General features: G+C 45.8%; 2 protein-coding genes across 5 annotated transcripts; both read left to right on the top strand.

Moving 5' to 3' along the window:
- The first annotated feature begins 4,582 nt into the window (after positions 1-4,582).
- On the top strand, positions 4,583-38,301 carry LOC115464570 (vomeronasal type-2 receptor 26-like). Its single transcript, XM_030194934.1, has 6 exons — positions 4,583-5,202; positions 17,250-17,541; positions 27,628-28,422; positions 30,887-31,114; positions 31,946-32,072; positions 37,397-38,301. Exons 1-6 carry the CDS (start codon positions 4,583-4,585, stop codon positions 38,299-38,301), a joined length of 2,967 nt encoding a protein of 988 aa, XP_030050794.1.
- Positions 38,302-54,207: 15,906 nt separating this feature from the next.
- On the top strand, positions 54,208-81,594 carry LOC115466446 (zinc finger protein 135-like). 4 transcript variants are annotated; one of them, XM_030197664.1, is made up of 9 exons: positions 54,208-54,330; positions 56,841-56,951; positions 62,820-62,946; positions 65,092-65,190; positions 67,332-67,445; positions 68,204-68,299; positions 70,047-70,163; positions 73,552-73,719; positions 79,324-81,594. In XM_030197664.1, the coding sequence occupies exons 1-9, from the start codon at positions 54,238-54,240 to the stop codon at positions 79,329-79,331; spliced, it is 933 nt and encodes a 310-aa protein (XP_030053524.1). In that variant the 5' UTR covers positions 54,208-54,237; the 3' UTR covers positions 79,332-81,594. The 4 variants fall into 4 exon arrangements, with proteins under 4 accessions (XP_030053524.1, XP_030053521.1, XP_030053523.1 ...); XM_030197661.1 differs by lacking the exon at positions 79,324-81,594 and adding an exon at positions 74,727-76,985 and having other exon boundaries at positions 73,552-74,695; XM_030197663.1 differs by lacking the exon at positions 79,324-81,594 and having other exon boundaries at positions 67,335-67,445; positions 73,552-76,985.
- The last annotated feature ends 40,302 nt before the right edge of the window (positions 81,595-121,896 follow it).

The raw sequence follows: 121,896 nt of genomic DNA, 5'->3' as shown, positions 1-121,896 counted from the left end.
CTACTGTATCTCAACAAGACAAATGTCTCTAAATCCATCTCACTGAGCTTTGCGCCCACCATGTAGGGTCTACCTACATGCACCATGAAAAGGCTTGATTAAGCCGTAATCTTTGCTGCCTGCGAGGTCAAGAAGCAGGAAAAGCACTAGAAGCTGTTGCAGAAATTGAAAGATGGCTGCTCATTCAGTTCTGTTTGTAATGATTCTCTACGATACCTTACAGAAGACTGCTGAGTGTCAGTGTACCCCAGAACGTCACTGGAGAGCAGGGCCTGGGTACCGTGAGTATGGGGACATCGTCATTGGAGGAATCATAACTGTGAAAACTCTTCGTCTAACCGAACCTATTTCTTTTACAACTTTTCCCAAATTGGTTGGAGAGGTGAAGTAAGTACTGTTGTGGTTTAGCTTCTCTCTTAAAGTCATTGATATGAACTGTAGAAGTAATTTGTACCTGTGAAAAGGGTTTTTACATTTTCCTGCCTTTGTACTGAAGGATGATACAGAGTTGATTCTGACTCAGGATTTCACAGTCTATAAGGGAAAAGGAATGGGATTTGATATACTGCCTTTCTGGGGTTACAATCAAAGTGGTTTACATATTAAATACAGGAAATTATTTTGTACCTGGGACAGTGAAGGATTAAGGGGTCCTTTTACTAAGGTGCGCTGAAAAATGGCCTGCGCTGTTGTAGATATATGTATACCATATGTTTTTTGTCATTATGTATTGTCCTTTAGTTTCCCATTGTTTCCTTCCAATGTTTCAATGTTCTTTTCCATTGATATATTCCTTAACGATACTTTGATTTTGTCTCATATAACTCTTCACAATGTAATCCATAACCGAATTGTAACAAACTGTATCTCCATTATTCATAATGTATTGTAAGCCACACTGAGCCCGCAAAAAGGTGGGAAAATGTGGGATACAAATGCAATAAATAAATAAATAGATGCGTGTATTGGACACACACAGGTCCATTTTTCAGCACGCCTGCAAAAAAGGCCCTTTTTTGGCCAAAAATGGACGTGCAGCAAAATGAAAATTGGCGCGCATCCATTTTGGGGCCTGAGACCTTACCGCCACCCATTTACTTAGCAGTAAGGTGTCTCACGCGTTAACCAGGCAGTAATCATCAGAGCTCATACAATGCCGATTACTGCCCGGTTAGCGCCACGTGCTGGAAACGAAAATATATTTTCCGGCATGCATACTGGGCTGCGCATAAAAATTTAAATTACCGCCCAGGCCATGCGATAGTTCCGAATTGGTGCACATAGGCGCCTATGTGGCTTAGTAAAAGGGCCAGAGTCACAAGGAGCTGCAGTGAGAATAAAATGCTGTTCCCTGGTTCTTAGCCCACTGCACTAACCATTAGCCCTACTCCTTCCACTAGGCTATTTTAACAGATCCACTATCTAGAAAAAGAGATCAGATTTGCAATGGGCTTTGTTGCTTTTGCTCTGTCGCAATCACTAGCATGGCTTTTTAAAAAGAACCCTTTTAAAAACCCTTTTTAAAAAGGCATGGCGATCGCCTTTACGGTACCATGTAAGCCATATTGAGCCTGCAATTAGGTGGGAAAATTGAGAATGTGGGATACAAATCTAACAAATAAATAAATAAAAACCTTAGGAGCCCTTTTACTAAGCTGCGGTGAAAGGGGCCCCTGCGCTAACAGGTACTATCGGCTAGTAGCAAAGAATCACGAAGTGAGAGCACAAGCATGGAAGTATAGCACAGTAGCTGGTTATTTTTTTTTTAATATATGGGAGGGTCACGTGATGCGTCTGAGCTAAGAGGTTGTGTTTTCCTCGAGCTCTCCGACCCTCTCTCTTCTATTAAAGACTTTGAGCTAAATTCGTTGGGCTAGCCTCTCGTTTGAGCACTGATTACAAGCTCCTACCTTTATGGACAAATTTCTGCGGAAAGGAGGAGTGGATATGGCAGCTAAAGGATCTAAAAAAGATAGCGGTAAGAACCGCCCGGGAGCGGCCACGGATGCCAAGATGGTGGAGGAAGCGGGAGAAGGCGGTATCTGACGAGACGATCGCGAAGCTTTCGGCGGCAATGATCAAGGCACTTGGGGAGCGCCTGGACGGGATTCAAGTCAGTGTGCAGGGGCTCACGCAAGCGGCTGCAGATTTCAATACCCGAGTAACCGAACTGGAAACACGAGTTGGTGCCGCAGAGGATGGCTTGCACGAGGTCCTGGAAGAATTGGCAAGTCTGAAAAAAGAGGTGGCGAGCTGTACCTCCAAGCTGGATGATCGGGAAAACAGATCAAGAAGAAACAACTTGCGTATCGTGGGACTGCCAGAAGCACCAACAGAAAGAGACCTGAAGCAGACATTGGAGACTTGGTTTGCAGAGCTTCTGGGGTCAGAGTCCTGAGCGGGCCCTATACAACTTAAGCGCGCACATCGTGTAGGGCGCTGGCAAGAAGGAGCAACAAGGCCGAGAGTGGCGATTGTACGTTTTTTAAATTTTGCACAGAAAGAGCAAGTCATGAAGAAATATTGTTCTCAAAAAATGGTAAAATACCAAAACTCCAGGATTTTGCTGTTTCAGGACTATTCAGTAGCAGTAGCGCAATTGCAGAAAGGGTTTTCGGACGTTTGTAAACAATTGGTGGAGAAGCAGCTGAGATTTACTCTACAATTCCCTGCGAGGCTGCGTGTGGTGAGAGACGGGGAAAATCATGTCTTTGAATCCAGCGAGGCAGCGAAACAGCAGTTACGGCAGTGGTTCCCCAACTGAAGAGAATGGCCACATGATTTTGTTGTTAGATTTGGCCGGAGTGGACATGTTATTATTATGAGGTGATTGGGCTGTAGTGGGGGAGTGGATGGATGGGTTTTGAATTAGGCCATGGTTTATTGAGCTGATGTTGGCACAGGGAATGTGGGGAATGTTTTATGTTGGGCACGGAATAGTTCTGAGGGGGGAGGGCGAGGAAGGGGAGGAAATGGGTCAATCTAAGAGTGGAACAAGGTAAATGAGGGGTCATGGTGGGGAGAGGGAATGCATTACAATTTAGACCTTTATGAGCGGGAGAGGGGGAGTAGGGAGAGGGGAGGGGAGGGAAGGGAGGGGGGTGGGAGGGGGTAGGGGAAGGAAAATGGGGTAAAAGGAGGGAGGGTAAAGGACAAGATGGGATGAAAGAAAAGCAGGGGGGATGCTAGGATATATATCGGGATGTTTGTAGGGCGTGTGGAATGGCTCTTGTTTGATGTTCCCTGTGTGGAGGGCTGGGCTCCACGGGGGAAATGGCAGAGAGATAAATGGACAGATCTGGCTTGGAGGCTATCTTTGGTAAATGGGGACACCTAAGGGGTTAACTTGCATTTCCTGGAATGTATCAGGGGTAAACTCCCCCATGAAGAGAGCTAAAATCCTCCAGTACTTGGGTACACATAAAGCTGACGTGGTCGGGCTCCAAGAGACTAAATTGGTTGATGTTGAGCATCAAAAATTGGTACGTACGACTCTGTGGGTGCTGTGGGTGCTTGAGCACCCCCAATATTGAAAATTATATGTTTCCAGGGAGGGGTTATTTTCATTAGGCCTAGCTCCCCCAATAATTTTGAAAAGTTGGCTCCTAAGTGTTCGTGGGTAGGCCAATGTTTCATTGCGTCAGCACCCAAGAGTCAAGCAGGGGTGGCTCTCCTGATTCGCAAGACGATTCCTTTTACACATAATCGGGTTACAAAAGATGACAGTGGAAGATATATAATAGTGGAGGGAAGACTATATCAGACACCACTCACTTTGGTCTCGGTTTATGCTCCCAATGTCAGGCAGAGGGGTTTCTTTAAAACTCTGATTGCGAAACTGTCAATGATCACGGGGCCTAAAATAGTATTGGGGGACTTTAATGCAATAATGGATCAGAGTTTGGACACTACAGCAAGGCCGCAGCGCTCTAGGCCTAGGTCTCTGGAGAGTTTGGGAGTTCTGGTGAGAAGCCTGGATCTTGTAGACCCTTGGAGAAAACTCCACCCTCAGGAGCGGGACTTCACCCATACCTCTAGAGTCCACCTGTCACAGTCAAGAATAGATTACATCTTTGTAACTCGACATCTGTTCCATACAGTGCTGCGGGCAGGAGTAGGGCCCTTAGTGATCTCTGATCATACACCTATCTCTATACAATTGCAGGTAGGGGGAGGGGGAATAGGAGGCCAGGGGCGGTGGAAGTTCCCGGTTCACTTGTATACAGATCAGGGGTTCCACAAGTATCTTAGGAATAAATGGGAAGAGTATTTCACTAATAACAAAGCCCATATAAATAACCCAATACTGATTTGGGAAGCTGGGAAGGCTGTTGTTAGGGGTGATATCATTGCATAAGTGGTGAAGAGGAAAAGACAGCAGGTTAGTAGGATGGTGGATTTGGAAAGGAGATTGCTGAAAAGAAAGTGGCATTTGCATCCTACTGAGGCTGGTAGACAGGCCTTAGAGAGGGTGCAGGGAGCGCTTAATACTATGCTCCAGGAGCAGGCACAGAAAAATGCTTTTTATTATAAATACCGGCTATTCAGGTATGGGAGTAAACCTGGCAAGCTGTTGGCGAGTATGGTTAAAAACTGGTTGGGGCAGTCATCAGTCTCAGCGTTGCGGGATTCAGGAGGGAGAGTGGTCACAGAGCAAAAGCAGTTAGAACAAATTTTTGCTCAGTTTTATAAAGTCCTGTACACTGAGGAAGGTGGTGGGCAGGGAGGATTAGTTGAAGACTTCCTTAGGGGGTGCAAATTGCCTAGATTGTCAGAGGCGGAGAAGACTAGTTTGAATGAGCCCATTAGAGGGGAGGAGTTGCAGAGAGCAATTAAGAGCTTAAAACTGCACAAATCTCCGGGCCCAGATGGATTTAGTGGTGAATTTTATAAAATCTTAAATGACAAGGTAGTGGGGATTCTGGGAGATTATTTTGAAACCACTATCAAGAGTGGGTATTTCTCGCAAGGGGCTAATCATGCATTGATCACAGTGCTTCCTAAGCCAGGTAAAGACCCTTTACAACCGGGGTCTTATAGGCCCATCTCTTTAATAAATGTGGATCTGAAGTTGCTGGCAAAAATCTTAGCGGAGCGTCTGGCAGTGGTGATTCCAAAGTTGGTAGGGACAGATCAAGTAGGCTTTGTGAAGGGACGGAGTGCGGGAGTGAATGTTAGGAAGTTGATTTTGGGGATTGAGAGGTGTGTGCAATTGAATATTCCAGCACTGGCCATAAGTTTTGACTCGGAGAAGGCCTTTGATAGAGTCGAATGGTCTTTCCGGTTCACCCTTTGGGTTTCTATGGCCTGGATGGATTTTTCACACAGGCCATTCAGGCTTTATATGCTAATCCGTCAGTGGCTGTATTGGTGAATGGGATGTCTTCGGAAGTCTTTCTGTTAGGGAGGGGCACACGGCAGGGATGCCCTCTATCGCCCCTCTTGTATATTTTGTTTTTGGAACCTCTCCTAGAACAACTTCGAGGGGATGAGAGGATACCAGGGGTTGCAGTGTCGTCGAAACAGGCACCTACTACTACTACTACTACTATGAAATGTATGGCTTTTGCGGATGACATTCTGCTATTGGTGATGAAACCGGTTACAGCATGGCAGAAAGTTCTACAGGTATTTAACAATTTTGGTCAGCTCTTGGGGCTCAAGCTTAATGTCTCCAAGTCCGAAGCGCTCCCCATAAACTTGAGAATTGCGGATTTGGGGACGAGCTTTCCATTAAAGGAAGCAGTGGATACTCTTAAGTATTTAGGGGCGGTTATTCCGGTGGATACAAGTACATTGTATGAGTTGAATATATGTGCATTGTTACGTAAAACAAAGGAATGTTTGACTATGTGGGCAGGGTTGCCGTTGGGGCTTACAGGGAGAATCTTTTTATATAATATGATCATTGTACCCAGATGGCTTTACCAATTGCAGACCTTGCCCATTTGGTTGCGGGAGCAGGATCTGCAGAAATTGCATGCTGTTTTGAGGATATTTTTGTGGAGGGGTAAGAGAGGCAGGATATCTTTAGACATCCTCATGCTTCCGAGAAGTAAGGGAGGGTTAGGACTTTGGGATGTGCGGCGTTATAACTTAGGATGTGGAATGAGGCATATCCGTGACTGGTTTATGGGAACATCGGGGTTTACTCCTATGGAGGTGGAAGCATGTTTTCTGCAGCCTCTTTCAGCTGTGTTTGTGCTACATGCTGGAGGGGTGAATCTGCCAGATGATATGAAGCGGCATGTGATATGGAACTATATGAGGAGCGCGTGGAAAGCATTGAGCAAGGTATATAGCGGAAATAGGTTTGTGTCTCTGTTCTTACCGCTGAGGGGGCATTTAGATTTTGGCCCAGGGATGGGGTAGGGAAAGCTGTTCCGTAAAGGTAAAGGGGAGGCTTTAGAGAGGGTGGGGGACCTTATTGAGGAAGGTGGGATCATAGCTTCTTTTGAGTCCTTACGTGAGAGATATGAGTTAGACAAGTCTGAGTACTTTGTGTTTCTGCAACTACGGCACTATGTATCTTCACTGCCTTCAGAGCACCTTATTGCACCTTTTGCTCATAAGATTCAGGAGAGCTTGAAACTAGATGATGAGGCAAGACCGCGGTTGTGCTATTATGTGAGGGCTCTTGATGAGGAGGTGTCAGCTGTGCCTCTAGTGGGGGGTGGCAGAAGCTTGGGAGAGAGAACTTCAGACTTGGGTGGAAGTGGTGATGCTCCAAAGGTTTTTGGGAACTATAACTAGAATATCTAACAGTGAGATACATAGGGAACAAGAGTATAAATTCCTTTTAAGGATGTATGTGGCACCGTGGAGGGCCTTTAGAGCGGGGTTTGCCCAGGCGGGGGGATGTCCAAAATGTGGGATGAATAATGCTACATTGGGTCATATGTTTTGGACTTGTAAAAGGACACAATTCTTTTGGAATAAGGTGGGTGCATTTTTATCCCGTTGCGTGGGGGCCTTAGGAGAGGGTGATCCCCGGGGTTTTCTCTTTCTGGAGGGGCTACGGTTTCAGGGGGTGCAGGGGGCAAAACATCTGTTGGTGGCAAAGGCACTATTGATTGCTAAAAAGGTAATTTTGATACACTGGCGCATGCGAAAAACCCCAAAGTTCACTATGTGGAAAGGGCTGATGTTTGAGATGGTATTGTTTGAGCGTAGAATGGTGGGAAATGCAGCAGAGAACCAATGGAATTCTTTCCAGAGCATATGGGAGCCTTATTGGGCTATGCTGTGTCATAGGGAGCGTAGCTTGATATTAAATGTGTGAAATTCCTGTGAGGACTTGGTATATGGGGATTTTATGAAACGGGTAGGGCATATAGAATTTGTAATTGGGTCTGGGCAGGGGGGAGCAGGAGAGCGGGGGGAGGAAAGGTGCGAGGTTGGGATGGGGGGAGGGGAGGGTAATAAAGCACGAAAAATGTGGGTGCTCTCAGGTTGGTTGGTCATATGTTTCTGTTATGTTCTTTAAGGATAAGCTGTTGTGGACTACGGGATGCTTAGATTATGTGTCAGGAGTGTTATGCTATGGTTTACTCTGTTGATGTATTTCGTACCATATTATAAATGGTGTTGTGATGTTGAGAACCCAATAAAGATAATTTACAAAAAATATATATATATATATGGATTTCCTTGATAAAGCCCGGTATAATTGATGGGCAAAACAGGACCCCCGTCGGAAGACATATGTTTGAAGATACATGCTATACTTGATGCTTTTTGAATGACAAAAACATTCATAAAATTGGAAATAATATGAGGTTTTTAGCCAATGAAGAAGTGTTGCTCTGTGAGTCTGTAAGGAAGAAAAATTCAGACCACTGATGTATAGAGGCTTTTTCCTCCTTAAGACTCTACTTCCTCGTGTCAATGGTGTGAAAGCTATAAGATACAAAATATAATTTAGTTGTGACCACATTATTTTGCAACCACAATAGATTTTGATGGTTTATAGAATAGCATTTATGCTCTGAAACCATGACTACATTTAGTTGTAATCTACACAAATATATATCAGGGGTTCTAACATAGTAAATGACGGCAGATAAAGACCTGTACGGTCCATCCAGTCTGCCCAACAAGATAAACTCATTTTACATGGTATGTGATACTTAACACTCTTTTTGTACTAAGTTCAGAAGCTAACGTCGAAGCCCCTTAAAATTTACACTCCAGCCCATCCCTATCTATTGTCATGATCAGGGCGTAGACCGTAGAAGTCTGCCCAGCTCCAGTTTTGTTTCCCAATTACCGGCGTCGCCACCAAATCTCCACTAAGATTCCACAGAACCATTCCTTCTAAACAGGATTCCTTTGTGTTTATCCCACGCATGTTTGAATTCCATTACCATTTTCATTTCCACCACCTCCCGCGGGAGGGCATGCCACATATCCACCACCCAATTGGTCTCTTATTGGTCCGACCTCCCAATAATGTGGAATTACCACTTTGCGGCCTTATATCTTTGTGAAGAGAAGTGCGAGGAAGAACCTAACAAGCTAAGTATATTTTTGCATACATTCTGGAATACAGCATTACAGCAGCACTATGTTTAAGATTTTGTAATGGAGATGATAATGGTGTATTTGCTGTTCAAATAGACAAGGAGGTTTTTTGTGCCAATGATGGAGCAGTCCTGCTTCCGTTGCTTACTGTAACTGCGCTTCTTGAGGCTTTTTCCTCCTTGTTGGACCAATAAGAGAACCCTTGATATATATTTGTGTAGATTTGAGCTATTTTTTAGGGTGCCTTCTCTTGTTTACTGGTTTAGCTTACATTTAGTTGTAGCCATTTACACCAATGGAAATGTGGTGCAAATGCTAGAACTCAAGGGGGTCTTTTACTACTACTACTACTATTTAGCATTTCTATAGCGCTACAAAGCATACGCAGCGCTGCACAAACATAGAAGAAAGACAGTCCCTGCTCAAAGAGCTTACAATCTAATAGACAAAAAATAAATAAAGTAAGCAAATCAAATCAATTAATGTGAACGGGAAGGAAGAGAGGAGGGTAGGTGGAGGCGAGTGGTTATAAGTGGTTATGAGTCAAAAGCAATGTTGAAGAGGTGGGTTTTCAGTCTAGATTTAAAGGTGGCCAAGGATGGGGCAAGACGTAGGGGCTCAGGAAGTTTATTCCAGGCGTAGGGTGCAGCGAGACAAAAGGCGCGAAGTCTGGAGTTGGCAGTAGTGGAGAAGGGAACAGATAAGAAGGATTTATCCATGGAGCAGAGTGCACGGGAAGGGGTGTAGGGATGGACGAGTGTGGAGAGATACTGGGGAGCAGCAGAGTGAGTACATTTATAGGTTAGTAGAAGAAGTTTGAACAGGATGCGAAAACGGATAGGGAGCCAGTGAAGGGTCTTGAGGAGAGGGGTAGTATGAGTAAAGCGACCCTGGCGGAAGATGAGACGGGCAGCAGAGTTTTGAGCCGACTGGAGAGGGGAGAGGTGACTAAGTGGGAGGCCAGCAAGAAGCAGATTGCAGTAGTCTAAACGAGAGGTGACAAGGGTGTGGATGAGGGTTTTGGTAGAGTGCTCGGAAAGAAAGGGGCGGATTTTACGGATGTTGTAAAGAAAGAAACGACAGGTCTTGGCAATCTGCTGGATATGAGCAGAGAAGGAGAGAGAAGAGTCAAAGATGACCCCAAGGTTTCGAGCTGAGGAGACAGGGAGAATGAGAGAGCCATCAACAGAAATAGAAAACGGGGGGAGTGGGGAGGTGGGTTTGGGGGGGAAAATGAGAAGCTCGGTTTTGGTCATATTTAATTTCAGGTGGCGTTGAGACATCCAGACAGCAATGTCAGACAAGCACGCTGAAACTTTGGTTTGGATGCAAGGTGAGATATCAGGGGTAGAAAGGTAGATTTGGGAGTCATCAGCATAGAGATGGTAGGAAAAGCCATGGGATGAGATTAATGAACCAAGGGAAGAAGTGTAGATAGAAAAGAGGAGGGGACCGAGAACAGAACCCTGAGGTACGCCGACAGGCAGAGGGATAGAAGTAGAAGAGGATCCACCAGAGTGAACACTAAAGGTGCAGAGGGAGAGGTAGGAAGAGAACCAGGAAAGGACAGAGCCCTGGAATCCAAGTGAGGACAGGGTATCGAGAAGTATGCTGTGATCGACAGTGTCAAAAGCAGCGGAAAGATCAAGCTTGAATTATCTGCAGCAGGGCCCATTTTATTCCTATGGGCCCTGCTGCAGATAACTCGAGCTAAGCTTTAGTAAAAGAACCCCTAAATTAGGTGTAGATCCCACCTTGTTCTATAACTACATGCATAACTGAAAGGAACGACTCTGATCTGCCCATGACCCTCTAATTTCTATGCCTCATTTTCTGACTCATGCTGATATGGGAAATACGGGGATCCCCTATCAGACTTTAGTCCTGCAACTGTGGTGAAAGGTAAAATATTGCAAAACACTATGTCCTTTGTGATAAGGAAGAGGCTATCCTACCCTGGTTAGGCCCCTAGAGGGTGCTGTTCCCCTAAAATGTCCAGGGAGAAGAGCTGGGTGAGTCACTAAAGGGAGCCAGTAAGGGGTGTATAGCAGGAGGTCGCTAGGACCGAGGAGAGTCCTGGGGATAGAAACAGGTGCAGCAGGTTATGGGCTGGGTCCTGTTTGGTCATTAACCACTTAATACCCCACCTGAGTGTGAGGGAGAGAGGAGAGCTAGCCGCTGCAGAAGAGAGCTGGTAGCTGATGCATGAAGATCCCCATGAGAAGTACTGGCTGAGCCCTTTGGACTGGTGGTGAACTGTGTGCAAAGCAAGGAAGCTGGCTGGGGTAAGAAGGCCCTAGAGTGTCAGGTATAAGAACTGTATGTTACAAGGAAGGACTGTGTGTCCAGGTGCTTAAGCTGGAAGATTGAACTGAGTAGGAAGAAATGTTTAAGCTGGAAGAACTGTTTAAGCTTCTAAAAGTGTTTTAAGCTGGAAGAGGTGTGCCCCAGGAAGCGGGAATAAAAGATTTGTATGAGAAAATCCTGTTGATGAGACCTGACTATGTTTGCCTTTTGAGAACCAGGTCACCCCGAGTAGAAAGGGGTAGTAGAGTAATTTGCATAAAATCTGCACACTAAGAACCAGCTCACCCTGAGTGAAAGAGGGACCTGGGATCCTGAGGTGGGAGCTTCATCTTCACAGTAGCCTCATCTTCACACCTTAGCATTTAAGGTTGGCCCATAAACATTGCAAAATCAATTCCATATCATCATGCTGATCAATCCATAGACTGGTGGGTTGTGTCCCTCTACCAGCAAGTGCAGATAGAGAGCAATCCTTTTGCCTCCCTATATGTGGTCATGTGCTGCCAGAAACTCCTCAGTATGTTCTCTATCTCAGCAGGTGGTGGTCACACACAGCAGCAGCTCTGGCTACGTCTCCAAGCCTAATTTTTAGGTTTTGTTGAGTACCTGGGGTTGAGGGCTCTTCTTGAGCAAGTGCAAACCTGGTGGCGCCAGGTCCCTCCTTTTCTCCCCCCTCCTGCTGGCTCCGTTAAAAAAAAAAAAAAATTTGGGACGTCCTTAAAGGCGTTTATTTCAACGTTTATTTAAACGTTTATTGCAGCTACTCACTGGGACACCAGGTCGTTACAGCTCGGAGTGAGAAGCAGGTAATTTTTACCTTTTTATAGCGGGCAGGGGGTTCCCCGATCGATCTCCACGTGGCCTATGGCGTCGGAGGGCAAGGGCGCGAAGAATCGCTCCCCGGACCGCGTGTGCACTTCTAGCGGGGATGCGGGGGTCTTAAAGTCTGATTCGCCCTTGTTGGGTGTCAGTTCGGAGGCCGGTCAGTGTCCCGGGTCTTCCTCCGGTGCGGCGGTTTTTCCCGCCATAAACGCCCATCCCCCGCTGCTCACCTCCGCCATCTTGGCCGGCCACTCTGCTCAGACGGCTTCTTCTTGGGCCGCCCTTGAGCTGGGAGACGTTAATGCCATGGCCGCCCTTGATTTGGGCGACGGCAAAAAAGCGGCTAAAGTTAAGCGCCCGTTCTTCCCGCGCGGCTCCTTCGCAGAGTGTCGCGCCGGACGCCATCTTGGATGCGCAGCATGTTCCTCCCCCGCTCTTGCGAGTGCCGGTTGAGGGTGCGTCTAGGGCTGTGGCCCAGGCTGCTGAAGTGCACAGTCTGGGGGGTTTCTCCCCCGAGTTTATTTTGCTGCTGCATCAGGCCTTCCTTATGCAAAACGCTGCCCCTTCTCCCTTGTCCGATAAAGGGGTTGAGGCCCCCGGAAGTAAACGCCCTCGGGTGGATTCCCATGCCTTAGAGGACTCTGTTTCCTCTGATGTAGATGAGGGCAGCGTATCTGAGTTCTCCCAACGGTCCTTTGGGGATTCCTTGGAGGAGACGGATTCCCGCTCGGATGGAGCGGATGACCCCTCTGCAGCGCGGATCTTTCGCTCAGAGGATTTGCCCAACCTGTTAGTGCAGGCCATGAGCATTTTGAAGATTTCCTCTCCAGAGGACGTCTCTCCCTCAGCCCCTGTTGGCTCCGCCATTATGCTGGGGACGAAGCGCCCGCCTATAACCTTTCACGTGCATGATGCCATGCACACCTTAATTTCGGCTCAATGGGATGTCCCAGAAGCGAGCCTCAAAGTGGCTAGGGCTATGTCCCGCCTCTATCCTTTGCCTGAAAGTGAACGGGAGGCCTTTCTTTGGCCTACCGTGGATTCTTTAATCACTGCGGTGACTCAGAAAACGGCGTTGCCGGTGGAAGGTGGCACGGCCCTAAAGGACGCCCAAGACAGAAGATTGGAGGCGGCCTTAAGGTCGTCCTTCGAGGCAGCTGCCTTAAGTTTGCAGGCCTCAGTTTGCGGCTCCTATGTGGCCAGGACATGCCTGACGATTGTGCAGCGGGCTTCCCCCTCGGATCCTTCCTTGAGGGCTGATTGGCCGGCCCTGGAATCGGGCTTGGCTTATTTGGCAGACTTACTGTATGATGTCTTGAGAGCCTCGGCTAAAGGTATGGCTCAGACAGTCTCTGCGCGGCGGTGGCTTTGGCTGAAACATTGGTCTGCTGACCACGCCTCTAAGTCCCGCCTGGCTAAGTTGCCTTTTAAAGGCAAGCTGCTCTTTGGGGTCAAGCTGGACAAAATTGTGACCGATCTCGGCACGTCTAAGGGCAAGAGGTTACCAGAGGTCAGGGCTCGGGCCAGTGCTCGCCCCGGTATCTCCAGAGGACGGTTTCAGGAAGCCCGTCGGTACCGCCCGGGCAAGTCGGGCTCCTCTGCCCCCTCTTCCTTCAAGAGGAACTTCTCCCCCAAGCAGCATTCCTTTCGCAGAGACCGCCGTCCCGGAGGTGCACCCTCCGGTCCTCCCCCAGGGTCTCGTACCCAATGACGGGGTCCTGGTCCATGGCCCAGTGCAGATTGGAGGACGCCTGTCCTCGTTTCTGGGCGAGTGGACCAGGGTAACTTCAGACGCTTGGGTGCTGGAAGTCATCAGAGACGGCTACAAGCTAGAGTTCTGCCGACCCTTAAGAGACGGGTTTGTACTCTCTCCCTGCAAGTCTCCGGTCAAAGCTGTGGCAGTGCAGCAGACCTTGGACAATCTGATCCGCCTGGGTGCGGTCGTTCCGGTGCCAGAAAAGCAGCTTGGCAAGGGACGTTACTCCATTTACTTTGTGGTACCAAAGAAAGGAGGTTCTGTCCGGCCTATCCTCGACCTCAAAGGGGTCAATCGGGCCTTGAAAGTGCGGCACTTTCGCATGGAGACTCTCCGCTCTGTTATAGCGGCAGTGAAGGCAGGGGAGTTCCTGGCATCCTTGGACATCAAGGAAGCGTACTTGCATATTCCCATCTGGCCTCCTCATCAACGCTTTCTGCGTTTTGCAGTCCTGGGCCGACACTTCCAGTTCAGAGCCCTCCCGTTCGGGTTGGCTACTGCTCCGCGGACCTTCTCCAAAGTAATGGTGGTCATCGCGGCCTTCCTGCGAAAGGAAGGAGTACAAGTCCATCCTTATCTGGACGACTGGTTGATCCGAGCCCCCTCTTATGCAGAGTGCGGCAAAGCTGTGGACCGGGTGATTGCTCTTTTGAGCTCCCTGGGGTGGATCATCAACTGGGAGAAAAGCCAGCTGCGCCCAACTCAGTCCCTGGAGTATCTGGGAGTTCGATTCGACACCCAAGTGGGCAGAGTGTTCCTGCCGGACAATCGGATTGTCAAACTTCAGGCTCAGGTGGACCAGTTCCTAGTAGCCTCTCCGCTTCGGGCTTGGGACTATGTGCAGCTGTTGGGCTCTATGACGGCCACGATGGAAGTAGTGCCCTGGGCCAGGGCTCATATGAGACCACTACAACACTCTCTGCTGCAGCGCTGGACTCCGGTGTCGGAGGATTATGCTGTGCGCCTTCCCTTGGACCCAGCAGTGCGCAAGGCGCTGAGCTGGTGGCTGAAGACAGACAAGTTGTCTGCAGGGATGCCTCTTGTGACCCCGGAGTGGATTGTCGTCACGACGGACGCCTCTTTGACGGGCTGGGGAGCCCACTGCATGGGAAGGACAGCGCAGGGGCTCTGGTCTCCTGCAGAGGCAAAGTGGTCTATCAACCTCCTGGAACTCAGAGCCATTCGGTTGGCGCTTTTGGAGTTCCTCCCGGTACTGGCGTTGAAGCCAGTACGGGTCCTGTTGGACAATGCCACGGCTGTGGCCTATGTTAACCGCCAGGGAGGTACCAAGAGCGCCCCTCTAGCCAAGGAAGCCATGAATCTATGCCAGTGGGCGGAAGCGAACCTGGAACAGCTGTCAGCGGCCCACATTGCCGGAGTCATGAATGTCAAGGCGGACTTTCTCAGTCGCCATACCTTGGATCCCGGAGAGTGGCAGTTATCGGCTCAGGCGTTCTTGGACATCACGAAGCGCTGGGGCCAGCCGAGCCTAGATCTGATGGCGTCATCGGCCAATTGCCAAGTGCCGCGCTTTTTCAGCAGAGGACGGGACCCTCGATCTCTGGGAGTAGATGCTCTTCTCCAACAGTGGCCGACACAGGAGCTTCTTTATGTGTTCCCGCCCTGGCCCATGTTGGGCAGGGTACTAGACCGGGTGGCAAAGCATCCGGGCCGAATAATCCTGGTGGGTCCGGACTGGCCCAGACGTCTCTGGTATGCGGACTTGATCAGGCTCTCAGTGGACGACCCTCTGTGGCTGCCAGTGGAGCAGGGCCTGTTGCATCAGGGTCCCGTGGTGATGGAGGATCCCTCCCCCTTTGGTCTTATGGCCTGGCTATTGAGCGGCAGCGTCTGAGGAAGAAGGGCTTCTCAGACAAGGTCATCGCCACTATGCTGAGAGCGAGGAAGCGCTCTACTTCTACTGCTTACGCCAGGGTTTGGCGTACCTTTGCAGCGTGGTGTGAAGCAGGCTCACTTTCTCCCTTCACTGCTCCAATTTCTTCAGTGCTGGCGTTCCTGCAAGAAGGTCTGGAGAAAGGCCTGTCGCTCAGTTCCCTTAAAGTCCAGGTAGCGGCTCTGGCTTGCTTCAGGGGCCGCCTGAAGGGTGCTTCCCTGGCTTCGCAGCCAGATGTGGTACGTTTTCTCAAGGGAGTTAATCACCTGCGCCCTCCTCTGCACTCAGTGGTGCCTGCGTAGAATCTCAACCTGGTGCTAAGAGCCTTGCAGAAGCCGCCTTTTGAACCCTTGTCGAGGGCATCTCTGAAAGACCTGACGTTGAAAGCAGTCTTTTTGGTGGCTATCACTTCAGCCAGAAGAGTTTCCGAGCTCCAGGCACTCTCATGTCGAGAGCCTTTTCTGCAGTTCACTGAGGCAGGAGTGACTATTCGCACAGTGCCTTCCTTCCTGCCCAAGATTGTTTCTCGCTTCCATGTGAATCAGCAGCTCTGTCTCCCTTCCTTTCATAGGGAGGACTACCCAGAGGAATACTCTGCTCTCAAATATCTGGATGTGAGACGAGTCATCATCAGATACTTGGAAGTGACCAATGATTTCCAGAAATCGGATCATCTGTTTGTCCTGTTTGCAGGTCTTCGTAAGGGTCTGCAGGCTGCTAAGCCTACAGTGGCAAGATGGGTCAAGGAAGCCATTGCAGTGGCTTATGTGGCCGCGGGGAAGGTGCCGCCTATCCAGCTGAAGGCTCATTCCACTAGAGCTCAGGCGGCCTCGATGGCAGAGGCCGGGTCCGTCTCCTTGGAAGAGATTTGCAAGGCGGCAACTTGGGCATCGGCCCATACCTTCTCCAGGCATTACCGCTTGACTGTGGCTGCTCAGGCGGAGGCCCGGTTTGGAGCTTCAGTGTTGCGGTCAGGGATTTCAATGTCCCGCCCTGGGTGAGTACTGCTTCGGTACATCCCACCAGTCTATGGATTGATCAGCATGATGATATGGAAGGTAAAATTATGTATCACACCTGATAATTTTCTTTCCATTAATCATAGCTGATCAATCCATAGCCCCTCCCAGATATCTGTACTGTTTATATTCTGGTTGCATTTCAGGTTCAAGTTTAGTCTTCAGTTCCTGTTCAGGAGGACTTCGTGTTCAAGTTTTTTCAATTGGATTCTTCAAGAGTTGAGATGAGTTTGTGTTACAGTGAGCTGCTGCATTCCTCTCCCCTCCGTTTTTCGGGGCTGGATTGAGACATAAATTCTGCCGGCGCTCCCTCCCGCTTCGTGCGGCTGTAGGGCAGCTTTGTACCCCTCCCGCTTCGGCGGTGTTAGGGTCAGTCAGCTCCTCCCGCGGTTGCGGTTGCAGGATAAGCCAGATCCCCCCGCATCGGCGGGGTGGTGTCCCTCCCCCGCTCCGCGGGGATGAGCTGGACGGATTCCCCTCCCCCACTTGTGTGGGGATGAGCTGGGTTAATTCCCCTCCCCCGTTTCGGCGGTGGTGAGCTGGGCAGAGTGTCCCTTTGTGGGTGTAATTCTCTAAGTGCTGAGTCCTGCGAATGGAGCTTGGATATCGACATACTGAGGAGTTTCCGGCAGCACATGACCACATATAGGGAGGCAAAAGGATTGCTCTCTATCTCCACCTGCTGGTAGATGGACACAACCCACCAGTCTATGGATTGATCAGCTATGATTAACGGAAAGAAAATTATCAGGTATGATACATAATTTTACCTTAAAAGTGTTGAAATGTACTTGTTGATGGAAAGACAGATGTCTTTATTGGATGGAAACAGGAAGATTTAGTTCAATTTTTCCATAATTCTCCATACTTCTGTATATTTCATTTTGGTGCTAACATTACATTGTTTGATATGTGACTGTCATTGTAGTTTTTTCCCAGAAACTTTCTATAATTTCCTGGCCTTTATTTCTGCGGTGGTGGAGGTTAACAATAGCCCAGAGCTCTTAACCAACTACACACTGGGATACCACCTATTTGAGCCATACAACAATCCACTCATAATGCTTAGGGCTGCCATGAATATATTTGCAGGAAAAGTGAGCTGGATCCCTAATTACAGCTGTGAAACATCTGGCACCCTGGCTGCTATTATTGAAGGTCTCCCGGCTGAGGAATCAATTCTGATGTCCAATGTGTTCAGGATATACCATTATGCACAAGTAAGAAGATGTTTCAATTTTTCTTTACACTCTACTAATCTCTATACTGACAAAAATCATACAAATAAATGAAAATTTGATCATATTTCCTGTTACTTCAATACAAAGAGAACAAAGGACATATTGTTCATATTTCCTATGCAATTTAAAACAACATGGGAATGTTCCTAGGGGGCGTCATCCTAAATCAAAATGCATCCAAGAGGCTGCTGCTACGGGGGAGCAACCCAGAGGCGTGCTGCAATTGTGTAATATAGGTGGTTGCTGCCACAGGGGAGCATAAAAACAGCCATACTAGGTTAGACCAATGATCCATCTAGCCCAGTATCCTGCTTCCAGCAGTGGCCAAGCCAGGTCACAAGTACCTGACAGAAACACAATTAGTAGCACCATTTCATGCAACTAATCCCAGGGCAAGCACTGGCTTTCCCCATGTCCACCTCAATAGCAGGCTATGGACTTTTCCTCCAGGAACTTGTCCAAACCTTTTTTAAACCCAGTTACACTAACCGCCGTTAGAGTACTGCGATTATATAATATAGGTAGTTGCTGCCACAGGGGAGGAACCCAGAGGAGTGCTGCAGTTTCAGCTGGCACAGTGATTGCATTAATTGAAGCACTGGCATATCAATCTGTATATTCAGTGTTATTTGTATAGGAAGCAGCATTGAATATACATGTAAAGTGCTCACCGTGCTGGCACAGTTTGTTTACTGTAGGTCCATAATTCGTCAGTCCCAGAGCCGCCGAGAGGGGGAGACAGGGGGGACAAAAGTCCCCGGGCCCCGGCCTCCGGGGAGGGGGGCCCGGCACCACCGCAGTCCGGCCCGCCCTCGCTCCCGGAACTGATTTTAAATGCCGTCGCTCCCAGGCCGGAACTGATTTTAAAGTGCCTCCCTCACCTTCGCAGCAAGCAGCGGCAGGCCACTCCTTCCTTCTGTGTCCCGCCCTCGCCTGATGTAATGTCCACGAGGGCGGGGCATGGAAAGAAGGCGAGGTCTGCCGCTGCTTGCTGCGAAGGTGAGGAAGGCGCAAGGTTAGTGCACAGGGCCCGGGGGTGGAGAGAGGTCCCGGCCAGGTAGCGGGTGGAGGGGGGTGGGCCCGGGGGCGGTCTTATCCCGGGCCCGTCCCAGTCTCTCAGCGACCCTGGACAGTCCTAAGCCAAACATCTAAGATATCTGGATAACGATTGAATTACGTCTAAGGAGAATCCACAACAAGTGGAGAACTCAATAGATCCCACGAGGCGTGAAACGAAAAATGAAAAATAAAAAGGTGGGAAAAGAAGCCAGGCTATCCAAAGAATGGAACCAAATGATCTTTACTTAAAACAAAGTTTAATAATCTTCAAACAAATAAAAATATAACAATAACACATTAAAAATGACTCGACACAACGTTGTGTTTCGGCCGAATGGCCTACATCAGGAGTCTATAGACATAAATAAAACAGTAGATAAATAAATTAAGCATATAGAAATAAATATTGACAATATGAAACAAAAATTATACTAAAAGAGGAACATATATAAATTGTCAAATAATGAAAATCTATAAATATAACCCAAAAAATACATGTATATGTACGTATATGCCAAACAATATGTTGAACAAACTTCATAAGGAAAAAACAAATCAAAATATACATACATGGGGATAAGAATAAATAAAAAAACTAACCTTATTTATAAAATTGAAATTAATTATAGCACATCAAAGGAATCTCAAAAATACAGGTGAGAGATACCAAAGATCTACAGATGAGATCTTGAAAATAGTCTGTAGAAGACAAAAAAATTGTTTTAGTGAAAAATATATATAAAAGAGCACAATGTGATTAGCACATCAAGCAATTTAGTTGAGAATAGCCAAAAAATAAAGGTTCATTTGATCTACCTATTTATCCTTTTTCTTACATCACTAGTCCGAGGTAAAAATACAAAATAAAGAGTCATATAATGTACCTATTACCCCTTTCTGCAACACTAGTCACAAGACTAGCTCAAAAACACAAGGTAAGCTACAAATAAAAGACTCGCACTACATATTTATGATAAAAAAACAGCGCTCAAATAAAACACAAATATGATAAAATATGAAAAAACGCTGCAAAATCTAAGGCGCGAGCAGCAGTGTATTGGAAAAAAACCCGGGAGACACATGTCTTGAAAAAGACCATTGTGCAAATGAACTGTCTGTCGCAGTGATTCCAGCAATTATAATAAAAGAAAGATTGAGTTACACGATACTTTAAATAGCCAAAGTGGGGCGCGAGTTCTAGAAACCGCTGATATCAGCTAATGCAAAAAGTAAAACCAGTAAAAACAGATCACTGTGTGACCGTCCGTACGACTTTCATACGGACTTTCATGCGGACTCAAAGGCGCGAGCAGCAATGTATTAAGAGAAGAAACCCGGAGACACGTACCTTAAAAAAGACCGTTTGTGCAAATGGACCGTCTGTCACAGTGATTCCAGCAGTTATAATAAAAGAAAAGTTGAGCTGCACGATACTTTAAATAGACAAAATGGCGCGTAAATTCTAGAGGACGCTGATATCAGCTGATGTCAAAAGTGAAAACAGTAAAGCCAGACCGCTGTGTGATCGTCCGTACGTCTTTACGTCTTCCATACGTAAACTAGGCGGAAATGCGTCATCGCATACCTCAAAGTGTATGTATGTGGAAAAGTGAGGTTAAAGCGCTATCTAGCCGTCCGTGCGTTTAGAATACGTAAAATATGCAATATACGTCATAACGATGCACAAAAGCATTTTTTTTATAATTATATATATGGAGATATGGAGCGGTTAAATAAATTGATCAAATTAAAAATGATCTAATTAAATTGCTGTCAGTATTAAATGAAATGCTGAATGCCATAGAAATGAAGTGGAGATGTTAAAAAATATGTGTTGAACAATATATATTATTTAAAAAAATGTGTTAGACTATATATATTATTTAGAGGGATAATGAGTAGACAAAAATAAATGAAAGGAAATTTTTAAATGAAAAAATACTTAATTTGAGTTAGAAGATATTTCTGAATAATGGATCCCAATTTTAAAAAAACCTAAATTATCCCATGTATGTATAAAGAGATACAAATAAATATCCTAAAAAGTCTCATGTATGAATAATGAATATATCAATCAGAAAATTGAATCTATAGTTAGTATGGTATCAAAACCAATGGTTAAGTATACACAAAACATAATAAAGTATAAATGATATCATATCATACCATGTAAGAATGTTAAATGCATGGGCATGAGAAATCACAGGAAATGTCAGAAACGAAAGAAATTTATAATAAACATACACAAATATACATAGAGCTGTAATGCAATAATAGCAAAAATTTTCCAGATGAAAAATTAAAAAAGACATTACAGCAACTGGATTTAAAGAAGTATTCAAATTACAAAAATGGGCGAAAGTCTATCTCATTGTTCAGGCCATTAGGACTAATAGTATTTAAATCATAAATTAATCTTTGTTCTTCCTGAAGTATAAGTTTATCAAGGTCACCTCCCCTCCATTTACTAGTAAATGTCTTAACACCAGATAGATTCTCTGCTAGAGGGTATCCTCAGAAACATATCGAAGCTGGCTATACCAAAGCTTTAGCCCAGAACCGTGAAGAACTTCTTCTACCCAACCGACAAAAGAATAATCCAGATATTGTTTGTACACTTAAGTACTCTTTTCTGTCTAAGTACATCGCCAAGTCCATACGGAAACACTGGCACATACTGGAGGGTCTTGACTGTTTCAATAACAAAGAATTGGTAATTGCATATTCAAGAAACAGGAATCTAAAAGAATATTTAGTTCCCTCCACTTTGCCAGAAATAAGGGATCCTTTGGATAGCCTCCATTTAGGACACAGAAGGTGTGGACGATGCAGTATATGTGCCCTCTGTATAGAGACTACTTGCTTTATTCATCCCATTACCAACAAACCTTTTGCGTTAAAACATTCTTCAAATTGTAACACTACTCACGTAATTTATATTATTCAATGCCCATGTTCCCTGCTATACGTGGGTAAAACTATTAGATCCATTAAAACACGTATCATTGAACATAGAAGCTGCATATCAAGGAATATTCAATCTGCACCTTTGGTTCAACACTGGCATACAACTAATCACACCATAGCAGATATTAAGTATCTGGTGTTTAAGACATTTACTAGTAAATGGAGGGGAGGTGACCTTGATAAACTTATACTTCAGGAAGAACAAAGATTAATTTATGATTTAAATACTATTAGTCCTAATGGCCTGAACAATGAGATAGACTTTCGCCCATTTTTGTAATTTGAATACTTCTTTAAATCCAGTTGCTGTAATGTCTTTTTTAATTTTTCATCTGGAAAATTTTTGCTATTATTGCATTACAGCTCTATGTATATTTGTGTATGTTTATTATAAATTTCTTTCGTTTCTGACATTTCCTGTGATTTCTCATGCCCATGCATTTAACATTCTTACATGGTATGATATGATATCATTTATACTTTATTATGTTTTGTGTATACTTAACCATTGGTTTTGATACCATACTAACTATAGATTCAATTTTCTGATTGATATATTCATTATTCATACATGAGACTTTTTAGGATATTTATTTGTATCTCTTTATACATACATGGGATAATTTAGGTTTTTTTAAAATTGGGATCCATTATTCAGAAATATCTTCTAACTCAAATTAAGTATTTTTTCATTTAAAAATTTCCTTTCATTTATTTTTGTCTACTCATTATCCCTCTAAATAATATATATAGTCTAACACATTTTTTTAAATAATATATATTGTTCAACACATATTTTTTAACATCTCCACTTCATTTCTATGGCATTCAGCATTTCATTTAATACTGACAGCAATTTAATTAGATCATTTTTAATTTGATCAATTTATTTAACCGCTCCATATCTCCATATATATATAATTATAAAAAAAATGCTTTTGTGCATCGTTATGACGTATATTGCATATTTTACGTATTCTAAACGCACGGACGGCTAGATAGTGCTTTAACCTCACTTTTCCACATACATACACTTTGAGGTATGCGATGACGCATTTCCGCCTAGTTTACGTATGGAAGACGTAAAGACGTACGGACGATCACACAGCGGTCTGGCTTTACTGTTTTCACTTTTGACATCAGCTGATATCAGCGTCCTCTAGAATTTACGCGCCATTTTGTCTATTTAAAGTATCGTGCAGCTCAACTTTTCTTTTATTATAACTGCTGGAATCACTGTGACAGACGGTCCATTTGCACAAACGGTCTTTTTTAAGGTACGTGTCTCCGGGTTTCTTCTCTTAATACATTGCTGCTCGCGCCTTTGAGTCCGCATGAAAGTCCGTATGAAAGTCGTACGGACGGTCACACAGTGATCTGTTTTTACTGGTTTTACTTTTTGCATTAGCTGATATCAGCGGTTTCTAGAACTCGCGCCCCACTTTGGCTATTTAAAGTATCGTGTAACTCAATCTTTCTTTTATTATAATTGCTGGAATCACTGCGACAGACAGTTCATTTGCACAATGGTCTTTTTCAAGACATGTGTCTCCCGGGTTTTTTTCCAATACACTGCTGCTCGCGCCTTAGATTTTGCAGCGTTTTTTCATATTTTATCATATTTGTGTTTTATTTGAGCGCTGTTTTTTTATCATAAATATGTAGTGCGAGTCTTTTATTTGTAGCTTACATTGTGTTTTTGAGCTAGTCTTGTGACTAGTGTTGCAGAAAGGGGTAATAGGTACATTATATGACTCTTTATTTTGTATTTTTACCTCGGACTAGTGATGTAAGAAAAAGGATAAATAGGTAGATCAAATGAACCTTTATTTTTTGGCTATTCTCAACTAAATTGCTTGATGTGCTAATCACATTGTGCTCTTTTATATATATTTTTCACTAAAACAATTTTTTTGTCTTCTACAGACTATTTTCAAGATCTCATCTGTAGATCTTTGGTATCTCTCACCTGTATTTTTGAGATTCCTTTGATGTGCTATAATTAATTTTAATTTTATAAATAAGGTTAGTTTTTTTTATTTATTCTTATCCCCATGTATGTATATTTTGATTTGTTTTTTCCTTATGAAGTTTGTTCAACATATTGTTTGGCATATACGTACATATACATGTATTTTTTGGGTTATATTTATAGATTTTCATTATTTGACAATTTATATATGTTCCTCTTTTAGTATAATGTTTGTTTCATATTGTCAATATTTATTTCTATATGCTTAATTTATTTATCTACTGTTTTATTTATGTCTATAGACTCCTGATGTAGGCCATTCGGCCGAAACACAACGTTGTGTCGAGTCATTTTTAATGTGTTATTGTTATATTTTTATTTGTTTGAAGATTATTAAACTTTGTTTTAAGTAAAGATCATTTGGTTCCATTCTTTGGATAGCCTGGCTTCTTTTCCCACCTTTTTATTTAACGATTGAATTACACCATGATCCAGAAAGTTTCTAGACCCATCTTGCTGTGTCCCAGCTCCAGCTCTTTTATTATTCCGATAGTATTGAGCCAATCAGTCAGATTTCCTGCCCGATACCATCCATATAGGAGGGCAAATTTCACAAGCATTTTCATACATAAAGAGTGCTTTCCTTGTGGTTCAGAGAAAAGCAACAAAAATGGAACGGGGTTTGCACCAGAAGACATATGAGGAGAGACATGATGACCTGGACATGTATACCCTGAAGGAAAGGAGAGACAAGGAGGGTGATATGATACAGACATTCAAATATTTGAAAGGTATTAATATACAAATAAACCTTTTCCAGAGATCGGAAGGCAGTGGTTGCGGGGGGGAAGCCGACTTCAAAAATGCATGGCATAAACACAAAGGAATCCTGTATGGAAAGAATGGAACCAAATAAGCTTAGTAGTGATTAGACAGTAATTGGGAAGCAAAGCCAGTGCTGGGCAGACTTCTACTGTCTGTGCCCTGATCATGGATGGACAGATTCAGCTTCAGAAGCTGGAGAACAAAGTTGGTGCTGCCCTAAAAATGGCAAGCACATCAAGATCAAGTATGCAGATGTAGTATGACATAATAGTTTATCTTGTTAGGCAGACTGAATGGACTGTACAGGTCATCATCTGCTATGTTACTATAAATACACTTCCTATATAATTTTTTTTGTTACATTTGTACCCCGCGCTTTCCCACTCATGGCAGGCTCAATGCGGCTTACATATTGTATACAGGTACTTATTTGTACCTGGGGCAATGGAGGGTTAAGTGACTTGCCCAGAGTCAAAAGGAGCTGCCTGTGCCTGAAGTGGGAATCGACCTCAGTTCCCCAGGACCAAAGTCCACCACCCTAACCACTAGGCCACTTTTCCACCTCCAACGTTCTGAAGCTAACTCCCAAGGGTTCATAGGCGGTTCATGCTGGCTGTAAGCATCTGTCTCACTGTCCCGCCCTCGCGTCCAAACGTAATGAAGTCGAGGGCGGAACACTGAGAGGGAAGGGGATGCAGCATAGTTGACAGTCACTCCCGAGTCGCCGCTGGACACGCTGCTCTCTCCCTCGCCCCTCCCAAGTGGCGGCTGCACCCCGTCCCCCGGCCACAGTCCTCCTCACCCACCCTGCTCCATGATGGACACTACCCACAGCCGCATGCAAGCCGTCCCGCCGACCTCCCTCTGCTCTCCAAGTTCGGTCCCTCACCCTCCCCCTCCTCCCCGACAGACTCCCTCCTGAGTCGCCGTTTGACCCCCCACCCTCTCCCATCCTGACTCACCTCGCCGCTGGACCTGGAGGACCCCACCCTCTCCTTCCGCTCGCTCCCGAGTCGCCACTGGAGCCGCTGCTCTCCCTCCCCCCTCTTGAGTCACTGCAGGACCCCGTCCACTAACCAGAGCCCACCTCACCCACCCTCCTCCCCGATGGACACTCCCCCTCTCGAGTCAGCGCTGGACCCCGTCCCCCGCCCAGAGCCCCCCTCACCCAACCTCCTCCCCAATGGAAACTCGCCGCAGCCGAACGCTCCCTGTCCTGCCACCCTCCCTCTCAGCTCTAAGACCCCTCCCTCCCAGATCCAGGGTCCCCCTCCCTCCCAGTTCCAGGGCCGTCGTCCCTCCCTTCCTCCATCCAGTTCCAGGACCCCTCCCTCCGATGTTTAAAAGTCATCTTCACTTACCAAGTCTGGGTTACGGCGGCGGGCAGCAGTGGTAAAATGCATTCAGGCTCGACCCTTCTCTCTCTTTCTCAGCTGTGGTCCCACCCTTGCGGAAACAGGAAATGAGGGCGGGACCACAGCTGAGAAAGAGAGAGAAGGCCTGAGCCTGCACGCATTCCCCCCTGGAACTGGGAGGAAGGGAGGGAGGGGAGGGGGTACCCTGAAACTCGGAGGGAGGGAGGTAGGGGAACCTGGAACTCGGAGGGAGGGTGGGGACGACCCTGGAACTCGGAGGGAGGGTGACCCTGGAACTTGGAGGGAGGGAGGGAGGGGGGACGACCCTGGAACTCGGAGGGAGGGGACGCCCCTGGAACTCGGAGGGAGGGAGGGGGAGACAGCCCTGGAACTCAGAGGGAGGGGGGAATGACCCTGGAACTCAGAGGGAGGGAGGGCGACCCTGGAACTTGGAGGGAGGGGGGATGACCCTGGAACTGGGAGGGGGACGACCCTGGAACTGGGAGGGAGGGAGGGGGACGACCCTGCAATTCTGAGGGAGGGAGGGGGCGCCCCTGGCACACACTCTCAATCTCACACACACACTCTCTCACAGACACACTCGCACCCAGTCTCACTCTCACTCTGTCACACACACACACACTCGCACATTCACTCTCTCTCTCTCACATAGTCACTCTCACACACACTCCCTCAAACATACACACTCCGAGGAATCCTTGCTAGCGCCCGTTTCATTTGTGTCAGAAACGGGCCTTTTTTACTAGTATATTATATTGCCTACATGATACCTGGGTAAACATTCATGTACGACCTGTAAGCGTACAAATTTACCCAGACTAAGCAGAGACTTCGGGTATGATGCTGTGGAAGAGTTTTCACTTATGCACATACATTTTAAAGTTTGAGAACAACCCTGAAAATTGTATATGCCAGAAATCAAGTGTAAATCTAAGTGCATAGGGGCAGATGTTGAGCTGCACATACGACTGAATTTAGGCTAAACTGGCACTATCTGGTAAAAGTTTAACATTGCTCCAACCTTAATTCTTACCCTGTCTCAAGTTAATTGCTTAGCTTTTGCCCAGATAAAAATTGGTCTGTGTGGTTTTGTCCAAATACCCCCAGAAGTCACCCACACAAATAAGAACATAAGAATAGCCATACTAGAGCAGACTGATGGTCCATCTAGCCCAGTATCCTGCTTCCAACAGTGGCCAATCCAGGTCACAAGTACCTGGCCGAATCCCAAAGAGCAGCAAAATTCCATCCTACAGATCCAAGCAGTGGCTTTCCCCGTGTCTATCTTAATAGCAGATTATGGACTTTTCCTCCAGGAACTCGTCCAAACCTTTCTTAAACCCAGATACACTAACCACATCTTCCGGCAACAAGTTATTTGTTGAATGAAAAAATATTCCCTCCTCTGCGTTTTAAAAGTAGTCCCATGTAACTTCATTTAGTGCCCCCCCTAATCTTAGTACTTTTTGAAGGAATGTTTGGAACTTCAGTCCTGAAGTTTTCCTGGACTAATATTCAAAGTGGAAGCAGCTGTATTTTGAAAATCTGGCCATGTCCACACAGATAAAACTACGCACACACTATTTATATACGCATGTGAGTTATAAAATGACCTCCACTCAAGCTGTCATATGACAATGTATGTGTGTGTGTATGTGCCTGTGTAAAGGAAATCTCAGTTGCAAAACAGTAGCTAGCATAAAATTTTAAATTCTCTAATTTTCCACAAACAAGTTTTTCATCTACAAAGGATTTACACTGTTTCAACCCCCCCCCCCCAAAAAAAAAAAAAACTATTCAAAACTTATCTATAGTTTAATATGCAATTTCTCAATGAAATAAAAAAAAAATAATTTTTCTCAACAGATCAGTTATAATTCTGAGAATCCTTTTACGAATGATGCTGTTAAGTTTCCTTATTTCTACCGGACTATGCCCAGAATTCTGCACCTGTGTGCTGGGATTGTCAGATTACTAAAGCATTTTGGCTGGACCTGGGTCGGAATCATTGTGCCTGATGATGACAGCAGCATAAGGTCTGTAGAGATCCTGAGAGAAGGGATTGAGCAGAATGGTGGCTGCATTGCATTTCAAGAAACGTATAGTCATACCAATGTCATTGAACAAAAGAAGTTGCATCAAATTAATGAGACTATCCATGCGCCATCACCCAATGTGATCATTATCTATTGTAATAGTGAGTACACATGGAATCTATTTGGGGACATACCCATTCATCAGATACCTGGCAAGGTCTGGATCACAGCATTTGAACGGGAATATTCCTCAACCTATCCACTGGGCATTGATATGAAAAATAACACCTTGGTATTCACAGTGGTAAAGAACAGTATTCCAAGTTTTTTTAAATTTGTCCGTGAGGTGAATCCTGATTGGTTTCCAAGTAGCTATATCATGCCTTCATGGTGGAGGAGCTTGTGTGACAGCCGGTGCCCTGAAAGCATCAGAAGAACCTGCAACACTAATAAAACATTTTCTAACTTCTTGCACTGTGACGCCAAACATTTGGGAAGCAGCTACAGTATTTATAATGCTGTGTATGCCTTGGCATATGGACTGCACAACATGCTCATGTCTGGTTCTGGAAACACCTTGTGGAGCGCAGACCATTGGAGATTTTCAGATTATTTACCATGGAAGGTAACATTGGGCCTTTCTCTCAATTGAAAGGGAGTTCTGGAACGAGAGAGTCATAGGGTAAGATTGCAAGAAAGGGAGTAGAATTAGGAGTAATCTGAAGAAATATTATTTTGCAGAAAGGGTGGTGGATGCGTGAAGCAAACTCTCAGTGGAAGTGGTGGAGACAAAGAGGGTATCCAAATTCAAAAAAGCGTGGGACAACCAGAGGATCTCTCAGGGTGAGGAAGGGACTGTAGAGTTTAGCAGTTGATGTAGATGGACAAAGCGGATAGGCTGTATGATCTCTATCTGTCGTCATTTTTAATAGATTTATATTATTATACGATGGAGAGTGGTATACAATGGCACACTGTGAAAGAGAAAGCTTAAAGGGTGGAAAGAGCAAGTCTGAGTGGAGTCTACTCTGAATACTCATACAGATTTATTTATTTATTTAAAAATTGACAGTATATTCCGCTCAATCTATGATTCTTGGCGAATCACAAATGGTGCACATGCCCTTAAGTGGGTCTTTTCCTTGTGCTAAGGCCATTTTTACCACGGAGGTAAAATGGCTGAAAATTGGGTTCATATGTAGTATCACATCATACCTTATACTATGAGTTTATATTGTTGGGCAGACTGGATGGACTGTACAGTTCTTTATCTGCCGTCATCTAAAATGTCCAAAAAGTGCCATTAAGCCCAATTTGGGCGTATTTTTTCTCCAAACATCCAAAACCTACTATGCAGACGTTTATCAATGTAATTCGTCTGCAGTGCACCCAAATCACAAGAGGGTGTGTCGGGGGCATTTTGAAGGCGGGATTAGGGCACGCCTAACACGTGGACATTTTATGTGTTGGTCTAGACCTGTTTTCAGAACAAATAAGGCTCAAAAAGGTACCCTAAGTGACCAGATGACCACTGGAGGGAATCAGGGATGAGCCCCCAATACTCCTCCAGTGGACACTGACCCCCTTCCACCCCCATAAAATGTGTATAAAAATATGACTCACCAGCCTCTTTGACAGCTTCAGATGTTAAAGTCAGGTCTATTAGAGCAGCATGCAGGACCCTGGAGTAGTGTGTAGTGGTCAGTGCAATGCACTATGGAGGGGGGACTCAGGTCCCTGTCTCCTTCTACCTGTCACACTTGTAGTGGAATCTGTGACCCCTCCCAAAGTCAACAAAACCCTACTGTACTCACTATAGGTGTCCCCTTCACCCATAAGGGCTATTGTAGTGGTGTACAGTGGGGACAGTGTGTTTTGTGTGGGTTTTGAATGGCTCAGGGGTCAAGATAAGGGCACCTGAGAGCATTTATATGAAGTCCACAGCAGTGCCCCCTAGGGTGCTCCGTTGCACTTCTGGGATGTCTGGGGGACCGGTCTACTAAAAATGCTGGCTTCACTTACATCCCAATGGCATGAATCTCTACATTTTGCGCTTATTTGTTTTGGTTTTTTTCAAATTTGGACCAAAAAACAAAACGCCCAAAGCACAAAAACTTGTTCGAAACAGTATTTTTGAAAAAAAAGATAGACGTTTTTCTTTTTTTGAAAATGATTTCTTTCCTATTCAGATTGTGGACATTTTGTGCAAAATGTTCAAAGTCAGACTTAGAGGTCACATTAAAAATACTTCTCCATGTATTTTCAAATAGCTAGATCTAGCTACTAAGCTCTCGTGATTTGGGAAGGGAAATGGGACTTGATATACTGCCTTTCTGAGGTTTTTGGTTTTTTTTTTTTTTTTGCAACTACATTCAACGCGGTTTACATATATTCAGGTACTTATTTTGTACCAGGGGAAATGGAGGGTTATGTGACTTGCCCAGAGTCACAAGGAGCTGTACTGGGAATTGAACTCAGTTCCACTGCACTAACCACTAGGCTACTCCTCCACTTTTTATCCTTTCTCTGCAATTATCCTTGGGTAATGTTTTGTATACAATTTTCTATATTTGTTTATTTATTAGGATTTATGTACTGCCTTTTTGAATACATTTACCCAAGGCATAACATAGGCAATAGACAATCATGGCAGTAAAGTTATTTCATTTAAGAAAACTCATCATTTCATATTATGCTATTTACACAATACATATTAAAACAACATAATAGACAGAATAGAGAATTAGTGGAGGTTGACTATATCGATAGATAAGATAGAGTAACAGGAGTGAGAGAGAAAATAAGGAGACTAAGGTAAGGAAAAATTGTATGTGAAGTCAGAAAAGGTGCAGGAAAATACCACAGCTAGAGTACGTGTGAATAAGCAAGTCCTGCAGTATATACAACTGCTGTTACTCTTTGTGTGTGTGACTAGCTAGATAGTTACTTCTTTCATTAAAACCATGAGAGAAAAGCCAAACATTTGCCTGCTTTCTGAAGTATAATTTAAAACAAAAAAATTGGGTTGGATTTACACATGTAAATTATCAGTTGGGATCAACATCGAAAATTTTCCCTTCATTTCTCAGCTTCATCGTTACCTAAGGAATGTCCACTTTAAGAATGTTCTGGGTGAGGACATCTTTTTAGATGACAATGGTGGCCTTGCCATTGCATATGATATTCTAAACATCATCTTTCTACCTAATGGGACCCAGAAGTCTGAAATTGTTGGAAGTTATGATCCTCATGCTCCTCCAGGGCAGGAGTTCACCATCAATGAGAGGGCGATCGTGTGGGAGAGTGCTTTCACCCAGGTCAGACTCAACTAATGAAAGAATATGAAGAGAAGATACTGAGCTAAGCAGGTGCCATGTATGATGTTTGCGGCCATAACTTCTGTTCCAGAGGAGTAGGCCTGTGCATTTCAAGATGGCATAGGACAATTAGGCTTTTCTTCCGTTTTCTACTAAAATCTTAGGTGTGCTCTTGGGTTGTTTCTTCATTTCAGTTAACTGTACAGATGTTATTGATAGGGCACTTAGATTATTGCAATGCCATTTATGTTGGATATAATGCAGGTATGCGTCGAAGGGCAATCAAGCCGTTGTGACATCACTGATGAGGTTGGCTCTTATTGGTGGAATGAGACATCACAATATCAGCTCTGTTTACCAGAGACTGAAACTTTTCACACTAAGGGGGAAAGTTAAGATGGGTATTTTACCACTAACTTGCACTATTTATTCAATGAGACCTAGTTATTAATAACTGGGATTAACAGTAAAATAACTCAGTGGTAGCATATACTGATAACGTCCCTCCTTAGCTGGCTAGTTCTGAAATTGTAGTTATATGGTGTTTCTCCTCTTGACTAAAATATCATGGGAATTTCTACTTTTAAACCAGCTAAATATAGCTGTCTACTAAGAACATGCAGCTATAATTTAACTGCCTCAGTGTAAAATTCTCAGCTACTTGGATCCAGCCACATAAGTCCATAACATGATAGCTAACTCTTTTTTGAAATCAAGCCCTATACGGTTAATTTCTGATAGCTAAAAATCAGTACCTAAGTCATTAGAAATGGAACAGAGCCCAATGTTGTGTGATGCTGTCTAAACACTTTTTCCCCCCTCAATCCTCAGACACCTCCACAATCTAGATGCTGCCAGAGTTGCGGTCCAGGCTACAGAAAATTAACCAGCAGGGAAAAGCCCATCTGCTGTTATGACTGTATTCCTTGTCCAGAAGGAGAGATTGCCAACCAAACTGGTGGGTGATATCATGCAATAAGGGGCCTTTTAACTAAGGATGGCAAAACAGCACTACCGCGGTATTTCTGCTCTTGCCGCATGCCGTTTCCTGTGCTAGAAAATAAAAATGATTTTCTAGCGCGGCAAGTGGGGAGTGGGCATTCCCGATGGTAATCAGGCAGCATATGACCATCACCGCACATTGCTCAATTACCATGGATTAGCGTGTGAGCCCTTACCGCCAAGTAAATAGGAGGCGGTAAGGGCTCAGAGAGTAATGGCCGCATGCTAATTGTGGAATTGGTGCATGGCCATTAAGGACGTTTTTCAGCTTTATTTTCAATAAAGATTGTTCAATATCCTCTTTGGACTCACCTCACTTTTTTGTTACACCATTAAAGATGCAAGTTGAAAAAAAAGGCTTTTTACTGCCGTTGTAAAAGTGACCTCAGCGCACAGTAATCTCACATGCCAACACTGCCGCAGGTGACTTTTTACAGCAGCTCTGTAAAAGGACCTCTAAGTGACAGGCCCATGACTAATTGTATTAATTAGAGATTCTGCTCTATTTCAGAAGTATGGATAATCCTTATAGTGAAGCAGATCTCTAGGATAGTTTGGAAGCTGGGTTTCTTTCTTTACAAACTAAGGAAAAGTATACTTCCTCACCCCCCCCCCCCCTTCCAATTTATCCAATTAGCTGTTTTCTGACTCAACAATTTTCCCCTAATTCCTTATAAGCAAGCCTTGTAGACTCAGCTGTAGATATTCAAACACTTTTAGGTGGGCTGGAAAGGTATGGGTGTGTTTTTGGTCCTGCAGGGTGAAGGATTAGTTTTGTAGAGTGAGTGGATAGTTGTGGGAGGTTAGTTTTGGAGCTGGGAGAGGTAGTAGAGAGCGATAGGAGGTCATTTTGGGGGTGCATAATAATTGCCAGGGTAGTTTTGAGTGTGGGGTAGTTTGGAGTTGGGGTAGCCGCAGGGAGTAGTGTGGGCAGTAAGGGAAGTTTGGAGAAAGGCAGGAAGGTTGCAGAGGTAGTTTTGGAGGTAAGGCAATTTAGAGTTGGTAGAGAAATTGCCAAGTTTCATTCCATTCCATTAAATTTTTGAAGAGTTATTTTGTCCCTAGAAAGACAGACAGCAGACAGAACAGGCATTTTCCACCCCTTCTATTATTATTATTATTAGCATTTGTATAGCGCTACCAGACGCACGCAGCGCTGAACACCTGATACAAAGAGACAGTCCCTGCTCAAAAGAGCTTACAATCTAAATAATACAGAGACAGACAATCTAAATAATCCAGAGACAGACAAGACAGTTACAGGTGAGGGAAGTAATGGGTGAGAAGGGAGGAAGGGACAAAGGGAGGGCAATTGTGGCTAGGAGCTAAAAGCAGCAGTGAAAAGGTGGGTTTTCAGTATAGATTTGAAAACAGGTAGAAATGGAGCTAGACATATAGGTCCAGGAAGTCTATTCCAGGCATAAGGTGCCGCGAGAGAAAAGGAGCGAAGCCTGGAGTTAGCAGTGGAGGAGAAGGAGGACGACAAGAGAGACTTGTCCAGTGAGCGGAGTTCACGGGGAGGAATGTAGGGAGAGATGAGATCGGAGAGGTAATGGGGGGCTGCAGACTGGATGCATTTAAAGGTCAGTACAAGAAGTTTAAACTGAATGCGGAAGCGGACAGGGAGCCAGTGAAGTGACTTGAGGAGCGGGCTAGTGTGGGTATAACGATTCTGGCGGAAAACAAGTCGTGCCGCAGAATTTTGGACAGATTGGAGAGGAGAGAGATGGCTGAGCGGAAGACCAGTGAGAAGTAAATTGCAATAGTCCAAGCGAGAGGCAACAACGGTGTGGATAAGGGTTTGGGCAGCGTATTCAGAAAGGAAGGGGTGAATTTTGCTAATATTGTACATAAAGAAGCGACAGGTTTTGGCAATCCGTTGAATATGGGCAGAGAAGGAGAGAGAGGAATCAAAGATGACTCCAAGGTTACGAGCCGAGGAGACAGGGAGGATGTGAGAGCCATTAACAGAGATAGAGAAAGGGGGAAGAGGGGAGGTGGGTTTAGGGGGGGAAATGAGAAGTTCAGTTTTGGTCATGTTGAGCTTTAGATGGCGTTAAGACATCCAAGCAGCAATGTCAGACAAGCAGGCTGAGATTTTGTCCTGGATCGAGGTTGAGATTTCAGGGGTGGAGATGTAGATCTGAGAGTCATCAGCGTAAAGATGGTACTGGAAGCCATGGGATGAAATCAGAGTACCAAGGGAAGAGGTATAGATGGAGAAGAGGAGGGGTCCAAGGACAGAACCCTGAGGCACACCAACAGAAAGCGGGATGGAAGTTGAAGAGGATCCACCAGAGTGAACATTGGGTTGGAAAGAATAAAAAGTCACTGGGGTGTTTACACTGTTCCCTTTAAGTGGGAGTCCTTGATACTCAGTGCCTCAGGGGACAACTTCAGTATCTCATTTCCTGGAAAGGGTATGGACCAGCGGAAAATTCCTGAGAAGCCGCTACTCATGTGCATGCTCCAGTATTGATCAGACGTTTCCATTGCCTCTTTCCTCATAAGCCTAAACCCCGGTCCCGAGGTAGAGGGGGCCCTTGGGGGGGGGGGGGGTGATGTTATGATTCTACTGAGACAGGCAGGGGAATGACTGGGACTCGCTTCTGATTGGCCTGTCAGGGATTGAGCTGACGTCTGAAGCAGCAGACGTCAGAAGTCAGACCTATTTAAACTTACCTCTCCCTACAGCGTATGCTCTAGCGTTAATTCCTTTCAGCTGAACTCTGGCACAGTGTGTATTTTGAGGAGTTTTGCTTGCTCTCCTTTTGGTTGTAACCAGCGTGTACTTGATTGCTTCTCTGCAGGACAGTTGGGTCTATCTTCTGCCTTGTCTCTCCCTGCCTCTGTTAAGCAGCCTTTCTGTCCATGGTAAGCTCCTTCCTGCTTTGTTTGTTTAAGTTTCCCTTTACTCAGTGTTAACCCTTTATATGCAGTGCTTGGTATTTGCCTTCTGTGAGCGCTGCTTCTGCTAGGCAGCCTTTCTCTGGTGTCTGCCTTATCCCTTTCTGTTCTCTTGTGTGCCTGCTTCTTTCTTGTCCTTATTTGAAAGCAGCCTTTTCCTTCAGCCTGTTTAGCAATTCCTGTGGAGCTTCGCTCTTGTAGTGTCCGTGTCTATAGTGTCCCATTCTGTCCCTGACTTTCCCTTTTTCCCTGTGGGCTTTGCGCTCTGCTACCTGAGTTTCTGTGTAGCCTTTTTTTGTATTCTCTCCCTCTGGTTGTAGGCTGTATCCACCAGTTTTGTCTATCGCCCTTCCCTTTGTGTCACTGGCTAGCGCTGTGTGCATTGCTTGAGCTCCAGTCCCTTCGGGGACCCCTTGTTGTTCTTTTACCTTCCCTAGTGTATGATTCAGTTCCAATTCGGCCATGAGGGCCATACGCTTGGACTCTGTACAAGTGGATTCCGGATCAGCCATGTGGCCCGCCTGAGTGGTCTATCTCCCTTTTCTGGTGGTGCTTGTTGATTGTCCTGAGTGTGCGGGGCTTTGTGGCCCGTGGTATTGCTTAGCACCTGTTTGGTCTACCCTAGGCCTTGGCCAAGGTCCTTCCTAAGCCTCGGCCTAGGCACAAGGGCTTATGATCAGGGGAGAGTGGTAAGATGGTGACCTGTAGTTCGTATGCCCAACGGCCTAGCTGCCCTCTGAAGTTTTGTCTTCTCTACGTAAATTTCCTCTCTGCAATTGCAGTTACCTTAACTGAGAGGAAGGGGACAACCGGCGGTCAGCCGCCGATGGCCAGCGTTTTGTCCCCTGAGCAGCAAGTGCGGGACCGCTGCGCGACAAACTGCCCACAGATGAAAGGGTTGGCGAGTCCTTTGATTAGCGCTAGCGAAGGAGCATCAACGCTCTTGGACCTGGAAAAAACAACTCCATCGCTCCCGTATTATTCAACCACCATGTACAAAGGAGTGGAGGAGTGAGTTAGAGGCATATGCTGAAACGGAGGACGTTTACAGCAGAACCCGAATCGGCGGAACCACTCCTAAACACCTAAGAGAAATCAGCTTGGAGTTTTTGGCTCCCGTGGAGGTTACATTGAATATCATCTGGAAGGCCCTTCGGGACCTAACGGCAGTAAATAATTTTGTTTCAGATATAATCTTATTAGAGAGTTACATGGACAATTTAACTGAACCCTTTGAGAGTGAAAAATTGATATAACAAAAGTTCTACACGAGCAAGAAGTGGTTATGATCTTGAAAATGATAATAGAGCAGAAACTTTGAATAATAAAATGACTATTATTATAGATGATTAATATCGAGATTATTGTTTTTCCCAGAGTTCCGGGTATGACTCCTAAAGTTTTCCTCAGAAATATTTCCTCAATTATTACTTTAAAAGGAGTGAAGCCTGTGAAAACTGGGATTACTTTAATTAGTGGGATCTGAATTAGAGACTTAAGTATATGTATTGTTAAATAACTTCTGGTTTTTTAAAAGAGAGAGAATGTAATCAGATGTATTATTTCTAACTAATATTGGATAATAAGTATGTTTTCAATGAAATGAATTGACTATACACCGTATTGAGCTTGAAGAAGCCAACCAGATGATCAATGTGGAATAATGAATTAGATGAGTAATAACTGGGGATACTACTACTACTACTACTACTACTACTACTACTACTTAACACTTCTAAAGCGCTACTAGGGTTATGCAGCGCTGTACAGTTTAACAAAGAAGGACAGTCCCTGCTCAAAGGAGCTTAAAGGTTAATACCACGTTTTTTTTTTCTGTTTACTGTTTAATTGATCGCCTTGTCTTGTGTCACTCTCCCTATTTACTGGTCTACCTGATTGAATTAATTACCTGATTGAATTACCTGATTGAAATAATTCCTATATATTACCTTCTCTGTATTTCAGGCAAGTTGTTGTATCACTTGTGAAAATTTAAATGGTTATAAATAAAACATTTTTTTAAAAAAGGGCTTATGATCAGATTAGCAGCTGTTTGTGAGGTTTAATACAAGCTGCTTTATTCATTTACCATGGGAGTTGTAACTTGCAGGACTGAATTACTACAGTTTAGTGGCTCCCATGGTAAAATGCAATATTTTATTGTGGCTCAGAGGTTCTTAGTGCAGTCCTCAGAACACTCCCCAATGAATATGCATGGGATAGACTTGGATATAATGAAGACAATGCATGCAAATCTAGCTCATGCAGATTCATTGGAAATATCCTGAAAACCAGACTGTCTAGGTGTGCCCAAGGACTGTATTGAGAACCTTTGCTGTGTCCTAAATCTGACACAATATTCCTTCTTTTCAGATATGGATAATTGTATAAAGTGCTCAGAGGAACTATGGTCCAATCAGAAGAGAGATGCCTGCATCCCAAAAGTGATAGTCTTCCTATCTTTTGAAGAACCTTTGGGGATAGCTTTGACTCTCGCCAGCCTTTTTTTTCTTCTGATCACTGCTGTCATTCTGGGAATCTTCATTAATTACAGAGATACCCCAATTGTGAGAGCGAATAACCGGGACCTCAGTTATATTCTCCTCATCTCCCTTATGCTCTGCTTCCTCTGCTCCATTGTGTTTATTGGCCATCCTGAAGAGGTGACCTGCATTATCCGACAGACTGCAGTTGGGATCAGTTTCTCCATCGCTCTCTCCTCTATATTGGCAAAAACCATCACTGTGGTCATGGCCTTTCATGCCACCAAGCCTGGAAGCAAGCTCCGGAAATGGATGGGTTCCAGGGTCTCAAAGTCTATAATCCTTTTCTGCTCCCTTGTACAAACCTTCCTGTGTCTAGCCTGGTTGTTCACTGCTCCCCCATTCTCATATCTTAACATGCGATCAGAAACTAGAACAATACTAATTGAATGTAATGAAGGGTCAATAGTTGCATTTTACTGTGTTCTGGGTTATCTGGGATTTCTGGCAGGTATCAGCTTCATAGTAGCTTTCCTAGCAAGAAATCTCCCCGACAGTTTCAACGAGGCCAAGTACATCACCTTTAGCATGCTGGTGTTCTGCAGCGTCTGGATCTCCTTCATCCCAACGTACCTGAGTACCAAGGGCAAGTACATGGTGGCAGTAGAGGTATTTGCTATTTTGGCCTCCAGCGCTGGACTTCTGGGCTGTATCTTTATCCCCAAGTGTTACATTATTCTCCTAAGGCCTGATAGGAATCAGAGGAAGTACGTTACCGAAAATGTGAAAACTTGAAAGACCTAGAAACGATAGAAACATTTTAGTAAGGAAAATGTAAACACTTCCATAGAATTTGCCAATTTCACACAAAATATAAACCAGCTAGCATATGTAAATGTGTAAAAATACAGGATGGACCACATTCTATAAATAGCTCTGAAAATTTGGCGCCATTTATAAAATATGCTTAGCGCCTAACTTTAGGTGTGAGGATTTACCCCAAGTAAACCCTCATGTAAATCCTTGTGGCTAAATTAGGCGCAGATCACCCTTATTCTATAACAGCGCGCATAAATTCTAGGAATGTCCCTGCTCTGCCCATGGCTGTGTCCCTTTCTGGAGCCACATGTAAAATTTGCATGCGGATTTGCACAACTAGAAATGCGCATGTCCATTTAAATGAAGGACAATGACTTTGCATGCACAAATTGATGCATGTCTAAATTTGCACGCTCAATTTTAAGCGCCATTTACTGACCTTTGGGGTACACAGCAATTTATGCAATTGCTTCTTATCATTCAGAACAATTTGTTTTCTTTTTTATGCACAAATCAATCCACTTCTATTTTTCACCCTTTCGTATGTGCACAACTGTAGGAATATGTGAAAGACAAGTGCTGCATGCATTAACTGTCAACAATTCTATGAGCTATGATGTCATTGGATATAGTGTAATGTCTTGTGGGTGTGTCTGAGTCACTCTAGTTGCTCTGAGAGCAGTGTTGCCAGGTGGGCGGTTTTACCGCCCAATTGGGCGGTTTTCCGCGACCCGCCGCGGGAAATTTTTGCCCGCGGCGGGTTGCGGTTTTTTGGGCGGTTTTTTAGGCTTCCGGGCGGCTTTTTGGGCGGCTTTTTGATTTTTTTTGGCCGCGGGGGGCGGGGTTAGTGACGTTTTTGGGCGGGGTTAGTGACGTTTTGGGCGGGGCCGATGACGTGGGAGGCGGGGCCGATGACGGGGAGGCGGGGCTGATGACGGGGAGGCGGGCCCGATGACGTGGGAGGCGGGGCTGATGACGGGGAGGCGGGCCCGATGACGTGGGAGGCGGGGCCGGTGACGGCGGGGGCGGGGCCGGTGACGCGGGGGTGGGGGTGTCAGGGGCGGGGTTTGTGTTTGGGCGGGTTTTGGGCTGGTTTCTGGCCCGGATTGGGCTGGAAAAAAAATTTCTACCTGGCAACCCTGTCTGAGAGTGAGTCAGTCTGTGTCAGCATAAGATGGTGTTAGCAATCTCTCTTCATGCTGTATGATAACCAACTGACAGAATTTTGTATTCAGTAGTTTTACCATGTCTACTGCAAGTATGATGTAAATAGTTATCTGAAGAAACTGTAAGTAAACATCATTTTTGTTTGGAAGTTAAAGAAGAGAGAGTAATTGAATCTTTTATTCAAGAGTCTGTGTGAAAGAAAGAGAGAGAGACAGAGAACAAAAAAATGAGAGTTAACACTTCTAAAGCTCTGCTGCATATGGGCTAAATCTGCTGAAGTAAAAGTCTATTTTTTCATTTCTCCCCATCATATTGGGTTATGGGCCCAGACCACTAAAATAAAAAAAAAGAAAACATTAAGAAAAATTTTTTTATCTCTCCACACAAAAGACAAGTTGGCAGCTGCACCATTACTATGTTCTCTCAAAGTGCCTCAACTGAATGAATATAACTATATTCAGTGGGAGATGAGATTTAAATGTATTATTGAAGCAAAGAAGCTAAATATATGTTTGGATCAAGTAAGAAATGCTGACAATTTTGAAGAATGGAATACTGCAGACTGTTATGTCAAAAGTATGCTATATGAAGCTCTGACAGAGAAACAGGCAATATTGATTGATGGAACAGACACCTCAAAAGAAATATTGCAAAAATTAAAAACCATGTATGGTACTTCATATACAAAACAACAGCCTATATGGTTATCAGAAATAATTCAATTGAAGTTGAATGACAAGAAAAAATGTAATGATCATATAACACATTTAATGTCATTATTTAAGAAGCTAGAATTATCGGGTATACCTATCTGCGATGCTTTAAAGAGAGCTTTTATGTTTACATCTCTGTCTAAAAGTTTTGAAGTATTCAGGACAGTGAATGAAGCAATTGAAGGACAATCTTTTGAACAGGCTGTCTCTAAGCTTAGACAAGAATGTATTATAACAGAGGAGATCTGTTTACAAAGAGAGATTAACCAGAATGAAACATTTTTCTCAGCAATGCATAGTAGGAGGCGGAGCTATCATGAAAAAAGCCTGCCCAGAAACAAGCTGATTTGCTATTCATGTGATAAAGAGGGACATGTATCAAAATACTGTAACAAGAAAAACCACACCCCTTCTAGCTCATTTAAGCCAATGGAGAATAAGCATGGTCAAAGAAAAAATTATGACCATGACAACAGTAAGAATAAGAGCTGTATAATGACAGAAAAATCTTTTAATATAATGAAGAACACTTCAGATAAAAATAGTTGGATATTAGATTCTGGCAGCACAAAACATATAACCAATAATAAAGAATTTTTCACAGATATGAGACCAGAAGATGGTAGTCTTCACACAGCAAATGCTGGCTCAACAATGATCAAAGGAAAAGGAAATGGACATTTAAAATGCATAGTATCAGATGGAGTCAAAAAAACTCTTGTAAAAGATGTCTTATATGTTCCACGAGCAGTTTGTAATATGCTCAGTGTATCAGCATTAGACAAGAAAGGTTTTTCAATTCATTTTGAAAATAGTAAATGTACAATTTATGATGGTAATGAAATTTATGCTGAAGGTTATATGACTAACAATGTCTATAAGTTAAACATTACAGGTGAATCATCACATCTTATAAAAACAAAGAAGAATACAGAATGTAATCTTGAGACCTGGCATCGTCGAATGGGACACAGAGATCCAAAGGTGATCTTGGAGCTGCAAAGTAAGCAACTTGCAACAGGCATAAAAATAAGTGCCAGTAATGGTAAGATGGAAAAATGCATAGATTGTATTACTCAAAAGGGGGTAAGACCCTCATTTCCATCATATAAAGGAAAAAGAAGTAGTAAAATACTGGACTTGATACATAGTGACTTATATGGACCATTTAATATTCCATCACTAGGGAATAACAAATATGCATTAATATTTGTGGATGATTTCTCTAGATACTGTATGGCCTATCTATTAAAAGAAAAGAATCAAGTTGCTGATATGTTAAAGAAGTTTGTAGCCTTGGTAAGCAATACATTTGATAAAAAACCAAAGATTCTACAGACTGACAACGGTGGTGAGTTTACTTCACATACCATACAAACATTTCTAGAACAAGAAGGTATTCAGCACATAAAGACAGTTGCATATACACCAGAACAAAATTCTGTAGCTGAAAGAAAGTTCAGATCGCTTGTAGAAATGACAAGATGTATGCTATCTGATAGTAATCTTCCAAAGAGATTATGGGGAGAAGCAATTCTCACAGCAGTATACCTACAGAACAGACTACCTACAAAAGGGACTGATCGCACCCCACATGAAATGTGGCATAGTAAAAAGCCAAATCTGTCACATATAAGAATATTTGGAAGTACAGCATATGCTCATGTGCCGAAACAGAAGAGACATAAGCTGGATTCCACAACAGAAAAAGGAATTCTTGTGGGCTATGATTCAGGTCACAAAGGTTATAGAATTCTGAATCTAAACACTGGATTTATTGGTGTAAAACACATCACATATTTTGATGAAAATAAAAAAATTGATAAAGACTGGAAAATTCCAAATGAACCTTATCATCCAGAATATGAAAAGAAACCAATAATCAATATCCCGGTTATTATAAACACTAACATACCAGAATTGTCTGATAATAGTTTTTCTGATTCTAATGAGGAACAGGAAAATGAAATAGATACAGAAAGTGTTTATACTGAAGACAGTACCACTGATGAAGGGGAAATGATTGGAGATAGAATCTCGATCTCAGATGACACGGAGAGGTCAGACCAACAAAATGTCAGACGCTCATCCAGAGAAAATCGAGGTAATCCACCCCAAAGACTATCTTATTTAACAACTTCTGATGATGCACAAGAACCTTTAACTTGGGATGAAATTGATCAAATGTCTGAAAAAGAAGCAGAAGAATGGAAAAAAGCTGCACAAGATGAAATTGACGCATTGCATAAAAACAAAACATGGAACTTAACTGAATTACCCCATGGCAAAAAGGCCATAGGATGCAAGTGGGTATTTAAGTTGAAAAGAAATGCACAAGGACAAGTAGAAAGATATAAAGCCAGACTGGTAGCAAAAGGTTATCTTCAAAAATATGGTGAAGATTATGATGAAGTATTTGCACCAGTAGTGAAACACACAACAATCAGAACTCTCCTAAGCATAGCTGCATCAAAGAAAATGCAAGTGAAACACATAGATGTTAAAACAGCATTTCTTCATGGAGATATATCTGAAGACTTGTATATGAAACAACCAGAAGGTTTCATAGATACAAATAACAGTCATTTAGTGTGTAAACTGAACAAAGGTATATATGGTTTAAAGCACCTTCTGTTCTTCATTATATTAAAAGATTTTTCTGTCATTATACAGCTCTTATTCTTACTGTTGTCATGGTCATAATTTTTTCTTTGACCATGCTTATTCTCCATTGGCTTAAATGAGCTAGAAGGGGTGTGGTTTTTCTTGTTACAGTATTTTGATACATGTCCCTCTTTATCACATGAATAGCAAATCAGCTTGTTTCTGGGCAGGCTTTTTTCATTATAGCTCCGCCTCCTACTATGCATTGCTGAGAAAAATGTTTCATTCTGGTTAATCTCTCTTGGTGAACAGATCTCCTCTATTATAATACATTCTTGTCTAAGCTTAGAGACAGTCTGTTCAAAAGATTGTCCTTCAATTGCTTCATTCACTGTCCTGAATACTTCAAAACTTTTAGACAGAGATGTAAACATAAAAGCTCTCTTTAAAGCATCGCAGATAGGTATACCCGATAATTCTAGCTTCTTAAATAATGACATTAAATGTGTTATATGATCATTACATTTTTTCTTGTCATTCAACTTCAATTGAATTATTTCTGATAACCATATAGGCTGTTGTTTTGTATATGAAGTACCATACATGGTTTTCAATTTTTGCAATATTTCTTTTGAGGTGTCTGTTCCATCAATCAATATTGCCTGTTTCTCTGTCAGAGCTTCATATAGCATACTTCTGACATAATAGTCTGCAGTATTCCATTCTTCAAAATTGTCAGCATTTCTTACTTGATCCAAACATATATTTAGCTTCTTTGCTTCAATAATACATTTAAATCTCATCTCCCACTGAATATAGTTATATTCATTCAGTTGAGGCACTTTGAGAGAACATAGTAATGGTGCAGCTGCCATCTTGTCTTTTGTGTGGAGAGATAAAAAAAAATTTCTTAATGTTTTTTTTTTTTATTTTAGTGGTCTGGGCCCATAACCTAATATGACCTTTGGGGTACACAGCAATTTATGCAATTGCTTCTTATCATTCAGAACAATTTGTTTTCTTTTTTATGCACAAATCAATCCACTTCTATTTTTCACCCTTTCGTATGTGCACAACTGTAGTCTTTTATTTTTTAATAAAATCACTACAGAACCATGAAGGCAATCAAGTAATGAGTAGATTTCACCCACTCCCACCCATCCTCCACTGGAATCTCCTCCATCCCTGCCCATCCCCACCTGTAATGTCCTCCAATCCCCGCCCGTCCACGCATGTAATCAGCACCATCCCCCACCTGTCCCTGCAAGTAAAGCGAATGCTACATACCTGTAGAAGGTATTCTCCGAGGACAGCAGGCTGATTGTTCTCACTGATGGGTGACGTCCACGGCAGCCCCTCCAATCGGAATCTTCACTAGCAAAGTCCTTTGCTAGCCCTCGCGCGCCCGCGCGCACCGCGCATGCGCGGCCGTCTTCCCGCCCGAAACCGGCTTGAGCCGGCCAGTCTCATATGTAGTAATACAAAGAGAAGGGAAGACACAACTCCAAAGGGGAGGCGGGCGGGTTTGTGAGAACAATCAGCCTGCTGTCCTCGGAGAATACCTTCTACAGGTATGTAGCATTCGCTTTCTCCGAGGACAAGCAGGCTGCTTGTTCTCACTGATGGGGTATCCCTAGCCCCCAGGCTCACTCAAAACAACAACCATGGTCAATTGGGCCTCGCAACGGCGAGGACATAACTGAGATTGACCTAAAAAATTTACCAACTAACTGAGAGTGCAGCCTGGAACAGAACAAACAGGGCCCTCGGGGGGTGGAGTTGGATCCTAAAGCCCAAACAGGTTCTGAAGAACTGACTGCCCGAACCGACTGTCGCGTCGGGTATCCTGCTGCAGGCAGTAATGAGATGTGAATGTGTGGACAGATGACCACGTCGCAGCTTTGCAAATTTCTTCAATGGAGGCTGACTTCAAGTGGGCTACCGACGCAGCCATGGCTCTAACATTATGAGCCGTGACATGACCCTCAAGAGCCAGCCCCGCCTGGGCGTAAGTGAAGGAAATGCAATCTGCTAGCCAATTGGATATGGTGCGTTTCCCCACAGCCACTCCCCTCCTATTGGGATCAAAAGAAACAAACAATTGGGCGGACTGTCTGTTGGGCTGTGTCCACTCCAGATAGAAGGCCAATGCTCTCTTGCAGTCCAATGTGTGCAGCTGACGTTCAGCAGGGCAGGAATGAGGACGGGGAAAAAATGTTGGCAAGACAATTGACTGGTTCAGATGGAACTCCGACACGACCTTAGGCAAGAACTTAGGGTGAGTGCGGAGGACTACTCTGTTATGATGAAATTTGGTGTAAGGGGCCTGGGCTACCAGGGCCTGAAGCTCACTGACTCTACGAGCTGAAGTAACTGCCACCAAGAAAATGACCTTCCAGGTCAAGTACTTCAGATGGCAGGAATTCAGTGGCTCAAAAGGAGGTTTCATCAGCTGGGTGAGAACGACATTGACATCCCATGACACTGTAGGAGGCTTGACAGGGGGCTTTGACAAAAGCAAACCTCTCATGAAGCGAACAACTAAAGGCTGTCCTGAGATCGGCTTACCTTCCACACGGTAATGGTATGCACTGATTGCACTAAGGTGAACTCTTACAGAGTTGGTCTTGAGACCAGACTCAGACAAGTGCAGAAGGTATTCAAGCAGGGTCTGTGTAGGACAAGAGCGAGGACCTAGGGCCTTGCTGTTACACCAGATGGCAAACCTCCTCCACAGAAAGAAGTAACTCCTCTTAGTGGAATCTTTCCTGGAAGCAAGCAAGATGCGGGAGACACCCTCTGACAGACCCAAAGAGGCAAAGTCTACGCTCTCAACATCCAGGCCGTGAGAGCCAGGGACCGGAGGCTGGGATGCAGAAGAGCCCCTTCGTCCTGCGTGATGAGGGTCGGAAAACACTCCAATCTCCACGGTTCTTCGGAGGATAACTCCAGAAGAAGAGGGAACCAGATCTGACGCGGCCAAAAAGGAGCAATCAGAATCATGGTGCCTCGGTCTTGCTTGAGTTTCAGCAAAGTCTTCCCCACCAGAGGAATGGGAGGATAAGCATACAGCAGACCCTCCCCCCAATTCACGAGGAAGGCATCCAATGCCAGTCTGCCGTGGGCCTGAAGCCTGGAACAGAACTGAGGGACTTTGTGGTTGGCTCGAGATGCGAAGAGATCCACCAAGGGGGTGCCCCACGCTTGGAAGATCTGGCGCACCACTCGGGAGTTGAGCGACCACTCGTGAGGTTGCATAATCCTGCTCAATCTGTCGGCCAGACTGTTGTTTACGCCTGCCAGATATGTGGCTTGGAGCACCATGCCGTGACGGCGAGCCCAGAGCCACATGCTGACGGCTTCCTGACACAGGGGGCGAGATCCGGTGCCCCCCTGCTTGTTGACGTAGTACATGGCAACCTGGTTGTCTGTCTGAATTTGGATAATTTGGTGGGGCAGCCGATCTCTGAAAGCCTTCAGAGCGTTCCAGATCGCTCGCAACTCCAGAAGATTGATCTGTAGATCGCGTTCCTGGAGGGACCAGCTTCCTTGGGTGTGAAGCCCATCGACATGAGCTCCCCATCCCAGGAGAGACGCATCCGTGGTCAGCACTTTTTGTGGCTGAGGAATTTGGAAAGGACGTCCCAGAGTCAAATTGGACCAAATCGTCCACCAATACAGGGATGCGAGAAAACTCGTGGACAGGTGGATCACGTCTTCTAGATCCCCAGCAGCTTGAAACCACTGGGAAGCTAGGGTCCATTGAGCAGATCTCATGTGAAGGCGGGCCATGGGAGTCACATGAACTGTGGAGGCCATGTGGCCCAGCAATCTCAACATCTGCCGAGCTGTGATCTGCTGCGACGCTCGTACCCGCGAGACGAGGGACAACAAGTTGCTGGCCCTCGCCTCTGGGAGGTAGGCGCGAGCCGTCTGAGAATCCAGCAGAGCTCCTATGAACTCGAGTTTCTGCACTGGGAGGAGATGGGACTTTGGGTAATTTATCACAAACCCCAGTAGCTCCAGGAGGCGAATAGTCATCTGCATGAACTGCAGGGCTCCTGCCTCGGATGTGTTCTTCACCAGCCAATCGTCGAGATATGGGAACACGTGCACCCCCAGCCTGCGAAGTGCCGCTGCTACTACAGCCAAGCACTTTGTGAACACCCTGGGCGCAGAGGCGAGCCCAAAGGGTAGCACACAGTACTGGAAGTGATGTGTGCCCAGCTGAAATCGCAGATACTGTCTGTGAGCTGGCAGTATTGGGATGTGTGTATAGGCATCCTTCAAGTCCAGAGAGCATAGCCAATCGTTTTCCTGAATCATGGGAAGGAGGGTGCCCAGGGAAAGCATCCTGAACTTTTCTTTTACGAGATATTTGTTCAGGGCCCTTAGGTCTAGGATGGGACGCATCCCCCCTGTTTTCTTTTCCACAAGGAAGTACCTGGAATAGAATCCCAGCCCCTCTTGCCCGGATGGCACGGGCTCGACCGCATTGGCGCTGAGAAGGGCGGAGAGTTCCTCTGCAAGTACCTGCTTGTGCTGGAAGCTGTAAGACTGAGCTCCCGGTGGACAATTTGGAGGTTTGGAGGCCAAATTGAGGGTGTATCCTTGCCGGACTATTTGCAGAACCCACTGATCGGAGGTTATGAGAGGCCACCTTTGGTGAAAAGCTTTCAACCTCCCCCCGACCGGCAGGTCGCCCGGCACTGACACTTGGATGTCGGCTATGCTCTGCTGGAGCCAGTCAAAAGCCCGTCCCTTGCTTTTGCTGGGGAGCCGAGGGGCCTTGCTGAGTCGCACGCTGCTGACGAGAGCGAGCGCGCTGGGGCTTAGCCTGGGCCACAGGCTGTCGAGAAGGAGGATTGTACCTACGCTTGCCAGAAGAGTAGGGACCAGTCTTCCTTCCCCCGAAAAATCTTCTACCTGTAGAGGTAGATGCTGAAGGCTGCCGGCGGGAGAACTTGTCGAATGCGGTATCCCGCTGGTGGAGATGCTCTACCACCTGTTCGACCTTCTCTCCAAAAATATTGTCCGCACGGCAAGGCGAGTCCGCAATCCGCTGCTGGAGTCTATTCTCCAGGTTGGAGGCACGCAGCCATGAGAGCCTGCGCATCACCACACCTTGAGCAGCGGCCCTGGACGCAACATCAAAGGTGTCATACACCCCTCTGGCCAGGAATTTTCTGCACGCCTTCAGCTGCCTGACCACCTCCTGAAAAGGCTTGGCTTGCTCAGGGGGGAGCGCATCAACCAAGCCCGCCAACTGCCGCACATTGTTCCGCATGTGTATGCTCGTGTAGAGCTGGTAAGACTGGATTTTGGCCACGAGCATAGAAGAATGGTAGGCCTTCCTCCCAAAGGAGTCTAAGGTTCTAGAGTCTTTGCCCGGGGGCGCCGAAGCATGCTCCCTAGAACTCTTAGCCTTCTTTAGGGCCAAATCCACAACTCCATAGTCATGAGGCAACTGGGTGCGAATCAGCTCTGGGTCCCCATGGATCCGGTACTGGGACTCGATCTTCTTGGGAATGTGGGGATTACTTAGTGGCTTGGTCCAGTTCGCAAGCAATGTCTTTTTTAGGACATGATGCAAGGGAACAGTGGACGCTTCCTTAGGTGGAGAAGGATAGTCCAGGAGCTCAAACATTTCAGCCCTGGGCTCGTCCTCCACAACCACCGGGAAGGGGATGGCCGTAGACATCTCCCGGACAAAGGAAGCGAAAGACAGACTCTCAGGAGGAGAAAGCTGTCTTTCAGGGGAGGGAGTGGGATCAGAAGGAAGACCCTCAGACTCCTCGTCAGAGAAATATCTGGGGTCTTCCTCTTCCTCCCACGAGGCCTCACCTTCGGTGTCAGACACAAGTTCATGAACCTGTGTCTGCAACCTCGCCCGGCTCGACTCCGTGGAGCCACGTCCACGATGGGGGCGTCGAGAGGTAGACTCCCTCGCCCGTATCGGCGAAGCTCCCTCCGCCGACGTAGTCGGGGAGCCCTCCTGGGAGGTGGCCGCAGTCGGCACCGCACGCGGTACCGACGTCGGGGACCTCACCCTGGGCGATGGGCCAGCCGGCGCCACGCTCGACGGTACCGGAGGCGCAAGCACCGCCGGTACCGGAGGGGTAGGGCGCAACAGCTCTCCCAGAATCTCTGGGAGAACGGCCCGGAGGCTCTCGTTCAGAGCGGCTGCAGAGAAAGGCAGAGAGGTCGATGCAGGCGTCGATGTCAGAACCTGTTCCGGGCGTGGAAGCTGTTCCGGGCTGTCCAGAGTGGAGCGCATCGACACCTCCTGAACAGAGGGTGAGCGGTCCTCTCGGTGCCGATGCCTGCTGGGTGCCGACTCCCTCGGCGACCCAGAGCTCTCGGTGCCGACACGGGGAGGAGACCGGTGTCGATGCTTCTTCGACTTCTTCCGAATCATGTCACCGGAGCTCCCCGGCACCGACGAGGAGGACGTAGAATCCAGCCGTCGCTTCCTCGGGGCCGAGGCCGAAGGAGGTCGGTCTCGGGGGGGCTGTACCGCAGGAGCCCTCAGGGTAGGGGGAGACCCACCCGAACGCTCACCGCCACCAGCAGGGGAATGGACAGCCCTCACCTGCACTCCAGATGATGCACCACCGTCCGACGACATCAGCAGACGAGGTCCCGGTACCACCGACGTCGATGCAGTCGCCCGATGCCTCAGTGCCGATGCAGAGACTCGATGCCTCGATGCACCCGATACACTAGCAGCCGAGGAAGAAGGTCTGGACGCTGACGACGTCGATGCACTCGATGCCCCCGGTGCCGATGCCGACGAAGAGCCCGAGAATAAAACGTTCCACTGGGCCAATCTCGCTACCTGAGTCCGCCTTTGTAACAGGGAACACAGACTACAGTTCTGAGGACGGTGCTCGGCCCCCAGACAGTGAAGACACGACGAGTGCCTATCAGTGAGCGAGATTACCCGGGCGCACTGGGTGCACTTCCTGAAGCCGCTGGCAGGCTTCGATGTCATGGGCGGAAAAATCACGCCGGCGAAATCAAAAGCCGAAATGGCGAAAATGAGCACCAAAACTTAGAGGGAGAAAAATCTCGACCGAGGCCGAAAAGAGGCCTACCCTGACGACGAAAGAAAACTTACCGGGGCAAAATCTGAAAAAATACGGGAAGGGGAAAACGAAACCCGAGAGGGCTTCCGGAGCACTTCCCAAACAGTTTTTGAGGATTTTCCGAAGAAAAAACACGTCGAAAAAAGGACGCGCGAGGTCGACTTTCCGGGGCTCAACACGGCGAAACCACGACCGTACCGAGTGCGGACGAAAGAAGACTGGCCGGCTCGAGCCGGTTTCGGGCGGGAAGACGGCCGCGCATGCGCGGTGCGCGCGGGCGCGCGAGGGCTAGCAAAGGACTTTGCTAGTGAAGATTCCGATTGGAGGGGCTGCCGTGGACGTCACCCATCAGTGAGAACAAGCAGCCTGCTTGTCCTCGGAGAATCTCTTCTATCCCAGACATATGTTTTGAGAACCTCTTCCCTGAGGAAGTGTTTTTACGAAACCTGGCCATGTCGGTGGAGGTTCTCCTGCTACTAGATACTATCGCCAGCTTATTAAGATGTGCTATGCTGTGCTATACTACATTTTTTGTAAAGAATTAGAAAATACTGCATAAGATATATGCCAAACATCACAAAATCAGGGTGATCTAATGACGATTTGCACCGCAACCATTTTTTTCAATATGAAGAAGGAAAAAGATGTTCTAATGGTGTGAGTTGCATTAAGATCTGATGATCCCTCCCCCAAAAAAAATATATATATATTCTTATATAAAAAATGTCATATTGTTGTAGATTTTGTAGTTGAGTTTTCTGCTGCAATATCAATTTTGGGAAACTTTATGTAGCTATATTTAAGTCCCCACATTTGTTTAAAAAAATCTTTTTGGTCAATTAATTGGATTATAATTGTCATGGCACAAGGAAAGGATAGGTAGGCTGGCCTGGCACTACACTTTGCTGTCTATTAAAATGTTTTATTATGTATTGCATTGACATTGTAAGTAGCATACTATGCCATACTTTGTATTGTTATTTGAACATTTTTTACTGCTGTAATTGTCTATTGCTTATATTTGACTTATTCATGCTGTACACCATCTTGAGTGAATTCCTTCAAAAATACGGTAAATAAATCCTAATTAATAAATAAGAATGCTGGCATCCAGGTTAGGCGGTATTCTGTTATTCTACACACGTTTTGCACATACTCATGGCCATGCCCCCTTTTGAGATACATACCATGGATGCCCCATGGTAAACCCTGTTTAGACGCCTATGCATACCCTTGTGATTACTGTAAAAGGGCCCCTGATCATTCTTATCAGGTAGACTGCAATATGAGAGATGAAGCACCAAAAAAGTTTGTAAGATGAGAAGGGTCAGAAATATCACCCAATATTCAAAGCAATTTAAACAGTCAGGAATGTGCCGCTGAATATTGCCTCCCACTGTTCCAAGCTAAGCGAGAGTCCTCCACCTACAGTCCTGCCAGTAGAGGGTGCTGTTTCACTACTACATTCTCAATAGTGAAAGAGAGACAAGTTCTGCAAGACTCCAGGGAACTTGCCTGTCCCTAGTGACTGAAAGCACAATATTGAAGCACTGCCCCCTACTGGCAGCAAAGCAGCTGAAGGACTCCCACTCAGCTTAGCAGGAAAGTACATAGTCAACCCCTAGCCAGCGAGGTTAGGGGTGGGTCGGGGCAGAGTTTGGTCAGAGCTGCCACCCAGCTAACCAGCTAGAAACCTGCATACAGTTAGAACAGAAAAAAAGGCTGTAATAACGTTATGCGGGAAAGGTAATCCGGCACTGCTCTTGAAAATCTGCTGGTGCCTGGTTACCTTCTGAGTAGCAGCTCCGGCTGCCCCCCTTCTTGATCCCCCCTCTCAGAACAGAAAACATCCCCCATCCCCCCTCCTACTCACTCCCTGAAGATACATCGAGAAAGGCCAGGGCCCCTCCGCCTTCCCCCTCCCTTCCACAGGCCTCCCTTGACAAATCCCTGGTGATCTAGTGGGAGAGGGGAATCTGGGTAATAATTTTTTATGCGCGGCTCAATCGATATTCAGCACAGACCCGCATAAGTGTCTCATGGGGGTCCCAGCTGAAAACCGTCCAGAACTCAAATAAGCTCCGGCAGCCATGGTAATGTGAATTAGTCCCAGATATACAATGCTGGTGCCAGGACATGGCCTGGCACTGAATATCGGGGATAATTCTGCCCGTGGCAGTCAGTTGTTAAAAAATGCTGACTGCTGAATATCGATCAGATAGTTATTAGACAAAGGCTTCCCGTACTAGTCCTGGGAATCCCACAGGATAACCACAATTAATATGCATTTGATAGATTTACACACATTACAAACCCAGTACTCCCATAATTGCACAACAAGACACCTGGATTTTCTCAATCCTTGTCCACGTCAATTTACAGAATACGAGCACTTTTTGCAGGTAAGTGTACACTTAAAAGGGTCAGATTCAGAACATGGCATCTAAAATGTAGGCACGTTTGAATAACGCATGTAGAGCTATTCTATAATCCACATCTACAGTAAGACACGGTTTATAGAAAAGTTTATAGGCCATTTATGCCACTGAAAACCTGGTGAAAATGGCCATGCCTAAATGTAGGCACATTCCCACAAATTCCTCCACTTGTGTTTTGCAGTGCTTTGAATAGCAGATCTTCATAGAAACCCATGAAAGCATCACACAGGTGTATGCAAAGCGTGAATACATTATAGATGGCCAAAGCGCAGGTCTTCAGAGCCATGTGCATGCGTCACACTGATGCACATAAAGCATGAATGCAACATAGCTGAAGAGCAGGTCTTCATCAGAGACTAATTAGTAAGTCTCACATTGATACATATAAAACATGAATACAGCACAAACGGCTGAAAAGCTGATCTTCATTAGGAACCAATGCAAGTGTTCCACTGATGTCTGCAAAGCATGAACACAGCACAGATGGCTGAAGAGCAGATCTTCAGAGTCATGGACAGGCATCACAGTGCTGCACATAAAGTATGAATGCAACATGGCCAGCTGAAGCGCAAGCAAGTCTTCATCAGAGATCCAGGCAAATGACACAGTGGTACACATAAAAGAATACAGCACGGACATTTGAAAAGTTGATGTTCATCAGAGCCCCATGCAGGTATCATGCTGGTATTAAATTTGCTAGAAATGAAAAAAAAAAACAAATTAAAGAAAAAACAGAAATAAAGCCCTTTCCCTTAGAGCAGTGCTTCTTAACCCTCTCCTGGAGGTACACCTAGACAGTCAGGTTTTCAGGATTACAATGAATATGCAAGAGAATTTGCATATGATGAAGGCCACCCTAAATCCAATTTTATTACAAAGTTTAACTATGTAAACCAAATCACAAAATTAAATCACCTTAACTGAAGAAGAATTATGTCAAAATTATAAGTTCATATCTAAGGTTGCCAACTGGATCCAGATTCGCAGGACAGGGTTGATCCAGTCCTAGGTTTACTTGTAGTTCTGATTCCCCTATTCCAGTCTCTAAGAAAAAGCAAGAATACAAGTCCCAGCATGTACTGGGGTAAACCCTGCAAATCTGGATCCAGTTGGAATTGAGGTCTATATCTTCTCATCTCTTTTAGGAAATTGTTAAAGACTTTCTTGTTTGAACAGTAACTCTGTTTATATTTTACAGTTTTGTTTGTTTTAAATTTGTTTTGTTTTTAAATTCTATGCTGTTAGGCTACTTGTCATTTCTCCATTATTATTGGAGTTGCTACTCAAAATGTAAACCGCTTTGAATCCTCTGGGAATAATAGTGGTATAGAAAACTTCAATAGTATAGTACAGTAGTATAGTATCTAAGATACAAAAAAAAGCAAACATGGCCAATCCTCTAGTCCCGTCAGGTTTTGGGGCTAACCACAGTGAGATAAATGTGCAAGTGATTGCCTTCAATGCATGCAGAGCAATTCATTGTGAATATCCTGAAAAACAGATCTGTGCCTGCCCCTGGGGGTTGCCCATGCCACCCCCCACTTCCCCATTTCAGAGACAAGTGGTAAGCTCTGTTATGCTATGGTATGCATGCAATGCGGGAGATCAATTTGGCATGTACTGCTTCCATTCTATGCAAATCGATCTCATGCATATTCATTGTGGAAATCTTGAAAACCCAACTGGAGTTGTGGCCATGGCTGCTCACTGCCACTTTCACAGAAAACTGGAAGACAAAGCCGTGCACAGGAGAGAGAGAGTGAAAACCAAGATCGGATTTTCTGATCCCTGCTGGGCTGGAGCTTGCCTGCTGCTTAAATTCCTGGGCCTTAGATTGTGTTGGGTTTTTGTTTCCCATCGTGAGCTCTTCCCTGTGACTCCTGCAAGGGTGGGGGGTAGTCTATGAAGGAACCAGGAAAGTGTTTCCTGCAGCCAGCCCTGTGGGGTTGGTTGGGGGGGACTGCAGCCTTCACTGCCTCCCCCCCTCCCTTTCAGGTAGGGGTTTTCTCTCATTGTGTGTCTGTGGTGGAAATGCTTAGTCCAGGAGAGGTTGGTTGCCTGCTGCTGTATTGCTAAAGCTTTGTTGATTGTTATGTGGTTTTAAGCGACCTGGAGCATATTTAGTGGAAAGGTTTCTAGTTTCTGTCTCGGGCTTTTACCCTGTGAGAGACCAGGCTTGTGTCTGGTCTGGTTCTGTTTGTTTAGGATTGAAGAGGATGCAAACAGGGTTGCTTTCTTTCAGCCCAGAGACAGGCCGAGACAACCAGTGAAAGGAGGGACAGCTACTGCCTACTGAGGTTTATTTTTCATCCTCTGAGAAGTGGCTACAGAGGACTCCAGCTGGTTGACTTTGTGATCTGGCAGTCCGAAGCTGCTCCCTTAGTATTATGAAGCCTCTTGCTTGAGAACAAAATCTTTTGCTATAACTCTATTTTTTTCTTTTAATAACTATTATTATGCTCCTTTATCCTGTTTAATCCATTCTTGATAAGGTTTTCAAAGCAGCTCCCTGCTTAGTCACACATGCTGCTGAAAATTAAAAAAATTAGGGGATGCTGCTGTGCTGATTGCCATCAGAACATCATCCTGCATTGCCCTCCAAAACCCATACAGGGGTGATTTGGACAAAGAGAAACGCATATATACAACACAGACAGTTGATTATTTTTCTCAGTCATGTATACGCACCTAACTGATAGCAGGGATATAACATAGACAACTGAAGAGCACAGCTTCATTGTAGCCTCAAGTGTTTGTCTCACTGAAGTACGAATACAGCACGAACAGCTGAAGCGTGGACATTCATGAGAACTCCATGCAGCCGTCATGCTGAGGCACATTAAAAATGACAACTGATTCATTGTAGCCTCAAGTGTGTGTCTCACTAAAGTACGAATACAGCACGAACAGCTGAAGCGTGGACATTCATGAGAACTCCATGCAGCCATCATGCTGAGGCACATTAAAAATGACAACTGAAAAGCAGGTCTTCATCAGAGCTTCCTGTACCGGTGGCTTGGATCCCTGTACTTGTAGCTCAGAGCCCTGTGCTTGTGGCTTAAATTTCTGCTTGTGTTTCAGACCTCTGCACTTGTGAATCGGAGCCCTCTAAGGTTATGGCTAGGATCCCTGCCCTTGTTTAGGTTTCTGTATTTGTGTTTCTGAGTCCTGAACAGCACAAACAGCTGAAGACAGAATCTTCATCAGAGCCCCATGCAGGCGTCACACTGATACATGTAATTCATGAATACAGAAGCACGGGTGTTGATTAGAGCTCCATGCAGGCATTGAACTGATTGCTGAAGAGTGGGACTAAGGATTAAAAAAAGAAGCCATCTGTACCCAAAATAATAGGTGCACAGCTTTTACTAATAATAAAAAAAATTAAAGCTTTTAAAAGATTCCTACATAACCAAAAATGAAGGCAAGAACTAGATGGGGGGAAAACGTATGTATGTATTTAGTTAGGTGGTTAATAAGAAATTAGGTTCATACTAGTATTTGTTTGCAAAACAAAGAAGTACAATTTTCACAGGCTTCTGAGTTAGACTAGGCCTCAGCTTTTCTGAATGACCATGCACACCCCCAGCAAATGCATTTTGTGTGCCTCATTCTTAAAACGTGTTTTTCTGTCTTTAATTGGGAGGGGGAATGACTTGGTGAACTCTAGTTTTTCAGCTTACTGCAGCATGCACCCCCCCCCCCCCCCCAAAAAAAAAAAACACACACCTATTTTCTGGAAGAAGATATTATCAACCTGGCCCTGGCCCTGGCCCTCTAACAAGCTAGATTTGTAGCCCTGTTGACCTTTATATTTGATAGAGCAGCGGATGGAGGAGACGTATAAAGGACTAGGGCCAGGCAGGCCTCTTTCTCTCTCCAGAACCTGGATCTCTTTGAACCAGTGGTGTAGCCACATGGGGTCCCGGGGGGGAGCCTAGGCCCTTCCACTCTGGGCTGCGGCCTCCCCACCCCCTCCCCTCCCAAAATTGAGACACCATTTCTATGGCTGACCATAAACTGAGCATGTTGGGGGGGGGGGGGGGGTCAGTGCAGCGATGGCCTGTGGAAAGTGTCACTGACTGCTAGCATTGGGTAGTTTCTGGTTGCTGGAGGAGGACCTCTTCAGCTGGTGGGACTTGGGGATTTTGTGCCCACCCACTTTGGGCTCAGACCCTCCCCAAATCGATGGTTTTGCACCTCAATTTTACACAAATAATTGACATAAAGCCACTTTTTTTGAGAAAAAAACTCCATTAAAGGTTAAGACCAAACTCAATAGTGCCCCAGAAACAGGCTCTGAATATGTTTTTTGTTGTTGTTTTTTTTTGTCAATAGAATTTCCTTGAAGAAACACTTGGGATAACCTGATTGTTACTGGATAGCTGCGTATACATTTTTTGATGGCTATGGACAGTTATGTATGCATTGTTAGTTTAATAATTAAATAAGGTTAAAAAACCAACACCGTTTTGAATGACCCCTTTCTTCTCTTTTCTACATAGGCTTCTGTTTTAAGACTAGGCCCCAATTTTTCTGACTGGCTGTTTCCTTGGTGTTCGACCATGAAAAAATTTCCTGAGAAGCACAAGATGCCTGTTCACATCCCTCAGAAGGTAGATATTAAGCCAGATATAGCATCCCTTCCCCCTCAGTTCATTACCCCTTTCCTGATGCCTTACCTCCCCCCCCCCCAATTCATCAGCACTGACCTATTATTTTAGTTATTGTGTAAACCGCTTAGTCACCTAATCAGGATCAATTCTGTGGTATAGCAAAAGTACAGAATAAATAAAATAAATAAATTATGTTTTTAAGCTATTCTAGGGGGTCATCAAGTCCTGGCTTAGCCTATCTCCAATAACCTGAAGCCAGCTGGTAAGGCCACAGCACACATTTCCCAGATTTTTCCCAAACACCTGTGGAAATAATTCAATTAAGAACTGATGTGCTTCCCACCTCAATCAAACGAATCGGACATGGCCTCCAGTTATGATCAGGAAGCGCCCAATTATTTAGAAGATTACTGTGTGCAAATGTGTTTTAAAATATTTTGAGAACAATTCGATATCTGGGCGTGTGCAGTTATGGGCACCTTTTGCAGGTAAGCGCACAGATTCACACTATTTACATGCCAAAATGCACTACACACTATTCTGTAAGGTAAAGGCAAAGGGACATACTTATAGATGAATAATGGGCAGACTGTGGACATAGGGTTAACCTACATCCTCTTTTAAAGGACATATCCTCCTTTTGGACTTCTTCAGATATATCCTCCAGGTTTTTAAGGAAAATATCTTCTTTTTCTTTCATATGCCCAGGGGCCCAGAGGTTCTCTCTCTCTCCCCCTGCAAACTACAGACTAGAGGTCTGCACGGGAACGGGGTTTGCGGGAATCCCCTCTGGGCCAACGGGAGTGCCGCGGGGACGGAAATAAACATGCGGGATTCCCGTGGGGATGGAGGATGTTCTGGCGGGATTCCCGTGGGGACGCGCGCACATACCTTTGTTTTAGTGGGTGGAAACCAAGCTCTCCAGTATGAAAAGAAGGACGCCCTCAACTACCCCGTCGCAGGGATGGCCAAATACCAAGGAGGGTGTGGGGCAGAGCAACGCCCATTTTGGGCATCCTTAACTGCTCCATCGCAGGAACAGCCAAATTTCAAGGGAGTTGTCGGGCAGAGCAAATGCGTGGATGTCCTTCTCGGAGAAATGTCCATTTTGGGCATCCTTAACTGCTCCATCGCAGGGACAGCCAAATTTCAAGGGGGTGTTGGAGGCATAGCGAAGGTGGGACTTGAGCGCCTAACACTTAGACGTCCTTCATCCATAATCTAAAAAAAAAAAAAAAAAAAAGGGATGTCCTTGATGAGCACTTGCACGTTTTCACCCGGGTGTGTCTGTCTCAACTCAAGTTCAACACATGCAGGAGATTTGCTCAAGTTGTATGTACTGAGTCTTCCAGGCACTGCCAGACCTCGGTATCCACAAAAGAGAATTCGCAGAGGTGAGCTCAGCTGACTGCTTTTATTTTTTATATGTATAGGCAGCTTATTTCTCTCATGGTGGGAACTGGCTGTGTGTGAGCTGTTTTACTGCAGCTAAAGCTTTAGCATATCCACTTGTTTCTTTTGTTGAGGGCATTGTGCTGTTTGGGTGACCAATAATTCTATTTTAGTGTGGAAAAAACTTCAGTTTGTTTTATGTATTTATTGCCCTTTTTCTAAGATTCAGTATATTAATGAGTGAAGAAATATTTTCTCTGATTCGTTTTAAATGTATTACTCTGCATTGTGTGCCCGCTGTCCACTCCACTCAGTACTTTATACTTCCTTTTTTTATGGGGACGGGCAGGGACGGAGGAGATTACTCACTGGGACGGGTGGGGACGGGTTAGATTCTGGCGGGGATGAGCAGGGACGGGTTTGATTCCAGCAGGGACGGGCGGGGATGGGTCGCATTTCTGTCCCCATGCAACTCTCTACTACAGACCCCCCTGGTCCTACCTTAAAGGACCCTAGTGGTTTCTTCAGAGTCACGAAAGATCCACGCTCTTTCCTGCCCACTGCATTTTCAAAGTGGCTGCTGAGACTTCCCTGCAGCAGTCTCATGAGACTGCTGTTACCTGCAGTGGGGACGGCGCACTAGTATGCGGGGGAGCAGTGATGTGCAGATGGGGGGGGGGGGGAGGCCTGATGACCCTTACTGCCCGGGGGCCCAGAGCACTGTCAGTTTATCCCCGTATGTGCCTATGAAAGGTATTAATCTGCAAACGAACCTTTTCCGGAGATGCGAAGGCGGTAGAACGAGAGGACATGAAATGAGATTGAAGGGGGGCAGACTCAAGAAAAATGTCAGGAAGTATTTTTTCACGGAGAGAGTGGTGGATGCTTGGAATGCCCTCCCGCGGGAGGTGGTGGAAATGAAAACGGTAACGGAATTTAAACATGCGTGGGATAAACATAAAGGAATCCTGTTCAGAAGGAATGGATCCTCAGGATCTTAGCCGAGATTTGGTGGCAGAGCCGGTGGTTGGGAGGCGGGGCTAGTGGTTGGGAGGCAGGGATAGTGCTGGGCAGACTTATACTGTCTGTGCCAGAGCCGGTGGTTGGGAGGCGGGGACAGTGCTGGGCAGACTTATACGGTCTGTGCCAGAGCCAGTGGTGGGAGGCGGGGCTGGTGGTTGGGAGGCAGGGATAGTGCTGGGCAGACTTATACGGTCTGTGCCCTGAAGAGGACAGGTAGAAATCGAAGTACGGTATACACAAAAAGTAGCACATATGAGTTTATCTTGTTGGGCAGACTGGATGGACCGTGGAGGTCTTTTTCTGCCGTCATCTACTATGTTACACCTATCCACATAATAATAGAAACCATCTCTGACCTATTAGTCAGTCTGGACACATGAGGATGCTAAAGAGAGAAAGGCATTGCTGATCTCTCTGTTTCCATGCTGGTTTATTTATTATTTATTTATTAGCATTTATTTACTGCCATTTTGAAGGAATTCACTTAAGGTGGTTGATTCTACCAAAGAAATTTTGTTCGTACAATACTACTTGAAGCATATGTCAAGCAAAGACTTTCACACGTATCTCAGAAGCCAGCCAAAGTTGTTGAGGGACATCTGTTCTTGGGCTCAGACTCTGGGTCCGATGCTCAAAAGTTACTGAGATATACCATGTGCATCTATATCCACAGTTGAATTTATTTATTTTGAAACAACAATCGATGCTCAAAGGAAATCAGATGCAAATGAGACGCGTGGAAATTCTGAAAGCGGCTCAGTAGGCAAAACGCCTAGCACATACATAGAACAGTCTCGCAGTAAGCATCGATGTTATATGCATGCCCAGGGGAAAAAAGGCAACAACCGCGCCATAGGGTTCCATGACTCTAGCAGTGCTGTTACGTGTGCATTTAACTTTTTGGGCCATTTTCAAAAAAAAAAAAAAAAAAGTCCAAGTGAAAGATGTAGAACGAGTCAGCATTCTTAGTAGACTGGCCACACAGACATTCCAGTAGAGCACCCTAGGGGGCGCTGAAGTGGACATAAAAGGTCCCAGGTACACATCTCACTATTACCACCTTATACTGTATGCTGAGCCCGCCAAAACCCACCAATAACCTACTGTACCCACTTGTAACATCTTATTGGTGAAGGGGGCACCTATATGTGGGTACAATAGAATTTGGGTGAGTTTTGGAGGGCTCACACTTTTCACCACAAGTATAACAGGTATAGTGGGATAAAGGCCTGGGTCCCCTTCTCCACAGTGCACTGCACTGACCACTAGGCTGCTCCAGGGACCAGCTTGCTGCTCTGATAGGACTAGCTATAAAATCTGAAACTGGCATAGAGGCTGACAAGTATTTTTAATCCCATCTTTGGGGAGTGAGAGGGGGTCAGTGACCACTGGGGGGAGTCGGGGGGGGGGGGGGTCATCCCTGATTCCCTCCTGTGGTCATTTAGGGCACCTTATTTGTTCTAAAAACAGGTCTAGAGCAAAACGTTGAAGCTTCAGCCCTAGATGTTTTCATTTTATTTCATTATGCCTGCAAAACATCCAAGTGTTTGGAACGCCCTAATCCCGCTGTTATCCCACCTCCAACATGCCCCCTTATGAGCTGGACGCACTATGGAGAAATTGCATACATAAACGTCTGCAAAATAGGTTTTGAAAATACTGATTTGGATGTTTTGAAAAGAAATTCATCCAAATGCTGCTTTATGACTCTCTTTGGACGTTTTTCTCTTTTGAAAATGAGCCCCTTAGCATATTTCACACACACACGAGATTCTATTAACAAATGTTCCACAACAACTTTTTCACACTACGGTTATGTGCGGAATACACATACATGGCACATTTAACCCACACATGCAAATACTGCTCCACTGAGAAGCCGCCCTTATGCAGCGCCAGAACATTTTGAATACTAAAGGTAGGTGCTCCTTTCTGTGCATTGCACGGAATGCTCAGTTAAATCTAATGAGCTTGTTGTAATACATCTGCATAGGACTATTGGTAGCTGCTACCGCAAATGGTAAAAGTGACGCAGACCCCTTTGTGTATTACATGCTGAATAGTGTGTGCATACTAGACTGTCTATAGCCGGTCTAAATTAACAAGCATTGTAAGCTTTGAGCATCGGGTCCTCTGTCAAGCTCAGATCCACAAGTTTTGAATAGTAGAATGTCTACTGCTGTGCTGTAGGCCAGTCAACGTTTGAAGTGTGTTCATTTACCGAAAGCCATTGACACATTTGCTACAATTAAATATTTCTTTAGCAAAGGTAGCAACCATTTTTTGTCTCCACAAATACGGTAACGTACATGGATGTAATTTAGAGAATATTATACGTTACACATAGGTGTTTCAGCTTAACGTCCGCTATTGACATGGCTAGGATTACCATATTGCAGAGACAAAAAAAAAGAGGACACAAAAAATAAAATACCATCTCTGCTGCACTGCACAGTCACCTTGACCATTGCCCCCCCCCCCCCACCAAAGAAAGCCAGATTCTATAAGCAGTGAAAATACTGGTAAAAGTAACAAATGCATTTTCTTCTGTACTCTGCTAAATACAAAATTAGAAAAGATGTACATTTCCAAAAAAGCAAACATCCATGAGCAGCATGTCACCCTTTCCTTTCCCTCCCATCCATGAGCAGCATATACCCCTCTCCATCCCCTTCTATCCATGTGCTGCATTTCCCCGTTCCCCTCCCCCCCATGTATGTCATCCTCACCAATCTTTTTTCCAGCCCCCCCCTCCTTCCCTGCACTCACACTCCAGCCACCTTTTTTACAGCCCCCTCCCTTCCTTCACCCACCCACCCGACTCTATCTACCTCCCCTCCCGCCCTGAGTCAGGGTGCCCTCCCTGGACTTATCTTAACACACCCTAGTGGCCTCTTTGAGACAGGAAAGAACCCCACTCTTTCCTGCCTGTCGCTGCTTCAAAATGGCTGCCGAGACTTCAAGCAGCGGGCCTCACGACACTTCCACAGAAGTCTTGAAAGGCCGTTGCTTGAAGTTTTGGCAGCCATTTTGAAGTGGTACTAGCAGCGGGCAGGAAAGAGTGGGGTTCTTTGCTGCCCTGAAGAGGTGTGTTCAGGGAGGGCACCCTGAGGCCCATCCGCCCAGAATCCTGGACAAACGAGCAGGCTGGGGGAAAAAAAAACACCCAGACCCCCAGCAGTCCCCCGAAAAGGAGGTCATGTCTGGGGAAATCCAGACATATGGTAACCCTAGACAATGGCACAAGTGGGCATGCCTAAATGTTGGCACATTACTGCCGTCTCATGCTAGTGTTCTATAATGGAATCTTGGCACCACAATGCCGTTACAGAATTGGCGTCCAGTGCATGGTACCGAGGCACCTAACTTGAGACAAAATTGTCATAGAATTGCCTTTTGCCCTGTCAGTGTTGCAGCTCAACTGTATGTACGTTTTTGTGTCTTCCACCATAGCCCATGATCACATTCAACGCTGTTGCGGCCTACTTCTCGGAGGCAGTGTGGGAGGCGCTGGAGGAGTGGCAGAAGGAGCTTTATAGAAGTGTTGTACAGGAAATCCATGGTGCCCTCCTTTCACTGGGTGAGGATGTCAAGAACTACCGTACTGGGTCTGACCAAAGATCGGTCAAGTCCAGTATCTTGCTTCCAACAGTGGTCAATCCAAAAGTCACAAGTACTTGGCAGGATCCCAGAAAGAAGAGATTGCATACTGTTTACTCCCAGGGATAGGCGGTGGCTTCCCTCCCTTCCCCCTAAATCCGTCTCAACTACTGCATACAATGAGAGTAATCTTTGCATAAAAATATATATCAAAGACAATCGATCAGCCAACGTGTAAAACTGCAAGGCTGTACCCATCCCACTCAGTATATATCGCACCCCCAAATGGAGGAAAAGGAAAAAAAACAGGGGCCCTTTTACTAAAGGGTGATAGGGCTACTGTGCAGCAAAACACCACCACGGAGCATGCTGTGGCATCCCATGATATTGCTGTGATCGGAATACAGCGATCCCCGCGCTAGAAAATAAAAATTATTTTGTAGCATAGGGGACAAGGGAGTAGGTGTGCCCTACGGCAATTCGGCAGCTCACGGCCATCGCCATGCACTACAGGATTAGCTCATGACCCCTTACTGCCATCTAAATAGGTAGCGGTAAAATTACAATTCTGGCATTTTCCCACCACACTGTTTTTGTTTAGAAATCACTATTATGTGTTCCAAATTTTGTTTTCCAAATTTGAGTATCAAATGTTTTCTGGATTTATAACTAAATGCTAATGATTTTTTTTTCTTAACATTAACAAAAAATAAATAAACAATGTCATTAGAGGGTTTTTTTGACCAAGGAAAGAAAACCATAAAGACCTCATGGACATCTGAGATCTTCCTTCTTTTATGTGTGATCATTGAGTGGGATCCAGGAGCGAAGCCAGACCTGTTATTTTAGATGGGTCCACAGTTAAGTTGGGTGGGTCTTGCCAAACTAGCCCCCCGAGCTAATTTTCCGTCTCAGCCGACCGCCTGTCCCCCATCTCCCATGTACCCCAGTTACTTCACGGGCGGCGGCAGCAGAGACGCACATCCACTACCTGCACCGGCTTCGTAGACTTTGCTCTGCCGCATTACGCCCTTACTGACACTGCTTCCTGTTTCTCTCTGGTAGGATGCAGCAGATGGAAGCCTGCAGGACATGTGTCGCTGTCCCCGATTGTAAAGTTAATAAGATACACCTGGAAGGGGGATGTTTAGAAAGGGGGTTGCCAGGCCGTGGGTGAGCGAGTGCGTGGGGGCAAATGCCGGATCCAGATGAGGGTGAGAGAGACTGCAGAACTGTCTTGGGGGGGGGGGGGGGGGCTGAACCCACCCGTAGCTATGCCACAGGTGGAATCTTCATATTCTTGCATTTTTATACTTTGCATGATTGGTGATTTCCCCCCATCTCCTTTATATCCACTTCTAGAACCTCATGTTCTACTGTTCTGAGAGCTTCCTGTAAATTGTATGACTACAACAAAACTGAATACCCTTTTTCCAATATGTTAACCTGCTTGAAAATCCTCTATTAGGTGTGATAATTTTATTTGTGGGGGGAGTTTGTTTTTTTTTCTTACATAGCAAACATAGACCTTAACTGGCTTTTCTGGACCATTCCAGGCACATTCTCCAATTTTTGCCATTTTGTCAACAAGCCAGTCACCGAAGTCATGATTTCTGTCGGCAGATTGCCAGGTTTTTGGAATCCGCTATAAATCTCAAGGTTTACCAGGTCCTTGCCTGTGTTCAGCTCTATTTTATTTCCTGAGTGGCAATCTCAGGTCCCCTCACAAAACAATTCCCGTCACCATTTTAAAAAGTCTGTCTTTTTTTATGACTTGAGTATACCCCAATTGACGCACTCGATTTCAGTAATGAACCAATCAGCACCAATAATTAGGCAACAATGTGGATTTGCGCACACAGCTTGCAAAATGTTATTCTATAAAGATGTATGTGCAAATTTTTTTAGTGCGTAACTGAAAAGGAGGCTTGGCCATGGGAGGAGAATGGGTGGTTCAGTGGCAGTCACTAGAGATGCAAGCAGTATTGTAGAATTTGGGGGATTCGTGCTGCCTAATTTTCACACCGTTTATAGAATATCACTTAGTACTCAAATTTGGTGTAATTTATTAAATGTAATCCTTAATGGTCTCTGTTTCCCTCTCCTCCCCCTTATTAAATTCCAGGCTACAGTATCATTCACCCTGACGTTTTGTTAAGGATTAAAGGACAGGAAGAACCCTACAAGGAAGAGAGTGGAAAAATCTATAAACACCATATGACATGTAAGCACGTTTGGTTTCAAAGTTCATAGAGTTTCTTGAGAAAGCTTTAGATGCTCAGTTCTTCTATCGACTTCGCATGTTTCATAAGTGGGTAAAGAGATGACTAAATGTCACTTATTGCATGAGAGGATTATTGATGGTTTTTCTTTTCTCTATTGCTTGTGTTCGCCCATTAATTTGGGTTTTATGCTATTTTTTTAAGGGGGAGGGAATAGATAACTTAGTAGATGTCAGCAGATAAACACCTGTATGGTCCATCCAGACTGCCCAACAAGATAAACTCATAACATCTGGTATGAAGTGATACAGTCAATGTATATCTGATCTTGATTTATCCTTGCCATTTTTAAGAGCATAGATCATAGAAGTCTGCCCGGCCCTGTTCTAAAGTTTCTGAAGTTGTTGTCAAAGCCCCCAAAAAGCTCCACTCCGGCACATCCAAATCTAATTCAGCCTCCATCAAGGCACAGACCGTAGAAGTCAGCTCAGCACTGGTTTTTTCTACCTAATCTCCTCTAAGCTTCTTTGATCCGATCCTTCTAAACACGATTCCTTTGTGTTTGTCCCATGCAAACAAAAATGAGAAAGTTGCTAGACTTTTCCAGCCTCCCTCTGTGCACAATGAACTTTAAACAAAACAAAACTGTGGGAGCTGATTTGCTTCCATTGGGCAGATCAGTTCCTGGAGAAGCCCTTGGCAGAGAGCTCTGCAGGCTTTGTTTTTGTGGTTGCGCAGCCAGATATGGTCTATTTTTTTTTAATCCATGTGAAGCTTCTTCATCTTCCTTAGCAGCCAGTGGTTCCTCCATGTGATTTGAATTTGGTTTCATCAAGTTTGGTATAGGTGGGTATCTCCTGAAACTGGTATCTTTGTTTCACATTATCCAGTCGGGTTCACTTCTGCTGTTTCAGGAGGCAGAAGCTGGTCAGGACTTTGGGTGGCTTCAGAGACTGGATGGCCGTAGAGTTTTCCACTGTTGTATGAAGAGGACAGAAGAACTGTTGATCAGATTTGTCTTTTTTGTTGTTGTTAGGGGATGCTATGGAGGGAGAAATGGCATCTAAAGTAACAGTAGCCTGCTGGGTTAAGTAGGCTAAAGTAGCCACATATATTTTACAGGGCCAACCAACGGCCCTTGTGTTGAAGGCACATCTAGCAGGAGTCAGGTGTGCTCATGGGCAGAATGTAGCCTCTTTCCACAGATTTCTAGGGCAGCCACTTCATCACTACATGCATTCATAGGGCATTACCAGTTCATCGTACAGACCCTCCAGGATGCAGCTTTTGGGGCTAGCATGTTGACAGCAGCCTTGTCTAATTCCTACCCTTGGTAGGTACTGCTTTGGTACTTTTCAAACATCTGAACTGGTCAGGAAAGATGATGGAGGAGAAATTAGATCTTACTTGCTATATTTCTTTCCTTGAGTGCCCCCAAACCAGTCCATAAGCTGGGGAGTCCATGTGGAACTTTGGTGCAAGAGCACTATTGAGTTGGTTGCTTGATCGATCGAATGCAGACTGCTGCAGGAGTTAAATTAGTTTGTGTTTCTTGTTCACTGGTTTATTGGGGGTGGAGGGGGATTCCTTGTGCTTTAGTTATCAAAATACTAACTGGTAGAGTCTATGTAGGACACTTGTCGTGTGATGTCATTAGTCAGTAGTTCTCGGTCTTCACTTGCTGGCAGGAGAGCATAAACCTAAGTGTCTGGAGGGACTCAAGGAAAGAAAATTAGCAGGTAAGATATAAATAAATGAAAAAATTGTAACAACCAGTACATGAGAAATTTATGAAGTACTGTGCTGGATCAAATTGTTTATTCATGTACTTGACATACCAGTTTCTCTGAGGTCGTCAGAGCAGTTTGATTTGGCAAGTTCAGTATCCTGTCTCCAGGGTTGACCAGTTTGCATTACTTGAAAGTAACTGGAAGATCTGATAGAAAAGTTCATACCATGTTGCTCAGAAGCTAGAGCTAGAACTGCCCACGTTTGTCAAGCTACTAATTCATGGACTCATGAAACATACAGAGATAGCCACCAAAAGAGGTTGTTCTTACATCTGCATATTTATTAAACCATTAAGAACCAGTCTGCAGCTATTTAAAAAAAAAAAAAAACTGGATTTGCACTATTTCCACAGCAGATTCTTCGGATCTGACCCCTGACCTTTTATTGTGCGTTAAGGTAGAGGATGAGACCTGTATGAGTGACCAGCTGGACCCAGACAGAGACGATACCGTGAACCTCAGCAAAGGTGAGAATTAAAGCTGCAGTTCTTCAAAGAGGTCCTCCTGACTCGCTCAGAAGAGGATGTGGAGTTGAGGGAATGGATTTGATATACTGCCTTTCTGTGGTTACAATCAAAGTAACCACAGAATGGAGGAGTAGCCTAGTGGTTAGTGCAGTGGACTTGGATCCTGTGGAACTGGGCTCCTATTCCCACTGCAGCTCCTTGTGACTCTGGGTAAGTCACTTAACTCTCCATTGCCCAAAGGTACAAAATAACTACCTGTGTATAATATATAACTACAGAAAGGAGGTATATCAAGCCCCATCCCCTATGTGGAGTTCTAAACTAGCTTGCAATCTCCCCATGATAATCCCTCTAATAACTTTCTACACCAGAACAACAATGAAATGGCAGGTACATGAATAAGTGTACTTGGGTACTATTCTCTAACTTGGTGTCTACCATAAACGCTCTATAAAAGGGGGTGGCAGGGGCACAATTCCAGTATGCAGTTGTATGTGCATGGTGCCACATTTAGGAGTCCTTTTTACTGAGGTGTGCTAACAGTGCATGGTAAATGCTAAGACGCCCATTATATTCCTACGAGTGGCTTATCATTTAGCGCATCTTTGTAAAAGGCTTGTATTCTATAAAATATTTGGTGTGCACAATTATCATTATAAAGTACTTGGGTAACGCTCAGCTTTTTGGATCTTGGAACATTTTATTTGCCTGTTCCTCAAGCATGGCTCTGTTACTGACAATGTATTTCTCAACACCAGCTTCTGGCCTTCAAACACCGGACCCTTTGTTGCCCTTGGAGCAGGAGGAAGAGTCCTGTTTTGGTGGAAGAGATGGATCGAATCATCCCCACACAGGTGAGGAGACCCCTGACACCTGCTTCCCACAGCTCCACTCTCCATCGGCAGTGCAGAAAGTTGTGTGTTAGAGGTTTGTGCTAAAGCTCAGCCTAGGATTACCTAACACATACACAAATTTCACCCAATGCAGTAATTTAACCGTAATTAAACTCTGGAATTTGTTGCTAGAGAACATGGTAGAAGCAGTTAGCTTAGCACGGTTTAAAAAAGGTTTCCATAAATTCCTAAAAGTTCATAAGCCATAAGATGGACTTGGGGAAAATTCACTGCTTATTCCTGGGAAAAGCAGCATAAAATCTATTTTACTCTTTTGGCATCTTGCTAGGTATTTGTGACCTGGATTGGCCACTATCATGGGACAGACCAGATGCATGAGTGCAGTTGCACACAGGAATGTTGTATTAGCACCTGAAGCTGCACACACATACATTATGGGCATGTGTTGGAATGCTATCTGCACAAAATTTTTGCAATACTAATATTTATGCATTGAATGGTGTTCTAGAATAGTATTTCCCAAATCCGGTCCTGGAGTACCCATTGCCAATCAGGTTTTCAGGATATCCACAATGAATATGCATGAAGGAGATTTGCCTATAACTGAGGCAATGTATGCAAATCAAGCTCATGCATATTCATTGTGGATATCCTGAAAGCCTGACTGCCAAGGGGTACTACAGAACTGGACTTGGAGAAACACCGTTGTAGAACATAGCTGCAAAAGACTTGCATGGCCCATCCAGTTGCATAACAAAGCGGCCAACTGTACTGTTGCTTCGGTCAGGTTGCAGCCCTCTGTGCCTTGTTTCAAATGTGAAGGTCATTTAAGTTTGTTTGTTTTTGTTTGCCTTCCCCTATATCTCATGCATTTTTTATTCTGACTCCACCTCTCCCGGAAGGGTGTTCCAGGAATCCACCACTCTCTCCAAGAAAAAGCATTGCCTGATGTTTCTCCAAAGCCTACCACCCTGCAACCTCTATTCATGTCCTCTCGTTCTACCACTTCCCTGTCTCTGATAAGATCTGTTTGTATATTTATACCTTTCAAGTATTTAAATGCCGATCTATCTCCCCCGTCTCTCCTTTCCTCTAGTATTCCTAGTCAGGTCTTCAAGTCTTTTCTTATACATCTTTTGGCGCAAACCCCATACCATTTTCATTGCCTTTCCCTGAACTGCTTCAAGTCTTTTTATGTCCTTGGTGAGATACGGCCTCCAAAACTAAACACAATACTCCAAGTGAGGCATCACCAATGATCAGTTCAGGGGCATCATAAGCTCCTTTCTTCTACTGCATATGCCTCTCTATGCAGCCTAGCATCTTTCTGGCTTTGTCCACCACCTTGTCACATAGCATTTTGGGATATTAAAATGGCAAGCCAATCAGCTCAAGGTCCCTCTCCTGGTACATGCATATCACCCTCTCACCCCAAGTGCTTCACTTTGCATTTTAACTGGCAAACATTAGACCATTCTTCGAATCTTTTCAGATCATTTTTCATTTCGTCTACTCCCTCCAGCGTGTCCACGCTGTTGCAAATCTGTGTCATCCACCAATTAGTACAGCCAATTTGAATAAACCATAGCCTTGTACTCCCTCCAGACCATAAACAGTGGAGTTATGGAGCAGCAGGATATTGATGGTTATAGAGTCTTTCTGGTCTTTTGCTGCACATATATTTAAAACCTGCAACCCTTTCTCCAGCCTTCCTCACTGCATTTCATTTCTTTGGTTTCTTTCACAGCGGACCATCCGATCATTACATCTGTCTTCTCACTGAGCGGGACGGAGGAGGAATCGCCTTATCCCAGAAGCTGGCAGCAGTTGGAGCAGAAATGCGGCTCAGACACCCCCTCAACTGGTACATCTTGGCTTTATAAGCTTTAGACATTATGGACCAAATTGAGTACATAGCATCCTAATTTGGATGTCACTTTTTACCTTCGGGTTCCAATCCCTGTAACTGGTGTTAAGGTTTTTGTCCTATTAATAAACTGTTCCCACCAGACTTTGCTATTAAACAATTGTTAGTAGCTTTTATTTAATTTTTATACATGCAGTGCTCAGTAGTGCTACTGTGCTTCTATCCCAAAACATGGCATGCTAGCACAAATGCCTGCCTTCTTACCTACTTATTGACTGAGTCACTCTCTTTACGGAGTTAGAGGTAGATGCACTAAACGTTTTTCATCGTTAAATGAGCCCTCAGGGAAGAATTTCCTATCCTTTCCATGCACTTAAGCCTATTTTCCGACGACAGTAGCAGCTAACGAAAACGGAATGGAGATGAGCAATTAGTGTGAAAACCCCATTGAAACGACATGCACTAACCTTTTCCGATTGCCTTTACGCAGGAAAAAGGCAGGAAAACTAACGAGAGGTCTGGACCTCTCGTTAGGACAGCTCCGTGGCAGGAAAAAGTGTTAAGTGAAAAAATAAACAAACTTTGAGCCAATCCCAGCGCATTAGCAGAGCTAAAAGCGCTGTGATTGGTCCAAAGGACCTCAGAAAACACATAAAAAAATAAAAATAAAAAAAGGATCGGGAGGGGGCAAGGGCGCTCATCAGGAGCGTCCTGTACGGACGGCCTTGCCCCCCCCCCCGCCGCTCCCCCCACCCCGAAAAAGCAAACTTCTAGAAGCCCCTGCCCCCCTCCCTTCCTCACTACTCTCTCACCTCAGCTCCGCCTCCCGACATCCTCCATCCGTGCCCCGCCCCCTTTTGGGGTCGTCGCCGCCATTCCCCTCCTCCATCGGGCCCCCCTTCCTCTTACCAGGCCCGTGCAGCGCCTCTCTCCTCTGTCCGAAGGCGCTGCACGGGCAAGAAGAAAGCTGAATCAGCTGATGCCTGCCTTCGCCTAGCTTCGATAGAGCGTCTTTCTCCTCCTGGGCCCGCCCCTGTCTGACGTCAGTAACCTACGTAGGTTACTGACGTCAGACAGGGGCGGGCGCAGCAGAAGAAAGACGCGCCATCGCGAAGGCAGGCATCAGCTGATTCAGCTTTCTTCTTGCCCGTGCAGCGCCTTCGGACAGAGGAGAGAGGCGCTGCACGGGCCCGGTAAGAGGAAGGGGGGCCCGATGGAGGAGGGGAATGGCGGCGACGACCCCAAAAGGGGGCGGGGCACGGATGGAGGATGTCGGGAGGCGGAGCTGAGGTGAGAGAGTAGTGAGGAAGGGAGGGGGGCAGGGGCTTCTAGAAGTTTGCTTTTTCGGGGTGGGGGGAGCGGCGGAAAGTGGGGAGGGGGCAGGGGCTGCTAGAATTTTGCTTTTTCGGGGTGGGGGGAGCGGCGGAAAGTGGGGAGCAGCGGGGGGGGTGGGGGGCAAGGCCGTCTGTACAGGACGCTCCTGATGAGCGCCCTTGCCCCCTCCCGACCCTTTTTTTTTATTTTTGTTTTTATTTGGGAGCCATGTGCTTGCGATTTGACTGTGTTTTGACTGTTTGTGGCATGCGCAGAGCAGCTAACATAACGCTTGGCTGCTCTGCGCATGATTTGGGGGCCGATTAACGATGTGTATTGTGATTCTTTGATACATTGTACGTTTCACTACCGATCTCAGCATGTGTGACTTTTTTTTTTTGGTGCATTTTTCGTTATTTTAAAATCGTTAGGGACTTTAACGATTTTGATTTTTTTACGTTTGGTTGCTGCATCTGCCTCTTAATATGGTAAAGTCACTTAACTTCAGGCTTTTGTATTCAGTGCCAGGGGCTGGTTGTGCTGCTGCAGATCAATTTTCACCCCATTGTCTGTGTTCTTGTTAAAACCAATGTCCCCTTGCTGTTCCTGACATGAAGTCACGTTTCACCATGACTGCGTCTTCAAGGGAATTTATCTACAAAACAGGGAGAGATGCCTTATCACCTAGGTTCGGGTGAGTGGGGAGGAACGTGATAAGGCATCTCTCCCTGTTTTGTAAATAAATTCCCTTGAAGACGCAGTCATGGTGAAACGTGACTTCATGTCAGGAACAGCAAGGGGACATTGGTTTTAACAAGAACACAGACAATGGGGTGAAAATTGATCTGCAGCAGCACAACCAGCCCCTGGCACTGAATACAAAAGCCTGAAGTTAAGTGACTTTACCATATTAAGTTCTTTAGAATCTGACATTAACTCCGTAAAGAGAGTGACTCAGTCAATAAGTAGGTAGGAAGCAGTGCTATGATGTTGGAGGGCAGTTGTGGTAGCATGCCATGTTTTGGGATAGAAGCACACTAGCAATACTGAGAACTGCATATATAAAAATTAAATAAAAATAACAGCTACTAACAATTGTTTAATAGCAAAGTCTGGTGGGAACAGTTTATTAATATCCTAATTTGGATGCCCAAAAAAATGCATACTTAGTGATATTCTATAATTGACGCTCCAATTGATTGCCGTATATAGAATAGTGAGTAGCACCAGGATTTGTACCCAACATTTAGGCATGAAGATTAACACTAACAGAACCCTGGTGTAAATCCCTGCACTTAAATTCTAGAATACTATGCACATTTTTAGTGAATGCCCTATCCCTGCCATGGCTGTGTCCCTTTTCAGAATAGCGCTTAGCAAGATGCATGAGCAGATGCATATTGAACTGGTGTCCAGTTAACTTCTGGGTTGTGGTGTCAGCTTTACAGGTGCTTCCACTCCCTCCCAATCCCCCTATACTATCCCATCTCAAACATGAAGAAAGATCGACTGAGGCCCCCTCCCCACCCCTGTAAGGCTAATGAATTCGATGTACCACCTTTTATTATATGCAAGTAAGTACTTTCTCTGTCCCTAGAGGGCTCACAATCTAAGTTTTGTACCTGGGCCAATGGAGGGTTAAGTGACTTGCCCAGCGTCACAAGAAGCCACAGTGTGAATTGAACCCAGTTCTCAGCTCCACTGCACTAACCATTAGGCTACTCCTCCACTCTACGTTTATATATTTCAGTGACCTTCTAGCCACATGGTTTCTGTTTCCTAACCTTGTCATTCCCCTCTGTAGGTTTTAGTGGTTTCACTCACCTCCAGAAACGTTTTTAGCTCCCTTCTAACCATGTAACTCATCTTCATAGACTTTAATGGCATCTCCATCCTTACCACATTACTCACTTTCACAGGCTTGTTATCCTTCCCACAACCCCATCAGTGTGTTATTTTCTCATGCTCGAATGCAGATTTAAGGGTTTTGTAGAAATCATAGTACTGCTTTTCTTTCATTTGTATTTGTTCTTTGAGTACTTCATAGCGTGTTTAACTCCTAATCCAACAGAGAATGGAGTCAAGACAAGCAGCACAGCAAAGAACTTTCCAGCAGACCCTGCTCCACCACTGGGTGTGGCCTCTACAGTGCATTCCACCAGCAGTGGCCTAGGAGAGGGGCCTAAGTCCAGCTCCCAGGATGAAGAGAAGTCCTGGAAGACAGAGCAACCTCTACAGAGTATGTACCTTGGTGATGCACCATCTATATGGTCTGAGCCAGGGAAGACTTTTGACAGCTGTCCAGGCTCCTCTCCCCAGCGTGAACAGGCCCTGGGGAAAGTCTTGTGCCCAGACAGCCAGCACCTCAGAAGCTTTAGAGGGAATAGAGAGTTTGGGATTGAATCAGGGAGGAGGCCATTCAAACTGACTGTGTGTGAGAAGAACCTTCATCAGAACCCAGAGCTCAAGGACCACTTGAGAGTCACCACGGGGGACATACCATACAGGTGTGCTGAATGTGGGAAGGTTTACAACCACAGGCTGGATCTTAAGGCCCATGAAAGTACCCATGCAGTAGAGGGATTTCATAGATGCACTGAATACAGGAAAAGCTTTGGCCAGGGTGTAGACTTCAGGGTGCACGAGAGGTTCCATGTGGTGCAGAAGCCCTATAAATGTGCCCATTGTGGAAAGGCTTTCAGCCAGGGTTCAGACCTTAAAATCCACCTGGGTGTCCATGCAGAAGAGAAGCTGTATAGCTGTTCTGAATGTGGGAAAGGCTTCAGTCAAAGCCTAGATCTCAAAGTCCATGAAAAGATCCATGCTGCTGAGAGGCCTTACAAATGTGGCCTGTGTGAGAAGAGTTTTGGGGAGATGGCCAGCCTCCTCCAGCACAAGCGGAACCATGCAGGTGACCTCCAACACCTCCCACCTTCACTGCAACAGGCAAAGACATACAAATTCATCGAGTACCGAAAGGCCTTTGTACCGAGGGCCACCCACCCTAAGCCCCTGCGAGCCCCAATGGGAGACCGGCCCTTTCCCTGTACTGTTTGCGGGAAGACCTTCGGCAAGAAGCATAACCTCAAGGTGCATGAGCGGACGCACACCGGGGAAAGACCGTATGGTTGTATAGAATGTGGGAAGCGATTTATCCATAAGCACCATCTGATTAAGCATTACCGGGTCCACAGGGCCTGACCTCAGGGGTGGACATTAAGGGATTGCACATGAAATGGAGAAATTTGCACCTGGAGCTACCCGTACACACCTCCATTAGTGTGATAAGACCTTTTTTTTTTACTCATTATTTTTCCCCCCACAAATCATAGGAACTGGTTAATTCCAAGGTGGAACATCTCAACATAACTTGAGCTGACAGGATGATCAGCCAATGGTGAGGTCACACACAACTTTCCAAGACCAGTTAGGATCCCTTTCTTAAAGATGAAATCAACATGAGCACAAACAGAGAGGTCACCTGAATTGTTGAAAACCTACATTTCCCCTTCCTGCTATCTTTTATGAAGCAGACAGGGCTCTTTACAGTAATTTACTACCCTTGAGTTCAGACATCCCCTTCTCATCCTCCAATGATTCTTCATGCCTAGGTCAGGGGATTGCATTGTGGCTCCATGCAACAGACCTGTGACTCCATTATGAGGTACTAGGTCATAAAATCCTAACACCCTGTTGAAGCACAGAAATAGATTGGGGAGCTCAGCCTACAGCTTTTTTTTTTTTTTTTTTAACCCCTCTGTAGCTCCCAGAGCCTTCCTGAGAGTCACTGAACTTCTGCATCCTCCCCACTCACATGAATTGATTCATCTGACATAGTTTGAGTCAGCCTATTTGTTCCCACTCTCGACACAGATGTGTTCATCTTCGGCCTTGCACACAGAGATGGGTGAGGGCTGGCTGATACCATAGATCAACGCCCACCCTACCCACACAATACTTTCTGACCTTCCTCTGTGCCAGATCAGAATGGAAGCTCCTTGGGGTGGGATCAGCATAACTGCATCAATGAACTTGGTTGTCCTGTGTAGGCCGAGTACCAATGTATGAGTGAGAAACAGAACTGTTGAATTAAACCATATGTTTTCTGTTGTAGAAATATATACATGCAAACTTGGGGAAGAATGGGGTTTGGTAGCACTAAGGTTAATCTTTTAGTCATGGCCACCAGTTCTGCGAATGCTCTGGAACCTTGAGCTCCCCCAATATTGGATCGGCCTGCAGCATCCCCTCCTCAGCCTTTCCACACAGTTGCCCTAGGTGCAGGAGGCTAAAGAGCAGACTGAAGAAGCCAGTTGGATACTGCAGATGTTTAAGCACCTGGAGTACCCACAGAACTGGTGCACTTAGCTGTGGTTTGGGAATCAGAAACACACGTGGGAGTGGTTGACAAAGCACCCCTGAAGGAGGTGGGGGAGGAGCTTTTTACCTTCCTCTAGATCAGGAATTTGTTTTCAGTACAGGATTCAGTCTGGGGCACCAACTTCTCATAAAGGATATACAGAAGTTACAAAAGAGAAGGGGGGGGGGGGGGGGGGTCTCAAAGATGCAGTGACTTTTCAAACCACGTTATTATGTTAGGGGAGAGGCCAAAAGCCATCTCTTTGTTTATGTACTTCTCTTCCACCTAAACACTAGGTGCATTACAAGATAGCATATGTAAGGGGCCCTTTTACCAAGCAGCGCCAAAAGTGGCCTGCGGCAGCCCCAACACAAGTCTTTCGCAGGTGCTGAGGCCACTTTTGGCGCTGCTAGTAAAAGGCAGCTTTCCTATTTTTCCAATAATGGCCATGTGCTAATTTCCCCATTACTGCCACCTCTGTTGTAGGCGGTAAGGCTCATGTGTTAATCAATGCACAGCAATGTCCATTCACTAACAATTAGCATAGCCATGTCCCTCTCCACCCCTAAACATATCCCAGCACTAAAAAAATAGTGTACACAAATTCCAAAACTACCGCAGGGCACCCTGCGCTACTGCATTTTAACTTGTGGTAAGCAAGCAGTAGGACTTACCGCAGGTAAGTAAAAGTGTCCCATAATCTGTATATTGTATCATTTATTTTCTTTTGATCTACCACTTTTCTTGCGACACAAATCAAAGTGGTTTACAATTTAAGGAAAAGAACGCCCATAAGTGACAAAGGAAAGAGAGCAAGACACTAAGAACCCATTCAACAAAGAAAAATAGAAAGACCAGCAGTGTTCTGTTAGCGACAGATATAAATAAAGGTGACATATCAGTGCTCAAACCAAACCACACAGCTTGGCTTCCCATGATGCTCCAAAGACAACATTAAAAAGGTGAGTTTTCAAAGATGATCTGAATAGACATTACAGAATTATAATAAATTTGAAAACAGACAAAAACAAACACTTGTCAAGTGATGTTCAGTCAATTATGTTATGCATTAATTGGCAGCACAAGCAATTGGAGTAGTAACTCGGAAAGCACAGGCATAATGAAAGGTTTTGAGCTGGGTTTTTTTTTTTTTTAAAATGCCGAAGTGTTTGCTCTAAACCTCATCGAGACAGGCAACTTATTCTTCTAATGGCCTTGCAGTCGAGAATGAGCAGTACCTAGTATCTGCAAAATAGATTTGTGCCAGGGTTGGAAGAAGAAGAGATCAGATCTTACTTGATCATCTTCTTTACTACCTCCAGGCCAGATCTGGCCAGGTTGAGCTAGTGGCCAGCCTTTAGTAAGGGGGGTTCTTTTGGAGGGTGTTAGGACCTAAGAAGGAAAGATTTTGAATATTATGTGTAATTTTGGTCACCAAAGATATAGCGGAATTAGAAAAGTGCGACCAAAATGATAAGGGGCATGGGATGACTTCCCTTTGAGGAAAGGCTAAAGAGGCTAGGACTCATCAGCTTGGAGAACAGACAGCTTCGGGGGCCATATGAAAGAGATATTAAAAACTACTGAGTGAAGTGGAAATTGTAGATGTGAATTCACTCGTTTACTCTTTCCAAAAATACAAGAACTAGGGCGCACACAATGAAGCTACTGTGTAGTACATTTTAAACAAATCTGAGAAAATATTTCTTCATTCATTAACTCTGGAATTCATTGTCAGAGAATGCGGTAAAACAGTTTGCTTAACATGGTTTATGTTTAATCATTTTTATTAATTTTTCAATAAACTTAAATACAATCTGATAAGTAAAATACAGCCATAATTACATTGCTATATCAAAATCAATTCATATCCTGGAAAGAAAAAAAATTAGGACCCTGGTTTGGGGGGGGGGGGGGGGAAGAGAAGAATCCATGGAAATAAAGGAAGAGGAAGGGAGGAGAGGGAACAGGGGAAGGAAAACATGCAGAAAACATAAAAAAATATCCACTCTGAGGGCACAAAACAGGAGAGCGCACTGAAATAGAAAAAGAAGAATGAGACCACAATGAATGAGGAGCCAGAGGTGGAAGTAAGAAAATATACAGAACAAGCAAGGAAGAGAATAAAAATCAAAATATAGACCCCCAATTTGAAAACTGTTTGAATTTTGGCAAGAATTTCCTGTTCCCCACCCCCAGGTAATAGCTAGTCTGGATCAGGGGTTCTCAATTCAGACCCCGGGACACACCTTGCCAGTCAGGTTTTCAGGATACCCACAATAAATATTTGAGAGAGAAATTTGCATACAATGGAGTTAGGGCATGAGTATTCATTGTGGGTATCCTGAAAGCCTGACTGGCATGGTGCGTCCCAAGGTCTGGGTTGAGAATCCCTGATGTGGAGGAGTAGCCTAGTGGTTAGTGCAGTGGACTCTGATCCTGGGGAACTGGGTTCGATTCCCACTGCAGCTCCTTGTGACTCTGGGCAAGTCACTTAACCCTCCATTGCCCCTGGTACAAAATAAGTACCTGAATATATGTAAACCGCTTTGAATGTAGTTGCAAAAACCTCAGAAAGGCGGTATATCAAGTTCCAATTCCCTTTCCCCTCCTGATCTAAGGTAACACTAAGTGACCAAGATAACGAGGAGGAGGAGTAGGATTTGAATCTGGCTTTCATGGTTTGCAGCCCGCTTCTCTAACCATCAGGCTATTCCTTCATCCAGCCCCCCCCCCCCTTTCCTCAAATAGCAGGACAGGCAGCCTCCAACTCTAGGATCAGATTAAGGACATCTTAGCAGCATTTAGTGGCAAAAGCAGTGTGAGCAGGAGGGCTTTAATACTGCTCTTCCCATGACAGACCTACTCTCTGGACCAAAAAACCCCTGCAAAGTATTTCCCTTGCTCACACTAAATAATTTGACTTGAATTGAGACTCCCTTCCTGTGTCTTCTCTGTAATCTTTTCAGAACTCCCTGCCAATGCTCATTGTAGTTCACCAATTTTAAGACATTTACATTGGCTCCCAAAACAGAGCGTGGAGTTCAAAATTCTTAATAATACTGTCTCTCCGATAGCTTCAAAGTTAAAGATTTATTATCCTCCACGATATTTAAAGATTTACTGCAAATGTACAGCTAGAAGTACCTTTAGACTGGAAGACTATAGGAGATCCATTTTTACGGTGGCTGGTCCAAAATTATGAATATGTTGCCACTTCAATTACGTACGCTATAGAAGGTGGAGATTTTTTAAATTGAAACTGTTGGGGTCCTTTTACTAAGATGCCCATTATATTCCTATGGACGTCTTAACGTACGCTAAATTTTGGGGCGTGCTAAATCCACTAGCACGCTTTAGTAAAAGGGGCTCTTTAGTATTTGCTGAGGATATGGTGATAATTGATGTTATCTAAGTATAGTCTGTTGATCTTATTTTGGAATCTGAAGTAAATAATCTTTGTGCTGTTTTTCTTCTTTGTAGGTATTTGAAAGATTATGTATGTTTTGATACTGCTGTCCGCCCAGAATGTAAAGATCACACAGAATATAAATACTGATAAAATGAAAATAAACCCTCCATATCTTCTGAATTCACAGCTTCCCCAGTTTGTCTCCTACCTGTATTTGGGAACTTCAGATTTGGTGTGGATTAGGAATAGCAAACTCTCCCACACAAATAGCTCCATAGCAATTTTATGAGAGGTTTGATAAGTTTAAGGCATAGCACAGCACCTATCCAGTCCTCCGCCTCCACATTAAAAAAAAAAAATGCATCTGTGACAACAGGGATGAGCTTGAAGGATAAATAGCTGTTTCCATTTGTGTGCGTTAATTCATAGATTAAACTGATTATGTATTTTTTTAGGGAAGTGTGTGTTAACAAATACACATCCCATTAACCTAGTCCTTTCGTGTTCCATCATCTCCACTTCATCATTCCTCCACAACCTTCCATCTGCCCCCTCCTTCCCAGCGGCCTCTTCATCAGCAAACATCCCTTCCTCCCGCCACCTACCTAATAACATCTTTTCTACCTTTACATTCCTTTGTCTTCTATCCCTAATACATTTCATTCCCCATTCTTATCCCTTACCTTTCATGTCTTTTCCCCAGCATCCACTCTCCTTCTGCCAGCATCCGCCACCACCCTCCAGCATCTGACCTGCTTCTTCCCCTATTTTTTTCAGCATAATCTCCCCCTTCTCTCCTCCTCCCCAACATCCACCACCCTCTTACCCTCCCTCCCTTCATCTCACCAATGCCTCATCCTCCACCATCTAGTACCTGCTTCTTTCACCTATTTTTTCAGCTCAAACTTCCCCTTTTCTTCTAGCCCCCCATGTACTGACTCTTATTCTGCTGCTTGCTCTCTCCACTGCAACAGTCACCACTGGGTTTCCCGTGGGTTGGTACCAAAGTAATTTAAAAAACGTTAGACATAAAGGGGCAGGCGCCGTTGCTAGATTTCAACCGCACGGTTTCTTGTAGAATTGGAAAGAAGTAGAGAGATCATGGAGGACTTTTTAAGGAGCTCTGCTCAGGCAAATGATGAGAGAAGCCACAAGGGAAGGAACAATGCTGGATCTAGTGCTCACAAATGAAGAAAGTAGGGGGGTAGATATCAATGTGAACTAACATTAAGATGTATTATTTTCCCACCCCAATAACAGAGAAAAGAATAACTCAGACAAGGGAATTAAATAAATAAGATGTCTCACTTTATTACAGTTACTATTTTACAAAACGTTCCCCTTTACCTGCATTCATTCCTGTTATCGAAGAACAACCTCGCTTCCTTTCTAGTTCACACTTTTAGCAAGAGCTACAGTGGCTTTCTAGGTAAGTTTTCTGTTCAGTTCCATTACTAGAAGGGAAATATGTCTTAAAAACAAGCAATATGTGTGTGTGTGTGTGTGTGTCAGGGGTGGGGGTGTCAAATTATGAAGGCTTTCACTTTAAACCTTGCACTCCATCACTGTTCTCTAGTTTCTCCCACATCTGAACTCCTAATCGGAAAAAACGAAGACAGTCTTCGGGTGAAACCCCCTTCCCCCCAAAGATCAAGAACTAAATGAACACAAGGACCGGGTCACACTAAAGTTCCCTCTAGCCCAGTATCCTGCTTGCAACAGTGACTGAGCCCAAAAAGTAATAAGATTTCATGCTACTAACCTCCAGAGATAAGCAGTACCTTTCCCCAGTAAAGGTTTAGGGACTTTGCTTCCAGGAATTTGGCCAAACCTGTTTTTAAATTTAGATACACTAACTGCTTTTACCACATCCTCTGGCAATGAATTCTAGAACTTAACTATGCGATGAGTGAAAAAAATATTTTCTCATATAGTAATAGTTTTAAAACAAATAGTAGTCCTTGCACTTCTAGAAAAAATAAACTAGTGACTGAGGTCTACCTGGTCCATGCCGCTCATTATTTTATAGATCTCTATCATATACCCCTCTCAGCCATCTCTTCTCGAGGTGGTGGTTAGGGGCTGTGGCGAAATGGTGAATTTTCTAGCATACGAATTACAAGAATATTTCATGAAGTACATTTCTCTAGTTGCCAGCAGGTGGTGCATGTTTAAAGCTGTTACAGAGAAATGACTGCTCCTTCTTTAGTTTAATATAGAGAAGAAAGTTAACCTGCAATGTGGCCAACTACTTTTAAAACTGGCTATTCTGGGTTCTGATTGGCCCAGGAGCTCAAATTCATCCAGGATGTACTGGCTTTTTCTCCAGTCTCAGATCTGGAGGGAAGAGAGAAAGATCTCTTCACTGAGATCCTGTGAGCAGCTATATGTCCTGAACTCCCCAGGTACTATTTAGATAGTAAACAAATGTTTAGATAGTGTTATACTTGATCCATATTTCAGTTACCTGTTATTGTTTGCACCTTTTCTGTTCATTGTTCTAAATTTTTCATGATAATAAACATTTTAGTTTATTGCCCCTGCTTGTCTGGACTGACTAAGAATCCTGGTGGTTTGTGTGTTGTCTGTGAGTGCTTTCTAGAACTGTGGGGACCCAGTAACCTACAAATCACTGGGGAATATCTTGAAAGCGGGAGACTACTCATAGGTGGTTGGGACCTAGTCAGTGGGAGGAGGGCGCTAGTGCTGGCAGACCTGAGCTGTGCTGGGGACAGACCCTTTAAGTGGTCGCAGGGTAGCTCCAGGCAGGTGGTTAGGCATTCGTGACAGTGGCCCAAATCACCAACACCCTTTTGAGATCCTGCTAGGATCTTGGAACCTGGATTGGCCACTGTTGGAAACACAGTTCTGGGCTTGATGGATCTTCGGTCTGACCAGCACAGAAGTACTTATGTACTTCCAGATAGCCCACGAGCAGAGTACATGAGTCCTTGTAGGCACAGTTAAATTCTATTTTCTGAAGAATAATGGTAGGAGAGGTGCTCTTGCCTCTACTGCACCCCTTCTCCAAGTAACTCAGTCTGGGCAGGCAGGACTGAAGGTTCAACACCTTAGGAGTAGGAGTTCTGAGAGCTATCATGGCTTCATCCCATGCAGTTTAGTTTAAAGCCTGGGTACATCCCACTCATCTGGACTGATCTGGCATAGCCAATACAAAAGGGGGAAGTTTGGATTTACCTGCTAATTTCCTTCCCTTGAGTCCTCCAGACCAGTCAAGGGTTCTTGTTCTCATAAAATTCAGAAAGGTTAACAAAGAGTAGACTGTAGCCTACTTTGAAGGTAGCTGTTTCCTTGGTGTATGCAATTCTTATTCCTGGGTTAGTGATCGTGAACTGATGATTTTGAAACCCAAACCATAACTGCTTTCAGGAGTCTTACCTTTGATATAAGATATTAAGAAGCTGAATACTTTTTTCTCGGGCTCCATCTGCTGGCAGGGGTGACAAACGCTCATCTGGACTGAAGGAAAGTAAATTAAAAGGCAAATCCTAATTTCCCCTTTTTGGGCAAAGGTTACTTCATTTATCTTTACTTAGTGCAGATGCTTTTTGTACGTTAGTTCACTGCCCTCTCCCCATCTGTGGGTATATTCAAAGGAAATACTCTCAATTTCTGTGTCCAAGGTACTATAACTCGGTAGACCCTCCTATAAGCCATACAGGGTAGAAAAAAACATTTAAAATTTGCTCTCCTCCAAGCTGAGGCATCTGCAGGAGGTGGAAGCTAATCTGGACATATCAAAAGCAGGCAGGAAATGGGAGGAACTACACAGTCAAAGAGAAACAGTTGCTCCACTATCTCTGAATCCTGCAGCACATCATGGCATCATTGTGTCAGTGCACCCTCAACTTAAAAACTCATAGTCTCCATGGCTTCATTGTCTCAAAACTGAGGGCAGCAAAATAGCACGCATCACTGGTAAGTGGGCCACAGGGTTCAATATCACTTTTGTTGTAAAAGCAAAAAGTGAGAAAAAAGTCAGATGGATTACAGGAGGCATTTGGGAGTAAAAGTAACTGTCTTGTCTGTTTGTATTATTTAGATTGTAAGCTCTTTTGAGCAGGGACTGTGTCAAGTGTGCAGCGCTGCGTGCGTCTGGTAACGCTATAGAAATGCAAATAATAATAATAAAAATAATAAAAGCAGGCCTGACCTAGGGTGAGGTGGCTGAGCCAAAGCTGTCCCCCTCAATTCAGAGCATGCACAAATCAGGTTGCTATCCCTACGTCCAGTGGGGGAGAGGGAGCGGAAACCAATGCCACCCACCCTACAGCCAGCTCTGTAAACATGTCCCCCAGAACATCTCTTGCTAATCTGCCTTCAACCAAGCATTCTACAGAAGCACATACGTATTTTTACCCGTGCTGAGGCAGACAACTGTCCGACAGGCAAATTAACCCAGGAAACAGCTTTGATACTACCCTCACCAGGATTCTTTCCAGAGCTATGCCCATCCCTCTGTCGCCCCAGACCAGCTCATTGCAAACCCCTGCACGTCACGCTGTGCTTGACCTGGTGAACATATCCTAGCTCAAAAAGCCACAGGCCCATAAAATGGTAACCAAGTATTGCCATCATCACAGGAATAAACGGTATAGGAACCATCCCATCCTCTTCGCAACGGGAACAAATTAAGTCATAGACCTGCCTCTCCAAGGAAAAACGGCAAGGGAACTTCTCAGGGGGATTTTCTTTAAAAATCCAGGGTATAGAAAAGAACAAAATTCCTCTCATTTCTGGCCGCAGAGCACATGATCCAATATTTCAACGGGGTAGCCGTGGGCAGAACCAGCAATGGCTTGCCCCATCTCTCTCTGCTACAAAGTCCATGGACTGGAAAGGTCATGTCTACTTTTTCATGCAAGAGATACTGAAGGTAAAACCAACATCAGCTCTGCTTTCCCTTTCATTTTTCTTTACATTATTATTTCACCGCATGTCAATGTAAAGAATTTGAATGAAGTTACTAAGCAGCTAAATTTAAAACACATCAGAGAAAATTTCTTCACTCAATGTGTAATTAAACTCTGGAATTCGCTACCAGAGAATGTGGTAAAAGCACGTAGCTTAGCAGGGTTTAAAAAAAGGTTTGGATGGTTTCATAAAGGAAAAGTTCATAGACCATTATTAAAATATAGTGGGGAAAATCCACTGCTTATTTCTAAAATAAACAGCATAAAATGTATTGTACTGATTTGGGATCTTGCCAGGTACTTGTGACATGGATTGGCCACTGTTGGAAACAGGATACTGGACTTGATGGACCCTCAGGGTCTGTCCCAGTATGACAATAATTACATTATATTCTTATGTCCTGGTTTTGCCCTCCCCACTGCATGTATTGATTTGAAATTTATTATGTAGGGTGAAATCAATCAGAAAAAACTGGATCCATAAGTGCAACAGGAGCAGAACCACAAGTGGATCTGCCTGTTCGGTTGACCTGGGGTGAAGCATCAGCCTTATGTCATTCCCCAGGGAAACTGCAGACAAGCATTTTCACCCCCTTTATCCTGCATGTGGCCTATACCTTTCCATCGCCTGCTCTTGAATCAGCCAGTCGCACATCTGATCTGTAGGTGAATCACCTCAGCTCACCCTGGCTCCAGCATGAGGCACTGGTAAACTGATGAAGGTTGTGTGCCCGCTTGAAGCTGTCCAACCAGCCATTGGAGGCCTTGAACTCCGTTACCCCCAGCTGCTCAGCCAGTTCCAGGGCCTTTCGTTTCACCACGGCACCTGAGAGGGCCACGTTCTCAGCTCGCACCATCTGGATCCAGTCCCATACCATGGTGTTTAGCTGCTCATTTTCTGTGCGCCTGCGGCGCCGCACCCGGTCACCACTGGCGTCATTAAGGTGCTCCGTCAGCAGCTCCTCCTTTCGCTTGACAATCTGGCCAATCTGAGTCTTGCTGACGCCAAATTGGGCGGCCAGCTCCCGCATGGACACCTTGCGCTTCTCGTACTCCTGCAGCACCAGGATCTTGTCACGCAGTTTCAGTTCCATGCGTTTGGTGGCTGCTAGCCGTGTTGGCTTTGCAGGCAGCATTGGTGTGCCCTTCCTTGAGACGTCAGTCGCTGTATGGAAGGAGAAAACGTACAAACTGGGTAATCGGCTTCCCACAAAATTTACAGAACCTGTTGGGTTGAAAGAAAGCCAGAGATCTGTTGTGGCTAAATTTTTTTCTTAGACAAGGAGGGTGAAGGGGAAGATTTTAAAATAACACTGAAGAGAAGTTTAAGCCATATATCAGTGTGCACCCAGCAGGTCCAAATCTATTTCTTACAGATTCTCACAGAGAGATTCAAAGGATAGAGGCACAGACCCAGAGACAGAAAGACAGACACAAAACAGTAAAAAGCTGTACTAAATCATATATACTGAGAAGCTGAACAGAAAGATAAATCTATCAAGTGTGTTACATGTTGTTAATAAAAATAAAGTTATTAAAAAAAAACGGGCAGAGATAATAGTCAGGCACAAGCAAAGAGATATACAAGGAGACATAGATACAGAGTGAGAGACAAGCAAATACATACAAAAATGGTAAAAAGCTCTACTAAAATAAAATCAGGTCTACTGAGAAGCAGAACAGACAGATAAAACTGATTAAATCACCAGGAGGTGTATTTTCAAAGCACTTAGTTCCATAGTAACCTATGGAACTTTGTAAGTCTAAGTGCTTTGAAAATGTGCCCCCTAAAAAACTAGACAGGCAGAGATAAGTCTGGCACAAGCAAAGAGAGACATACAAGGAGGCACAGAGAGAGAGACAGAGGCAAATACAGACACAGAATGTTAAAAAGCTTTACTAGAATCAGGTCTACTGAGAAGCAGGACAGAGAGAAAACATTAATTCAAGCGTGTTACATGTTGTTAATAAAATAAAGTTACAAAGGAAAAATAAAAAGACACAGGCAGAGGTAACAGTCAGGCACAAGCAAAGTGAGACATACAAGGAGGAACAGATACGGAAAAACAGAAACGAGCACAAAAAGAAGAGGACATTCATAGGGGCAGAAGTTCAGGATGGAAAAGAAAAGCACCCGCTAGGCAGATCTGCAAGCACATAAGTGCCACTCTAATTAGCAGATACATGCCAATTCTAAAAACTAGTGCAAAAGTGCTATAGGCGTAACTGTGAGGGGCGGAGCACCAAGCAAGGGGCAATTTATTTGAATAGTCTTGAGTTATGCGCATTGAATGGCACATGTAGGCTATCCTACTTACATTTTATTTATATTTGTACCCCGCGCTTTCCCCACTCATGGCAGGCTCAATGCGGCGGGCAATGGAGGGTTAAGTGACTTGCCCAGAATCACAAGGAGCTGCCTGTGCCGGGAATCAAACTCAGTTCCTCAGTTCCCCAGGACCAAAGTCCACCACCCTAACCACTAGGCCACTCCTCCGCTCATGCAATCACACCTAACTTTCTGGCGCATCAAAGCAGGTTAACACTAGTATTCTACAGTATCTTACTGGGACTGAGCGCTTTTGTAGAATTGGAGCTCATCACGCCCCCTAGTGGCACCCAATTTGAGACTCGCTTCCCTGATGTGCATTTATAGGGTGAAAGAAAATCAGAATAAAGTCCATCTGTTTAACTGCAGACCCACAGACAGGTGTTCACCCCCCCCCCCCCCCCCAAACATCTTACTGTTTTGGGGATTTCTTACTAGTAGGCGGCTCGCTTGGGAACTTCTTGCCTTCTGAGTTGTGTCTGGCCTTGAGATGCGGCCTTTCCTTCTGCTTAACTTCTTGGGACACCTCCAGTTGAGCAGATGGTTGGGCTCTTGCTAATTGAATTTCCAAAACAGAAAAGAAACCGGGGGGGGGGGGGGGGGGGGTGTTAGGCAGCAAATTAGACAATTTTAAACAAGTAGGGAAGGCATGCAGAGCACATCTGATGGAATTGTTTCCAACCCCTGTGCATGTATTTGTGTGTGCAGCACAGATCTTCCCCCCAACCCCTTCCAGCCTTTCCTTACCTGCACTGGGGCCACTAAGACTCTCCACATTCTGCTGGCCATCTGGGTACAGGGCTGGTGTCTTCTCTCGTTTGACCCACTGGGGCTGGTCAGGATCAACTACTGAGGAATCTGGCATGAAAAACACCAGGAGACGGGTCTGAAAACAGCCATCGACAGCTTCTCATCAGCAAGCTAATTTAGACTGCTAAGGTTCGACTGTAATGGCGGGGGTTAAATATTGGATTGCTGGTATTCTGAAAAATTATCACATTTTTCCAGTTCTGAGGGAGCTTTTGTAATCTCTCGTATAAATTATTTATAGGTTTGCCTGCTAGAAGTCTGAAGAGACTACAGCTCGTCTTTTGACCAACTCTTCTCAATTCTCCAGTTTTGTCATCGTTGCACTGGCTGTCTATTAAGCAGCGTTGTTGTTTTAAATTGTTAGTTTTGACTTTTAAAGTTTTTCATTCTGTAGCGCCAAAGTATGTACCTAAGAAGCTACCTTGTTATGCTTTGCGTTGTTCCCTGCCTTCTGCAAATTCTTTTAAACTTGTGTACACTTGCAAATGAGCTTATTCTTGCTCCTTGGTATCTCCATGGAATCATCTTCCTTTATTCATTAGGAATATTGATAATCTTTTAGAATTTCGTAGATGTGTTAAAACTTGGCTGTTCTAGCGGTCTACACTTAACACTGTTACGAAGTACTTTAGATGACAGATTTCTACTTTGTGATCTATATTATATTTTAAATAATGTGTGTTAATACAATTATGTACGTATCCATCCTGGGCATTATCAGTAGAGTGTGCTAAAAACACATATAAATAAATAAATTTTTTTTTCACAAATAAAAATTCAAAATGCTCTTCCTGATCCACAGAGCACTGAGAAATGAGGCTCCATCACAGAAGCAACCCATTAGAGTCCTTCGATCTGAGAGAGCTCTCCATTTATCGATTCCGGCATTAAACAAGATATATTTTGTTGAGACTAGGGACGGAAGCTCCTTCTGTAGCAGGTCCACAGGAATGGAATAAACTACCGATTAACCCGATTAAGACTGGCTACACCAATCAAAGTATAGAGATACCTGAAAGCATAAATTTTCTCTCTCAAGCATTTCCAGCAGCCTAAGCATAATTATTATTATTATTGTTATGTTTGTACCCCGCACTTTCCCCACACATAGCAGGTTCAATGCGGCTTAGAAAGTAGTAAGATTACAATGTGTAGTGCAGAGAAAACGGCTAAGTTTAGCAGAGTAATGGGGATGTGTAGATAGGTAATATTGTAAGGGAGAGGGGGTAGAGAAGGTAGGAGAAGGTGCTAGTTTTAGGCTAGATTGATTATTGATTTACATTGTATTGATTTACAATGTATTTACAATGTATTGATTTACATTGCTGTTTTGGTCATCTCCATGTTTTGTTTTTAAGTTGTTGCAGTTGACGATGATTTGGTCCAGTTGTATTAACTACGTATGTATTCTTGTAATCTGCCTAGGAATGTAGACAGAATACAAATTTAATAATAAAATGAAATAAATGTACATTGGCTAATCTTTGTAATTATTTGGATAAAGCATTACTCAGTTACAAAATATATACATAAATATCTGTAAGGTCATCAACAGAAACCCATGGAAACATGCATTTATTCAGTTTCACACAAAAGCAAGCTTAGGATTATACTAACTCAGTGGGGAGGGCAGCGATACCTTACTTACTAGAGGAAGTATCGCCGGCACTTTCCTTGCCATCCGAGTCATGCTGCACTTTAAGACGTAGTCTCTCAGCCTGTTTAAATCTCCAGGAATTATCCTCCTTGGTACACAGATTGTTCTTTCGTAAAATCGCTCCCCCCCCCCCCCCCCCCCAAAAAAAAAAAATGTGGCGGGGCATTTTTGAAATGACGTTTAAGTATAATTTTGAATGTTTTGTGAACAATGTCCAAAAATCGAGTGCTGAATAGAACAATTTTCAAACCAGAAAAACATCTTTCTTAGGTACCATTTAAAAAAGTTCCTGTGGGGAAAAAACGCACCAAAACAAGCCACTTGGATGTCTTGGGGGGCAGCATTTTTAGTAGACTGGCCAAACATATCCCAGCAGAGCAGTGGGGCAGCCTAGGTGGAAATGCAGTGGACTTCACATAAAAGGCCCAGGTACAACTTTCACCACAACCCCCTTATATTGTATCGTTAGCCCTTCAGGGACAGAAAAAACACCCCACAACTATACTCACTGTGCACCACAATAGCCCTCAAACCTGCAGGTGTCACCTATAGGTAAGTACAGCAGATATTTGGTAGGTTTTTGGAGGGTTCAACACTTTCCACCACAAGTGTACCAGCTAGAGTGGGATATGGCCCTGGGTCCTCTTTTCTATATTCCACTGCACCTACCACTCTGCTACTCCTGGGACCAGCTTGCTGCGCTAATGAGAATGGCCATCATATCTGAAGCTATCATAGAACCTGGAAGAAGTGTGTGTGTGTGTGTGGGGGGGGGGGGGGGGGGGGGGTCATGCCTTAATCTCTCCCATAGTCATCTGGTCATTTAGGGCATCTTTTTTTATAACTCAGCTGTGTTTGAACAGGTCTAGTCTAAAAGTCTCATTTTTTGCCCTAGATGTATTTGAATGAACTGAAGAAAAATGACTCAAATCCGAATTTAGAAAATCACAACTCAGAGAAAAACTTAATGATTTTTTTTAGATGTTTTTCTTTTTTGAAAATGAGCACCATAACATTTTTGTTGTTTGGAATGGCAGCTTTCTACTTCTCCTTTGGGATTCCCACTCAATCGAAACCAGCCCCCAGCTGGGAATAGGAGTGTCAACAGCCTTCTACAATAAGGGTTTTTCCACCCAATCTTTAAATAATGTTAGGGCTAATGCATGGGCAGAAAGGCACAACAACAGACTAGCATATGGACAGAAATGCACACATGCATGGAGAAATAACCAGAGAAATGCACCCAGGTATACAGAGGAATGTAGAGAACCCAGCGGCTGGAAATTCCAATGGACAGGTGCAGGGGATTGGAGACACCAATGAACAATGGAAAGATTCAATTGTGTAGAGGCATGCGCATATGAAGAGATAAGCACATAACATGCAAATCGAAGAGCAACTTGTGGAGGCCTTGATCCTCAATAGTCCTATCCTTTTGCCACGGGAGCAGTCCAGAGAACATACAGGACTTTGACCTCTCCGTCTCTCAGCTCCCCTCCTCCCCACCTTTTCTTACCTATACGGGTACTAGGAAGGCTCCCATTCTCCTCCTCTTCCTCCAATTCCTGCTCTTCATCGGAGAATGTAGCAACATTCTCTTGCTTGATCCACAGGGACAGTTTAGGATCGAACACTGGGCACCCTGCAACGAAAAGCACAAGGGAGTCCGGTCTGAGAGCAGCTTCTACCAATTCACCAAAAGACCGAGCCCTCCAGAAGAATCCATATCATTATCAGTATGATGCATGGAGAGATCTGAAGGAAGTAACCGTACAAAGAATGTGACATTACAAGGTGTCTCCTACAGCCAACCAACTCTAGATCACTGAGGGAGCCGAGACAACCCTGGTACGTTCTTCCTCTACGCTACGTGAAGTTTCCTAGTTCTCTTTGTGACATTACTACTACTTATCATTTCTATAGATGTGTAAAATCCTCTAGAACCCTTCCAGTCCATCGACAATCCCCCACTTTTGTGTAAGTCGCTTTGGTTGTACCATGGTATATCAAATCCATGACCCTTCACCATGCCTGTCTTTTTTTTCTTTTTTTACCTGTTCACTGTCCCGGCCCCACAAGAGCACAGAAAAGCAAGAATTCAATCACTTCAAATCCTTGCTCAAAGCCCACCTCTTCAATGTCGCCTTCGGCACCTAACCATTATACCTCTATTCAGGAAATCTAGACTGCCCCTATTTGATTACTGCACATTTTGTCCATTAGATTGTAAGCTCCTTTGAGCAGGGACTGTCCTTCTTTGTTAAACTGTACAGCGCTGCGTAACCCTAGTAGCGCTTTAGAAGTGTTAAGTAGTAGTATTAGTAGTTCTCTCCCCCCCCCCCCCCCAACTAAACCCAACAAAAACTCCTTTCCAACCTATGTTCCTCTCCCCATTCATTCCTCTTTTTCCATTTCAGCTCGGTCTGTTTATTCGGTCTGCTTTTTCATTTCTTTGGTCCTATCTTCTCAGTCTCTACATGAAAAACTAGCAGGCCAGGAGGTGTCTTTTGTGTACTTACACAACAATGCAAGTGTTTAATCTTATATTTCTGTTCCTGGACCCATTTGGGCTTTTTCCTGTTTATGACTGCAGACCATTGCCTCTTTTCTTTGTGTTCTGTCTCTACTTTTGTTGCTCTCTCTCTCTCCTACCTAACTTCTCCATAGCTTCCAAGATGCTGAAGCCTTTAATGGCTGAGACTTCCTCCATCTCTTCTCCACTGCCACCGATCTATGCAATCCATCAGCGTTTTCCCTCTTCCAAAGGTGTCTCTCCCCTACCCTCTATAATCCAGCTCCCATTTTCATCACCATCTCGGCCCTGCCCCTCCAATTCCCCCAGCTGGATCTCATCCCTCCATTTCACTGTGTGTATTTCACCTTTTGATACTTTTACTACACTTTTTCCTTTCTTTCACTTCCTTCTCTCGTCCTCCTTCCATCTCTCCTCTGTCTCCTTCTGGAAGACACAGCAGAGGGTCTATGGAGAGCCCCAGAGAAAGAGCACTCAGGTGCTAACACTGACATGCCAAAATATACACAACCACATATATCATGAAACTACTAAGTAGTGAATTTAGAACAAATTGGAGAAAATATTTCTTCACTTTCAACGTGTAATTAGACTCTGGAATTCGTTGTCAGAGAACACGGTAAAAGCAGTTAGCTTAGCAGTTAAAAAAATTTTTGTATAAATTTCCTAAAAGCCATTATTAAGATGGACTTGGGAAAATCCACTGCTTATTTCTAGGATAAGCAGCACAAAATCTGTTTTACCATTCTGGGATCTTGCCAGGTACTTGTGACCTGGATCGGCCACTGTTGGAAACAGGATACTGAGCTTGACTGACCTTTGATCTGTCCCAATATGGCAACACTTACGTACTTATATCATAAATAAAGCTTTCAGAATACTGTCATATATTAAGTTAGTGGTGGACAACCTCAGTCCTCAAGGGTCACAGTCTTTGATTTGCATGTTCTGCTTCCATTGTATGCAAAATTGATCTCATTGTGAAAATCTTGAAATCCCAACTGGGTTGGTTGTGGCTCTCGAGGATCATGTTTCACCTCCCCCTGCCCTAAGCGCTATTCCTACTCCTGCCAGAATTCTGCACGACTGCAGCGTGCAGAATTCCCCAGCCATGCAGAATTTAATATCTTTGCACACAATCTGCGCTCTGAAGGGAACTGGCTGGCTTTCTGGCCAGCCACCACCCCACCCCCGAGCTTTGGTGGGCCCTCCTCAACCTGCGGTAAAGGCTGGCTGGCTGGCTGGCTCCCCTGTCGCCCCCCTCAAGCCTCGGTAGGCCCTCCCCAGGCCTACCTGAGCACACCCTGGTCTAGTGACCTTTTCGGGGATAGGAAAGAACCCCACTCTTTCCTGCCTGCTACTGCCGCTCTCTGAATGGTGCCGCAGCTTCTTCAAATGGCTGAGACTTCAAGCAGTAATTTTGTGAGACTGCTGCAGGAAGTCCTGGCAGCCATTTGGAAAAAGTAGCAGCACTGGCCCAGAGCAGCAGTAGTAGGCAGGAAAGAGTGGGGTTCTTTCCTGTCCTGAAGAAGTAGGCCCGATGCCCCTCTTTCTCCTCCTACGTCACAGGTGAGTGCAGGGGCAGCTAAAAAAAAAAGTATGGATGGAGTATGGGTGCAGGGAGGGAGGGGCTACAAAAATATGGGTGTGTGTGAATGCAGGGAGGGGGTTGTAAAAAAGATGGATTCTATGGGTGCTCGGCGGGGGCCTGGGAAAAATATGGATAGTCAAGCTTGCATAATTTTGAAATTTTTGCACAGAATTTTGATTTTTTAGGGGGCAGAGAATTCAGGCAGGAGTATATTCAGTAAATACATGCATATTTTATAAGTGTACACAGGGGTGGAGTTTGGGAGTTATGCGCATAACTTTGGCTCTATGGCTGGCATAAATGCTCAGGCCCACATTACAGATCATTGCCTACTTTTCTTCATAAAATAAAGTAGGCATGGACTTTCCTTTATACCTAAATATAAATGCACCGTTACAAAACTGCCCTCTTTATGCAGAGAATGGAGAAAATACAATAAAATACGGATTCTTATATGCCGCATCTTACCAAGAGGTTTAGAGCGGGTTCTAAAGACATTCCAACTACAGAACAATAATCTGCGATGACCAGCAAATTTTACCACCACCAAAAATCATTCTTGCAGAAATCTCTTCAACAAAATAGCCTTTAAAACTGTCCTATATCTAAGATAAGGTGGCACTAGTCAGGGGTTCTCAACTCAGTCCTCAGGACACACCTAGCCAGTTTGTTTTTCAGGATATTCACAATGAATAAGCACGAGATAACGCTGCATACAATGGAGTTATTAGGGCACATAAATCTTTCTCATGTATACTCACTGTGGATATCCTGAAAACCTGACTGGCTGGGTGTAGGAGGACTGGGTTGAGAACTCCTAGTTTAATTACAAGCGGTAAAGAATCAAAGCCTAATAGCTTGACAAAGAAAAGAGGCAGTGTGGAATTGGATATATCTACCATCTCAAGGGAAATGTAATAGTAAGGAATCTTTTTCCTCACAGTCTCTCCTAAATTTTGAGAGAAAACCAAGCAGGACATATAATTTGGCGCTAAGCTATGAAAAGTTCTAAAAACAACAGTACAGATTTTAAAAAGCATCAGACACGAATGGGGAGCCAGTGTAACCTAATTAAATGCGGAGTGGCGTATAGGAAGCATCGCTCTATCTCGGTCTCCTCTACTAGCAAGAGGAGTTAAGATCACTGGCGTTGGCCATGAAAAACCGAAGCATTTTCACTGCTAATAGGCAGCATCCTGGACCAGGAGGGCTGCAAGTCCACAAGTCCCTGCGTACCTGTCTGGTTCTCTAATTATAGTCCAAACAAGACACCTTTTACTAGAGGCTCTGACCTAGACCTGCTCAGAAGATTTCATACTTACTGGAGTCCCGCAGGGTCCATGGACATGCTGTTTTCTCCCGTTCGATTCGGAGATAAATGTCTGGTTTGACGGATGGATAACTGGTAGCTAAACACCCCCCCACCCAAAACAAGGAAAAATAAATCAACAACTTGTTTAAATAGAAAGCCTAAACCAAAAATTGACAGTGGTGGTCATCGGTACTGCTAACTTTACTTACAGCAGTGATAAGTATATGTATTTATTAACATGCAGCAGCCAGTATAGCGAATGATACATACCTGTAGCAGGTGTTCTCCGAGGACAGCAGGCTGATTGTTCTCACGACTGGGGTTGATGTCCACGGCAGCCCCCACCAACCGGAACAAAACTTTGCGGGCGGTCCCGCACGCAGGGCACGCCCACCGCGCATGCGCGGCCGTCTTCCCGCCCGTGCGCGACCGTTCCCGCTCAGTTGAATGACAAGCAAAAAATGAGTAAAAACGCAACTCCAAAGGGGAGGAGGGAGGGTAGGTGAGAACAATCAGCCTGCTGTCCTCGGAGAACACCTGCTACAGGTATGTATCATTTGCTTTCTCCGAGGACAAGCAGACTGCTTGTTCTCACGACTGGGGTATCCCTAGCTCTCAGGCTCACTCAAAACAAGAACCTAGGTCAATTGAACCTCGCAACGGCAAGGGTATAACAGAAATTGACCTACGAAGAACAACTAACTGAGAGTGCAGCCTGAACAGAATAAATTCGGGTCCTGGAGGGTGGAGTTGGATTTAAACCCCAAACAGATTCTGCAGCACCGACTGCCCGAACAGACTGTCGCGTCGGGTATCCTGCTGGAGGCAGTAATGTGATGTGAATGTGTGGACAGATGACCACGTCGCAGCCTTGAAATCTCTTCAATAGTGGCTGACTTCAAGTGGGCCACCAACGCTGCCATGGCTCTGACACTATGAGCCGTGACATGACCCTCAAGAGTCAGCCCAGCCTGGGCGTAAGTGAAGGAAATGCAATCTGCTAGCCAATTGGAGATGGTGCGTTTCCCGACAGCGACCCCTTTCCTACTGAGGTCGAAAGAAACAAACAATTGGGCGGACTGTCTGTGGGGCTGTGTCCGCTCCAAATAGAAGGCCAACGCTCGCTTGCAGTCCAATGTGTGCAACTGACGTTCAGCAGGGCGGGTATGCGGTTTGGGAAAGAATGTTGGCAAGACAATTGACTGGTTAAGATGGAACTCCGACATCACCTTTGGCAGGAACTTAGGGTGAGTGCGGAGCACTACTCTGTTATGATGAAATTTAGTATACGGAGCATGAGCTACCAGGGCTTGAAGCTCACTGACCCTACGAGCTGAAGTAACTGCCACCAAGAAAATGACCTTCCAGGTCAAGTACTTCAGATGGCATGAATTCAGTGGCTCAAAAGGAGGTTTCATCAGCTGGGTGAGGACGACGTTGAGATCCCATGACACTGCAGGAGGCTTGACAGGGGGTTTTGACAAAAGCAAGCCTCATGAATCGAACGACTAAAGGCTCTCCAGAGATGGCTTTACCCTCTACACGAAGATGGTAAGCACTAATCGCACTAAGGTGATTCCTTACTGAGTTGGTCTTGAGGCCAGACTCTGATAAGTGCAGAAGGTATTCTTTCTTTACAACATCCGTAAAATCCGCCCCTTTCTTTCCGAGCACTCTACCAAAACCCTCATCCACACCCTTGTCACCTCTCGTTTAGACTACTGCAATCTGCTTCTTGCTGGCCTCCCACTTAGTCACCTCTCCCCTCTCCAGTCGGTTCAAAACTCTGCTGCCCGTCTCATCTTCCGCCAGGGTCGCTTTACTCATACTACCCCTCTCCTCAAGACCCTTCACTGGCTCCCTATCCGTTTTCGCATCCTGTTCAAACTTCTTCTACTAACCTATAAATGTATTCACTCTGCTGCTCCCCAGTATCTCTCCACACTCGTCCTTCCCTACACCCCTTCCCGTGCACTCCGCTCCATGGATAAATCCTTCTTATCTGTTCCCTTCTCCACTACTGCCAACTCCAGACTTTGCGCCTTCTGTCTCGCTGCACCCTACGCCTGGAATAAACTTCCTGAGCCCCTACGTCTTGCCCCTTCCTTGGCCACCTTTAAATCTAGATTGAAAGCCCACCTCTTTAACATTGCTTTTGACTCGTAACCACTTGTAACCACTCGCCTCCACCTACCCTCCTCTCTTCCTTCCCGTTCACATTAATTGATTTGATTTGCTTACTTTATTTATTTTTTGTCTATTAGATTGTAAGCTCTTTGAGCAGGGACTGTCTTTCTTCTATGTTTGTGCAGCGCTGCGTATGCCTTGTAGCGCTATAGAAATGCTAAATAGTAGTAGTAGTAGTAGTAGTATTCAAGCAGGTTCTGTGCAGGACAAGAACGAGGTTCTAGGGCCTTGCTCTCACACCAAACGACAAACCTCCTCCACTTGAAAAAGTAACTCTTTTTAGTGGAATCCTTCCTAGAGGCAAGCAAGACACGGGAGACACCCTCAGACAGACCCAACGAAGCGAAGTCTACGCCCTCAACATCCAGGCCGTGAGAGCCAGAGACTGAAGGTTGGGGTGCAGAAGCGCTCCGTCGTTCTGCGAAATGAGAGTCGGAAAACACTCCAATCTCCACGGTTCTTCGGAGGACAACTCCAGAAGAAGAGGGAACCAGATCTGGCGGGGCCAAAAAGGCGCTATCAGAATCATGGTGCCGTGGTTTTGCTTGAGCTTCAGTAAGGTCTTCCCCACCAAAGGTATGGAAGGATAAACATACAGGAGGCCGGTCCCCCAATGGAGGAGAAAGGCATCCGACGCTAGTCTGCCGTGTGCCTGTAGTCTGGAACAGAACAGAGGCAGCTTGTGGTTGGTCTGAGAGGCGAAAAGGTCCACCGAGGGAGTGCCCCACTCTCGGAAGATCTTGCGTACCACTCTGGAATGGAGCGACCACTCGTGCGGTTGCATGACTCTGCTCAGTCTGTCGGCCAGACTGTTGTTTACACCTGCCAGGTATGTGGCTTGGAGAAGCATGCCGAACTGGCAGGCCCAACGCCACATCCCGACGGCTTCCTGACACAGGGGGCGAGATCCGGTGCCCCCCTGCTTGTTGATGTAATACATTGCAACCTGATTGTCCGAATTTGGATAATTTGACAGGACAGCCGATCTCTGAAAGCCTTCAGTGCGTTCCAGACCGCTCGGAGCTCCAGGAGGTTGATCTGAAGATCCTGTTCCTGGAGGGACCACAGTCCCTGGGTGTGAAGCCCATCGACATGAGCTCCCCACCCCAGGCGAGATGCATCCGTCGTCAGCACTTTCGTGGGCTGTGGAATTTGGAATGGGCGTCCCAGGGTCAAATTGGTCCGAATGGTCCACCAGTGCAGTGAATTGCGGTAACCGATGGAGAGGCGGATGACATCTTCTAGATTCCCGGTGGCCTGGCACCACTGGGAAGCTAGGGTCCATTGAGCAGATCTCATGTGAAGACGAGCCATGGGAGTCACATGAACTGTGGAGGCCATATGACCTAGGAGTCTCAACATCTGCCGAGCTGTGACCTGCTGAGACGCTCTGGTCTGGGAGGCGAGGGACAGGAGGTTGTGGGCCCTCGCTTCGGGAAGAAAGGCCTGAGCCGTCTGTGAATTCAGCTGAGCTCCTATGAATTCCAGAGATTGGACTGGCTGGAGATGGGACTTTGGGTAATTTATCACAAACCCCAGCAGCTCCAGGAGGTGAATAGTGAACTGCATGGACCGGAGAGCTCCTGCCTCCGAGGTGTTCTTGACCAGCCAATCATCGAGATATGGGAACACGTGTACTCCCATCTTGCGTAGAAACGCCGCGACCACCACGAGGCACTTCGTGAACACCCGTGGGGCAGAGGCGAGCCCAAAGGGCAGCACACAATACTGAAAGTGCCGTGTCCCCAGGCGGAATCTGAGATACTGTCTGTGAGCTGGCAGTATCGGGATGTGAGTGTATGTGTCCTTTAAATCCAGGGAACATAGCCAATCGTTTTTCTGAATCATTGGCAGAAGGGTGCCCAAGGAAAGCATCCTGAACTTCTCTTTGACCAGATATTTGTTCAGGCCTCTCAGGTCTAGGATGGGGCGCATCCCCCCTGTTTTCTTTTCCACAAGGAAGTACCTGGAATAGAATCCCTGCCCTTCCTGCCCGGGTGGCACGGGCTCAACCGCATTGGCGCTGAGAAGGGCAGAGAGTTCCTCTGCAAGTATTTGCTTGTGCTGGGAGCTGAAGGATTGGGCTCCCGGAGGACAATTTGGTGGAGGAGAGGCCAAATTCAGGGCGTATCCGCACCGCACTATTTGGAGAACCCACTGGTCGGAGGTTATTAGAGGCCACCTTTGGTGAAAAAGTTTTAACCTCCCCCACGACTGGTAGATCGTCCGGTACGGACACTTTGATGGCGGCTATGTTCCCATGGATCCAGTCAAAAACCCGTCCCCGATTTTTGCTGTGGAAGCGCCGGGGGCTGCTTAGGCGCACGCTGTTGACGGGAACGAGCGCGCTGGGACTGTCCCTGTGCCTGATGAGGCCTTCGGGCCGGCTGGGTGTACCTACGCTTGTTGTAGGCGTAGGGCGCAGCCTGCCTGGCCCGGGAAAAACGTCCACCTGCTGAGGTGGATGCTGAAGGCACTCGGTGGGAGAGCTTGTCGAGGGCGGTTTCCCGCTGATGTAGTTGGTCCACCAACTGCTCGACCTTCTCACCAAAAATATTATCCCCCCGGCAAGGGACATCGGCCAGCCGCTGCTGGGTGCGGTTGTCCAGGTCAGAGGCACGCAGCCATGAGAGCCTGCGCATCACTATACCTTGGGCCGCAGCACGAGATGCCACATCACAGGTGTCATATATACCCCTGGACAGGAACTTTCTGCACGCCTTCAGCTGCCTGACCACCTCCTGAAAAGGCCTGGACTGCTCCGGGGGGAGCTTGTCGACCAGGTCCGCCAGTTGCTTCACATTATTCCGCATGTGTATGCTCGTGTAGAGCTGGTAGGACTGGATGCGGGTCACGAGCATTGAAGATTGGTAGGCCTTCCTCCCAAACGAGTCCAGAGTGCGAGACTCCCGCCCTCGGGGCGCCGAGGCGGTATCCCTTGAACTCCGTGCCCTCTTGAGAGCAGAGTCCACGACCGCCGAGTCATGAGGCAATTGAGGCCGCATTAACTCTGGATCTGAGTGGATCCTGTATTGGGACTCCGCTTTCTTGGGGATGGTGGGATTAGATAAAGGTCTCAACCAGTTCCGAAGCAGTGTCTCTTTGAGGACATTGTGCAACGGTACCGTGGAGGACTCTCTAGGTGGTGATGGATAGTCGAGGACCTCGAGCATCTCGGCCCTCGGCTCATCCACAGAGACCACGGGGAAGGGAATGCAAATAGACATGTCCCTGACGGAGGAGGCAAAAGAGAGGCTCTCAGGTGGCGAGAGCTTCCTCTCTGGTGAAGGAGTGGAGTCGGAGGGAAGGCCCACAGACTCCTCTGAGGAGAAATATCTGGGGTCCTCCTCCTCCCCCCACGAAGGCCACTTCCTTGGTGTCGGACATGAGCTCCTGTAGCTCAGACCTCAACCGGCCCCGGCTCGACTTCGAGGCACCGAGTCCTCGGTGGCGTCGTCGAGCGGTGGACTCCCGCGCCGGCGGGGATGAAGCTCCCTCCATCGACGTCGACTCCACCTGCGTGGCGGTCGAGACCGGCACCGCAAGCAGCGTCGGTGTCGAAGGCCTCGGCACCGGGCTAGAGCACGCCGGCGCCTCCATCAACGGCGCCGAGGGCGCAAGCATCCCCGGCGCCGGCACAGTCTGGCGCATCAGCCCTTCCAGGATCCCCGGAAGGATGGCTCAGAGGCACTCGCCAGGCCCGCTGTCGGGAAAGGCGAGGGGGCCGGTAGAGGTGCCGGTGCCGGAAGCTGTTCGGGTCCAGGAGACGGCACCGAAGTGCTGGTGCCCTGACGTAGCGATACCTCTACCACCGAGGGGGAACGCTCCTCCCGGCGCTGCCGCTTCCTCGGTGTGAAAATCATCTCTGGAGCCGGTAGCCACATGCGCCGTGGGCGACCGATGACGGTGCTTGTCTTTTTTCGGTGCCCGTCATCGGCGCTCGGCGGTACCGAAGAGGAGGAGGTAGATCCTCCTCGGCCTCGAGGGATCGGGTCCGACAGGGTTCGGTCCCGAGGGCCCTGGGTAGAGGGAGTGACCGGGGCCGATTGCCCACGCGGCCGCTCACCCCTGCCATCTCCGGAAGACCAGCGGGCCAACGGGACCTGTGCTCCTGTGGTCAGTGCCGTCGGTGCCGATTTCGTGGACATTGGTACCGGTACCGAAGATCCGGCCGTCGACACCGATGTCGTCGAAGTCGACGGGCCAGCGCAAGTTCCAAAAAGACGGTCCCGCAGAACTTGCCTCGCCACCTGTGTCCGTTTCCGTAAACCGAGACACAAGGTGTATGTCTTGGTATCGTGCTCCGGCCCGAGGCACTGGAGGCACCAAGCGTGAGTGTCGGTCTGCGAGATATGCCGGCCGCACCGACCACACTTCTTAAATCCACTCGGGACCTTCGAGGACATCGACAGAAAAATCGTGTCGGCGAAGTCAAAGTCGTCGATGGTGGTGGTAAAAATCACACCTCAAAAAATAAATTGACCGCGCGGCCACAAGGCCGCAACGAGACGCCCCCGCTAAAAGTATGAGGGGGAAACAAAGTTTTCTCTTTTTTTTTTTTTTTGAAACAAAATAAAACAATCAGAGAAAACAACGAAGAAAAAAACTCCCGGGCTGACAGAGAGAGACGAACACGGCTCTCTCCAGCGCGGAAAAGAAAAGACTGAGCGGGAACGGTCGCGCACGGGCGGGAAGACGGCCGCGCATGCGCGGTGGGCGTGCCCTGCGTGCGGGACTGCCCGCAAAGTTTTGTTCCGGTTGGTGGGGGCTGCCGTGGATGTCAACCCCAGTCGTGAGAACAAGCAGCCTGCTTGTCCTCGGAGAACTAAATTTATATAGGGGTCCTTTTAACTAAGCTGCTGTAAGTACTAGAGAATGACACAGGGACGGGGATGGAGACAGAGCCCACGGGGACGGGGATAAGCTTTGTCCCCGTGTCATTTTCTACTTTGAAGCCTGTTAATGAACTGGATTGTTATTTATGTTTGAGTGATGCAGACAACGATATTTTGATTTTTTGGAAAAACAAGCAAACATGTTGGCAACAACTAGCAAAATTTGCATGGGGGATCCTATACATCCTGCTACCAGCACATCTTCTAAGAAGACATCTTCTATTGCAGGAAGAACTGTAGAAGACAGGTGATCTAGACTGAATCCTGAGATTGAAGATGACTTCTTATTCATCCACAGATTAAAAAATGATTCACAGGGCATATTTCGCCCCTCTAGGGCATACAGAATGGGATTTATTTTGTACCCCTGGACATTTTAACAGGGTGGATTAGGATTCCTTGGGGTAGTAGAAATCAGCTACTGTTGGGGTTGGAAGAGTAGAGGGTGGTGGTGGGAAGGAGGGTTATTATAGCTACTCATTGTTATTATTGTTCTGTATTTGTAATTTATACACAATAGCTGCACAGTATATTGTTCCTTTTTATCTACTATAATAAAACTCACCCTCAACATTCTGAAGTCACTCAGTCACTCACTGAAGGGTTCATGGATTCATGGTGGTGAAGCCACAACACTGACCATGTCTCTCTGCCCCGCCCTCGCATGACGGACCAATCAGAAAAAACACCCTCAACATTCTGAAACACAAAGGACCATCACAACACCTTTCCAGGCAACACTAGGCAACGTAAGACGGACCAATCAGAGGAAACTACGTGACAATAAGGGAGGAGCATTCCCCAGCAGAATGGCTCATTATCTGTGCAGCATGGAGAGCACAGAACCACCACTGGAACGAGAGAAGAATATTCCTGCTGTGGGTATGTGCAAAAATAGACCGGGGGAGGGGGGGGGGAGAAATTTTTAAATGCCTAATGCCAGTACTGAAGAGTGCCAGAGGGCCTATAGCACAGACTATATTTGGGATCGCTTGACATGGAGTCAGAGGAGCCGGAAAACAACGTGCCCGTCACCATCTGGGACGTGGGCGAACAGGACAAGCTGCGGCCCAGCTGGAAGGATTACCCGTGACCCAGCCAGCAGCAAACAGCGACCAAGGAAGGGGGAGGAGTACTCCTTCCCTGCCTAGGAATCGCTGGAGACTGGCTGCCAAACTAACAAAACAACCGCACACCGACGCACCACCTCCATCATTCGAAAGGCATCCACTCTTTCTTCAACAGAAATGCAAACTAATAATACAAAACAAACAAAGAATACATGGTTTCTCAGGTGGCTGCAGGTAACTCCCCACTCCCTTCCTCTTCCCCTTTTGCCGAAGCGGCCAAGGACGTGCCCAACCATCCCCAGCCTCAGGCAAGCAGTCTCCCACCTCGGGGATTCCCCGAGCACCCGGAAAAAGACGGCGCTGATTCCTGCAGAGCATAAATGTTCCAGCATTCCCCTGCAGCCGGCCTGAAATGGACCAAACATACCGGATCACCCCCCGACGGCCCGAGACCGTGCTCTTCTCCCTTCCGCCAACTTAAAACAACCATCCCCGTCCTCAGGCAAGCCGTCACCCACATCCCCCAAGCAAAAAACAAAACAAAACAAAAAAAAGACACACATCAACAACCTGCACACACACCGCACCCTCACACACTCACACACACACAAAATAACTCTGTGACACATACACACAAAAAACCCACATGCTAGCGCCCGTTTCATTGGTTTCGGAAACGGGCCTTTTTTACTAGTACTTTAATAAAAAGATTTAAATATAAAATCATAAGTGTTCGAGGCTTCTGCAGATGAGGACAGAGCCCATGGGGACAGGGCGGGGACGGAGACAGAACCCATGGGGATGGGGCGGGGACAAACTCTGTCCCCATGTCATTCTCTAGTAAGCACTAACACATGCATACTGTATGTTAAAATGCACTACCGCGGGGTGCGCCAAAAGGCGTCCCATGGTAATTTCAGGATCAGCACGCGATATCCATGTGCTAAGAAAACACGTATTAGTTTTAGTGCTGGAAGCATGTTTGCAGCTGAGTGTGGACGCGGCTATGCTAATTGGTTAGTACATGGGCGCTGAGGTATGCTGATTAGCGCAAGATTGGCGCATGAGCTCTTATCGCCTACAAAACAGGTGGTGGTGAAAGGCTCACACGCTAATGGGAAAATTAGCGCCTGGCCATTCATTCAAACAATAGAAAAATCTGCCTTTTACCAGCAGTACTAAAAGTGGCCTCAGCGCAAACGCAAGGGCCTGTTAATGAATATCCCGATATCCCCAACAGGCTGGGTTGACCACCAGAGCTGCTAAAAATTCTGACTTAATCTGGTGTTGCACAGGGCTAGTGGGTGGGGGGAATTCAGACTCACTTGAAGTGGGATTTGTAACGCTTTCCTCAGTGGCAGGGGGCTCATTACGCTCCCCTCTGCCCCACGCCTCCGTCTTCTCCTTGACTCGGAGTAAAGTGCTGCGATTTACAATGGTGTAACCTGGGATCAAGAGAGATGGAAGGACGGCAGAAAGAGAGAGGAGGAAGGAAAGAGGGAGACAGAAAATAAATTGCCCTCATTATCGCTCTTCTGGATTGCATCATTTTTGCCCACACTGGACTAGATTCTATACATGGTGCTGAAAAAAAGTAGTGCTTAGCGAAAATGTATTTATTTTAAAATATTTCTATGCCACACAATCCTACATCTCTCAGCAGATCGCAGTATAACATACATAATATAATTTTAAAAGAAGTTAGGCACGCTTTACAGAATAACGCTTAGCGCTGGGGATGGCAACTACATTAAGGTGCGACCATTTACACCAACGAAAACCTAAATGAAAATTCAATAACAATGCGCATATGTTTTTAGCTACACCCCTTACCTGCCTATGCTCCTTCCATGGCCACGTCCCCTTTTCAGATCCACACACTAGAATTCAAGCGTACCTCTTTATAGAATGCGCTTAAAAAGATGCACCCGTAAATTCTAATTATTGCCAATAATTGCTTGTTTATTGCCCAATTATCAGCACCAATTGGCTTGTTATTCAATTAAGCTGCATGCGCAAGTCAGAGCACCATATACAGAATCCGGGGGGACTATACATAAGTTGCACAACACCAGGACAAGAGTTTCTTAAACACTGAATGTAAGCTAGAGGGACGGTACAACAAATACTAGGAAAAGAAACATGCGTCCTAACATGGCAGATGACGGCAGATAACCTGTACGGCCCATCCTGTCTGCCTAACGAGATAAAAGTGGGACTTGAACCTACAACCTTTGGCTCTCTGCCTTGGATCCTAGCCACCTGCTTTAACCAGTAGGCTAGGGCTCCATTTCCTCTTGTAGCTTGTAAAACATAAAAGCTATCGGACATGAACATTCCCCCCTCCCCCTCACTCTAACCCCTTGGGATCCCAACCTGTCACCTGGTCAGATTATGTCCCTGGCCGGAGATAATAAAAATAATGAATGAAAAATCCTACTAGGTAATTAATCGCTTATACCACAACAGAAACAACATTTAAAAGACAAGGAAAGTGCTCAAAACACTAGCCATGCCTCCCAAAAAAAACCTCTAGAAGCAGCGGCTCATATCATCGTCATACCTGAAAAACACCTTCAGAATATGATGGGGTCCTTCTACTATTTACTAAGGTGCACTCATGGAGTTAGCAGGCTCTAAATGATAAGCCCATTATATTCCTATGGGTATCTTATTTAGCATGCGCTAAATCTGTTAGCACATCTTAGTAAAAGAAGCCCTATATGATAGTACAAAGCCAAATACAAAACCTGCTCGTGTTTCAAGCGCCTGGTTTTTCCCCTATTTTCTCTCTTCTTTGGATTGTTTATATTGTATAATTAAAAGTGATTATACATGATCAATTCATGCCCAGTAGGTTTTTCCAATTCTTGTTTTTGCCAGGTTATTTTTGAAATAAATTTGTTGTTTATACCGAGACGACAAAAAACAGGCACGGGGGTGGGGGGGCAGGCTATTCCTGCACAGCAATGCTCACAAAGCCCATTCAAAGTAAAAGGATACCATTGTTATTTTATTTTCTCTGAAAATAAGTACATAAGTATTGCCACACTGGGACAGACCAACGGTCCATCTAGACCAGCATCCTGTTTCCAACAGTGGCCAATCCAGGTCACAGATACCTGGCAAGATCCCCAAAAGTTCAATACATTTTATGCTTATCCCAGAAATAAGCAGTAGAGTTTCCCCAACTCCATTTTAATAATGGTCTATGGACTTTTCCTTTAGGAAGCCATCCAAACCTTTTTTTAAACCCCGCTAACTGCCTTTACCACATTCTCGGGCAACGAATTCCAGAGTTTAATTAAATGTTGAGTGAAGAAAATTTTTCTCTGATTAGTTTTAAATGTACTATTTTGTAGCTTCATTGCATGCCCCCTATGTCTACCTGTTCCACTCCACTCATTATTTTATAGACCTCTATCATAACAAACAGGACTAGTTACTTTGGGGGTAACTTTATATTTTTGGCACGAAAACTAAACTTAATTTTTATTTCTAATCTTACCCATTCGTGAATAAAATGCCACTTACAAGATTACCCCCCACTTGCAAGTGTACACTATGTCAAGCAGGTGTGTAGATGAACTGCAATGTAAAATGTCCAAACTCTGCCTTTTGAAAATTGTGAGTTGGACATTTTCACCCATTTTTAGACATCCAACTGCTTCGAAAATGAATGCCATAGGCATTGATGGGTCTTTATAAACTAGATGACTAGCTATAAAATTATTCTCCACATGTATGAATGCAGCAATATTAAACTGTTAAGCCAATAAAGATTCCTGAATCTAAAGCAATACACAGATAGCAGAGGCAGCAGTGATACACATAGACATACACAACATAAAAATAGCAGACAGACAAAGAAAAGCAGAAAAGTATGAGAGACTGGAACAGATTAGCAGAGCACTCATTCCTGAATAATAGATTATCAGCACTGTCAGGCAAAGAAAAAGAAAATCCACATGCAGAGGAGCCCAAACCATACTCCCTAACCCAAGTGCATTCACTGTTCGCATTTTTGTAGAGTCTCCTCTGGCATTTCCAGCCCCTGCGCTCCCTGCAGCATGCCCGTGTCTCCTGAGCTCATTCCAGCCCCTGCGCTCCTTGCAGTGTGCCTGTCTCTCCTTGGCTTTTTCCAGTCCCTATGCTCCCTGCGGCATGCCAATGTCTCCTCGGCTCTTTCCAGTTCCTGCTCTCCCTGCAACGTGCCTGTGTTTCCTCAGCTCTTTTCAGTCCTTGCGTTCCCTGCAGCATGCCTGTGCCTCCTCAGCTCTTTCCAGTCCCTGCTTTCCCTGCGGTGTGCCAGTGTCTCCTTAGCTCTTTCCAGTCCTTGCGCTCCCTGCGGTGTGCCTGTCTCTCCTCAGCTCTTTCCAGTCTCTGGTCTCCCTGCGGTGTGCCTGTGTCTCCTCAGCTCTTTCAAGTCCTTACACTCCCTGCAGTGTGCCTTTGTCTCCTCAGCTCTTTCCAGTTCCTGCGCTCTCTGCAGCATGCCTGTGTCTCCTCGGCTCTTTCCAGTTCCTGCACTCCCTGCAGCATGCCTGTGTCTCCCCGACTCTTTCCAGTTCCTACACTCCATGCGGCATGCCTGTCTCTCCTCTGCTCTTTCCAGTCCCTGCACTCCCTGCAGCGTGCCTGCGACTCATCTGGCATTTCTCAACCCTATGCTCTTAGATCACTTCCACAGAATATAACCCACCCGTATCTAATTTTCTGACATACCACTGAACATTCAAGGCAATTCTCTTGTTCAAATATAAAATATACTAAAGAAAACTTGTTTATTGCCTTCATAGTGTGAAAAGAAATACTTATACCTGGCCAAAAGCACCTCTGAGAGGCTGGCCCACTCACCTAACTTGTGCAAGGTTTACACTCTTACAGCTTAAGAGGTACCTCTAGGAAGGCGTGCTAGCTCGCAGGCGGGCCCAGAGGAGAGACGGAAAATGTGGTTTACCCAGTGCAACGAGGGCACCATGAATCTCCCTCATAACATTCTTGTACAGTTCCTTCTGCCAGTCTGTGAGGATCTCCCACTCCTCTGAAGAGAAATAGACTGCCACGTCGTGGAAAATAACAGAGGCCTGGAAGGGAGGAAGGGGATCATATTGTTGTAACTGGTTTTAGATTTGACAGTGGCCGACACCTACTATTTTACAATCTTACCCCCACCCACCCACTCTCCCAATCAAAGAGTAGTCATGCTGGGGGCATTCTATAAACAGCACTGAAAAATGGGAGCCAGGAAAAAAAAATTTAGCACCAGGCACAGGGCATATGCCCTTTGTAGAATCACACATAGTGCTGATTCCCGCTCCTAACTTCAGGTGCTAGACTTACACCTGCTGAAACCCAAATTAGGTGCAATGAGGCTGTACTCTATGTAACTCCACGTGCAACATTTCGGAACATCCCGGACACACCCATGGCCACACCCCCTTTTGGGTTACATACTAAGGGCCAGATTCTATATATGATGCCTGAAAACTCCGCACGGAATAAATTTCCAACTAAGCATATTCTGTAATTGGCACCTACATTTAGGTGCGGTATATAGAATACACTTAGTTGATATTAGAGCGATTAATACTATGCGCATCCATTTACACCAAGGGAAACGTGGCGAAAATACCGGCACATAGATTTAGGCGCTCAGGGACATATTCTATAACAGTGAGCGTAAACTCTGGAACACCCACGAAACGCCTATTTCCCTGCCCATAACTACGCCCCCTTTTGGCTGACCGCATTAGAATTTAGGTGCTCTGCGCTACAGAATATGCTTAGTGACTTGTGCGTGCAAATTCTAATTACTGCTCAACATTGCTCGTTAAGACCCCTTATCAATGCTGATTAACTTAAGCCAATTAAGTTACATACGTTGTTATAGAATATACCTGGATTTCGGTGCAGAATACTAGACGCGACATATAGAATCCAAGGGTATGGGTTAAATTTAGTACATGGCGCCGAACAGCATTCTGTAAAGGGCGCTCCAAGTAGGACGCCCTTTACAGAATAGTGCTTAGCACTGGGATTCGCACTCAATTTTGGGTGTGAGGATTTACACCAACTGAAACTGGATATAAATCCTTGCACCTAAATTAGGAATTCTATAACAGTGCGTGCATTTCCCCCTCATCGTTACGCCCCCTTTTTACATCCACGCAGAAACACTTAGGCGCTAATCTATAACTGGGCACATAAGTGTAGTTCTGTGCAGATCCACTGTCCTTGTTTCCGTTATAACACTTCCCACAATTCAATCAGCATGGAAATAGCACATAACGTTAGACGCTATATGTAGAATTCACTAGTACATGTCTTATCGAATAGCAAGTAGCCAGATGCAAGCGCAAATTTTAATGAGTGCCAATTTACTTCAATTGTTGGCTCCCAATTATGGATGGTTAAGGAGAAAATAGGTCTTACCTAATAATTTTCTTTCCATTAGTCCTTTCCACTATTCCAGAACCTGTGGAATAGTTGTGTCCATCAACCAGCAAGTGGACATAGGGAACTGAAAACTCTGATACTGCCACATTCAGCACGGACTTGTAGCGGTATACATTCCAAGAGACCTCAACATCTGAGGGAATTCCATTAAATTAAAACCCATTAATCCCTAAACAAGTAAGTTTTCAAGACCTTTCTAAAACTTAAATATGAAATCATTTGTCTTAATTCAAGAAGCAATTCATTCCAAATGCTCACCCCTTGAACGAAAACATTTGATCATATACAGATTTTAAATGAACATTCCTTAACGAAGGATATCCAACTTGTAATGTTCTCAAAATGCAAGAATTTTGTCTATACGGTGGAATAGCAAGCAATTCAATAACCTCACCTGAATTATGACCATATGATTTAAAAACAAGACACGCCAATTTAAACTTAACATGTTTATCAACAGTCAACCAGTAAAGATTTCTTGGCATCCAGTCCAGCTCCTCAGTATTTACAAACACAAGCAGCAAAGATAAACTGAGAATTAAAAAAAATGAACAAACCTTAAAGAAGCTGCTAAACTAACACTAACCAGATAAGCAAACATGTGTGGACTTCTCTCATGTCTGAGCAACTTGTAGAGAACAAGAGATATGCAGGAAGCACCACGCAAGATGACAGTCATTATTTGATCCATCACTTTGCACCAACTAAACATCTCAGAAACCTCAGCGGGCCTCGAATAGAGGGAATAACTAATGGAAAGAAAATTATCTGGTAAGACCTAATTTCTCCTTCCATTACGTAACTTCCCACTATTCCAGAACCTGTGAGATGTTTAAAAGCAATCCCTAGAGTGGGTGGGATCCTGGCACCGCTGCCCTGAGGACCAAGGTCCCATAACTGGCTTCCGAGCACACGGCAACATCCATCCTATAGTGTTCAAAGGTATGCAGCATGGACATCGCCGCCTTGCAGATATCCGCCGGAGTAAGGTAGTCTCTACCCAGGATATTGCTTCACGCTTTGTAGAACAAGCCCGAAAGACCTGAGGAGCCTGCTTCCCCGAAAGCAAATAAGCCATCTAGCAAATGTGGGCTTGGAAGCCATGAGGCCAAGCCTCTGCCTACCAAAAAGCACAGTCTGTTGATTTCCAGATATCTAATGAGGACTCTATCTACATCGAGAAGCTTCAAGAAAGAATACTGAGCCTCTGTCCTCTCTGCGAAAGGACAGAAGCTCCACAGAATGGTTGAGATGAAATGCTGGGATCCCCAGAAGCTTAGCCGGTGGTGGGAGGCAGAGCTGGTGGTTGGGAGGTGGGGATAGTGCTGGGCAGACTTATACGGTCTGTGCCAAAGCCGGTGGTGGGAGGCGGGGCTGGTGGTTGGGTGGCGGGGATAGTGCTGGGCAGACCCCCGCCTCTGAAAAGCGGAGAAAGTGATCCTGACAAAGAAGTCCCCCCCCCCCCGGAAAAGCGGAGAAAGGAATACTGACGAGAGCTTGAAGCTCCAAAACCCTATGTGCCGATGCAACAACTACCAATGGTCTTTAGGGTAAGACCATTCAAGGAGGCCTTCTGGAGTGGCTCAAAAGGAGGAAAGGCTAAATTAAGGTTCCACTCTGGACAGTGTACCAAAGGGCTCACTCCCTGCAGGAATCAAACGATATCTGGGTGAGCCGCAAGAGACATCTTCTGTAGTCAGCCCCTGAAACAGACAAAAGCCGCAACCTGAACTTGAAGAGAACCCAACATCAATCCCTTCTGAAGGCTTGCCTGCAGAAACACTAGGATGTGCATGATCTGAGCAGAGAAGGAAGAAATCCAAGCTCAGAACACCAGCCCTCGAACATCCTCCACACCATCGCATACCCCAAGGATGTAGAACGTTTCCGTGCCTGAAGAAAGGTAGCAATGACCGAATCAGAATAACCTTTTCATCTCAACCGAGCCCTTTCAATGACCAAGCTGTAAGACCAAACGGGTATGGATCTTCCATGATTGAGTCTGTCCCACACTCTCCAGTAAACTTCTTTTTTTTTTTTTAAGGTTGTTGTGCTGGAAAAGGAGAACTCAAAGGAAACAGGAGAGAGGTGAAGACAGGAAAGAAGTAAATTCACAGGGCATCAGAGACAGGAATCTGAAGACCTCCAGATACGACGACTCAAGTCACCTGTAAAGCTCAACTGGGGACCAGCTGACCAACTGAACCAGGAGCAATGCACTCAGAACCAGAAGCTGAAAAGTGTGTCCATCCACTTGCTGGAGACAGAAAATACTGAGGAGCTGGACTGGATGTGCCTCAGCTCAGTTTTCTGTTCTCTGTCTCCACCTGCTGGTTGATGGACACAACTATCCCACAGGTTCTGGATTAGTGGGAAGTTATATAATGGAAGGACTTGTTAGTCAACTAATTTGTGCACATACCTCGGCCACGCTCCCATATTTGGGCACCATATATAAAATCAACACATATAGAATGGCAACATTACTGCATTTGTTGGGCATACATTGAGGCCAACCCTATACAGTGTGCCAAAACGCAGCACACAGAGTGTGAATTCTATAAAGGAAAGGGAAATGGGACTTGATATACCGCCTTTCTGAGGTTTTTGCAACTACATTCAAAGCGGTTTACATATATTCAGGTACTTGAATTGTACCAGAGGCAATGGAGGGTTAAGTGACTTGCCCAGAGTTACAAGGAGCTGCAGAGGGAATTGAACTCAGTTCCCCAGGATCAAAGTCCACTGCACTATAAAGGCATCTGGGCACCCAGATTCCGTTATAAAATACTAGCGGAAGTCTGCATTTACATGCCAAAGTTTAGGTGCATTTGCTTCTGCCAGGTTAATAGGAGGCATATGAACGTCTAAATGTAGTACGTAAATGTTAAACACAACCATGCCCCTGCACATGCCTCCCTGCATTTATACGCTGTGCAGCTTGCAAGCTCCAAATATGGAATACCACTGAGTGTGCCTAGCGCTCACTAGGGCCATGGAATCAGTACAAACCTCCAACTCCTCTATTTTTCTACTTAACTCCACCTCCTTCTGATTTTAGGCTTTAAATGTTTTGTTCTGGATCTAAAGTACTGGTAAATATAACTTTTTTTTGTTGTTACATTTGTACCCCGCGCTTTCCCACTCATGGCAGGCTCAATGCGGCTTACATGGGGCAATGGAGGGTTAAGTGACTTGCCCAGAGTCATAAGGAGCTGCCTGTGCCGGGAATCGAACTCAGTTCCCCAGGACCAAAGTCCACCACCCTAACCACTAGGCCACTCCTCCACTCTTTTAGAATTCTTTTAGATCCAGAACAAAAAAATTTTAAGCTTATTTTCAGTATGAGCTGGAGTTGGAGCTGGAAGAAATTTTGGGTAGAACTGATTAAAACATACCGACACCAGCTTCAAAATAAAAACTTACATTATTAAAAACTTACATTATTATCTATCATTTTACTATACTAGAGGCTTATAGCCTGCCAAATCATAAGTATTGCCATAATGGAACAGACCAAATGTCCATCAAGCCCAGCATCCTGTTTCCAACAGTGGCCAATCCAGGTCACAAGAACATGGCAAGATCCCAAAACAGTACATTTTATGCTGCTTATCCTAGAAATAAGCAGTGGATTTTCCCTGTCCATTTTAATAATGGCTTATGGACTTTTCTTTTAGGAAGCTATACAAACTTTTTTTTTAAACCTGCTAATCTAACTGCTTTTACTACATTCTCTGGCAATGAATTCCAGAGTTTAATTACACGTTGAGTGAAGAAATATGTTCTCAGATTTGTTTTAAATTTACTACTTTGTAGCTTCATTGCGTGCCCTTAAAAAAAAAGTGCAAGGTGGGTAACAGAAAAGCCAAGCATAACAATTCATACAAGTACAAACAGAAAAAAACATAACTTATGTATAACTATACAATCTCCTAACTTTGAAACAATGAATAAAAAGAGGAACGAACATCACGTGAAAGAAGATTCCAGATTGTAATGGCCTGGAAAACTAAAGATAGACCATACAACCATCTATGTTTCACACCATATCATGTTTTAAAAACTAAATAATATTAAATTTACCATATATTTTATGGTATTGTATTTTGAAGCTGGAGTCGGTATGTTTTGACCATATTTGACTCCACCCAAAATTGCTTCGGCCTCCCAATTACACAACCCTGAAACTTAAGAACGTGGACATTACATTCATGTGCTCAAGTGCTGAGTATTCTTTAATCCTGGCGTACAAATGGCGCTTACACTATAGCCACTAAGATTCTAGAATTAGAGTAGGGGTGGGCGACCATGGGCCTCAAGCCAGTGGTGTTTTTAAGATTTCCCCAATGAATATGTATGAAATCTATTTGCACACAATTCCATCTCATGCGTATTCTATGTGGAAATCTTGAAAATCTGACTGGGTTTTGGACCTTGAGGACTGTGGTTACTCACCCCTGAATTAGGATTAGGACCTCTGCATACCTGTAAGCATGGCACCTTCCTTCTTCCCCTCCCCTGTCAGTATCCCTTAACCCCTGATATATAACCATCTCTGGAAAAAGGTGATTAAAGTCACCAGACACAAAAAATTAGGTTTTAATGAATTCCTTTAGAGCAAACAATTTGTATCGCAACAGTCCAAAATCTCTTATGTGAAAAAATATTACAGAAGTTTAGGGATGGGAGCAACTAGCGAGGTAATTAATTTGCTGATGACACAAAGTTATTCAAAGTCGTTAACTCACGACAGGATTGTGAAAAATTACAGAAGGACCTTACGAGACTGGGCGGCTAAATGGCAGATGACGTTTAATGTGAGCAAGTGCAAGGTGATGTATGTGGGGAAAAAAGAACCCGAATTATAGCTACGTCATGCAAGGCTCCACATTAGGAGTTACGGACCAAGAAAGGGATCTGGGTGTCGTCGTCGATAATACACTGAAGCTGGAGTCGGTATGTTTTGACCATATTTGACTCCACCCAAAATTGCTTCAGCCTCCCAATTACACAACCCTGAAACTTAAGAATGTGGACATTACATTCATGTGCTCATGTGATATGTAACCATCTCTGGAAAAAGGTGATTAAAGTCACCAGACACAAAAAATTAGGTTTTAATGAATTCTTTTAGAGCAAACAATTTGTATCGCAACAGTTCAAAATCTCTTATGTGAAAAAATAAAGAAGTTACAGAAGTTTAGGGATGGGAGTAACTAGCGAGGTAATTAATTTGCTGATGACACAAAGTTATTCAAAGTCGTTAACTCGCGACAGGATTGTGAAAAATTACAGAAGGACCTTACGAGACTGGGAGACTGGGCGGCTAAATGGCAGATGACGTTTAATGTGAGCAAGTGCAAGGTGATGTATGTGGGGAAAAAAGAACCCGAATTATAGCTACATCATGCAAGGTTCCACATTAGGAGTTATGGACCAAGAAAGGGATCTGGGTGTCGTCGTCGATAATACACTGAAACCTTCTGCTCAGTGTGCTGCTGCAGCTAGGAAAGCGAACAGAATGTTGAGTATTATTAGGAAAGGTATGGAAAACAGGTGTGAGGCTATTATAATGCTGTTGTATCGCTCCATGGTGTGACCGCACCTTGAGTATTGTGTTCAATTCTGGTCGCCGCATCTCAAGAAAGATATAGTAGAATTGGAAAAGGTGCAGCGAAGGGCAACTAAAATGATAGCGGGGATGGGACAACTTTCCTATGAAGAAAGACTAAGGAGGCTAGGGCTTTTCAGACGGCTGAGGGGAGACATGATAGAGGTATATAAAATAATGAGTGGAGTGGAACAGGTGGATGTGAAGCGTCTGTTCACGCTTTCCAAAAATACTAGGACTAGGGGGCATGCGATGAAACTACAGTGTAGTAAATTTAAAACAAATCGGAGAAAATGTTTCTTCACCCAACGCATATTTAAACTCTGGAATTCGCTGCCGGAGAACGTGGTGAAGGTGGTTAGCTTGGCAGAGTTTAAAAAGGGGTTAGACAGTTTCCTAAAGGACAAGTCCATAAACCACTACTAAATGGACTTGGGAAAAATCCACAATTCCAAGAATAACATGTATAGAATGTTTGTACGTTTGGGAAGCTTGCCAGGTGCCCTTGGCCTGGATTGGCCGCTGTCGTGGACAGGATGCTGGGCTCGATGGACCCTTGGTCTTTTCCCAGTGTGGCATTACTTGTGTACTTATGTTCAAACATGTAATTTTTGCAGACTGCATATGAATCATGACATGAACAATCAGCCATGCTAAACATTTTGATAGAGTACTGGAGGTCTTACTGGTGACCTCATTAAGGTTTGAGAATCAAATGAATGTGTTGGTTCAAAAGTCATTTTATAAACTGAGACAACAGTGACTGATTAATTATATTTTCTCCAACAACACTGTACAGTTACCCATGTAAGCTACTGTGTTGTTCCAAGTAATTACTGTAATTCCTTTTATTTATTTGTTACATTTGTACCCCACATTTTCTCACCTATTTGAAGGCTCAATGTGGCTTACATAGTACCGTAAAGGCGATCGCCAAGTCTGGTAGGGGAACAAATACAATGTGATGTTAAGGTCAGATAAGGTAGGTATGATACAGGCACATTAGGGGGTCAAAGATAGGGGAGGTTATATAGTGTCCAATACAATCTATGGTTTTGCTGTGTTACAGAGTTGAGGCATTTATGTTGGGTCGATATGGTACGCCTTATTGAACAGGTGGGTTTTTAGTGATTTCCTGAACTTTAGATAGTCGTAGATTGTTTTCACACCTTTTAGCAGTGCGTTCCATAGTTGTGTGCTAATATAGGAGAAGTTGGATGCATAGGTAGGGTAAGGTAAAATTATGTATCATACCTGATAATTTTATTTCCATTAATCATAGCTGATCAATCCATAGACTGGTGGGTTGTGTCCATCTACCAGCAGGTGGAGATAGAGAGCAAACTTTTGCCTCCCTATATGTGGTCATGTGCTGCCGGAAACTCCTCAGTATGTCGATATCAAAGCTCCATCCGCAGGACTCAGCACTTAGAGAATTACACCCACAAAGGGACACTCTGCCCAGCTCACCACCGCCGAAACGGGGGAGGGGAATTAACCCAGCTCACCCCCACACAAGTGGGGGAGGGGAATCCGTCCAGCTCATCCCCGCGGAGCGGGGGAGGGACACCACACCCGCCGATGCGGGGGGATCTGGCTTATCCTGCAACCGCAACCGCGGGAGGAGCTGACTTATCCCGTTCCGGGCCCTTACCGGGAAGCCCCCAGCGGGGGGCGAAGACCGACGGAGGCCGCGGGATCCGGAGCGGCGAAGACCAGCCGCCGACGGGGCCGGCGCTGCCGCGGGCCGCTCCGAGACCGGCGATCCGCTGGAGCAAGCGCCGGTCTCGGAGGAGGGGATACGCCGGCCAAGATGGCGGCGCCGGCGTCGTCGTCTCCCTCGCTAGAGCAGACCAGCGAGCCAGCCCCGCCTCCTCGCGACGGATTGGCGCACGAACAAAGAGACCCCGCCCGCCGGGCAAGCTGGCCAATCCCAGCCTCCCTTGCCTGTCTAGGCCGGAGGGATTGGTTCCAGCTGATCCCAGGGGCCGGCGGGCGGGGGATTTAAACAACGAAACGGAAGGGGATCAAGGCTTCCGTTTCGTTCGTCAGAAGCCACGGCAGAGACTGTCTTCACGTCAGCTAGCAGCCCTTGCTAGCCAACTCCAGAGACTGTATCCTCTTCCGCTAGCCGTCCTTGCTAGCCAACTCCAGAGACTGTTTCCTCTCCAGCTAGCCGTCCTTGCTAGCCAACTCCAGAGAACTGTATCCTCTTCCGCTAGCCGTCCTTGCTAGCCTACTCCAGAGACTGTATCCTCTTCCGCTAGCCGTCCTTGCTAGCCAACTCCAGAGACGGTATCCTCTTCAGCTAGCCGTCCTTGCTAGCCAACTCCAGAGAACTGTATCCTCTTCAGCTAGCCGTCCTTGCTAGCCAACTCCAGAGAACTGTATCCTCTTCCGCTAGCCGTCCTTGCTAGCCAACTCCAGAGACGGTATCCTCTTCAGCTAGCCGTCCTTGCTAGTCAACTCCAGAGACTGTATTCCTTTCAGCTAGCCGTCCTTGCTAGCGGCCCTTTAGAGACTGTGTTGCTGACTCCCAGTCAGGCCGTCCGTCACCCCGCGGTTCCAGCAGTCCTGCTGGCCGCCTGCAGCTGGGGGCTCAACCCCCGGTGAACGGCGGTCGCCGTGGGTGAAGATTCGGGGTGCGCGGCGGTCCTCGGAGGTCTTACCCGGCCTCAGGGAACCTAAGGGCTCACCACCACCCACCACAGGACAACTGACCCTAACACCGCCGAAGCGGGAAGGGTACAAAGCTGCCCTACAGCCGCACGAAGCGGGAGGGAGTGCCGGCAGAATTTAAGTCTCAATCCAGCCCCGTAAAACGGAGGGGAGAGGAATGCAGCAGCTCACTGTAACACAAATTCGTCTCAACTCTTGAAGAATCCATTGAAAAACTTGAACACGAAGTCCTCCTGAACAGGAACTGAAGACTAAACTTGAACCTGAAATGCAACCAGAATATAAACAATACAGATATCTGGGATTGATCAGCTATGATTAATGGAAAGAAAATTATCAGGTATGATACATAATTTTACCTTCCATATCATCATGCTGATCAATCCATAGACTGGTGGGATGTACCGAAGCAGTACTCACCCAGGGCGGGACATTGAAATCCCTGACCTCAACACTGAAGCTCCAAACCGGGCCTCCGCCCGTGCCACCACAGTCAAGCGGTAATGCTTGGAGAATGTATGGGCCGATGCCCAAGTTGCCGCCTTGCATATCTCTTCCAAGGAGACGGAGCCGGCCTCTGCCATCGAGGCCGCCTGAGCTCTAGTGGAGTGAGCCTTCAGCTGGATAGGCGGCACCTTCCCCGCGGCCACATAAGCCGCTGCAATGGCTTCCTTGACCCATCTTGCCACTGTAGGCTTAGCAGCCTGCAGACCCTTACGAGGACCTGCAAACAGGACAAACAGATGATCCGACTTCCGGAAATCATTGGTCACTTCCAAATATCTGATGATGACTCGTCTCACATCCAGATATTTAAGAGCAGAGTATTCCTCTGGGTAGTCCTCCCTACGAAAGGAAGGGAGACAGAGCTGCTGATTCACATGGCAGCGAGAAACAATCTTGGGCAGGAAGGAAGGCACTGTGCGAATAGTCACTCCTGCCTCAGTGAACTGCAGAAAAGGCTCTAGACATGAGAGTGCCTGGAGCTCGGAAACTCTTCTGGCTGAAGTGATAGCCACCAAAAAGACTGCTTTCAACGTCAGGTCTTTCAGAGATGCCCTCGACAAGGGTTCAAAAGGCGGCTTCTGTAATGCTCTTAGCACCAGGTTGAGATTCCACGCAGGCACCACCGAGTGCAGAGGAGGGCGCAGGTGATTAACTCCCTTGAGAAAACGCACCACATCTGGCTGCGAAGCCAGGGAAGCACCCTTCAGGCGGCCCCTGAAGCAAGCCAGAGCCGCTACCTGGACTTTAAGGGAACTGAGCGACAGGCCTTTCTCCAGACCTTCTTGCAGGAATGCCAACACTGAAGAAATTGGAGCAGTGAATGGAGAACATGAGCCTGCTTCACACCACGCTGCAAAGGTACGCCAAACCCTGGCGTAAGCAGTAGAAGTAGAGCGCTTCCTCGCTCTCAGCATAGTGGCGATGACCTTGTCTGAGAAGCCCTTCTTCCTCAGACGCTGCCGCTCAATAGCCAGGCCGTAAGACCAAAGGGGGAGGGATCCTCCATCACCACGGGACCCTGATGTAACAGACCCTGCTCCACTGGCAGCCGCAGAGGATCGTCGACTGAGAGCCTGATCAAGTCCGCATACCAGGGACATCTGGGCCAATCCGGACCCACCAGGATTACCCGGCCCGGATGCTTTGCCACCCGGTCTAGCACCCTGCCCAACATGGGCCAGGGCGGGAACACATAGAGGAGCTCTTGTGTCGGCCACTGTTGGAGAAGAGCATCTACTCCCAGGGATCGAGGGTCCCGTCCTCTGCTGAAAAAGCGCGGCACTTGGCAATTGGCCGATGACGCCATCAGATCTAGGCTCGGCTGGCCCCAGCGCTTCGTGATGCCCAAGAACGCCTGAGCAGATAGCTGCCACTCTCCGGGCTCCAAGGTATGGCGACTGAGAAAGTCCGCCTTGACATTCATGACTCCGGCAATGTGGGCCGCTGACAGCTGTTCCAGGTTCGCTTCCGCCCACTGGCATAGATTCATGGCCTCCTTGGCAAGAGGGGCGCTCTTGGTACCTCCCTGGCGGTTGACATAGGCCACAGCCGTGGCATTGTCCGACAGGACCCGTACTGGCTTCAACGCCAGTACCGGGATGAACTCCAAAAGCGCCAACCGAATGGCTCTGAGTTCCAGGAGGTTGATAGACCACTTTGCCTCTGCAGGAGACCAGAGCCCCTGCGCTGTCCTTCCCAAGCAGTGGGCTCCCCAGCCCGACAAAGAGGCGTCCGTCGTGACGACAATCCACTCCGGGGTCACCAGAGGCATTCCTGCAGACAACTTGTCTGTCTGCGTCCACCAGCTCAGCGCCTTGTACACTGCTGGGTCCAAGGGAAGGCGCACAGCATAATCCTCCGACATCGGAGTCCAGCGCTGCAGCAGAGAGTGTTGTAGTGGTCTCATATGAGCCCTGGCCCAGGGCACTACTTCCATCGTGGCCGTCATAGAGCCCAACAGCTGCACATAGTCCCAAACCCGAAGAGGAGAGGCTACTAGGAACTGGTCCACCTGAGCCTGAAGTTTGACAATCCGATTGTCTGGCAGGAACACTCTGCCCACTTGGGTGTCGAATCGAACTCCCAGATACTCCAGGGACTGAGTTGGGCGCAGCTGGCTTTTCTCCCAGTTGATGATCCACCCCAGGGAGCTCAAAAGAGCAACCACCCGGTTCACAGCTTTGCCGCAATCTGCATAAGAGGGGGCTCGGATCAACCAGTCGTCCAGATAAGGATGGACTTGTACTCCTTCCTTCCTCAGGAAGGCCGCGATGACCACCATTACTTTGGAGAAGGTCCGCGGAGCAGTAGCCAACCCGAACGGGAGGGCTCTGAACTGGAAGTGTCGGCCCAGTACTGCCAAACGCAGAAAGCGTTGATGAGGAGGCCAGATGGGAATATGCAAGTACGCTTCCTTGATGTCCAAGGATGCCAGGAACTCCCCTGCCTTCACTGCCGCTATAACAGAGCGGAGAGTCTCCATGCGAAAGTGCCGAACTTTCAAGGCCCGATTGACCCCTTTGAGGTCGAGGATAGGCCGTACAGAACCTCCTTTCTTTGGTACCACAAAGTAAATGGAGTAACGTCCCTTGCCAAGCTGATTTTCTGGCACCGGAACGACCGCACCCAGGCGGATCAGATTGTCCAAGGTCTGCTGCACTGCCACAGCTTTGACCGGAGACTTGCAGGGAGAGAGTACAAACCCGTCTCTTAAGGGTCGGCAGAACTCTAGCTTGTAGCCGTCTCTGATGACTTCCAGCACCCAAGCGTCTGAAGTTATTGTGGTCCACTCGCCCAGAAACGAGGACAGCCGTCCTCCAATCTGCACTGGGGGGTGGACCAAGGCCCCGTCATTGGGTACGAGACCCTGGGGGAGGACCGGAGGGAGCACCTCCGGGACGGCGGTCTCTGCGAAAGGAATGCTGCTTGGGGGAGAAGTTCCTCTTGAAGGAAGAGGAGGCAGAAGAGCCCGACCTGCCCGGGCGGTACCGACGGGCTTCCTGAAACCGTCCTCTGGAGGTACCGGGGCGAGTACTAGCCCGAGCCCTGACCTTTGGTAACTTCTTGCCCTTAGACGTGCCGAGATCGGTCACGATTTTGTCCAGCTCGACCCCAAAGAGCAGCTTGCCTTAAAAAGGCAATTTAGCCAGGCGGGATTTAGAGGCGTGGTCAGCAGACCAATGCTTCAGCCAAAGCCACCGCCGCGCAGAGATTGTCTGAGCCATGCCTTTAGCTGAGGCCCTCAAGACATCATACAACAAGTCTGCCAAATAGGCCAAGCCCGATTCCAGGGCCGGTCAATCAGCCCTCAAGGAATGATCCGAGGGGGAAGCCCGCTGCACCATAGTCAGGCACGCCCTGGCCACATAGCAGCCGCAAACTGAGGCCTGCAAACTTAAAGCAGCCGCCTCAAAGGACGACCTTAAGGCCGCCTCCAATCTTCTGTCTTGGGCGTCCTTTAGGGCCGTGCCACCTTCCACCGGCAATGCCGTTTTCTTAGTCACCGCAGTGATTAAAGAATCCACGGTAGGCCACAGATAGGCCTCACGTTCACTTTCAGGCAAAGGATAGAGGCGGGACATAGCCCTAGCCACTTTAAGGCTCGCTTCCGGGACATCCCACTGAGCCGAAATTAAGGTGTGCATAGCATCATGCACGTGGAAGGTTCTAGGCGGGCGCTTCGTCCCCAGCATAATGGCAGAACCAACAAGGGCTGAGGGAGAGACGTCCTCCGGAGAGGAAATCTTCAAAATGCCCATGGCCTGCACTAACAGGTTGGGCAAATCCTCTGAGCTAAAGAGCCGCGCTGCAGAGGGGTCATCCGCTCCATCCGAGCGGGGATCCGTCTCCTCCAAGGAATCCGCAAAGGACCGTTGGGAGAACTCAGAAACGCTGCCCTCATCTACATCGGAGGAGACAAAGTCCTCCAAGGCCTGGGAATCAACCCGAGGGCGTTTACCTCTGGGGGCCTCAACCTCTTTACCAGACGAGGGAGCAGGGGCAGCGTTTTGCATAAGGAAGGCCTGATGCAGCAGCAAAACAAACTCGGGGGAGAAACCCCCCAGACT

The sequence above is a fragment of the Microcaecilia unicolor genome, chromosome 3, assembly GCF_901765095.1.
Source record: "Microcaecilia unicolor chromosome 3, aMicUni1.1, whole genome shotgun sequence".
NCBI classification, from domain to species: domain Eukaryota; kingdom Metazoa; phylum Chordata; class Amphibia; order Gymnophiona; family Siphonopidae; genus Microcaecilia; species Microcaecilia unicolor.
This window is presented reverse-complemented; position numbering and strand designations above follow the sequence as displayed.

Excerpts from the sequence above, each read along its gene's own strand:
- LOC115464570 (XM_030194934.1), top strand. The coding sequence starts at position 4,583 with ATGGTTAAAAACTGGTTGGGGCAGTCATCAGTCTCAGCGTTGCGGGAT. Across the intron at positions 17,542-27,627 it reads GGATATACCATTATGCACAA|ATCAGTTATAATTCTGAGAA; the intron begins GTAAGAAGATGT and ends TTTTCTCAACAG. Across the intron at positions 32,073-37,396 it reads AGAGATTGCCAACCAAACTG|ATATGGATAATTGTATAAAG; the intron begins GTGGGTGATATC and ends CCTTCTTTTCAG.
- LOC115466446 (XM_030197661.1), top strand. The coding sequence starts at position 54,238 with ATGAAGGAACCAGGAAAGTGTTTCCTGCAGCCAGCCCTGTGGGGTTGG. Across the intron at positions 56,952-62,819 it reads CTGTTCACATCCCTCAGAAG|CCCATGATCACATTCAACGC; the intron begins GTAGATATTAAG and ends CTTCCACCATAG. Across the intron at positions 67,446-68,203 it reads TACCGTGAACCTCAGCAAAG|CTTCTGGCCTTCAAACACCG; the intron begins GTGAGAATTAAA and ends TCTCAACACCAG.